Source organism: Cheilinus undulatus, linkage group 2 (genome assembly GCF_018320785.1).
Source record: "Cheilinus undulatus linkage group 2, ASM1832078v1, whole genome shotgun sequence".
Lineage (NCBI taxonomy): Eukaryota > Metazoa > Chordata > Actinopteri > Labriformes > Labridae > Cheilinus > Cheilinus undulatus.
The window spans coordinates 38,063,654-38,207,832 of NC_054866.1; the positions used below are offsets into that span (position 1 = coordinate 38,063,654).

The 144,179-nt window shown below is 39.6% G+C and overlaps 3 protein-coding genes across 4 annotated transcripts; all 3 read right to left on the bottom strand.

Annotated features, from left to right (window-relative positions):
- Positions 1-828: 828 nt before the first annotated feature.
- On the bottom strand, positions 829-70,821 carry ppp1r37 (protein phosphatase 1, regulatory subunit 37). Of its 2 annotated transcripts, none has more exons than XM_041802638.1 (13): positions 69,262-70,821; positions 44,537-44,634; positions 28,452-28,497; positions 28,214-28,314; positions 19,297-19,416; positions 16,547-16,697; positions 16,304-16,459; positions 14,657-14,769; positions 10,200-10,341; positions 9,937-10,103; positions 4,863-6,543; positions 4,677-4,761; positions 829-2,696 (listed from the first exon to the last, which is right to left on the bottom strand). In XM_041802638.1, the coding sequence occupies exons 1-12, from the start codon at positions 70,007-70,009 to the stop codon at positions 4,685-4,687; spliced, it is 3,600 nt and encodes a 1,199-aa protein (XP_041658572.1). In that variant the 5' UTR covers positions 70,010-70,821; the 3' UTR covers positions 829-2,696; positions 4,677-4,684. The 2 variants fall into 2 exon arrangements, with proteins under 2 accessions (XP_041658572.1, XP_041658562.1); XM_041802628.1 differs by having other exon boundaries at positions 830-2,696; positions 4,682-4,761.
- A 4,006-nt stretch (positions 70,822-74,827) lies between these two features.
- On the bottom strand, positions 74,828-75,614 carry LOC121523855 (late histone H2A.2.2). Its single transcript, XM_041808915.1, has 2 exons — positions 75,455-75,614; positions 74,828-75,309 (listed from the first exon to the last, which is right to left on the bottom strand). Exon 2 carries the CDS (start codon positions 75,300-75,302, stop codon positions 74,886-74,888), a length of 417 nt encoding a protein of 138 aa, XP_041664849.1. The 5' UTR covers positions 75,303-75,309; positions 75,455-75,614; the 3' UTR covers positions 74,828-74,885.
- Positions 75,615-107,989: 32,375 nt separating this feature from the next.
- On the bottom strand, positions 107,990-129,288 carry bmp16 (bone morphogenetic protein 16). The gene is made up of 3 exons (XM_041796871.1): positions 128,824-129,288; positions 114,848-115,221; positions 107,990-110,477 (listed from the first exon to the last, which is right to left on the bottom strand). The coding sequence occupies exons 2-3, from the start codon at positions 115,212-115,214 to the stop codon at positions 109,405-109,407; spliced, it is 1,440 nt and encodes a 479-aa protein (XP_041652805.1). The 5' UTR covers positions 115,215-115,221; positions 128,824-129,288; the 3' UTR covers positions 107,990-109,404.
- Positions 129,289-144,179: the final 14,891 nt, after the last annotated feature.

A 144,179-nucleotide genomic window follows, 5' to 3' on the forward strand; every position in this document is an offset into this window, starting at 1 on the left:
AGAATAAAAAATCTTAGTGACTTTGCAGATGCCTGATTAAAACAATAGATGGAAGTGACTCATTAATTGTACTTTGTGATTCTACAAACACTTTCTGGGTAATGTAAATGTATCTGAAGCAAAAGCTTTGTATTGAAATTCCCTGTTTATGAAACAAACAAAAAAAGATAAATAAAAGGTTAATACTTGGGTCTCATGTTATGGTCTTTCAGGCTTCAAATTGGGCCACAGCATACTGAAATTGGGGAAGGCTGATCTAGTGTGTAGTCAGCCTTAGCAGAGGAGAAACTGGACAAGAAAAACACAAGTTAGTGAACTTTCTATAAACATGTTTGTCAGCTTTGAACTGTCACGAGAATCTGTCTCAATTATCCCAACCTGAGGAATCTATGATCTATTATTGGTAATTCAAATCTGTATTTTGGTTGGTGTTAGGGATGGGATGTCAGTACGGCTGGAAGGTCAACTAGACAACTCTGACTCCAAATCATGTTACTGGTGGCCTGTTGTAGGGTTTTACTTTCACAACAGGAGGAGGAACACATTTCTCATTTTTATGTACAGCCAACGACTGTTGTTCACTCCGAAGACACAAATTTAAATGTTATAGAAATCATTACGGAAGGGCACATCGTGTTACTCTCAAAGGATGAACTTTACCATAATGATACAACTAGAATGGTGTCAGCACAGGAATGTTTTCCATGTTTAACATTCATTCAGCTCCCTCTTCATAATACTAGTACCGCTGTTGGTCCCAAATTTAGTTGTATAATTTTTTATGAGCTTGTAGCACAAATTTTCATCTCCAGTTTCTGAGCTGTCTGTATAAAGCCGGGCCTTTAAACTGAAACATGAATCACACGTCATTAGTCATTACATGCATTTATTTGAGAGGAACAAATTTTGCCATACATATCTTTGTGATTACCAGCACATTTCAATTAAGTTAACAAATTATCATTAAAAATTTCTAAAAATTAAAGCATAACAAACAGTTTGGGCAAACTATCCGTCAGGTAGAGAGGGGCAGGAGGGTCAAACGGTGCAGCTTTTTCAGAAGAAATGAGAAACAAACAAACCTGTCTTTGTCTGCCTCAGAGGAAAATTTAAAACCAGGATCAGCAGCCTTCCTGAACACACATGAAGCTCACATTTTAGCTCAAGTCTCACTTTGGAAAACTCAGGACAGGACATGGTTTTATCAGACTTGCTCTGGCAGCGTGTTAGTCAAGGTTCTCAACACAGCCACCAGCGCCCCCTTGTGGCAGCAGAGTAGTGTTCAAACATCGAGGACTTGGATGGAAAGTTTGCTGCTTCTATTTCTTCATCTTGACTGACACCACCTTAATCAACCACTGCATCTCATTAACCCTTCCTTCCAGCAGATTTACCCCCCTCGGAGGAAAAAAAACTAAATATTTCTCTAGATTGAATCTGAAATATACATCAAAAAAGGAGCTAATCTTTAGAAGCAGCCCCAGAATGGAAATGAAGAGATAAAACTAGGAAAAAAGGGGGAAAGAAATGAGAGAAGGCTCATGTAGCTATGAAATAAATACAAAACTGATTTCTCAAAGCAGCCAGACGAACAAAAAACAGAACCTAAAGCGAGGTGTTTGAAGGCAACATGAATGACGAGATGGAGCGGAGAGGGTGAGATGTGGAAAACTAAGTGACAGGAGAGGGAGGTGATGACAGAGCTGCTTTTCTTAAACATGAAAAAAAAAGAGTAATAGTGTCTGAAGTTGCAGAAAAATCATGGGATAAAATGTATATTTCTTTAACTGTAGATAAGTCAAACTAACGTATACATCTTGTTCTCCAACAGTCAGGATTTTTCAGCTGAGGAGCAAAGCACTGCGACTTTTAAAAACCTCCTCCATGTCAGATCAGACGAGTCTAGAGGGTTCTGGTTCCTGAGGGGCCAAAGTGAGCGGAGGGTGAGACGACATGTAAGAGGGAGGTCACTTTGGCAGAGGTCCATTCTTCCTGAAGCGGGGAAAGTGGGGAACACAGACATGAAACATCGACATTTAAACAGACACATTAACATCTTCAGCTTCCTTGGATATAAAAGCCTCTGACGGTGACCTACATCCACCTCTAGAAGTGTTTAAAGCCAGCAGGTCAGCACAGCAGTCCATCACCGTTATTGTATTTTGTGATTGTACTGTCTTCCCCCCTTTTTTACAATCACTGTTTTGTCTTTGTTTGTGTGTTATGATAAAAACCTTAGATGCTAGTTATTTCCCAAACTACAGTGGACATCTACACAGGAGAGAGAGCAGTGAGAAAGGTCTGTCTTTGGTTAGTGTTTTGTCCCCCATTCCTCTCTCACTTTGCAAAGACTGCAGATGACAAAATGTAGTGATAACGGTGATTTTATTTCTTATTTTCCCTCTTCCTCGTGCTCAGTGTGCGTTTGTATGTGTGGAAGTGGTTGTTGTAGTGTTGGTGCAGAGGATTCCTTATTCATCACAGCTGGTATCCTGAAGTTCTCCTTTGTGTCTTCCCATAATCTGTTTGTATATTTGTGTATCGAGCTTTGACTGTAACCACCTCTTCTGTCCTCTACAGGAAGTTTGTGTTGGTGGTAAAAGTCAAAGAAACGATGAAAACATTTGAGGGCAACCGGTCATGTAGCAGAGCCAGACAAATCATCCAAGTGCTGTTTTCTCCTGTCATCACAGTCCCTGTGGATGAAGAAGAAAGATGGATTTAGTCCTGAACTAAGGAGATGATTTTTTTGTTTAAACTTAGTAAGAGCAAACCTGAGTTTTGTCCTTCAACACCATAAGCCAGTCACATTTCTGCAGCTACGCAACACTTTTGAACATTTCCATAGAAAGGTGCTTGGGAAATCTTTGAGATTTCTCAAGTGTTTTATTGACATTAATACAGATATAACAACATAACTGCAACACTGATCAAGGGTATCCTGAGAGGCTAAGGAATAACGCATATTTTACCCTGTTACCTAAATATAGAGGTGGAAAAAGTACCACATCATTGTACTTAAGTAAAAGTAAAAGTACTGGTCTATCACATCTGATCTATGACAAAGTACAACACACATCAAAATTGACAGTGTTTACTAAACTCATTTACAGTTAAATTTAACAATTTAAAAGCGTAGAATTGGTCCACATCACATATGGTGTAACCACTCTTTTGAAAGTGTTCAATATTTTAAAGTATGATGGAGTGGCGGTAACTTTTGAAAATCTGTTGCAATGTGGGTCTCCTCTGGTTAGAACAAAGCAGAGTCAACCTCATTGCCAGTTAATGCATACTGATGAAGAGCATACAATATGCATCCATAAGGAACATCCATAGTCACACGCAGGAACCCTGACTCAGTGGATAACTTCACTCATGGTGCAAATGTGTCTCCCGTCAAAAGCAACAACCCACTGGAAAGATGATTGAAAGAAACCCTGCAAAGTTTAATATACAGCAGGCAACATTCAAATGTAAATAAACACATATAAAACAGTCTGCCCAAGGGCATGATGGGAAACAACGCCAACACATTACTCCAGCTTTTCAGTCAGAGTGGGCAGAGCTTAGATCAGTTTACTCTTTACAGAGTTTAACTAACACTGGTGGGTAAAAAGTAAAATAACTCCAACACTGAAGATCATTTTACTCAGAATAAAGTTAAAATATTGACACTCCAGTCTTTGCTGTATTCATCAGCTGTTTTGTGATGTGAATCATTCTCTCTCTATGTGCTACTGTGTATCAACAGAGGTGGAAAAAGTACACGAGTATGGTACTCAAGTAAAAGGAGAGTTATTTTGGTTAAAACGTACTATAGTAAAAGTACTGATTTCAAAATGTACTCATAAAGGTACAAGTAACCAAAAATACTAATCAATTACAGTAACTTAAGAAAATGTACTTTCCATCTCTGCCTAAACCTCACTCAAATACAGCAAAGTGTCTCTTTTGGATTAAGCTGTGGCACACCACAGTGAGCTAAAAATAAAGTTCAACAAAGATGTCTACATATGACTAAGGGCAAAGCAACATGGCGTTAGCAACAAGGATATAATAGCTTTGGAGTCAACATAGGTTCCTATTTTTATTTATTATTATTATTATTATTATTATTTAGTTAATTTTGAATTCATTTTTACTGGTTTGTTAGTTCAGTTTATTTTTTATATTGTGAAAGCTAAAAGTCAAGACCTAAGTTCAGTTTTAATTCATTTGGTGTAAGTTTTAGTTATTTTCACTAACTAGACCTTCATTGGGTAAACTTTGTCGAGGCCTAGTACCAAAATGATGCAACTAAATATTACTTTTTTTTTTTTTTGCAAATTAGACAGTGTGTAGGAGTTTCCTTTAAAAGGTTTGTTGGATATGTTGTCTTCCTAGTAATTGTCTAAGAAATGTATGCGCTAAGCAACTCTTCCATGGCCTTAAATTTCAAAATCTGATTCAAGACGTTTTAAGGCTTTTCAAGGATCTGCAGGAACCCTGCATAATTAAAGTTATTGTCTTTATAGCAATGCTTTGTGCAACTGGATGTTCAGGAAATATTTGAGACACTCTAAGAGAATTTAAAAACATCTCATAAGAATGGTCACTTTTTGGATTAATATAGATGTTTCTGTGCAAAAATCCTACATATATTTGATCTTTAATCACCAGAGATAAAAGTTCACCTTACTCCTCAAGGTGCGTCCCTCCCTGTCTCCAAACTGGCTTCTAGCAGCAGCTCCTCCAGGTCCTGTCCACAGCTGACGCTCACTGCACACGTGACACAGGAGAGACACATGAGGATTTCACACCATTTACCCCTTGCAAATATAACTTTGTTGTTTGATAGGTGAGTAAGTCGGCTGACCCACCGTGCTCCATCACACAGCTGCCGGGTTTGGGGCTTTCAGCGTCAAGAAGATGAAGGGAGAACTCGGGCTTCAGGCCATTGGGCAGAGCTGAGCCGACCACCTCCTCCTGCTGAGCCTCAGAAAAACACTCGACCTCATCTTCTGAGCTCTCATCTGGTGAATCCTCCACTTTGACAGGGGAGGCAGACACAGGTAGGGCTGGTTCAGGATTCTTTAAGGCCTCCCCTGCCTGAGGATTTGACTCCTGAACTCCAACTTGAGTGACAGACGGTTCTTCTTGATCAGTGGGGACAGATGGAGCCGGCTGTGCTTCCTGTGACTCTGCTTCTGTTTGCTGCTTTGGACTCAGCTCCTCTTGGCTTTGCTGGCTGCATTCTTCCTCTGTCAAACTTGGTTTTTTACTTTCCGACAGGTTGTCTGGTTCTTCCTGCTTCTCCTGCAGTGAAAATGACTCTGTTTCTTCTACTGTTTGGTTCAGTGACTGGGTCTCTTCTGATGCACATGCTAACTCATTCTGCAGCTGTTCAAGAGCAGATGCTAACAGCGGCTGCTGTGTTTCAGCTGCAGGGGTACTAGTGTTGAGTTGAACTATCTGTATACTTTCTTCTGTGCTTTCAGAAGACGTCACCGGTCTTTCATCTGCTACCTCCTCTTTCTCCTCTCCTTGCTTCTTTTCTTCTACACAAGTGGGCTCAGGCTGGGGGCTTTTAGTGCTTACTGGTGCCTCATCTGTGAGCTGCACAGACGGGGAGTTTGAAGGCAGGGCTGGACTTGGATCTGTCACCTCTGGGTGTGAAGTGCTGGCTGCTTCCTCCTCCGCAGGTGGGCTGGTAGGCTGGGGCTCTGCTGTGTTTATCTGTGTGGTGTTTGGTGCAGACTCTAACTGTGCTACAGGACTTTGCTCACTCAGTTTACAGTCTGATGGCGGAGCAGATGAGCTGTCCTTTGCGTCCTTCTGTGTCAGTTGTGTTTGGGATGAGGGTGGTGGCTGTGTCGGCTTTGTGCTCACGTCTGCAGCAGTCTTAGAGGCGTCTTTAGGTGCAGCATTTAGAAGCTGCTGCTGCTCAGGTGGGCTCTCTACCCGAGTCACCATGAAGATTTTATGTCCCCTTCCTGGACTTGAGACAGATATACAGCGACCAGGGGATGGAGGAGTACCAGGCGGAGCAGCAGATTCTGTGACAGTGATACCAGAAATGACATTCGGCCCCCCGGTGGGTGATGGGGACGAGGGTGGGGGCATATTTGAGGCACTGAGGAGAGGCTGAGCAGCTGCAGTCTGGGTTTCAGGCGCAGTCTGGCTCAAGTTAGCGGAGGAGTTTGATGAGGAAGAGGACTTTGTTACTACCTCCTCCTCATCCTCCGTGTCTGAATCTGACTCAGGGACCATTTGAGGAACACTCGAGTCAGAGCTCTCTCCTGATTGGCTGCTCGTCTGCCCTTCATTTCCTGGTGTTTCACCTTCTCCTCCCCCCTTCTCTTTTGTCTCTCCTTTATCCCCCCCTGCCTGCTCCTCCTCTTCTTCTCTGATCCCGTCCTCTGTCGCGATTTCAGCCATGGATGCAGACTGCCTCATCTTCTGCTCTGTCTCTTCCTTCTCTTTAGCATAGATGAAGTTCCTCTTGCAGCCGTTCTGTATTTCGGTCAATAGGGCGCGCTGAGTCTCGATGAAGCTCTTCACCTGAGAGGTAGAGAAACAGCTTTAAATATGTAACACAAACCACAAGAAAACTAAAATAAACACAACTTAATCAAAGGATTTCCTACAATAAATTTGAGTCAGTAACCTTCATCATGTCTGCGGTTTTAGTCAGCGATATTTCATAACATAGTTTTCTTTAAATAGATGAGTGGCCAGATGGCCCTTCTCCCATCATTTCCTATCAGCTTTACCTTTGTCATTAATATTAAAAAGGCCTAGAGTCCCCTTAAAAAATACAAATGTTAAGCCTTGTATTGTAATAATAATAATAATAACAACTTCATTTGTATAGCACTTTTAAAAACATGGGTTTACAAAGTGCTTTGACATGTGCAGAAGCAAGCAGAAGAACAAGCAACAAACCCAAACAAAAGACAAGAAGACAGAATGTGACATGCAGACAACATCAGCAGAATCCAAACACTTAAAGAAACTAACCAAAAATTATTGATGATATGATAATTCATCAACATCAATACACATCAAAACCTAGACGTCATGTGATGCCATGCAAACTAAGACTTCACAGACATCAATTAGAGTGCAGACATGAAACCATACTGCACAACTAAGACATCATGAACATCATCAGGATGCAGGCAAGACACAGACACCAAGTACCATAAAACGATAGGAACGATAGGAACCCAGGCAATGCAGGAACCCAGCTATACAGGCTGAGACCGAGAGGACCAAAATAAAGACATGAGAAATTAAAAGAGAAACTAGGAGGAGTAAAAATAAAACAGGAGATAAATGAGAAAAGGGAGTAAAAATGTAAATGAGAGGGGAAAAAAGATAGTAAAGCAAGGAAAAACAAGCTCTAAAACTGTAAAAGCAGCAAAAGTGAAAAATATTACAACAGAGGTAAACGAAAGGGAAGCAATAAAGACAAAAAAGCAATAAAGTGAGGAAGACAGTAACAATTAAAAACAGCCAAGGGGCAAGGAAATATAATGAGGATGACAGGAAGTAAGTTGACATTAAGCAGAAATTAAACTAAAATAGGTAAGAATCTGTGAGAAGATAAAAACCAAATGAGAAGAAGACGGCATCACATAAAAGCAAGTCTATAAAAATGAGTTTTAAGAAGTGATTTAAAAGAAGTCAATGATTCTGCATGCCTTATCTTGTATTTTAATTTCAACAATACCCTTAAAGAACAAAAGACAAAGATGTGTACCTACAGCTAAATATTTTTGACTTTTTTTTTTTTTAATTAAAAAAAAATATATATATATGTGTATGTGTGTGTGTGTGTGTGTGTATATATATATTTTAGGCCTGTTAATATTAACATGTTAACGCTTGTGATTAATCTGGAAAGCTTAACTCATTAATATGACTAAGTTTGACCACAACTTCCTCCTGTAGTCCTCCTGCACAGATGTTTACGCCCCTGGGGTGAAAAGATTAAAGGCAGGTCAAACACAGCCAAATTTTGATTTAAAAAGCTGCCTAATGGAAGTCTGGATGAAACAAAAGTTGTCTGTACATACTGCAGTGATGAACTGTCTTTACATCGAGCACAATGAGTCTGAAGTACCACCTCCGGGAAAAACGCATCTTTGCTAATGTTAGCAATGACGCCAACAACAACACGGGATCAAGCCATAACGCCAAGCTACACTGGCTCTGTCCAGCAGACCTGGATTTGTCCCCAAAACGACAACATCTAAGCTAACTATTGTGATCGCTAATGGGTCGCCAGAGACTGCAGACCATCAACATCGTTGACGACAAGGGGCTTCAGACATCATCCGTGTCGCCTCGGATGACCCGTACCACAGAACACCTACGAGGACTACTGTCACAAGAATCCGAGAACTGCATGACAGCTAAGAAGGCAACTAAAGTGGAGCAGCTGGCCCGAGCTGTATTTATTACACTAACGAGGGACCACTGGACATCAGTCAGCAACTTCAGCTACCTCGGGGTAACAGCACACCTGATCATTCACTTTACAACAGAGGTTATTTTGTACCTGATGTGTTTGTCTTCTGGGCTCGTTTACAGTTTATAAATATTATTGCTCAGTGAATTAAGACACTGATTTAAAAACCACAGTTAAGTTTAAAAACTCCAGTTTGTTTAATATTTCTTCATTTAAGCACCATACTTGTACTAATTTACCTCAACCAAAAATACAAGTAAATGGTAGTATTTTAAATGTTAATTTATAGATAATAATAATAATAATAATAATAAATAATAACAATAATACTTTTTTAGTAAAAAATTCTTTCAAAGTGCTGTACATAAAGTTAAAATCATGAAAATAAACACTTGATGATAAGACCGTTTAAAAATCTCAAAATTACTAAAACTAAATAAATACTGATTAATCATGATTAATCACAGCATAGTGATGTGATTAACTTGCTTAATTTTTAAATCAATTGACAGCACTAATATATATATATATATATATATACACACACACACACATTATATATATACACACACACACACACATATATATATATATAGTGCTTATTAGACCACCTGTCATATTTGTCTCAGAGACCATCCAGCATCATGAAATGCTTTAATGCGGACTCTTTCATTCTCCACGTTTTACCATTTTGAACAGGAATGAAAGATTTCAAACTGAATTCACCGTTTTATACCAAAATTTGAGCCAGCTCACTGGGCTTCTCAGAGAAGTCAAAAATTATTCAAGCATAACATTCAACCACTAAAACTAATTTTTCTCTTCAGGAATGCAAGTAAATAACTATAATTTGACATATTAATCAAGAAATATTAATGTACTTTACTATTTTTTGCAGTTTTTTTGTAAATCAGTAAATTTGAAAATTAATGGGTAACAATAATAATTATATTTTAGCAGTAAAAATATAATTTGGGTTAAAGAGCTTCTACATATTGGTGTATTAACCATTGCATAAACATAAAAAATGATTTTGGTAAATACCAAAGCTGTTAATTTAGGGCAGCTGTGGTTTAAACCTTATTTTGGTTAGGGTTAGGGTGGTCTAATAAATTTGTTAAGCACTGTATATGATTGTCTGTGTTTAAATATAAGAACAAAGCTGTTAGATAACTACAAGAGGATCAACAAAAAAAAAAAAATCCTGGTAGGCAGCTAGTGAAGTAATAAAGGAAATGCAAAATGAGAGTCAAAATAGACTTATTGAAAAGCCTTTGTTCTTTTGATACTGCTGATCATTAAAATAACGGCTTCAAAAAGACGTCACAAGAGTTTGCTGACAATATGAAATGTACTTGTCAATAATAGACACCTGATGTAGAAAAAATACGCATCTGTTTAACATATAGATACTATGTTCTGATCCACTATCTCCTCTTCTCCATCAAAATCCACCCTTCCCCTGTTGCCATACTCACAGTTTCTTTCTTGGGCTCCCGGTCGAGGTCCAACCGCAGCAGAGAGGTGTTGACCTTCAGGGCAAGCGACAGAGCCATCAGTCCACCTGTCTTGATCTCGTTCTCTCGAAGGTCAAGACGAAGAAGTCGGGGGCTCTCAGCAATGAATTCAGCTACAGCCACAGCACCTGCAGCACACATGACAAAAAGAGCCGTGAGGAGATAAAAATTCAAAGTCAGCAACACAGAAAACTAAGGCAGAGGGAACAGAGACAAGATCAAACCTTCGCAGGACAGTTTGGTGGAGGCGAGGCCCAGTCTGAGCACAGAGCGGTTAGCAATCAGCCCGTCTTTCAGCTTGTGGACGCCTTCGTTACCCACAGAGTTATGGCCAAGGTTCAGAGTCTCCAGGCTCTGGGTGCATGGCTGAGGGAAGAATAAAAAAACAAGGAGAAGGAGAAGCTTTGAGCGAACTGAGATATCATCTGAATGTTTCTTTAGCTTTGGGAAGTGTAGTCAGGAATCCAACATGTCTGAAATAAAGATGTACAGCTAGACTCTGTCAAAGATCACGCTTCAGTAAAGGAATAACATAGTAAGATAAGTGGCCATGGATCCTTTGTATTAGACAGTATACGGTCATTTAAAGGGCACTGCAAGATATTTTTAAATTTCTCAGACATCTACAGTATGTGCTTATGCTGTTGCTTTTAAATCTTGTTTCTGCATATGGGATCTACTCCTGACCTGTAGGGTTTTGCCACTTCATGAAAAATGTAGTTTACAGCTTAAAAAGATGAGATAAAGGGAATCCTTTAGATTACCCTTCCTGTTATGAGGTAATAATTTGATGACTTCCCACACGGCAGTAGTTCTGTGCACTCTGCTAAAACAGGGATCCCTGCTTTCTACAGCTGAGAGGCAGAAGAGCTTTGCTGGATTTACCACAGAGGAGAAATATCAGACTTTGAATGTCTGCCAAAAACTAAATTATATTTTAGTTTTGTTTTAGTCTCCTTGATGAAAACTAATATAACTTTTAGTCAGAACTATTGTCATCCAAGATCTATTTTTAGCTGGTCTTAGTCTAGGCTTTCACATGAAAAAAGGCTGTGGATTAACATTTTAAGTCAAAGTTTTAGTGGGCAAAATTAACACCGATTAACCGAGCAGAAAGCCATCATTCAAAACATCTACAACCTAATGAATCTTCCTCTGTTGTCTTCAAATTACCTTTAAAAATATTTAAAGAGACCATCTCCTCAAGACATAAGGTCTCCAGTAGCAGATTCCAGGCTGCAGGAGCAGCATTCCTGAAAATCTTTTAACCCATTTCAAGATGGACTTTGGGAACAGATAGCTAAAGTAAATTTGTGACTGAGTCACAGAGTGAAGACTATAGGTGGATCCCATGTTGCTTGTTTATCAGTCCTCGGTCTTCGCTCGAACCGTAAGTAGTTTCTGATCCTCCATCGTAAGGACCGTCCCAAAGACCCTTAAGTGGTCTGAAGACCGAAGCCATAAGACAGAGGACTGAGATTTGAAGACCTATGAGCAGAGACACATGAGAGCAGGCTTCCTGGAACTCTTTTTACTCAAAGACACACCCCCTTATTGGATATCACTCTCTGATTGGGTGCTGCTGCACAGTGGTTGTCAATGAAACTCCACAGCACCAGCAGAGATAAATAATGGAGGAGAAACAGAGTTTATAAGAAGATACTCAACGGACTCTAAACAGAATATAAACACCAGCAATTTTAAAAGGCTCAAAAACTGATGGGCTGGGATTTTAAAAAGTGTGTGAAATAAGTAATTACAGTGAAATATTGAGAATAAATTTAATAAAATCAATATTAAAGAATGAAACAGCATGGAGTTTAATATTTGATTTGTCTTCTGATTCACCTATAAACATGAAACATGTTAAAAGCTCACCTAATCAAAAGATTCAGATATAAATCTTCCCTTTCCCACCAAACATCCAACATCGTTTAGATGTTTTTTTTTCTACATTCAGTCCGTCATAGCCTTATTTTAGTCAAAATATAGTCGTAGAAAACTGCGCTATGTTTTGTCTGTCTGATTTGGTCCAAATTTAGCCCAATAATAGTCGTTTAAAATATGACCATATTACAGGGACATCTTTATAGAGAGGTCTTTTCAATGACCTGATAATTACGGCTTTTAACCTTTCACTTTTCAATTAAATCTAAATGTTGTTTAGACATAGTGGAGACTTTTTTTTTAACGTCTTTTCAACCAATTTATTGCTGGGTGGGTTAGTAGTCAGTTATTTCTGTTTATTAGATTATGAAGAGAATTAAAGTCTGACAGAGCAGCAGTCTGTCCGTCAGTAAGAAACACATTTTAAATCATCGCGGGGTCAATAAAGTATCAGGGTTGAGTTTGATCATTAGCCTTCACACTGAATAATTATGGTTAATAAATAATTTTATACTAAAGCATTTGCCAGTAGAAAGAGTGCTTGTTTTTATATATACTGCAGGTTTCTCTTCATCCAGGTGTTTGTGATCCAACACTGAGACCAAACACTGTAAATGTGGAGATTTGATTAGAATAAATACACTACAAATGTATGCAGAAACAATCAGCTGTTTATGCCTCCTGACAGCTGGCACCGTCATCATAAACTGACGTCACTTAAAGTGACGCTGCAGAGGGAGGGACGTCCCATGGGCCATTAAACATCATTCTTTTGGCTTCAGTCCTCCACTTCAATTCCTCCAGTCTCTCCATGAGTCTCTGGTGGGCCGGACTAAGACTCAAGGAAAAGACTCAAGCCAGAGACCCAAGCCATATAAAAGCAAAAATGAGACGCGGCCTGTGACTTCCACCAGTTTTCACATGAATGAAATCACACAAGTAAGATGGAAGCAGACTGAGTACAGCCTTATAAATAAGGGCACGCCAGTGATTTAGCCTGTGTTTGGTCAATGAAGGCCAATCTACCTATCATACAGAGTACAATGATGAGTGATGAAATAAGGACTTAAGATTGGTAATGAACCTTAGTGCACCATGGTACACAGTATCAAAGGATTTAGGGCATTGAGAATATGCATGCATGAACAGAACATCACCGTAATTAATTAGAGGCATAAAAATGACAGAAACAAGTCTTTTCTTTGCATCAAAAGAAAAAAATAAACTTTCTGAATAAAAACCCCATCATGGCTTTATGACAAAGAATCATCAATCAAAAACTCAAGGTATTAACACATGGACAAGATGAACTGCTTCAGTTCAAAAAGAGGATCAGAATGGAGGAGAAATATAATCAAAGAGACTTTGAACATACATCGTTGTCTGGAAAATGTCTGGTTTAATGAGTCTGGAAATTTTCTGCAGGTGAGATCTGAATGGTGCAGTGTAAACAACATGAAAGCCTGCTAAACCACCAACAGCCATGGTGCTTTTAAAATAACTTAAATCACCTTACTTCCCTATTCTGATGCTCATTGTGAGCTTCAGCAGATCATCTTGACCATGTCTACATGCCTTAATGCATTGGCCTACTATGTAAATGGTCAATTAGATATTTGCATCAAGGAGTACTGCACCAGATGTACCACATGAAGTGATGAGTAAGTATAGACAAAGCTATTAACAAGGGCAGTGGGACCGGGACAGCACTGCTGATGGGGTAAAATAAGAGACTAATTTACATGTTTCTGAATACACTTACTGAATGTCAGCTCCAAGTCTGTCAGTACACCTTAGCTGAATGTGTTTTATGTGACAGCCTTGAGGTCCCAAACCAATTTCACCAGGAATAAAGAAAGTAGCCTCAATATTTCTGATAAGTATAAAATCTCTTTTCTCCTTTGATTTTGTCAGTTTTTATGATTCTTCTGCCTGTACTAGTCTCTGTTAAATTTGATATCTCATCTTTTTGTGATAATCCAGCACTCTGTGATTATCTCTAGTGTTAGGAATCAGCTGCCAGTGTGGCCATGTGATGATTTTTATCAGTGTGATTGAGGCTTTAAGGCCATTCTTGTGTGTCCTGTAACATCTCTCTAGCCTCAGATAAAACCACCATCAAAGTGATTTCTCAGAAGAGATTAAAAAACAAAAATACATCTCCTAATAATCCAAAAGCAAAGGCATCATGAGTTTCCAAAAATAAGGACTGCTTTTTAATAAATCTACCTGAATTAAAGGTTTTTGCAGATCTGACGAGTAGTTAGTTACTATTCAAACCTTTAAAGCCCTGATTATTAACATCATTGCAAAGACATTAAAAAAAATCACAATCATAAGAGTAAGGGGCAGACTTAGAATATTTCTGCATGATTTTCATTTGCACATGCTAATAATATAAGACTATCTGTCAATGCAGTTCACAACAGTTCACTTTGCTGTAAATAGGGTGCAAATGTGATTACTCAGCAGTGTCTGTAATCAAATGCTGTTTTACTAAAAAACAAGAAAACAATGAGGTTTTTAAACTGTGCATTATCACTCAAAAGACAAGAGGAAGTATGTTTAGTAACAGATTATCTATTGACAATTAGAGAGTCTAGGGATAATATTCAGTTATGTAGCTGGGAAAGTGGAGCTTAAATGACTTCTTTTACATTCTCAGAGAAAGTTTGTGAATTCTCCTTCCTGGAGCTGTTACAGAACACACACTGCGTGTGTTTTTCTTATGAAACATCTGATAAGTGCATGCTGACCGGCTCTATTGTTCCCCACTGTGTGTGTTTGTGTGTACCAGTGCAGCGGCTAGGTATCCCATGCCGTTGTGTGTGAGCTGGTTGTTCCATAGCACCAAAGTGACGAGGCCTTTCCTCTGCTCTTTCAGTCCTTCACACACATAGGCCAGACCTGAAACCACAAGAGGGAAGGAGTCAGTGAATCTGTAGACAACTGAAAAATATCTCATTTTACAAAAACATTTACAGAGCCAGATCAGGCTAATAAAGAATAAATCATCAAAGCAATATTCACAAATATATTTAGGGATTTATGTGCAAAGACATATTTCAAAAAATGTTTAATGCTCATAAAATTACAAGTCCTGGATTCAAAAAGTCACTTATTCCTACAGTGCATGTGCCACACTTTGATTACCTATTTTTTCATCTTAAAAGTTGGCTGCAGCTAATAAACCGGGGCGACTTGTGCACCAGTATGAAGTACAACATCATTACCCCAAGTGCGTGCGAATTCCCCTGTAGACATACTGCATGAGACCTAACACGATTCAAAATTCACCCCATTTACTGTTTAATGCAAGCAGCTGCTACACTGCTCAAAACATACCTGAAAACATAACGACACAGACCATCAGTGAGGTGGGAGGGCCTGTTGGTTTAGGGCTTTATGGGTGAGGAGGAGGATTTTGTACTGAATGCAACAGAGGACAGGGAGCCAGTGGAGGTTTTGAAGGATGGGGGTGATGTGGTCACGGGAGTGGGTGTGGGTGAGAAAGCATGCTGCAGAGTTTTGGATGTACTGAAGTTCACTGAGGACTGTTGAGGATGTAACATAAAGGATGTTTTTGCAGTAAGGGTGTAATAGAGGCGTAGATGAGAGGTAAGTGGACGGATGTGGGCTATGTTTTTTTTAAGTTGGAAGAAAGCAGTTTTTATAAGCTGAGTGAGATACTGATCAAAGGCGAGGTGACTATCGAAAATGATACCAAGGTTGCGGGAGTGAGAAAATAAACAAAAAAGTTTGACCTTAAGAAAGAAGAAATGCTCAAGATCTTTTAGATCTGCTTCCTATTCAGACCCCGACAGGGGGCCTGGATAGGTGCACTTCCTTTATTTGTATGTCAAAATCATGCCATAATGCAAACTATTTCACGAGAACATGACGCAGCTCTCTACTAAAGTGGCTCCCAACCTGGGGTCCGGGACCCCCTGGGGGGGCACCAAAAATCTTAGAGGGGGCGCAAGGCTTTGTTCTGCTTTGAGATGGTCAAAATCAGAGTTGCAAATATTAAGCAAAATCATGATGAAGCACTTAATAAACAGTTTTATAGAATGGTCTTTTGGTAAGAAAAACCTGAGAAACGCCACTTCCTTAAGGTTTTAGTAATGAAACACTTAAATAGATGTTGATTTTTTGCAACAATATGAGGGTATATGAGGGTATTTTTCTCCAAGGAGAAATGGTTGGGAACCACTGCTCTACAGCATGTACTGTGTATCATCAATCTTGTAATCTATGGATTTAAGTGATTCATTTAAAGTGACTGTTGTAGTGATAATCTTGGACTGTGTTCCATCATATAGATGTTTGAGGTTTATGTCCAATGAAAACATCTTTTAAAAAACATTCAAGTCTAAGCAAACATTACATTATGAAACTGTTTTAATATGAGATTTGTTGGTGCTTTATCGCTGCTGTGTACCTGAGTCTAGGATGTGGTTGTTGCGCAGGTCCAGGATCTGAATGTTGTAATTAAACTTGAGCAAGTTTCCAAGTTGAGCAGAGTCCTGCAGACCATTGAGCTTGTTGTCTGCCAGGTACAACTCCCGCAGGTTCATGTTCATCTTCAGAGCCGTAGCTGCACAGAAAAAAAGATGAGTGAGAAGAATGAAGGACTAAATAACTCAGTGCCTGTAGGCAGGGCTCGCCCATCTCCCCACCTTACCCAGTAACATGAGCGGTCTGCCAGACAAGCCAGCATTCTCCAGGTGGAGGACTGCCAGGCTGCCGCTGATCCTGAGCGCTCGTGCAACAAAGGGAGCTGAGTGATCCAGGAGGGGAGTGTTTCGTGCGTCGAGGTACTGCAGAGAGCTTGTCTGTGAGGGAAAACAGCAAAAGAGATATAATTTGTTTGGTAGCTCAAATAAAAATGACAATTTGTATCAAAAAGTCACAAATTATGCTTAGCATGTCCACATTATTCTGATAAAAATGGTGTGAATGTGAAGAATGGCATGTAAAAAAGTCAGGGAGTTTTACTGTAGAGGTTGAAATAAGGATCTTGAACTGAGGATAGCTACTTAACGCAGAAGCAGAGGATCTTTCACATCTGACTAAATTACCACAAACCAACCTATTCTTCTAGCTGTGTATCTTTAATCTTAATCCAGTAACCTTGTTAGCACTGATTATAACTGCTTTAACAAACCAATGAAAACACCAGCTAAGAGTTTCCACAGGCTTAGTTCATCTTACATTATTCTCAAATCAGCAGATGTAACAGACAAAGATGAGGTATACGCATCTTGTCACTTCAGTATTGGTTTTTGTCTGATTTATTTCAGGGGTACAAGGACACAAGCATGTAAACGCTTTAAAAATTACCGAGCTTTCCTGAAATGAGCTGCTTCGACTTTTTATCCACAAGCTCCGACGAAAAAAATTCCAAGCTTGATCACTTGTTTGGTATCTACAGCTCTTTATCTATCTTCAGAAAAAAACTGAATGTTTGTAGACAGGGGGATGCCTTTTGGTGCACTCTGATTAGATAACATTATTTTTTCACACAATTATAGTGAGATATGAAAAGGACTGTGTTGCTCATCCATACTGTATTTGTAAACACTTACTGCATTATTTATAGCTATGACTAAAAATGCTATGTTTACTTTGCAGGAAAGCCAGTAATGAACAAAATCCTTAAAAACAGAAAAACAGGGCAGTGTTAACAAAAAAGGCTGATAGTAATTAGTTGCTTGCAAACAGATTCATGTTGAACATGTTGGAAACACTGCGGGGAGAGAGGTCAAAATAGACACAAAATCAACAATCTAGTAACTTTATAATCACATCAAAATAAAATATTTTTAACAGACTAATGGTCATACTTTCGATTAAGTTTTTTTTCTTTTTGCAGAAATCATTTGACACTATCAATAGCAAGGATGGGGATTATTTATTTTTATTGATATTGATACTTCTTAATGAGCCAAATCCTTATCAATCCCACTACAAATACTTTTCTATTGTTTGATGGATAGACACAACTTAAATTAACTCCTAAGATGTAAATACCTGGAAATAAAACATAACGTTGATCTCTTGTCTCATGTTCATCTTTTTCTGTCAGACCTAAATGTTTTCAGTCACCAGCGAAAATTAAGTAATTTGGCCCACCATTCCAAAACTTTTGGAGGGGAGTGTAACTATTTTATGTTGGGCCCCTGTTTTCCTTTTTACTGTGTATGTTTGTGCATTAGTGATATGATAAAATGATGTTTTATCACTGAACCCATGAGACTTGATAGCAATTTTTCTTAACTCCAATGCTATTGATTTTCAGGTTTAAAAAAATCAGGGCCAAATCCTTATGGATCCAGGTTTTGACCTAGTTTCCCTTCAAGAAACTCATTCAGTGTGCATGCTTGTTATCCAAGATTGGTATAGTTTTTAAAGCCTGCTCAAACTGATGTGCAGATGTTTTTGTTAATCTTTTAACAAGTATTCCTGAAAATTAGAAACAGAAATGCATGTCTGGCAGCCAATTTGTATTCCTGACACTAATAACTGATGACTGATGTTAAAGTGCACCTTAAAGGGCACTGGCAAGACTTTGAAAGAAAAGTGAGGAAAGGCCAACACCAACGTCTGCAGCGCTGCACAAACAGGTTCAGCCAGAGATAAGAAACAGTGAGGAGATTGGTTTTCTCCCATGGGCACAGAGCTACAGGTACAAAAGAAGAGGAGAGACTGGCTCTACTGTAGACGGTAGTGTTTGAAGCCCAACACAATAATTTCGAGTTCAAAAGAAATGTAAAACCAAAATATCACCCCCAGTTTGGTCTTGGAGCTAAAGAGCTTTCTTGCTGAATACATCACGCAGCTTTTTTAATTTTACAGAGCATTACTTTCCTTGTCTGCCTTTGCTGCCGCCTCTCATGGGAAAGAAAACCTTTCTGTAGGAGCTGAAATCATCCTGTTTTTCTGTAAAATCAGTAAGCTTCATCATATTAAATTCATGCTGTTGCTGCACTCTTGAGCAGCTTTTACTCAGACGATAAAGCTAGGAAAAAAGGGATTCTAACAGAATTATGTTTAGAGCGATGCTTCTTTTGCTGACTTCTCTTTATTAATGCTGTTCTCTCTTTATGAGCATTTTTATTAACTTAAGAATACATGCAGCTAATAGTTTTCTTTCTTTACAAGATGTTTCACTGTGGTTTTATTGCTCCTTTTCAATAAGTTATTCAGCACTGAGGGTACACACATTGATCCCTAAACTGTACACTAACACTAAAATAAATACTGAAAATTAACTTAAGCTAAAAATGAATTTCTTATTGAGCTATATATATGTTTTTTTATGTTGATCTTGTTTAGTTCAAGTGTTTTGCGGATCCAAAAACTAAGTTCAATCTTATCTTCGTCTTTCTCTGCAGATGATTTCATCTGCCGAAGGGTGGGATGACCTCTCACCTTTCTCATCATGTGAGCTGCAGCCTGCCATCCCCGTGTGCCGATGTGCTTGTTGAATGAGATATTAAGATGTGTGGCTGACTCGTAATACTCGATCATGTCGAACAAGGCTGATGCTCCCTGAAGAAAGAGAAAAAGGACAAGGAGAGATATACATGTTAAATAAATACATCATTTTGGATTAAACCCCGACAGTTTAAACCTAATCATACTGTTGGTCACAGGGTCTGAACTCTTAAGGAAAATGTCACAAGGTATAGTGTGAAGCAGATGTAGTTGCCATGGTTACAGTCATTCAGTTAACGTGAGACCTGCTAAGATGTTTCCATGAAGCCTTCAAACAGGGTCAAAAAGGCCAGTGTTTGTACAAATGAAATGGCAGTGAACAAAGTAAATGTGGAGATGAAAAGTACATGCTCCTATCCTTTATATTTATGACTCATTAAGAGTTCAGTCAGACAAATCCTGTTCAAATGTTTAGTGAGGCAACAGAAACTTATTTGCATCTACATGCAGATATTTGAGGATAATATCTTAACCCTCCATGAGGGTTGAAAGTAAAAGCACACAGGGCAGAAATGACAGGGCAGAGGAGGGACTGGAAATCTTGCAGCTTAAATAAACCCTCAAATAGAGTGTAAAATGTCCTAGGTTTTTGTGTGAATGATGTGAATAAAGTGTGAAAATAGTGCAGATCAAGCTGCTTCCATAAACTTGTTATTTGCCGGCATCACTCTAGGTTGTTTTAAAGTACAATCAGCAAGGATCTGCAGAATAATTTCCTCAGTCATACATAAATTATCAGAGAAGAACAGAAAATGCTGATATAATTCCTTTTAGGACCCTTTATAAATTAATCCTCTACGCTGTGCTTTGGTGGTGAATCAAGCACCAGAGGGAGTAAACCAGCTCTAAACAGCCTTTCTCAGAATGCTTGGTTTTTGTGCGTCCCTTTAAATGTGAATAAGCTCCTTCTTACTTCTGTGGGGTGAGCCCACATGGGCACAGCTGTGTGCTCCCATGACCGTAGGTGGAGATAACAGGTGAAGGGTAAGTATTGTTACTGTGATGTCACTGCGATGTAAAACTAAGTGCAGATTCTAAACAAACCATCAGATTTTGTGTTTTCAGACACAGAAAGATCACAAACAAAGGACTAGGTTGGCTTATTTCACATTTTGAAGGTTGACAGATGCTCCCTATACCCAAATATATGTGCAATAATAAAAAAGTAGATTTTTCATGGTATATCATCTTTAAGTACATTTAGGATCCTTTAAAAGCACATGTGGGGTTCTTGTTCATTCAGTTTTCATTAATCTAGTGTTATATGTTTAAACTGAATGCTCATTGCATAAGACACAAGCTGCATTTCCCTTACAATTTTTCGCAAAATAAAAGCGATACATCTTAAATTCTGACTGAGTACAATTGCACTTTAATGTGTTTCCATTGAAGGGAGTTTTGGGCATGAGCCTCGAAATTCTCGTAAAATCTCATCTCACGTGACTCTGATGCAAGGAAGCTGGATGTTCAAAACCTGTTGTGTGTTGGTGTGGTTATCATTACATCTACAGCGGTTGCCTTAACAATTTTGAAAAGATGAAGGCAAAAGATGATAGTTCAGAGGCAAAGTCCATATGTATGGCAAAAGCCACATATAAGGGTATAAGTATGATGTTAAGAAAGGTCTTGTCTCCTCTTCTGCCCACACATACTGTGCCATGTTGTCTTGGAGTGAACTGGTCATGTGACACCATATCTTACGTCCTGTGACTTGTAAATGCGGAAAAAGTGTTTCCATTGCACTTTTGCGATACATTTCTATATTGAAACTTCTGAAAAACCTCCTCATGAGAGCATAAAGACTTTTTAGTGATATTTGAGAGGTTTTTTGGAATTCAGGTGTTTCCATTACCAGTTTTTTATTGTGCAATTTAGATTTTGCACATTTCTCAGAGTAATGGGAACGCAGCTACTGTCTGCGGGTTTTCTTGGTCTGGACACCCTTGAAAAAGATTCTCTTTCTCGCAACTAGGATTGCAAGATATTATCGGTATTATATCTGTATCTGCAGATATTAGCTTATAAAGTGAATTATTGGTATCTGCAGATATGAACATTTCTGCCAGAATTTACAACTAATATTTTGTCTATAAAATGTCTTTATCAGTTGCAAATATTGGCATTACAAATAAATAAGTTAGGAAATTTTTAGGCTGGACCAACAGACCTACTTAAGCTGAAGCCTTTTCCTCTATTCATCATCGTTTCTTAAACTTTAAAGTGTGTTTTAAGGACTGAAGTTAGTTAATTTGTTCATCTCTTAACTCTAAATTATGTGTTTCAAGGACTTAAGTTTTAGATCTCATCAACATTTAAATACAGGTATCCATAACAGTATCATCTAAAATAAAAGTAAATATTAGTAGTAAAGATTGGCGGATGGGGTACTGGCAAAAAGCCAACATCATGAATCCTTCTTAACTAGTTTTTCTTGGTTATTTAAGGTTTAAAATGACAAATTATTCATTTCTTTCCCAACATAAGACTCATTATTTTACATTATATTTTCATGTTTGACAAATGGAGGGATCAACTGAATTTTGCAGACTGACATTTTCAGTAACACAAACACGCAAAAAAAAAAAGTTGAAAATCAACCAATAACTTATTTGTTCCATAAAATTTGTGAATTAGTAAAAATGTACCTAATAACCTATGATCATAATTAATGACACATGTTGATCATTTGAGCTTATGTAATTTTCATTATGGATAAATAAAAAAAAAAAAATCATAACAAAACAATCTGAAAGGAAATGTTTCTGAATGGCATTTAAACTTTAATCCAGCTTTTGAAAACAGAGGAAGAGGAGACCGAAGACAGATTGTCCACTTACTAGTCAATCTAGGATGGTGTTACTCTGTAGAACATGGATTTGATCCATGCAAGTATGCAAATTAAGAGCAGAGAGTGACTGCATCAGCGTGTGGTTATCAGCATACATCTTTATTCTATTTTTCATCCCCATGATAACATTTTTGACAGCAGCACATACAGTTTCTCTCAACTAAACCTTAAAAAGTTTATCATTAATATAATGCAGGCTTTGCAGAATCATCTGTGAAGTAAAAGTGAGAATGAAGCACTAAACTGAGATTTCAAAGGATAAACAAAAGGCCAGGGCGCCACCTACGACTTTAATCTTGTTTACCTTGGATGGTGTTATGGTGGTGCATCTATTTTATTCATCACTCAGACTTTGACTCAGTAAAGCTTTTGATGAATGCAGAGTGCAGGTTGATGGCTGGTTAATCTGCTTTCCTGCTTTTTCTCCCCAGCACATTTTAACAACCAGATGAGCTTCTGCGTCATTAATTTTTGTGAGAATTGTGTGTCTTTCACTCACAAACAATCTAAAGCAAAATTGAAAACATCAACGGGCTATGATGGTTTTTTCCAGTGCTGGCTGAGATTAAAGTGGGAGGATGAGTTTCTCATTTAGTGAAGCTGATGAGGGGTGACAAAGTCAGACAGGCAGCCATGTAGCATCTCATAACCTTTCCCCTGTGTGCGTGCGTGTATACTGGGAGACATTACTGAGTTTACACACGTGTGTTTATCTACAGGGTGGGGGACGATGAGTCACATTGAGTCCAGTAAAAGCCGGCCTGTGTCAGTGCTCCTCCCCATGCTCTTAAAAACATCTCTCCTAAACTATTTTCTCCTCTTTCGTCTCCCCAAATCATCCCTCAACGAGTCGTTACTGCTGCAGATTCGATGCTCTGCCAAATCCCACCATCCGCTGTGAGTGTCTCACACTCACTTCAAAAGATGAACTCATCTCTCACTTCCCCTTTCAATTCCTTTTCTACCCTCCAGTCTTCCATATTTGTGTTCCTCCAGAAGCACTTCCTCGATGTTTTCTCCTCTCAGCGTCTGGTTTTATCTGAATCTGAGGTGGGACACTTGTCTCTAAATGAGACTCAGCGCTCTGGTGACTCAATCACTGACTCATTCAAACTGCTTCATCCATTTCCAGTACAGTATTACATGTTTCATGAGGAAAGTGCGCACATCATGCTGCTTTTGTTTAGATAGTGTGACCTTGGTGTGTGTGTGTGTGCGTGTGTGAGTCGAAGCATTTTTTTACATCTTCATGGATCAGTCATATAAATAAGGGGCATTTAATATTACTCATTTACATTACTGCTTGGATTTTGCTGTATTTATTTCTAACAAAACCAGCAAAATACATTAAAAAAACATAAAGAGGACAATTTATGCTGAATAAAGAGATATTTACAAACCCAATTCCAAAAAAGTTGGCACACTGTGTAAAAAATAGTCAGAATCAAGTAATTTGCAAACCTCATAAACACAATTTTTTTTTTAATTGAAGAGAAAAAACTTCAGATGTTGAAACTGAGACACAGAAACTATCAGCTCATTTTAAATTTACTGGCAGAAACACACCTTAAAAACGTAGGGACAGGGCCTTGTCGTGTAACATCCCCTCTTCTTTAAACAAAAGTCTGTAAACGTCTAGGAAGTACTGGAAGGAGACCGGTTGCTGGAGTTTTGGGAGAGGAATGTTGTCCCATTCTTGTCTGATCTAGGATTCTAGCTCCTTAACAGCCCTGTCTTTTTAGCCAGCTGTTTTGTTTTATGATTTGTAAATGTTTTCTATTGGTGAAAGGTCTGGACTGCAGGCAGACCAGTTCAGTACCTGGACTCTTCTACTGCTAAGTCATGTTGTGATAGATGCAGTATATGGTTTAGCATTGTCTTGCTGAAAGGCCTTCCCTGAAAGAGATGACGTCTCGAGAGCATATGTTGCGATAAAACCTCTTTGCCAAAATTTTTATTGATTTTTTCCATTTATGGGATGAGTACAGAAAATAATAAGGACATTATAAATGCACAACGAAAGCGATCTCTCAATTGTATTAAACTTGTCACAGTTGAAAATATTGTCTCTTTCAAAGGAGGGTGCATTAAAGTGCAAGTACCCCTTCCCAATCGAAACAACTCACTCAATCATATCCATTCACGCCACAAGTACCAAAGTGGACAAGACAATCAAATGTCAGAAGGTATCGACAAGTGGTGAATAATATCAAATGAATAAAAGAGAAAAGGAAAAAGATGAGAAAAGGGGAGGGAGAAAAAATAAATAAATAATAAAAGTAAATAAATAAAAAGAATCAACAACTTAGTAGTTCATTGTTTTTCAGCTTCAATATGTAAGGTATCTATATGAAGTAAAAAAGGTTGCCAGATTTTATGAAAGGCCTGTAGGGAACCGTTCAGGGAGAATCTGATTTTCTCAAGTCTAACGCATTGTAAGATTTCTTGAATCCATGTATTGTGTGTAGGTGGGGATGAGTGAGTCCATTTGAGGAGAATGAGTCTCCTCGCAAGCAAGGTGAACGCAATAACGTGTTGTGAGGATTTGGACCAACCTAGAGCTGGAGGCATTCCAAAAAGAGTGACAAGGGGGTCAGGGTTCACTGTGCAACAAAGGGCCTTTCCTAATGTATTAAAGATGGCACGCCAAAATTCAGTAAGTTTGGGGCATGACCAAAACATGTGAATGTGATCAGGCGGTGAGAGTTTACATCTGTTGCAGGTGTCGGCTCTGTCTGGATAAATTTTGGCTAACCTCGCGTTGGTGAAGTGGATCCTATGCAAGATCTTGCACCGTAGAAGTTTGTGTCTTGCGTAAATAGAGAATGTGTGAACAAGATTAAGTATACGGTCCCACTGTTTGTCAGAGATAGTGATCCTGAGGTCCTGGTCCCAGACAGCTCTCAGGGAGTTCAGGGAGGTCGGGTTCATCCAAAAAATGGAATCGTATAGGATTGAAGTTAGGGATTTTTTGTGTTGTTTTGAGCAAGAGAAGGGAATTCATCAAGGTCCCTGAGGGGCGATTAGGAAAGTGAGGGAATTGATTTTGCCCTAAAAACCTCTATATACTTTTCAGCTTTGATAGTGCCTTTACAGATGTGTCAGATGCCCACTCCATAGATACTAATCCAAATCCATACCATCAGAGATGCAGGCTTTTGAACTGTGCGCTGATAACAAGTTGGACAGCCCCTCTCCTTTTTTATTCCAGCGCCTGTGGTCTCATCCGACCAAAGGACAGTCTTCCCTTTTGCCTCAGTCCATTTGAAATGAGCTTTGGCCCATAGAAGACATCAGCATTTCTGAACTGTGTTCACATATGGCTTCTTCTTTCTATTATACAGCTTTCACTTGTGCTTGTGGACGGCACACTGAACTGTGTTGATGGACAATAATTTCTAGAAGTGTTCCTGAGCCCATGCCGTGATTTCCAGTACAGAATCATTCCTGTTTTTGATGCAGTGTACCCAGAGGGCCCGAAGGTCACAAACATCCTATGATGACCTTCAGCCTTGTCCCTTCCACACAGAGATGTCTTCAGATTCTCTGAATCTTTTAATATCATGCACTTTAGTTGGTGAATATTCAAAGACTTTGCAATTTTATGTTGAGGAACATCTGTCTGAAATCGTTCCACAATTTTTAGAAGCAAAATGCTCCTCCACTTACTTTTCAAGCCTTGTGTTACCCCGTACCAACTTTTTTGATATGTGTTACTGCCAACAAATTCTAAATGAGCTAATATTTTTTCATGAAATGGTAAAATATCTCAGTTTCAACATCTGATATCTTGTTTTTGTTCCACTGTGAAGAAAATATTGCTTATCGGATTTGAAAATTACTGCATTGTTTTATTGACGTTTTAAATAGTATCCCAACTTTTTGGAATTTGGGTTGTATATCTCCTTATGATAAAAGTTATAAAATGTTTTGATCTTTAATTTTTCTTATTTTTGCTGGCCTTGTATTACATTATCACTTGAAGTAACTACTATCCTATAACATTAAACTCAGGTTTTTCATTTTTAGGTGACATGTCAATCAATGCAACAATCCTGGAAGCTAATCGGTAAATTTGGAGCATGTAATCTGGTAGTTTATCAATAGATTGTGGTGTATTTGTTCATACAGTGCTCTGTAGTTGGAATTTTAGTCTGTTGGTAATTTGAGGAAATGCCTAAATTTGGTGCAAACATAACTGTATTAATTTGGTCCTGTCTACACATATTACTGGTATTAATGTGAGCATTATCTAGATAATAACTTCTGATTTTATGTTACTTTTTTACATTCAGTGTTTAAATTCAGTCCCAATACTATGCAAATCAGGTGAAGCAGGCAGACTTGTGTATAGACACAGAAGTTATGTGAAACAAAGTAACAGACATCTCTTCTTTTAGTTTGTTGTAACAGGCAAGGTTAGTTGAACTTTAACTGGCTGGGATGTTGTCACAAGATGCAGACTAGAATTACACCTGGCTTACATCCAATCACAATGTGAGCCTGAACACATCCAAACACTCTCTGGCTGATCCAAACACAGTCTCATTCCACGGCACTCACTTAAATCACATTTTAATCTTGACAGTAAAAGTGGGAATAACTTTCAAGATGATAATTTACATTAATAATTACTTACAGTTGAAGATAACCAGAGACCTCTTAAACTGTTGATTAAATCTGTGATTTTCAGTTGCCTCAAGCTTTATATTCCCCATCCCATTTTACATCCCATTAATCTTTTTTTTCTCTTCGGCTCAGTCAGGGTCATGCCATAGAGGCAGCAGGTTAAGCAAGTTGACCTTTACATCCCTTTTCACAGCAACATTTTCAAACTCCTTTTCAGGAATCCGGAGGCATTCCCTGGCCAGAAGTGATATTTAATCCCTCCAGCAAGTTCTGGGTCTTCTCTAGGGTCTCTTCCCATTTCATCCTGATCAGATGCCTAAACTACCTTAGCTGGCTCCTTCCAATGAGAAGGAGCGGCGGGTCAAGTCCCTGCGACCTTAAGGTGTCTGAACTCCTCAACCTATCACTTCAGGCCTAGCCCAGCCGTCCTTCTGAGCCATCCTTTTACCGGTTTATAACCACATCTGATTCTTTTGGTCATTAAACAAAGCTCTTGGCCATAAGTGAAGACTGGAACATACAGTGACTGATAAATCAAGAGCGTAAACTCTTGGCTGAGCTCTTTCTTGTCATGACAGCCCAGCACAATGCCTGCAATACTGCTGATGCTGTACCAACCTGCCAAACTCTCTCATGCTCCCTTTTATCATCACTAAAGAAGGGGACACAGAGGAACTTGAACTTAGCCATAGCTGTAGTTATCCCACCTCTTTAGCTGAACCAATCAGTGCTAGTGGGCTTTCAACCAAGCAGAAACCTAACATGTAAAGTTTGAAGGCAACATGCCAGATGCAAAAATGACTCCAAATGTAGAAACAAGAGTCATAATACAATATACTAACAAGTAAGTCACAGCAGGAGACTGGTGCCTGAATTATATCTGCAATTAAAGGGGAAAAATTACTCAACAGCTTTGGCAGGCAGGATTAAAATGAGGGAAATAATAGAACATGACCCTAAGGAACCTCTACTGTTTGACTCCAGCTAAAAGCAGAGCTTGTGTCAGTGTGTAATACAGTCCTGTGCAGTGTATTTAGAGCTGTGTGTGACAGGAAGTGGTCTGCGTCCCTCTGCCCCACACTGCAGCACCGTCTCTTTCTGTGCGTGTCTGGAGCCCAAACGTCCCTAATGGTGTTTACACAAGAAGACATCTGGAGTAATCTGAAAACCCATGACAAACACTCCACATCCTGCCAGTGCAGGAGGACTGAAAGAGGGGATCGAGATTTGACTGAAGGGAGAGCAGCAGGGAAAGAGGCTGAGAAAGTGAGACGCACATGATGAAGGATAAAAGGTGGAAGGATGCTCGATGCACCCAGAGGAATGAGAGATGGGAAGAAATCAGAGACAGATTTAAAGGCAGGTTCTTCTTACATCTTCATCCAGGTTGGTCTGCTCCAGGTCTATCACTTTAAACTGGACCCTCTTCAAAATCTCCTCCAGAGACTCACATGCTTTGTAGTCAAGCTTCTCACCTAAAAATCAACAAGCACTTCTGGTCAGTTAAATATACATTATTGGACTGTATGTTACTGAATTAAAAAAAATATGTATACAAAGTCCTACAAGTTAAATTTGCACTGTTGAAGATTATGGTTATTGTGGTGCTTACCTTTTAGATCTAAGCATTCATTTCGCTGTGTCAGGTCTTTCAGTTCCTACAGAGACAAAATAAAAGCAGTGTCAGTAAGAGTTCAAATTCTGTATTTTTCCAGCGATGCAAACTTTCACACGTCGAAACTTAAACATCCTGTAGAAGGCTATTCATCAAATTAACAGTGGTGATAAAACAAAAATAACATGCAATAAGGTTAAACTTGGGCTTAAAAGAAGCACCAAATGCAAATTTTGTAAGTGGATACGGAACTGTGATGGCTCAAACTTTAGTGACAAGGTGCACATGATTTTGACCGGAAAGCACAGCGAGTAAGATATGGATTTTCTTTGACCACTGTTGATTTCTGCTGTTTGCAGCCTATCGTTCAAAAGCCTGATGTGGATATTTCAGATTGTTTTATTTATTTATTTATTTTTCTTTTAAAAAAATTAAAAATAAAGTCAGCTGACCCAATAGCACATAAAGTATTTATATATTAAAATAGCAGGGCTATGGGTGCGCAGATGGCCTAGCGGTCTAAGGTGCTACCAATGTATGCGGGCGGCCCGGGTTTGAATCTGGCTGCGTGTCTCTCCCCACCCTCTCTCCCATTTCCAGCTCTATCCACTTTCCTCCTCTATCAAAGAAAGGCACGAAAAGCCCACAAATAAATCTAAAAAATAAAAAATAGTAGGGCGATACAGTTAATCCCGGTTTCACCCTTATCAGGACATGGCCATTCACTGTGCACATGCAACAAAGGTCTGAAATAATCACAACAAATAATAAAAACAAATAATTTAATGAAACAAGCAGTGTCTGCTTTCAGAGCATGGACAAGTAGCAATCGGCAACGCTTAAAATTAATGGGTGCCCCCTGTTTTTAGAATTTATTCTGAATTTAAGATGGACATGTTGCAAACAGGTGTGAGCGATCACCTGTACGTCCTCTTTTGTTTCCATTTCTTTTATACTTCATATTACAACTGCAGTTTTTTAGAACAATTTCTCTGAACATGTAGGCCTGCTGAGAAGAATCACTAAGGGTGCTTTCACATTAGGCCCAGTTGGTTCAAACCACGCCACGGGTCTGGGCCCACTTGCATATTTACTCAGTTTGAAACAGCAAGTGGCAGTATGCAAGTAGCTGGTTTACAACCCCGCAAAGGAGGAGAGAGAAAAAGAAGCTACCATTGCAACCATTGGGGTCATGGCCTGAGCGAAGATAGTTTTTGTTTTGACCCTGCAAAAAGTCCATCCTGAAGCCATCGATGATTTAAAATCAATTTTAAGATGCCAGCAACTTCGCTCTTCGTATCTGCACATCTACTACAGCTCATAGGGTTAAATGGGCTCGCGCCGTGCAGATGACAGGTGACAGGAGACTTTTATTGCCTTTGCACCTCATTTCACCAACATCAACTTGTGTTCATCCGTAAGGTGAGTCACAACAGACCATTTATTGACTCGATTATGATAATTTCCGCCCCTTCTTGACAAAAAATGTGAACTAACTGCTGCACTGTGGAAAGAAGTTCGTTTTTACGATGATGTCATAAAGCTGATACGACGCTCTGTCCTGTATCTGGGCACGGTTGCATTCAAATCTCATCCGAACCGTGCCAAAGTCCACTTGAATCAAGCCCGGGACAACCTCCCCAAGTGGGTCCGGGCCTGGTTTATTTGCATTCACACTACCAAAACAAACCGGACTTTGTGCTCGAATGCACTCGGATCTGGGACGGGGCCCCCAATGTGAAAGCACCCTAAAAGGCTTCAATTACTTTGAAGAATACAATTTTCATATATGCTTCATATTCAAAGTATTCTCTAGTTTGCTAGCTTTAACCAGTGGTTCTCAACTGGTAGGTCGGGAGCTAAAAGGGGGTTGTGAAGCTCTTTTCAGTGGGATGTGTGCCAGGAAAAAAAAAAAAAAACATGTTTCAAAAAGTCTAAAAGCCCTACGTGGATTTACAGTAAATTCATACAGGTATTTTTTATGTTTTCCTTTAATGTCGAGTACATTTCATAACATCTGTAGAGATCTATTTCCTTGTCTTTGTATAACAGCAGGTTTTTCCAAGATAGAGAGGAAATTCTTAAAATTACCAAATTTCAATGCTGTCTCCAGAAAATGGATTAAATCAAAGATGTACATGCATGTTCTTTTGTAATGATGTATTTTTATACATACTTGTTTTGTCCCATCAATATGTTTAGTATATTTTTTCTTCATTTAAGGCCCAAGACACACATATTCAACGAGAACAAGACAACAACTTAAAAAAGTCCAACTTAAGAAAGTTACAAGTGTTTAGTAAGAATCTGAGGACATGTCTCATCCTCTGCATGAGGAGCTATAATTTCATTTAGTGGACACTTTTGTCCTAAGTGATGTTTATCTGGGAGTAAGCGCAACACAAGCGAATCTAATGGGGGGAACAATGTTAGTAAGTACCCAAACTGCCTGAAGTCCTATCAGACACAGGTGCGGCCATGCAGGGCTAGAGGCGATGCACATAGTGTATAGAAGCAGATGGGTGGGACAGTAGAAACCACATGTAATGTCCTCTATCCTTTGATCTAATCGAATCTAATTTTATCTTAAACTAAATCTGATCCATCATCCAAAAAGGTGAAGCGACATTTAACCTCTAGCTCTGGTTAAACATCCAACCAAAGACCCAATCACAGTAAATAAATAGACATGCAGTGCTGCTGCTCTGCCGCTAAACTGTCCACCAGAAAATTTCTCTCTCTAGCCGAGCGCTCGCTCCATTCAGCATAAACTCCATGACCTTTGCCCTCCTGCCATCACTGACCTGTGGGTGTGTGAGCTAACTGATGATGGTTTAGTGCCCTGACAGTTCATGCCTCCTGCACGACTCCACAAAACATGATGACGTTACGAGACAAATTCCAAATCTAAAAGCCTCATCATAATCGAACAAAAAGCCTCATGTAGCAGGAGAGGTGTGAATTTGTTTTGTATTAAATGCTCCTCATCATCATCTGGGTGGCATTTTCCTTGTTGGCACACATGCAGCTACACATTTTAAGAGCCAGAAAATCCTCACCTACAATTAACTGAGGCACCTGTCAGTGAGGAGGACTTTATCAGAGTAAATACCTCTCTGACAGAGCTTGCCAGAACCAAAAATAGTGCGTGACGCACAGGGTGCCTCTGCACGAGTGCTGGTTTGGGTGTGTGCGTGTTAATGTGTGAATGTGTTGTGGGTGGACAACATCTAGCTGCTTATTCTCTCAGATCGTGTTATGAAAATCTGTGATGATTCTCTCATTATAATGTCTGTGTTTCATATGTGCACTGTTATTTTAGCGTGATTTCCTCAACCAGTGTATGTGCCATTCAATTTAAGTGCTAAGCCTCCCATTAGCCTGCAGTCAATAAAATATGACATCTTAGATTGCAGTTATTGAACAGGACAATTTGGCTGCATTTCAAAACATTCCAGCTTCACATTAACCCTGTGGACACATTTAAACAGGATTTCTGAGAGGGTGAAAGAGGGGTGAATGAAAAGGATAAACCTGCATCTTCTCTTTGCATGACATGGTCAGGCTTTACAGAGACAAAAGTAGAACAAACTATTTATATAGCTGCAACAGTTAAAATGGGTTTTCTGCAGCTGTGCCAGGGAACAACAGCCTGTGACCCAGCAACATTTCCATGTGGCCAGGGTGTTACTACTCAGCTGGACTTCTAAATGCTGGGAATATTCAACCAATCACAATCAAGGAAAACCCTGGAGGCCCTATACTACAAAAAGCACAGCCTCCAGAACAAGAACTTGTTCAGAGGCAAAATAATAGTTCCTTAATCCTTATTTAGTCATTGTACCCTGCATTAGGAGAGAAGGATGTTGTTCCACTGCAATTAAAACCTTCTCATGCTTTTTCCAAGCAGCTCAACAGTGATGTTAACTGGTGACTGCTACTGTAAATGGCTAACAACAAGCAAGAACTTTTATGCATCTTCACCTGCACCCAATGGGCAAAAGAAGACAAGCCCATCATATCAGATCTACCCAAACAATGAAGATATCTCACCACAGTTCTCTTAAAATTAACAACTTAATGAATGTCTGGGAAAAGAAAAACTTCATGTACAGTCTGTAGAGTAGAATAAGGGTCTCCATTTAATTTCAGAGTCCATCTAATTAGAACGATGATATACAATTGTAGACATAAGCCAGTAAATGTTTTTTTTTGTTGCTCTGTCTGTCCGTCTATTTAACTTTCTGTCTTGATCAGTCTCCCTTTTTTTTTGCCTCTGCTTCTATCCAACTTTCTAAGCCAACCAAACCAGAGCAGAAGGCTTTTAGCCAAGGAGTCTGTCCCTACGCGACATCTCTGCCTGTTTTAAGGAAATTTATCTTTACCACATATATGGATGGTGATAATTTATTTTCATTAATATTAATGCTCCTCATAAATCTGAGTCTTTGGAGCTGTCCAAACGGAGACAAGTTTAGGAGTAGCCACAAAAGTATTTTATCGTAACATATCGCAAGAACCGAGATAAGATAAAATCATCATCAACCATCATCAACCTTTATTTAAATCTAAAGGATCATTGAGGTTTCCCTAATTACAACGATGTTGAGTTACAGGATAATAATTAAAAAAATACTAGTAATAATACATGTAAATAATAATAATAATGATAATAATAATGACTATTATTACAATTACAGATTAAGAGAAACAATCACAAACAGTGGCCAAATGATTTGAAATAATCCATCAATCTTAAGCATCTGTTGAAAAAGATTCCACACGTTTGGAGCACAAAAGCTAAAAACGGATTTTCCCAGTTCAGAGTAAACACACAGAACCTTAAGAATTAAACAGTCAGTAGGGCGAGTTTGGTAAGGTCCAGATGACCAGTTTAGTGTTGATGTTATATAAAATTTTAAAAAATTGTCACAGAATCAGTGAGACTTGATGGCAGTATCGATAAGCCAAAACATGATTCATTCCTGGGTTTTGTAAAAATACTGAACCAGGTCCCAACATATCCAGGTTCTGATCTCCATCTCTAACCACAGGGGATTCAATTTGGATCAATGTTGTCAAAAAGTGTCAATACCATGTGATTCAAAACAATTCAATCTGTTATTTGAAAGATCATTAGTACTGAAAGCTACCAAATAAAAAAATCTGATCATTAGTTGCATTTTTAACCCGAGAGTGCACTGTCTAAATACTTGGGATGCATGGATGCATGGGTATTGGCTAATATCAGCCCCATTGACAAACTTCACCCACCTGTAAATAATGTGGCATTAAAGGGATATGTCAACATTTTGGCAAATTTGCCCACTGTCATAATCCCTAAAGTCTTACTAATAGGTTAGTTACCTTTAGTTGTCGATGCAAGCTATTTCTAGATCAGCGCTGCTAAGTTAGGAGCTGCTCAGCTAACGCTAGGGTGTCTTGCGGTATTCCGGCTTTCCCTCATCAAATACACAATCCAACAACTCCAAAACGCTCTCGTGGACAAGTTGTGACCTGCACATTCACCACGCTATGAAATAATCATGGAACATTACGAGACGGAGATGTTTTAAAGGTAAATGCAAAGCCGGAGCTACACTCCAGACATGGCTGCTGCACTGTGTCACTCCGCCTAGTGGTTAACTCAAGAAATAGTTCAGAGTATTTGCTTCATGTGTCGTAATGTTACATAATTATACGTTATTATTTCATAGCGTGGTGAATGTGCAGGTCACAACTTGTCCACGAGAGCGTTTTAGAGTTGCTGGATTGTGTTTTTGATGAGTTTGATGAGGGAAAGCCGGAAATACTGGAGGTCTCTATAGCGTTAGCTGAGCAGCTCCTAACTCAGCAGCGCCGATCTAAAAATAGCTTGCACCGACAACTAAAGGTAACAAACCTATTAGTAAGACTATAGGGATTAAGGCATTGGGCGAATTTGCCAAAATGTTGAAGTATCCCTTTAACAGATATCAGATGTTTGTCTGTTGTGTCCAATCAATCCAATGCCTGTATCTGGTATACCACACTGCTGAATTAATGAGACATTTTATTGGGCAGAAGATGTCACCTTCCTGAAAATCTCTGATATGTTTTTACAGACAATGTGGGCCCTGTGGAGTTTGTATACCAAAAAACCCAACAAAAAAAACAACAAAAAACAATTACATAAATGGAAAAAGAAAAATTCCTTCCAGCATCAGCATCTGCTAAACCATTATTTTTTAGATTGGTTTTGAACCTAATGTTCACTATCAGGGCATCTCTAGCAAAAAATACTCAAATCTGTCAATGCAATTGTGCAATTTAGACAGTATGCCAAGGTTTCTACATTTCTTTTAACTAATTACCCAATATTCCAGTATGCACTTAGCCTTATCTTTAAGTGTTGACATACAGGTGTTTGGCATGGTAAAAGGCGTTTTCCTTTTTTTTAAAAAATGCATCTATTTTGAGCTTCCAAGCATTTATTTTAGATAGGACAGTGAACAAAGAGAAGGTGGGGAAGGACAAATGGAAAAGACCAACAACCCTGTCCCACCCAGCTGCCTACCCTGACAGCAGCCTATGGTGCCTAACCTTTTTCTAAAGGCATAAGTATGGCATGTTCCCCTATTTCTGATCCAGCCAACCAGTCTAGCGGGCAAGTTTCTGTGTATTTGTAGAATTCAAGAGTGCATCCTGGCTGTGTGGAGGCCATTGCATAACAGGGAAACCACTTGTCCCTGAGGGAATAGCGGCGGCAGAAATGTGACACAAGGCTGCCAAGTGTTCAGGTCTCAAGACCCTGCCCGGAGTTACTGCAGAGCCGGCAGTTAACATGCAGCTGCTAAATAGTGACCCTTATAAAACACACACTAAAACAAATGGTCAAAGAAGTACATAGCCTATAGGGTCCCTGGCAGGCGGCCACGTGTACAGTGCAGTTTGACTTCATAAAGAAGGCATTTAGCGTAAAAGATGAAAAAAAAAAAACAGCAGAAAAAAGGCTGAGCTTCTCACTGGCCAGCCTGTTGGTCAGACTGGCTTGTTTATGTGGCTGGTTACTGTGAGGATGACTAAGCAAAAATGAGAGGGGGCGGTTTGGACCAAAAGACCACTGAGGTAGGGAGGGATGGAGCGAGGCCAGACATTGCAAACATGGGCAATCAATGAAAAACCTGAACATAGAAGAGGGAAGGATGGGAAAAAGTTGATATCTCTGTGATAACCAGAAATGTATCTAATCCTTGTCCTCCCAGTGGAAATGTACCCAGACAGCAGGACTTAATGAGGCTCACAGCAGCAGCTTAGCAGAGTGATGTGCATTTCTACAAGTAGATGAGATGTTAACCCAACTTCTCTCTCAGCTGACCAGGCGTGTGGGGATTGCTTTGCAGAGTCTCTCCAATCACAGTTGTGTTTTCATCTATGGATCACTTTACATCACTCACCCATGAAGCCACACAAGCAGGTACACATGCGCAACGCTCCAGCTGAGAGGCCCAGTGAAGGGTTTATGACTATGTGCTGCAGCAACTGTAGGACTGAACGAACAGGAGAATGTGGTGAAATATCCCTGCTGCTAAGGCTACAGCCAATCACTCCATCCGTTCTGTTAGTCTGGCTGGAGAGGGATTGGTGACGGACTGTCCCTACATACACACAAGCATCCATATGCTCTTATCTATCAGAGAAAGTTAATCCAAAATGAACATTTCAGTAACGGCAGGAAGATTAGTGTACCCACAGGGTATTTCAGGTCTAATTTTCACACAAACCATCTATGGAAAGCAGTGTGAATTTTGGCAGCTATCTTTAATCTTAGTCTTAGTCTTGGATGAAATGCTTTTTGGTTTCAGTCTTATTTTAGTCATTTCTACCCTTTAAAGTTTTAGTTGACGAAAACTCAAAAACATTTTAGTCTAGCTTCAGTCCATAAAAGGTGCTCACATTTTAGTCTTTACTTTTAGTCCAAGCATTTATTCTCTTGCCTAAATCTGCTACCAAATCTGGGCAGTGTTTTCTATGCACTCTGCCAAACCTGGGATCTCTGCTTTCTACAGCTGAGAGGGAGAAGAGCTATGGATGCATTTTTTTTTTTTTTCAAGATTAATTTTTGGGCCTTTATTAGATGTAGGAAGGACAGTGGATAGACTGAGAAACGGGGAAGAGAATGGAGAGAGACATGAGGAGAGTGCCACAGGGTTAGGGTACGAACACTTCATTACATTTTTGTCTAATTTTAGTCATCTTGACGAAAACTAAACTTACATTTTTTCAGTTTTAGTCATCAAAGATCGATTTTTGTTAGGCTTAGTCTAGTTTGTGTCTTGGAAAAAAAGCTGTTGAAGAACATTTTTAGGCATAGTTTTAGTCGACAAAATTAACACTGATGGAAAGGCAGGCAGTGGAAACTTCTTAGTCTTTGTGAAAAAATCCAGCAAATGTATTTATCTTAAAGCAGCGCTGCCACCATGATCAAACTGACATTTTCAGGTACTAATAAGCCACCTGAACCCTAACAGGCAACAATCAGTGCTTCAACAGGTTCACAAAACTGCTTTAAAAAACCCTGAATATTCCAGGGTGAGTTAAAAAAAGATAAATATTTCACCACGACTTCCTCTTGAATTTTCCAGCACCCAAAAAATATTTTCCACATGAAGACAGGGTGACTGGACGATAGAAGGAAGCAGGGAATATTGAGAAAATTCAGTGAGTGAACAGTGGTATATCTACATCACATGACAGGTGAGCAACCAGTGAAACCGTAATGCTTGTGAGGAAGCCGTGTCAAACTCGTTTCTGCATGCAGGAATGTTATGTTATTTACAGAGGATGCACAGTATTATCAGCATGATATCAGTATCGACAGTTATCAGCTTAAAATTTAAATACATCTGTGTCAACAGATATGAGGACTTCTATTAACAGCTGATCTATTGGTAGCACATATCTGCAAAATGTACAATTGATGGTTGCTTCTGGCTCATTACTCTGAAGGGGGGCCCTGAACATTTTGAATGAAGCCCAAAGCATTTACCCTATCCAGACTGTCAACTTCCTCAGTCCTCCATCAGCTCAGCTTGACTCAGCCTCTCTTTGCACTGGAGTCACTTGGTGTTCTTTCCAATGAAAAAGGTGTGCATATATTGATATCAGCCAAAATGAGTATGCAACTATCAGTACACATAACATTAATAGGAGGTCAGAGACTGTTATTCTAGTATTGGTCTGGGTTTCTTTACTTCTTTTTCCTTTATAAACAAGACTAGGTAAAAACCTTGTATATGGCTGACCACAACTATCTGGGATGCCTGTTGAAATGCCTGACTGGCAGAGTCATTGTGTCATTATTGTTATTTTTGTGAGCCAAATCTATTGTGGCTTCTTAAATGTACGTAGCTCCATGCTGTCCTCTCTCTCTATGTCTCTCCTCTTAATAAAGCTCTTCTCTGTGTACATATGAAACTCTACAGAGACGTGTCAGAATTCACTGATAGGGACAGTGTCACTGGAAATTATTTTTTTTGTCAGATTTAAGTCTTTAATGGTAGTAAGTTTATACTAACAATAAAACACTAGGTGTTATTGAAGTGTTTATTCTAAAATAAAAAAAAACTGCAGCAGGTTTTATGAACATTCCTAATTTTCCTCAGACAGGTGTGTAAGGGTCTTTATATGTGTAAAATTAAGCTGAATTTCTACTTCAGTGTTCCCATTGTTTTTTTATATCCATTAATCATGTATAAACGGCACATTTATCATATTCCCTGCAAATGAAGACGCGCAAAACGTTTTAGTAGCGTTCTCTTAACAACGCAAATGTGGAGATTATTAACATTTATTTGTTCCCCATAAACATATAGTATTAAAGGAATATTTAACAAGTATTTTTTTAACGTAGTGCACACCCCTGGCTCACGCAGCAACACATACACACACAGCTGGAACGCACACACACAGCGCTGACACACTGATCCTCCGTGGTGAGAGAGAAGCTTTAAGAGGAGAAAGTTCTGCTGTTTATCCTCCAGTATTCTGAAACTTTTGCCCTCAACAGATAGAAGCCTGAATTACACTACACATTTTTGCACGCGTTTCAGTGGAGGTGTGTGCGAAAGTGTCGCGTTTGTGTGTCACTTGGAAGCAGACGAGGAGGAGAGGAGAGCAGCGTGATGCTGCTGCTGTGCCTCAGATTCAACAAGAACAGCGGTCTTACAGCGACATCCAAACAGCAATCGGCGGACATTTTTTTCCGTGACAGAAAGTGTTCAGTGAACACTGGCTGTGGTTCAGCCAGAAGGGCCGCTGCGGCTCAGTCCCAGCTAACGGTTAGAAGGCCTGGTAGAGTCATTAGCTGGGACACAACGACTCATTAGCTGTTTACAACAAGTAATCCTTTTGCTTTCTGTGTTGCTCTCAGCGCTAACTGTGATAAAGAAATGTGTTGGTCGGGCTAAGGCCATGCTAATGTTCGGCTAGCACAACAAGCAACCCTTTCCCCTTAAACAATCACACACTCACGATGACGCAGGTTGGCAGAAGAGCAAAACACCATTTCTGTTACAGAAAGCTTTTAGTGTTGCTGTCTTCCTTTGTTTTAATGAAGAAAAAATGTCCAGTTTTGACTAAGTGCTGCTGTGACTTTGAGCTAAACGCTACACGAGCAGCCACTGTACACAAGAATTGACACAAAAAAGTTACATTTTGACCCTCAACTATCACATAGTTATGCCAAAGCAGCTCAGCAGAGGAGTAAAAACATCTTTCCCAACATGAAAAGCTTCTTGGGTTGTTTTATTCTTTGTCATACATAAATGTGGCCCAGTTCTGGTGAAACAGAGGCTAAAGCTATATCTGAGTATTTAGAGCAGTGGAGGCAGCCATGACAGTGCTTTCAGCATGAGTAAACCCTGCCCATAGAGCAACTCTGTATGGATGAGCCATACATGATGTTAACTGCCGCCTACTTAACACAGTAGAGGCAGCCATCACTGCCAGCATTCAGTCCAAGCAAATGAAACTCTCTAGTATATGCCTCATTCAAAAGCGTCACTCAGTTATTCAGTCAGTTACTCAGTCAGTCAGTATAGGGACAGACCCATCTGTAGTGCTGCCCTCAGCAGTCAGCCAAAAATAAACAAAGGACCTTTTGATGCTTGGTTTTAGTACATGCACTGTCTTTTGGTATCACGTTATCATTGTCATTACGACTGGATGGTAGGTAGGCAGTAGTGGAGAACTTCAAAAGAAGGCTGAAAAGCCTCTTTGTTCTTTTGGACCATAAGGTAATTCGTACACATTTTCTGTTCCTTAACAACTTAAATGATGCATTTAAACTAAAAAATTTGTATACGTTCAGAATTATGGTGCATCAAATCTTATACAAAGGCAAAATGTCACAAATAAAAAGTACCCTGAGGTTTCCCCCACTGGGCTTCAGGAACTGCTTATGCAGAGGGATTATGGAACACATGACTGCTGCCTAACCCACAAGGGAAGGCAGAAAAAATAGATATGAAACACTTGTGTGCCTGCAGGAAGCAACAATCACTCTTGATGACAAAAAAAAAAAAAAAAAAAAAAAAAAAAAAAGAACCCATTTATGCTGGAAACTCAGAGTACTTGTTCAGAGTCAAACTATTATTCTCTGAAACCACAGTCAATGACGTCTGAAATGCTGTCAGCACCAGGTGAAAAGGTTTAGGTGGAGCTACCAGGAATTCCTAACCATTCTCAGTGAACTAATCCAGCTCCTGGCTACATAGTGAAGCTCAATGCTGCAAAAAATGTCCAACTTTTTCAACTGTATCTGCAAAACAACCCTGTGATCCATGTAGTCATTAGGACCCCAGTGATTTAAAACTTCCACCTTCTTTCTTAGCTTCTACCACACAGCCTCACGTATAACCATATGGAGTGATTTAAATGTATGTAAAGAATGATGCATCATTCATATGAAAAGGTGTCGGATGCTTTGTGGTTGGTCATACTTCCTTGTTGCAAATCCCACCTTTCTAATCTAAAGGAAACACACTCACTGGAGCCAGTTTAGCTAGGTTGGTTTAGCAGGCACCCATATATAGAGATTACAGTCCTCAACGAACTGGTTGTGCAATCGATTCCCCATCCCAGTGCTGTTTGGTGCATGTCTTCCCCCACTGTCTCTCCCCATGTTTTTGTCTTTTTTTTCTTCTGTCCTCACACAAAGGCAAAAAGCCCAAAAAGTAATCTTTAGTTTAAAAAATAAAAATAAAAAAACTAAGCACACAATTACACATCAACTTCAACACTGAGATGATAAGTTGCATACTCTGGTGCCTTGTTACTGTAACTGTTTACATAAAGTGTTTCCGCTGTCTAATACTTTTTTACATCGTTTAATGTTGTAACTGTTTTTAAGTCTTATATTGTTGATGTTTGTATTTTAACTCAGTAAGTGCCATCATAATTCTGTTGTGCTGATATGTTAAATATCAGTGTAATGACAGTAAAGTTCTGATTTCATATTCACATATTTATTTGATGCTAGTTTGGTCAAACTTTTTATACCTTTCTTCTGTCATTTCAGTTTTATGAGTTCATATCTGCTTTCTGAACTTTAGTATTATGAAGACTGAGGCTCTTTTTAACTCCCTTAGTACCAAGAAAATGTTTTAGTTCCATCAAAAGTAAAGATTAGAGTTATTTCCCATACGATGTTTAAAACAAGAATTTAACTGATGGCCAGTACCAGTGTTTTTCATCACTTCTGTTGGTGTAATGCTCCCAGAATGCCACCATTTCTCTCATGTTTGACTACGAAAACACATCAGAGTTTGTCCTACAGGTCCCATCATTGGTGCGATAATAAAGCTCCTCTCTTAAATGGTGGTTGGGTGTGCTAAACGACAGAATTTATATGATATGACACAACAGCTGCTACTGACGTTAAGTAATGTCCACATTTCCTGACGGCCGATGTTTGTTGATATTGGCCAATACTGATGTTCAACCGATGCATCTGTGCATAACTACTTTTGTTTCATATATAGCTATATATAGATATGTATGTAGTGTTTAACAAATTTATTAGACCACCACCCAAAGTAAGGTTTATGCAACAGCTGCCCTAAATTAACAGCATTTCACCAAAATCATTTTTTATGTTTCTGCAATGGTTAATACACCAATATGTAGAAGCTCTTTAACCCAAATGATATTTTTAATGCTAAAATATAATTATTATTGTTATCCATGAATTTTCAAATTTACTGATTTACAAAAAAACTGAAAAAATAGTAAAGTACATTATTATTTTTTGATTAATATGTCAAATTACAGTTATTTACTTGCATTCCTGGACAGAAAAATGAGTTTTAGTGGTTGAATGTTATGTTTGATTCATTTCTGACTTCTCAGAGAAGCCCAGTGAGCCGGCTCAAATTTTGGTATAAAAAGGTGAATTCAGTTTGTAATTCCTCATTCCTGTTCAAAATGTTAAACGTGGAGAGCTCACTGAAAATGAAAGAGTTCGCATTAAAGCACTTCATGATGCTGGATGGTCAATAGGGACAAATAGGGAAAGACATAAAGTGTTCTCACAGTGTGGTCAAGTATGCTTCAGAGTCAATTGCCGAGACTGGTACCTACAAAATGCGCCAAGGAAGAGACAGGAAACCAAAGTTAACTGAAGCAGATGTCAGACACCTCAAGATCTGAAGTACTAGAGACAGAAGGAAGACCACTGCTGATCTTCAGGCAGAGATGAATGCTTCTAGATCAGAGTCTGTGAAAGTCTCCAGGATGACCATAAGCAGATGACTGACGGAACAAGGCTTAAAGGGAAGGATAGCTGCTAAGAAGCCATTATCAAGGCCTGCAAACATCCAGAAACGCCTCAGATTTGCCAGGGAGCACAAACACTGGACTGTTGATGACTGGAAGAAGGTACTCTGGATGGACGAGTCCAAGTTTGAACTCTTCAGTCAGCATTGTCGTGTTTATGTCCGCAGAAAAGCTGGAGAACGTTTTGATGCCAGATGCATTGCACCCACAGTGAAACACGGTGGAGATTCCATTATAGTATGGGGTTCCATTTGTAGATACGGCGTGGTTAAATTAGTGAAAATGGACGGTATCATGTACAAGAACATCTACCACAACATCTTAGTGCATCATGGAATCCCTTCTGGACTGAATCTGATGGGTCGTGGGTTTATATACCAACAAGACAATGATCCCAAGCATACTTCAAAGCTGTGCAGAGACTATTTGACCAAGAAAAAGGAATCTGGAGTACTGGAACTGATGGACTGGCCAAGTCAAAGTCCGGATTTGAATCCTATTAAACAAATTTGGGATTTAGTAGATTCAAAGATTGATGGCACAAAAGTTTCATCTAAAGCAAGCCTGTGGGAACAGCTAGAAACTAAACTTAAAACAAAAAGTAAGGCAATTTGTGTTTGGCACATTATTTCTTTGTTGTAACAATGCTTATTGGTAATAAATCTAAGATTTGGCACATTTTTCATGGGCACAACCCACATACTCAGCTCTGCTGCTCATCCCACAAATGCATGATCCTTACAAATGTGTCATCATTTAAAAGGGTAATTAACAGGCTTTCCAACAGTATAAAATCTATTGCCAAGAAGCATTGTTACAAAAAAGAAATAATGTACCAAACACAAACTGCCTTACTTTTTGTTTTAAGTTTATTTGGAACTTAATAACAAAAGAGACTGTCAAAAAGTACGTAAAAACAATGCCAGCAACAATGCAAGCTGTTGTCAAGGCCAAAGGAGGCCATACAAACTATGAAGTTTTTGGGTTATTATTTGTGAATAATGACTATTTAGTTGTTTCAGTTTGTTTGCCAAATAAATAACAATAACATTTTTAGTTTTAAACAAGTTTTTGAAAGATTTCTAAAATATTTATGTTTTCTTGTTTTTATTGTGGTTGTCTAATAAATTTGTTAAGCACTGTATCTACTTAGGGCATTTATGCCTTTATTCAGATAGTACAGTGGGGGAGAGCAAGAGAATAGAGGATGACAGCCACAGGTCAGACTTTAACCCTAGCTGTCTGTCTGTTGCAAGACCCTGCATGCGGATATAATCTCTGGGCTAACTGTGCCCTGGCCATGAGGTAATGTAAGTTTTCAGTCAATAAACATCAGACACAGTCTAAGCTTTGAGTTGTTTTTTTAGGTTATGCTTTTATTTATTCATGCACCTACTTGATAACTGGTCTGTGTAATGTCATTTGTAAGTTGCTTGCAATCAGTAATTGATAAAATGACATGGAATTTATCTTTCAAGAAAAAAATCAGTATCAGTCTTCTTTGTTGTGAGCTGCTCAGGTAACACATCTTCTCACTGCACTAATATCTTAGCTGGGGTATAAATTTAACCCAAGTTTCTGCCCTGTGTTGAAGCTTTTCCTATCAAAGAGCATCCAGCAGCAGCTTCATGACAGCTGCATAAGCAGGAGCTCAGCAGGCTGGGGTTGTAGTGGCTTTCCGTTCTGCCAGGAGATTTCACTGGGGATTATGATGTCTCACGAGAGGTGGCCAATAACCTAATTTCAAGTAGAATGGCGACTCTCATTCAGCACCTTTCCCCAGCAAATTCCTCACTGGATGAAATGAATGATTTCCTTTCCTAACCACAAACAAATTAACTTAGAGGCAAAGCTATGTAAGACTGAAAAGGGAGGAAGAAAGTAGGACTAAACTCCAGTCACTCTTACCATGCATTTAATGGGAAATAAAAGAAATTACTGCAGTCTTAACACCTCTGTTGTTTTAATTTTAAAATCATGCAGGTTTAAAAGGTGTCGGTACGTAATTCAACAATATGGCAATTTTCTGAGATGACTTTTTTTTAATGATGACATATTATTGAAAAAGAGTTCCTATTTGATCACACCACAGTGGGCTTTATAATAGAGACATATCTAAGGACTGTGTGCGTTTCAATCTATTTATACATAATAACCTGAGAACTGAGAGTTTATTTTGTCAGTGTTATGTGTGCAGCAGAACTGTGAGCATCTTTGCAAATGTGCTTATCTGTTTGCTTGTGTGTTGTGTTTCACTTGAGCCTTACCTGTATCTGTTTGAGCACTTTGGGTATGGGTTTACAGTTGAGTTTCTGACAGGCCTGTTTGTAGGAAGAGAGGATCTCCTCCACAGTCACATTCTGAGCTGCAACACACAAACACTAAAAGGTTAGAATTGATTTTAAATCACTTAATACATCAAAAACCTTTGGCAGAGTAAACAAAGCATTACAAAGACACACAAAGGAATAGGACTTAGCTCATCTTGCTCTCATACACTATGATATTTCTGGATTATCTCAGTTATAAAAACCTGTCACTTCAGTTAACAGCTTTACTGCAGAGTTGTCATGAAACTTAAGTAAAGATAATCAACTAAAAGTTTGTTTCACCCAGTATTAAGTAGTCAGCCAATTCTTTATACTAAATTGCACAAAAATGTTGTCAACCTGTCTTTGTTTTTCTAATATTTGATATATTCTTATCCTATGTTGATCATTAAATTAAAAGCAAACAGAAAATCAGTTTCCAAATATCCAAAACTTTAACAAACTTAGTGCATAAGGGCTTTCATTTCATTGGCTCCTATGATATTATTCATAAATGAAGGAGGCTTATCTCTAGCAGAACAAAAGTCCAAATACATCCTTATAGAAAAATGTCCATAAACGTCCATTATGTTTTTAATCCACATTGGCCCCGCTTAAATTTCTTACTGGCACTGGTAGTCCCATCATTAGACTAATGGTTATCTATTTTTGTGCTCTGAAGTTCACCAGCAGGTCACCTGCTTGGTGTACTGCAGCTGCAATGGTTGTTTTCTGACAGCACACTTAAAGAAACAAAGCATTTAAAACTGATAAAAAGATTTTAGAAGGATTTTCTCTGATGCTGATCCTACAAAACAAAACAGAAAAGATCGACCTCTCTACATGGATAGTCTCTGCCCTGTCACCTGTTTGTGTGTCTGCCTTGAGGAGCACTCTCCTCACAGAGAGGATCAGAGATTGTAACCCCTTCAAGGGCTCCACTACTTATAATAGCAGAAAGGAGGTATTGTTCTTTGCGTGTATGCGTGGGCCAGTCACCGCTGCCATCCCAGACTGTTGCAGGGAATAACTCCAGTCACATGACTGGGCAACATTCGAACCCACTAGCACTGGAGTCTTGCTGAGAGTCTGCTGGAAGATGAAGTGAAGCACTTGAGTGAGGAAATGCAGTAAAGTCATGAAGAAAATGTAACAAAAAAAAAACATCCAAAAGGAGAAGGGCATATCGGTACAGACATAGCCTGTATTTGTGCTTTCACATTACACTAAGCTGTTATGCGTATGAATGTGATTTTATGCTGCAGTTTCTCTCACCAAGGTGAGATGTGTCCACTTCACTTTACATACATCATAGTTGCATATATAGGCAATGATGTGAGAAAAAGCTGAATAAGAGCAGCTCAAGATTCAACCATAAATGCAGAAACAGAGCAGGCTAAAACAACAGGCTCATCTTGCAAAGCCCCCCTCTGAACATATTGGGCCCTGTGAGACAGTGACAGGACCAATCAGCATTGTTTGTAGAGTCCTGATGTAAGCAAGCAGCAACAAGAGGACGGTGCAATTATGGCAGAAAAGATTAGCATGGAGTGCTGCTATAGTGTCAGTTTTAGCAGAACTTGATGACAATTCTTCGTAAAAAAAACAAAAAAAAAACAAACAACAGCATTTAGTTCTTTTCTTTTCAAAAGTGTCAAAAGTTGCATACTGACATGTCTACAGTCGCCATGGTTCGCGTTATGCATTCCCTTTGGAGTTTTCTCCTTGGTAGTAGCGCACACCCACTACGTCACATGTTTTGTTGCTCTGATTGGCCCATAAGGATGTGCCAGACAGAACGTTCGTCCTTCCGAGTTTTTTTTCAAAGGCTCTGCCCTTTCCTAAACACCGCCTATGGGAGGTTTTCCAGATGGACGTGTGAAACAAATCCATGTGGCGTGTCAGGTTATAGTTAAATAGTTCTGGTCTGTAATTATACAGGTCAACCTATCCTTATTGGAAAGAGAAACATTTATTAAGGAGAAAAGAAAATAATCTGTCACAGTAGCTAAGATCTTAAAACTGCCAATAATATTGGTGAGACAGATTGTTATTCTTGACATATTACTCATATTTTATGTAAAGAAGTGATAAGATGTGATATAATGATTATGATATAATAATTTATTAAAACAAACCCTCTTCTCTATAAGCATAAGTTCAGTATTGCCCAGGATGAATATTAGCCATGATTCTAAAGAAGTCACATCCTCAGAGCAGTCTGGAGTGATGGAGGACCTGCAGTGTGCAGGATTAGGTGGTTAAACTGCGAGTCTATTAGCTCACAGACCAGTCAGAGTGAGCAATCTGCTGATGGGACAAAGAGACAGTTGAGCAGTTAAACATGTCTGACCAACTGTGTTCTGCACCATCTCATTGCAATAATCACACATCAGGCTTTGGTTGAGAATACAAGAAGAGACATTACTGCAGTAAGTCTGAAGGACTGCTGTGCGTGCGTGTGGGAGACTAAATGAGAGAGTGAGTCAGTACCACAAGAATACAATGAGAAGACATCTTTTAGTTGTTTTGAAGCCCAGAATGAACAGCCTCAGACGGAAACCAGTGGAGTTCAGCAGCAGGTCCTGTTGCAGTGAATGTACGGGCACACAAACAAACAGCAAAGCCAGAAAGAGGGAGGCATGCCTTCATAATATGACTGATTTGTTTCTAAAAGTCTTCTTGCTAATACTCAGTTCCCTGCTCAGTGCATATCTTGCTACAATTCCCTCATTTACAAATACTTTTATCAGAAATCTGTCTTGGCTGAGTTTAACATGTGCATTTGAGACAGATGTAAACTGTTACCAGCCCAGCCCTTCAGCCTTCAGGCTTGACCACCAGCAGACATCACTGGTGCATCAACAAACACGAAAACTCGTCTGGCCTTGACCCTTCAAATAACTTTGCTGACCACATGACGGGGCCAGTGGTTTTGCTACCAGGAATCAAACCCTTTGTAGTTGCATGGTGGATGTTAGCTTCATCCCTGTCCAACCAATGTTGCTGGTAAAATGCTGGTAAAAAACAAAACAAGGAGAGAAGATGTTATTATGTATTACCTTCTTCCTTGAATTAAATAAAATGTCAATCTTACACATCCAGGTTTCAGAGAACACTACATGTGAAGCACAAAAGGGTTTATGTTAGATTGGTTCTTTACACCAATTCTTCAATTCTCTTGTGAAAGCCCTGTTTATGTGTGCAAAATGGTGCATGAAGAATTTTGGGCATGTATAATGTATGCATTTTGCCTGCAGCCTGAGATGTGCTCTGATAATACATGAAATGTTTTACAAATAAAATACACTCAGACAAAAATTACATCTTTGATTCAAAGGCAGCTGTAGATACAGAGTGGTGTCAAGGCACAGAGAGCACAGAAAGAGCAGTAACATCAACACACTTCTCCTTTCTTAAATTTAAGATCATCCTCTTTTAGCACTGCATCTATACAGCAAAGTCAGCTTGGGCTTTAGCCACAACTGAGAACATTTTCTGGGGGTGGGTTACCATCATTAATGCTTGCTTTTAAGGCCAAAGCAGCTCTAACAAATGTAACTCAATTATTTAAGAATTTACATTTGTACTTAATGTGCATAGGAAACACATATCTGGGCGTAGAAGTGTGGTTTTAACATAAATGTCTCTGCCACTCTCTGTGAGAGTGTGTGAATTCGTACAGCACAGTACAGTGTGTGCTTCCAGTGAACACTGTGTCCTTAAAAAGTGTTATTGTGCAGAGCTGCTGTGGAGCAAGAGTGTGTAAACACTTCCTGAGGGAAAGGTGGGGTTCAGGGTCTCATGCTAAGTACACAGTATTTTCACACATACTGTGGGACATTAATTAGAGCAGGAGAGCTGAAGGCAACAGAAACTGAATAAAAAAAGCACATGGTTCAATCAGTGAAAGACAATCTCCCATGACTGAACTAAAGGGCAAATAAAAACATGAAGATAGATTAAGAAGCAGGGATAAACAGTGTTTGTAAAAGCAGCAAGTGGTAAAAAAAAACAAAAAAAAACAGGACAAATCAGTAACCAAGAGCTACAAAAGAGACAAATGCTTGGCCTTAAAAAGAAGCAGGAGATGTAAGCTTCATTAAAAGCTGAGCAATAGCTATTGCCTGTGTTTCTGCTTGCTCTGTCTTTGTTTTATTGCATTTGCCTCCAGTGCTGCTGCTACATGCATGGAGGGAGTGGCTACTGGGGAGTTAAAGCAGAAAGGAAGAGTGAAGGAGTGGAAGTGGCTGCTCAAAAAAATGTTTGATAACCAGGTTAGGTGAAGTAGAAGTAATGAGGTACAGTAAAAGGTTGATTAAAGCCAATGAGTGAAGAATCGATAAACCCACCTCATCCTCTAAGAGGTAAAAACAGTAATCATCACTGGATATCTAACTGCAGTTACGGGGGTTTCAAACACTATCATCTACAGAGGGAGAAGTCAGCCAGGCCAGGATGGCCAGGCTCATGCTCTAGCAAGAAAAAGACATGCCTGCGGACTAGGAGTTTGACGAGATCTTATGCCTTGAAATCTCAACAGCACGAGATTTCTTGTCAAGGTAAAAAATGTCTTGTGAGATTAACAGGCTGCATAAGTGCAAGCAGCAGCTGCCATGAAGTGGTCCAAATGAAGTGAAACGTCCCCTGTCATCTATTTGATTATGGTATGTTTTACAAAAAACATTCTATAAATGCTTCTGTTATTGCAACTATTCAACAATTTTGTTCTCCATCCATCTAACTTTATGCTTCATGTTACTATCATTGCCATGACTGTGTTTGCTGTGCTTCCTCCTTCTGTCAGCTTCCTGACTGGCTATTGCCCTATATTATATAACAATCCAGTTCATGCCTGCTTGGCTGTCACTCACAACAGGATTGTTAATTGTTAATGTTGAACATGCTCAATATCTACAATCTCAAGTTGGAGCAGCTCAGATTGTCTTCTGAGCAGATTGGGAGTGGGAAAGATCACACTTAAAACACCTCATTCAACAGGATAACCTGTCAAGATACTCTTTAGAAATCATGGCTTTGCTGACTTTGGTCAGAAGGAGGGAGAAACAGGCCAAAATCAGCATGGTTATCTTGTAGTATGTGCCAGGCTTACGCCAAATGAAATTACACTCATCCACAGATCAATTGATCATTGGATTAAATAAAAAATAAATGCATTATTTTTAGATCAACTTAATCAATACGACTGTCCTCATTACACCCTCCCCCACTTTAAAACAGTCTTGGTCTGGTTTGCAACCACTACTGCCCCCCAACCCCAACGCCATTAATTGTCTGACCCACAAGACTTGGTAGGACGACAGCTAATCGACCATTTGACTGGTGGTGCTCAGCCCAAGGATGAGCAACTTTTATAAGTCACACAATAAATAATACAACAACGTGAGCACATTTCCTCTCTTTCACCCTGACTGTACCTTCTCAAAACAAAAACACTCTCCTCATCTTGCGCTAAGGGAAGCTCAAAATGGAGGGCAGTTCCCCTAAAGACTTCAGGTATATGGAGGAGATGAGAGAGAGCAAAGAAGACAGAAAAGCAAGCAGCAAGCTATGTTTCTTCCTATTGATTGTTGTTGGCCACTATCCACCAAGCAACAACAAACTCTAAATCTCTCACTGGTAGCATTGCTGAGTTTGTGAGCAAAATAATAATAAAAGCAGGATGCAGCTTCAACAGCTTGTAGCTTGCTGACTCAGATCAACAGAGGTAAATTTAGCACTGTGGGCTTTATGGTTAGGAATAATGATGAGTGTTCGACCACTATCTCTTTGCTGCAGATGAAGCCTTTAATTGAGCAAACATTTAGTGGGCTGCAGTTCAGCAATGTAGCCATTCAAATAAGATTTTAAACAATGTGCTTTTAAGAGGCTGTGTGTTATAAGTGAATTATTAAAAGCAATAACAGATGACAACTTTATCTTCATTCTTCTTTCTTTATTTACTTCTTCCAGTGATGCGGCTGAAGAAAGTAACAGGAAATCAATGCCTGGCTGTAGACAAAGATACAAACTGGTATGATCTTGTTTGTCAGGAATAAGCCTTTAACTGTATAATGAATTAGGATTAATACACAGCAGAGAAAAACAGACTTATCTTTACTCAGTTTTTCAATAAACCAGGTCTAAACTCTGACATATTATTGCTCTGTTGCATCCATTCTGCAGTGCACAGCCAGTTGGGTGGGTATCTTGGGGCGCGGGAAAAATTACAGTCAACAAGGGAGCAAAACCTGCCATAAATTATAAATCAATTATTTTAGCTGAACAACCGTCAGAGCTACGACAAGTTCAGACATGCATGTGGAGAGGACAGCGCTGTACTTACAGAATATGCCAAAGCTCTTTAGAGAAAACAATGATTTTACAGTTGGGCGTTGAATTCGAGCCACCGACCTGCTGTTTCTCTTCCACACCTTAATTGGAGTTATAAAGCAGCAGCAGGTGAGGTCAAAGTTTCAGTGAAAAATTATCATGTTGTTAACTCCAACATTGTTCAGAGGGCAGAGCAGAAAACGTTAAAGGGATACGTCAACATTTTGGCAAATTCACCCATTGCCTTAATTCCTATTGTCTTAGTAACAGGTTCATTTCCTTTAGTTGTCAGTGCAAGCTATTTTTAGATCTGGGGGACAGCTAACGCTATGGAAGCAGACAGTATTTTTTGCTTTCCCTCATCAAACTCATCAAATACACAATCCAACACCTCCAAAACACTCTCGTGGACAAGTTGTGACCTGTACATTCACCATGCTATGAAATAATCATGGAAAATTACGAGACGGAGATGTTTAAAAGCTAAATGCAAAGCCAGAACTACACTTCAGACATGGCTGTTGCACTGTGTCACTCCGCACAGTGGTTTACTCAAGAAATAGTTATTATTTCATAGTGTGGTGAATGTGCAGGTCACAACTTGTCCACGAGAGCGTTTTGCAGTTGTTGGACTGTATATTTGATGAGTTTGATGAGGGAAAGCAAAAAAGCATCGTGTGCTTCCATAGCGTTAGCTGTGCATCTGGTTATCGGTCCCCCCAGATCTAAAAACAGCTTGCACCGACAACTAAAGGAAACAAACCTATTACTAAGACTATGGGAATTATGGCAATGGGCGAATTTGCCAAAATGTTGAAGTATCCCTTTAAATGACCTGAGCTTAGAGATTGATATGAAGACAGAAATGTCTGCACTTTGTACACAGCTCGTAAAGTCATCTTAAGTCAGATCACATTTTTTATCAGTTTACTAGTACACATAAAAAAGTAAATGTGTTTTTGTGTGTTTCTTTTCCTTATTTTGCCATCGATACTCTAAATAAAAAGTAATTCAAAACAACATTCATTAGGGATCTATGTTACACCTTGGTAGACAGGTATCACAATGCTGGATTCACAAATTCTATTTTCTTAATCATAAATGTGAGTCTTTTATTTAAATTCCCTGACAATAAAAAGAAAAACGCAATGAGCCATTTTAGGTCTGCGTATAAATCACGTACAGAGGCTAAAGCCATTCACAACATATTAAACCCCACTTTCTCATCCCATTTCTGACTATCTACTAGGGATGAACGGATGCATTAGTTTAACATCAGTACATGCCCATTGCCCTGTTTACAAACGTCAGCCATCAGCCAAATTATGTGGTATTAGGGATGTAATGCTATCAGAATCTCATGGTATGAAAATACCTCACTAACAAATCCACGGTATGGTATTTATTGTGGTATCAAAAACAAAACAGAAAACCTCTTGCACTTTGAATATTACAATGTTGTGTCTGTGTCCTACTTCATAACTTCTGAAACAAAACAAAATCCAAGCTATTGAGAAAGTTAAAGCCAAAGTTCAAACTTATTTCTCAACCTCACATTTTTATCCCTTATACAGCCATCTGCCACTGTTTGTAAGCAAAACTGAGTGCTTCCAAGACTGTCTGAAGAAGGGCTGCATAATATATTGCAGTTTTAACATTATTGCCAGAAACTTGAGCAATGAACATTGCAAAAGACAGTTACTAAAATTAGTTGGAATAACCTGTATTTTTCAGATCTCAGTTTATACAAGGGCTGAACGATATGGGGAAATAATTAAATTTTTATTTTTTTCCCCCACTATTGCAATAGCGTATTGATATGCAATTATTTCCTAAGTTCCTCATCTTATGTATTTTCCAACAAACACAACCACTAAATCATTCTATTTCATAACCAGCACAACATTAGAGTAAACTAGGGCTGAACAAAATGGCGCTGCAAAACAAAGGTTTAAACTGGTATTTTGACACACATTTTAGGTTTAAGAAATAATGCACCTTCTGTGATTTGAAAAATGCAGCAGGCCAAATTACGATTTAATCTGATTCTTAATTAATTATCTAGCCATAGTATATATTGCAGAAAAAAGAAGAGTCATTGTCATTTTCCCAGAGTTGTTAGCCCTAGTCTGAAAACATAAACCACAATCCCCTTCTTCAAACATCATCACCTCTCCCACTTCTCTATGAAGGTCAGCATTTCACTCCTCAGCATGCTCTCAATTCAGATATTCAGAAACTTTTTTCTTTACCACAAAGTGGCACAACAAGCTCTATAAACCAAATCATTTTTTAAAGGACAAGCCTAGCCTTATCTTGCGAATCCAAACATGAATATTTATAACATTGTTATGTTCATTTAATTCCTTGCCAAACTCAGATCAGGTTAAGGGAGAAACAGGCTCAGTAGGTTATAATCACACATACTAACTTATCACCTCAAGCATGAAACACTTCCTGCAGAGCTGGGTGAAAGTTTTTCTTGGCAAAATGATATTTTCATGCCAAATCTTCTGACAGACACAGATTGCCTGATCATTTATGTGATTTTCAAAATGTCTCCTTGACAAGTGCAACACAGAACAGAGGTAATCAACTATGAATTAATTCCAATAAGTCATTTTTTTGATTACACTAGTACCTTCAATTTGGAGTGTAATGATACAAAACATGTTTGATTTGGATCAACTCTTAAGTTCTGAAGATAAAGTTCAGTACATTTTTGGTGGAAGCAAACCATACATAACATTTCTCTCTTAAAAGCTAAACTTCAAAGTTTCCCTTTTACATATTCTCCACCTTTGACGTGTTTAAGTCCTGTATTCTCAGCAACTGAAATAGTTTTAGATCCTCTTTCAATTGCTTTTGCCTGCACACAATAGTCAGCAAGAAGCTGTTTACATGCCACAGGGACCTGTGTTTGCTCTATGGTATGCTGCAGTGATATTCACTTTTATGTGGTGCTGTTTCAAATGCAATACAGCTTGATGTGTTGTCACCAATGTACCCTACTCCCCGAAAAAATGTACTTCTTTTATCTTGTCCACTTGACTTTGTCTATAGTTTTATTTCAACAGGAAACCAGTGCATGACACTTTAAATATGACGAGGATCTAAGGGCTCTTGCTTCTTGTGTATTGTGGATGCTGTGACGGTCCAACCTTTAAATTCCACATACTCTGTTTGTGCAGTGATATGCATGCAAAGCACACTACGGATCCTCTGTAGTTAAACTTTGCAGTTCCACTGTATGTGCTCAATGCTTCTGTGGCCACAAGTGACACTCCACTGTGCCACCCTCAAGATATCAATTCACCTGGCCATCTTTCATCAGAGGCCACTGCCTAAATATGTCAAGATCACCCAAACAGGAATGAGAACATCTAAAGCAACCGGTCAGTTTTAAAACTACAACATAATGCATGAACTCCCCATTTGTAATCCTCATCACTATGTCAACTTTACATCCAAGCCTGTGGCACAGCGTAAGAGTCACCAGTTGGTGAGAGGGTCAAAGAGGTAAAAAGGCACAACAGATGAAGAAAAGAACAATTTTGAGGTGGAAAACCAAATAATTTGACATTATTACATATCCTTTCATGAAACTAGTGCTGTTACTCAATAAAAAAAATTAATAATAAGTTAATCACATCACTACACTGTATTTAATCATGATGAATCACAGCATATGTTTAAACAGTTTAAGTATATTTTTATGTTTTTAGATTTTACAGGTTGGTATTGTCAAGTGTTTTATTTTTATTCTTTTATGTACAGCAAATTGGAGGTGCTGATCTGAGTCCCTATCGATACCACTATATACTTTCTATAGTTCGGTGGAAAGACAAAATAAGGGCAAATATTTAAACTACAAGTGGTCTTAGCTGAGCAGTGCTTGAGTTAAAAAGCTATGATTCAGTCTCACATCTATTGTATATCCCTCAAATATAAACACATATTCACAGCTGTATTTATTGAAGTTTCTTATCAAAAGCTAAATTTTCCCATTTTTATGTGACATTTGAACACATCATTACATAGAATACAGTCGTCTAATTTGCTGAGGTTACCTGAACGCATCATGTTTTCCATCTTCAGCTCCTAAAGTTTGCTAATTGTCTTCAATTTTGCCAATTCCACCACGTATTTCTACACTGGATTAAAATTGTTAACCAATGGGACTTGTTCAAAGCTTTGGAGCACTTTCCAACATTTATCTGAGCAGCTGAAGAAGAAAATTCCTGGCTGTGTCTGACCCACCTCTCACCCCTTCAGCCCCAGGCATGTAGACATCTGCACTGGAGGACTACAGGAGGAAGTTGTGGTCAAACTTAGTCATATGATTAAACTGTGTTATTTTTCAACACGTTAAGGTTTCAAGATTAATCACAAGCGTTAACGTGTTAATGCTAACAGCCCTAATGAAAACATAAATGCTTTAACCTTCTAATGTACACCACCAATGGTAGGAGCAAAAAAAATGACATAATATCCAAAAGAACCAAAAAGCAATCATCTGTTGTTCACAGACTATTCTTACAAGAACTTGTAGTTCTCCTGTTATCTAATAATAAGTTCACCTGCTCAGGCTGCACTCCTTTGCGCATCACTCCAGAAATTAATCGTATGAGCAATGGCACACATTGTCGGCCAGCGGAAACCATGGCTCCCACTGACATGGACACAGAGTATGTGGAATTTGCAGGTTAAAATGCTGTGAGTGATGAGCTCCTGCTCTCCATGTGGAAACTAGAATTGGGAGTACATATGCAACCCCTGGATTTAGATTGATTTAAGTCGGCATCAAACAGAAAGTCCTGTACTGAAACAGTTCAGCACAAAAATGTGTACTTTCACACACCTTTTAATGAAGCCCCCAACCAACTCAAGACTGTGTTATCATCGATTTTCTGTTCATATTGCACAACAAGCTTTTTGCTATGTGTTGTGACAACTAATCAGAATGCATTGTTATTAACTGCAGCTGCTAAAAATACAAGACATCTACTGCCCTTTAATCTGCACTCATAACAGTGATGCAGTCAAAGCCTCTACAGCCACCCACAAAAGGTCAGAGCACATCGACCCACAGAGTGCCCACAGTTTGAGAGTGGGTTTTAGTGCCAGACTCTGTTTGAGTGAGTCTTCCTCTGACAGGTGAGTGGACTGTTGATGAATATTGGCATAAATTGTTTGCATCACCACTTAAGATTATAAAGTACTGCCACTTGGCACCAGCAAGTTAAAATTGCCCATGGTTCTCTTGATAAAAATTCAACATGGAACTGAATAACAGTAGTACTACAACAAAGTTCACTGCGAAAGTCTTACAGCTAAAAGGAAGAATTTAACAACTAACTAAAACTACACTACTTATGCAGGATTTTAACATAAATACCAGCAACTAAACCCACTTTTAATCTCTACAGTCCTTCATTTTTCCCTACCTGTTAGAAAGAAAGTATGGAGAGATCAAATAGGGCAAGACTTGCATCAAACAGCGAGAGACCAGGAATCCACCCCGCAACCAATGCATCAAGGACTATAGTCTCTGTGCTACCAAATGAGCTAAACTGGCACCCATAAAATGCATTCGTAAAAGAGCATCAACATTTAAAGTTCAAAACACATTGTAGCCAACTGCCATTCCCAACCAAGCGGCAACCTTTGGTCCTAAAAAATGAAGTTGATGCTGAAGTGCTAAAAATTGCAGCGAGTGTCCCCTTGAGGCTGGCTGCAGGAACACTGGAAGTCCCGTCTGCACACATGTTAAACAGCCAGTTTTGACACTAGAAATAAACTGGTTTACAGCCTGGTTCAAAACACAAAACGTGTCTAATTAGTTAGTGTCTTATTGTGCTCCCACTGTACGGGGGGTGAATTTTTTTGTACCACAATCGTTTGGATTATATTTAGGATGAAAGCTGATTGGCGCATCTCATTTGATTGACAGATAGCTCGGCAGACAGAGGCTCTGTTTCTGTCAACCAGAATGCTAGCTAGTTAGTGGGCAGGCCGTTAGGTTGATCCAAAGTTCGGTTGAGACCGTGATTTCAATATGGAAGCCTCCACGGATTGGCTTCAAGAGCCGTTTGAGTCCGCCTATTGTAAGCAGACAACTGACGTCACACAGGGTTGGTCCAATTCTTTCTACAGTCTATGTTCCCAACACACACTGACAGCTGCGCGTCAACGCTCAAACTTCCCATCAGCCACTGCTGGCCGGGTGCTTGATACGAGAGCTGAAAGTCTGCTCAGAGATCACCTCCCCGCCTAACTGGGTAAGAGAAAAAAAACAATAGGAGCAGTGGTATTTCACGAGCAGCTGATGCCTCCTGTTTATTGTACACAATAAGAAGACAATTAAAAAAAGAAATTAATTGTTCTATGCTTTCAAACAGAGCTGTATGTACTACAGTCAAGATGGACGAAACAGCTGTCCTCTCAGGGAAACACTCCGCCAGCCACATCCGATGGCATTGAGAATAGGGCAGTGGCCTCAAGTGCCTCGGTGAGGCGCATCCATGGGTGTCTGGCTGCCACTGTTGTGGGTTTGTTCATCGAAAATAACGTGGGTGATCATTGTGACGTGCTTGGACTGTGCTGGTGTGTTTTGGGCTGAAGGGTGTGGAATTAACTAGGGCTGCAGTCAACCAAAGAAAAACCTGGTCGCCCAAAATCGCACCCAGCAACAACCAATCAATTGGTCGTTAAAGTAAAATAAATAAATAATTTTTTTTTTTTTTTTTTAAATCACGTCATTGGGAACTGTTTAATCCATACAGGTTCCTCACTGCACCTGCTTGGTACTGTAAATGATTCTTAAATTAACATAACAAGCCTTTTGAAGCATTAAAATATCTTTTAGGCTCATCACTTCGTACTAAAAAAATAATTAATTAAGAGACGATCGGCACGCACCTGCCCATGATCTCTGGGATCCTGGCCCGTTATCTCTTTAAACTCATACAGCCTACAAAATAACCTCAGACCATCGTTTTTCATTCATTTATATCGGTAACTAATAACAGGATCACCTGATCCAGCCCGTGCCGTGTCATTTATGAGCATTAAGCAGAAAGCATGCAGCATTTATTTACTGAGGTGAGAGGAAAAAGTTCACTTGTCGGGACTTAATGACCAGCAGACATTGCCTTTTATGCCCTCTGCTTTCTGTCTGTCTGTAAGAGAAGCTAACACTTAGGTGAACACTTTAATAAGATTATAAAAGGAGATGCTACTATGTAGTCTATTTACCGACAAGTGAATTAAACTGACTGCAGGAGACAGGAGTTGATGCAGTGAGGGAGGACAGAGCAGAGATACTCAGGAGCAACGCTTCAATACAAACAGCCTGCAACTTTGTGATGAGTTAAAGTGTTGTTTCTGAGCGTTAGTGCTGTAAAATATCAGAAAATATCCCACTCTGCTAGCTTTGTGTGCTTCTCTACCTGTAATTCCTAGAGCTGCATTGCTCCTCGTCCCCTGCAGCACATCTCTCTATCAGCCAGCTGCACACTATGTGTCTGTGCCCAGACCAGCGTCTTGGGGGAGGGCGACTCACTGACCAGAGTAATCTTGACAAAAGCTTTTCGACCAAACAATCGACCAGTCGAATTGAAGCTGTCAGCCCTAGAATTAACCTACCAGAATAAAGCTCATATTAGTTATAAAACTTAGTAAAGCTGAAAAAAATATCACTGACTTTAAGAAAAGTGGAAAGTTGAGTTAAAAAACGAAGACTCTTCTTCAGCATTTAGTTCTGATTTCTGTAGCACTGTGACATTAATTTTTACACTTTCAGAGAGAGGCCATCTTTGGCAGTAGTTCTACTCATGGCTTTATTTAGCACGCAAACAAAAAATAAAAGTTGTCAGGCAAGAGTAGTCCACCTGTGGCACTTCCCTTTGTTGGTTTTATAGTTTAAATATGGGGAAGACGTATTACTATGATGGCTGTGAAGGACTCAATGTTTTGTCCATTTATGTTTTCCCCACTTGTTGACACTCTGCCTGTTTTTGCAGACAGCAGCATGGCCTGCAGCACAGCTCTATATAATCAAAAGAAACTGAGCAACAATGACACCACCATTTATCCAAACTTCTGAAAAGAGCTTAACACTGCCTTAAAATTATTTTTTAAAAAATATCTAAAGCAAACGTGGCCCTTAAGATGTTCTTAAGATGTTGTATGATAACTTTGCTTGATAAAACAACTACCTCAAAGCTGCTGTCAGATTCAGTTAAAATACGTGTGAACCAACATTATAGTACCACAGAATCATCCCATTTTAACTCATGCTCCACATTTACTCAACAAATACCCTTTTATTGCTTCATAGCACTAAGAATAGGTATATGTGAATTGTTGAGAGGGCATTCAAGTCTGGCCCAGTTTCTCTACTGGTCTTTTTATCTGCCCTGTCATCCGTTTACATGCATCACTCACTCTTATTCTTTGTCTTGCTGACAAGAAACAGACGGCAAACAAAGTGTACAGGTGCTTTACCCTCCCCTTATTCCTACTTAGAGTGGGAGACAAGCAAAGACAAGTGACAAGACAGAATGCCTCAGACTTCCTCTGTTTGACTGATCTCAGTTTCGCTAATTAAGTCTTATAAAGCATATTCTGTGAGCACAGAGTTTAACAATGTAGTTAAGAGTGCAGAGCTGGTGTAGATAACAGCCAACCTGATGTCTGCATACATCTGGTTTGAGCTAAGTTACATAACAACAAACTCAGAGAGAGTGCTGTGGCTGGAAAGGTAGTAAGCCTGTTGACTGACCTGATTTACACTTTAAACAAGTAGTTACGTAGCATGTAATGCTATCCTACGACAAGTGATGACCAATCCTGTTGAGGGATTTGCTCGCTGACAGAAGGGAAAGCTAAATTCTTCAATGACAGGAAGCATGAGGACTCCGGTAACTAAGTCACCTTAAATTGATCATTTAAACACCACTCATCAAGTTAATCAGCCTGTAATGAAAGGCGACAGCTGAGAAAGCAATGCTGACAGGTAGCACACTTCGAGAGGAAGTTATTCACAGCTAGCGGATGGGAAAAAAAACAGTTACCTCCAAAGAGACAATCTGAAACAGACCCCTTTAACAACGCACGGAGACCAGGTGTTAAACTGGCAGTCCTTTGAAGTGAAACAAACCATTTTTAAAGGGGATCAACATTTTCAGGAGGGTCTACACGAGTTTACCGAGTAACTCAAAGTCTGAGTTCTAGAGCTGTGCATCTTGAATGGTCTCACAGTTTGATGCATCACGATTATCAGGCCAACAATTCAATTTGATATCATGATGCATCAAAATTCATCAAGTTAGGCTTCAGTCTCAGTTTTCTATAAACTATTATCTATGTAACTAAATGACAATTAAATAATGTTAACAATATAATTATTAAAATATTCTTCTCTTATTTCAAGTAGGTTTGCATAAAAAAATCTGCTATTGTAAAGGGGATATATGGCGTATAGGTGGCACATTGGTGCCAGATTTTGGTTCTCATCACTACACTTCCAAGATCCAACAGGAAACACTGGCACACAAACACTTTAACAGGCTAGCAGATGAAGTGTGGTGGAACTCTAAGTGAAAACATGAAAATCAATTTACTTTTGAGGCGACCATGTTCAAAGGACAACACTGAGATATAAAATAACATGCCAAGCCTTTGGGCAAGCATCCAGAGGGAGATGTGTGTTTGAGATGGAACACAGAAGTGTTGCCAGCTCCTACTTAACATTCAAGTGCCAGTGTTCAAAATAGTTCCCTCTCCCAGTTGCGCTCTGTGCCATTTCACACTGCTGTGCTGTGGATGGTGACAGCGGCATCATTCACACATGACAGCTGGCCTCCTGGCTGGTCAGAGGTGGGGCAAATAGGCAGGGCTTGTGCCACTGCTGCTGTATGCCACTACCAGTCTGGATGACAAGAGAGCCGGAGCGAGTAAATACAAAGAAGCAACAGAGAAAGAAATGTGCATATTTTGGACACAAGCTTGTTCTGCTTAAAAATAGATGAGCATAAAGGATTTAACTACCCCCTAAACCCATTTGCATAATTGAACTCAATCCATTGCTGCACAGGCACGCCTGAGGGCAGTGGGTCAAAAGTAAACAAAGTAAATTTGATGGCTTTAATGATGTGGCTAAAGAAATCACACTGCTTTGCAGGACTGTAATTATACAAGCAAAAACCCTGGAATCTATTCCGAGTCCAGATCAATAATTAACAGACCGCGGCGTGGTGAGACTGAGGAAAGATCTAACTAAATCACAACACCTGCAACCCCCCAGGCTTAAACAAAACCCTCATTCAACTCACTACTAGTCCATTACTGGCCTTTGAATCAGTACATACACAGAGATCTCACCCATCTTAGATGTGATGGCATGCTACTGCAGACACAGGAACTACAGTTAGTCCATATCTCACAGGTCCATGTTGTCTTCAGGCATTCAGCCATGTTAAGACACCTCAATTGAACGTTGACAGTACATTCCAACCTATCATGAGCGATGAGGGTTAAAACATGAATTTAAACGTGCTAGAGGAAGAGAGAAGCAGACAGATATGCGGGTGAGTGACTGTACAAACACACAAAAGTTTAATTCGGTGTGATTTGTCCCATCTACAGTAAATGTACTGTTACTTATAAAATCTTCAGCTGCGACAAAAACAGTCTGCTAAAGCTCACCGACTATTTCATCTTCTTTCACACAGACACAAGACAAAAGTGCATACAGAGGCTGAAAAGCACAATGAATTAATATTTAAACTGAGCTAGTTCAGAGGGCTGATATTATCAGCAGATAATTTTGTATCACAGACCTTTTGTTATTAGTGTGTATAGTTGGTAAGCTAATAAATCTCCAAAAACTGAAATAAAGAATCAGTGTCATCATGGATAATCCAGCAAACACCGAGCAAACACCAGTGTTTACAATGTAATGTGTACTTTGCAACACTTGAGAAGGCGTTTGACAGCTGGTGCTCAGTCTGCTGATATGAACTAGGATGTACAAACCAGGGATGTCCTGATCCTGATTGTATGGATCGGACTGAAGCCAATATAAGTGTTTTTAATTGATTGGAGATCAGCAATTTGATCTGATCAGCAAAGCCGATCATTTATATCAGCTGTTGTAGACAGAGTATAATTTACAACAGGCCGTAAATGCAGCAGTAGCAACATTAGCATTCCTGTGTTTAAAATGTCCGCGGTGTGGAAAAACTCCAAACGTGAGAGTGAAAACAGTCCAGTGGCATCTTGCAGCATCTGTAACATGACCGTTTCACGAGGTGGTAGCAGCAGAGCTGTGTTTAACTCTACAAATTTGATCAGTTATCTCTGAACTAAACATGCAGTGGAATACGTTGACTTCACTATAGCAACAGGCAGCTTCAGCGAAGCGACAACCTCTGGACTTTAGGGGGAAAGACAAGTACCCTCAAGAGAGAGATAAGGCAAAAAAGATAACAGAAAAAGTGGTTGAATTCATCACTTTGAACAACAAGCCCATCCATGGTGGAGAACTTGAGTTTTTTGTTGTCTTCTTAAGCTTTTGGACCAACGCTATGCCCTGCAGTCTCGACATTACATTACTGACACTGGCTTACTGGAGCTGTACAACAAAGAACGTGACAGCATACTAGAGAAAAGCAGCTTCACTGCCGTTAGCTTCACTACAGACATTTAGATCTCAGATGTTTGCCCCATGTCGCTGCTGAGCCTCACTACACAGTCCTCCACCACTGCGTTAAAGCCTAAAGCGTGCAGTATTACATGCATGCCAGTTTCGTGGGTCTCACACAGCAGAGTGTGTAAAGCAGGTCGTTGAGGATGCTGATTTTCCTAAACAAGAACCTTCAATTCATTTTAAAGTAACAGTGGGTAAAAAACATAAAAGTGAGGGAGGAAAAAGTAATGTAGCAGCTCCAGTTGCACTTTAGAAATTGCACTGTAATAACAAGAGTGCCTTGTATTTGATAATTATGTTATATTGCAGTGTTAATATTTTGGCTTATGTCTCAGATTAAGCTGCAACATTTTAATAAAGATTGTTGTTTTGAATCTGTATGATTCATGTTTTTGATCCTATTCAAGTTAAACTGTTTACACCACTTTAAAGTGGAGTTGGGATGTTTTTAATTAATTTTTTGAGTTCAGTTTTTGTTCTGACTAATAGAGTCAAGTTAATTATCACTTCTAAGTGGAATTACAATATTCCAAATTCATTTATTGAATTGATTTGTTATTGTGACTAATGACTCTGCTTTCACCACCTCTAAGTGGAACTGAGGTTATCTGAGGTTTTTTGACTGCTCAGGTCTGTCAGCTGTTTTGACCACTTTTAAGTGGAAGTTGACTGTCTGATTTAATTCAAACACTGCACTAAGTGAAAATGTAACTTTATTTTGACAAATGATTAAAGCAAAAATAGAGCGATTACACCATTCTGAGCAGAAATGTGATTTTATGGGTTTTACAACAATGTTGGTTGTACTGAGATAATGGAATACGTTAAGACATCTAGTAGTTATTCTGTTTATGTCAGTTATTTTTGCAAACAAAAACAACTGAAACTCTAATCTAGATTATTATGAGTATCAGATCTGGACTCAGTATCGGTAGATATTCAATAAAAAAAAAAAACGGATCGGGTTTAGAGGCCAAAAATGCTGATTGGGACAACCCTAGTACGAACACAAAGTTCTCATTAATTTGTAAACTGTCAAAGGTTAGTTTTAGACTCCTGACAGAAGTTATCTAGATCCAAATTTTCTCTCTGCCTATATATAATTCAGATTTCTTTGGTTGCATTATCAACAGAGCAAATCACCAAAATCTTAAATCTGTTCTTGAATGAGAAGAGTACTTCAGAAAGTCAACTTTAACTCCAAAGACTTTGACAAATAGAGCCAGAAGTTTCCAATTAAATCTGAAAAGTTTAGATGAAATCTGTTTCTGTGAAGCCATTATCCTTACATTCTTGGCCTTGACTCAAAATACACCTCCATTAATAGATACCCACAACTGTTCAACAAAGGTTTCTTTGGTCTTCATCATCCACTCATGAATTTGTTGGCTTCTATTGCACAAAAACTTAGAATTTAAACTGTAAACACTTCTGATGTGTTCTCTCGGTTTACTTCCAAGAAAGCGATTTCTTTTTAGGACAATTCAGAACAATGAACAACGAAATCATCGACAACAAAACCAATTAAATAAGCTTTGAATGCATGCATTATAATGTAAGGGATATGCAGTGTGAGCTTGGAACAGCAACACAAGCTCAGCTAAATCATGATTAGTACTGCTGCATAAAATATTTTTGCGGATGTCTGATATGCCAATATTTACAAATTCATTTTAGCCAATACTGATACAGATATTCAAATGTAATTCTGACCAAACATTACCTAAAAAACACACTGTAAAGCTTTAGAAATTTGGATGATCAAAGATAAAACGTTCAGCAGACATAGATCTGTTGTTCTTGCCTAAAACTGAACAGACTCATTTTTACATAGAGCTGATATTTAATGCTGATATCAGCAAATATCTGCTGACACTCATGCTGATGATATCATGCATCCCTAGTTATACATAAATTAAACTTTTTTGAAGTATGGTATCCCATGCAGAAAAGCTATGTCTAAACAACAGATAATATTTTCAGTTGATTCTAAATTATATAAAATTGACACTGGCTCTGCAGATATCACAAGTAATACAAAAATATGAGACTACAGACAATGTGAGTCTACAGAAATACATGAAGAATGACAAATACTAATGTGTTTCAGTCTTCTGCCTTGTTGATGTCTCTTTTATTCTCCTATGTAACAGAATGAACTCATTTAATGTCTCCTCACATGTCGAAGGAAAATGGAGTGTCAGTGACATCAGTATGACAGCTGGCATTACCAGCTGACTTTAGACGGTCTTGACTGAATGTACTCTCAAATATTTACACTTTTGTCTGTTCCAGTATGAGAAAAAAGTATATTTGCACACCTAAATGTAAGAGACAGGTGCTTCAAAGAATATAAAACAGAGTCACACAGTATTACTGCTCAATTTATCAATTTGGTTGGCTCAGATCTGCCTTAGAAAAATAATTAATTTAGCCATTTAGTCTAGTGCTCTCACAAAATCTCAACTGATGTCAAGATTTTCTATTTGGTGGGCTGAAAGCTTTGCTTATCAGTATCTAACTTGGTCCAAAGCCACAACACATAACATTTCATGGGTCACAGAGCCTTTAACAACCTGGTGCCAAGTAGGCCTTGGGTCTGAGACAAGAGACAAAGCTGTACGTAGGCCAAAGAGTTGGGTGGCTTGCAGGATAAACAGTCATTAATGAGAAGTGTTTACCTGCACTGCAAAGCTTCAACAAACTGCTACAAAAAGCTGTGATAAAACTGAGTCACAGGACTCCAGATGAAGTATTGTTGTGTCCAAAGTATTCTGTAGAGTTGCTGTAAAAACACAAACAAGAATCCGTGACTAAACTTAAATGCTTTATCTCCTGTTAAGAGGGTTTGAATAACTGATAAAAGCGATGACTTCGCACATGCTTTCATGATACAATGCTTTCCTGGTTGTAGCCTGAGCTGCACCTAGACTGGAGTGTACAGGCTGGGAAGAGAAGTGAACAGAGCAGGGGAAGTAACGCAGCATGTTGGGAAGTTCAGGAATCTCAGGATGTGATGTAGTATTTGTCCAGGCCTGGAGGGAAAACGCAACCATCCCAAGTGTCTAGGACTGTGAGAGGTAAGTGAGTTCAAGCAGAGTTATTAACTAACTCAGAACATATCAGAAACTACATACCCTGTGCTATTTAGAAGGATGTCAGTTATATATATATATATATATTTTTTTTTATACTATGATACATATCTCCTAAGAGCAATACTGGCCTTTTCTGTTACATTGTAAGCTCCCAAATATCACAAAACTCAACACACAACTCTGCAAACATAAGACTGCCAAAGAAGAAATGGAGCCCGTCAGGTCGCTATTGTTCACCCCTCTCTGTTCTTTCCTGAACACAGGGATTTGGTTTGAATGGTGGCCATCTAGACTCCCCTAAATAAACTCCTGTTTAGAAGCCCAATCCTGTACAATAGTTAAACCACATATCATGTACACCGCTTTGCAGATATTTAGTAACTTTTATTACCTTTCTTTTTACAACTGACACTCAGTGTGCACAGGTGAAGCTTATGGCCCTGTGAGCTCAGGCTGTTCCTGACAGATGACATAAACCAGGGAACCAGAGAACCTGACACTAGCTCATAACATAAAGGCTCTGACTGGATCATGAATCTATTGTAGCGCAGCACGCCTAATGTAGCACAAAGAACCGCAGAGATGAGTTTCAGATGCATTTCATTTCCTGTACTTAACTTAGACATATACACAAATACATGTATATACACACTAACATGAATTCTCTCATGTTCGAGTCTGTCCTTCATAGAGGTGGCAGACACGGAATAAAAGAAAGGATGTTAATATAAAGGTTCAGGAAGATAAGGAGGGAGAAAAGGGAAGATGTTATTAAATTATTCAAAGTGGGTGACAACATGTTTTCCATCATATTAACATTTAGCTTGGATATGCTGTCAGCACCAAAGTAAAGCAGTCAACCATGACTTGATTTAACCTCAAGACTGATTAGAAAAGGAATTACAAAAAAGTTTCACCTTAGGGGTTTTACAATCCTATTTGTTAGTATAATTAACCTTTATGCAGTGTTTTAACAGAATCCGCCAACACAAATACGCTAATGCCCTCTGTTTAGGATCTTATATTCATGGAAATCCAAAACTTACAGGTAATTTAAAAAAAAAAAAATTAAGTTTATGAAGACTTTTTGCATCATTTTATTGCCTAAGTTATGAACTAAATAAATGAACTGAATGAGCTTTATGGATAAAACGCTGGCTATTGTCAAAAACTTCAACCCCTGTTGATGCACAAAATCCTAACCCTGATTTGCTTCTTGCAGCTGTGCTGAGCGTGAGTGTGTAAAGTCTGTAAAATGGCTTTAAGTGTAAAAAGATATGAGTCGTCTGAAGATAAGTAAATATATCAACTATGTCATTTGAAGAAGACATAAATGCTGCAGAACTGATTTGTGGGAGTTCTTCATTTTGTCGTTGCCATTCAAAGATATTCTGATACTAATAAAATGCACAAAAAAAAAAAAAAAACACTTAAGTCTTAACGCTTTTTCAATCATCATTCAGCTATCTTTGGTAACCAAGAGTTAAGGCTTGTCAGCATCCAAACTGAATATTCTTGATGTAATAAACTCCTCCACCACCCACTGTATGTCTCCCTCCCTCTACATTAACTGCACAATCACATGGACCTTTGGAACTTAAATAAATGACAAGATAAATCTGCTGTGATAAAGTTATTTGAGCTCACAATACAGCCATCTCAGTGCTTGACTGTTCACAGTGCCAGGTGTTTCATAAGGTCCTAGAAAATCATGGCTAACCAGCCTTGACTTTGTCCCGCTGAGTTTGGCTAAGGATATATCATGCACAATTTACTATCAGACTGGGTGCCTGGCGAACACTCTGCAAAGGCAGGGTTTGCTGATACAGACATATTTGTAAAATAAACAGGGTTTGGTTAAGGGCAGAAAGGCGTGATCGCAAAGTCAAATTATCAAGTGAAAAAATAGTCATTATAATTACACTTCATTAAAATGTATGAATGGACAGAGGGGAACATATTTTCCAAACATAATCTCCAGTCTGACAAGCACACAGCTGTAATATTATCTACAAAGAGGGGAATCTGAGGCAGTATTGCCCATGTAGATCAACCTTGATGCTTTGCATTTTTTTCTACACCCCCTCCCCCATCTCACATCACTGACCCTTGTCTTGGCCTGGCCTACATTTTTAGTTTTACAAGCTGCATCAGAAAAAAAAAAAAAAAAACACTCTCACTGGCTTAACCTTAAAACAAAACAGGTCATATGGACACTGTAAGGCAAGCCATACAGTCATAACAATAACCTATAATAACATCTTCTGAGAGTGAAGTCTACTGGGTAACGCTGTCAACTATTATCCCTGTACAGTGAGCTCACCCCTCCAGCAATGGACAAATAATAATCCATTCCTCATTGCTCGAGATAAAGTAGTGTAGCTTCTCTTAAAAAGAGGTGAGCAGAAAACTCTTCAAAATTGTAACTAATAAAAACGTAGAGATGCATGATATTGGATTTTTGCTTATATCTGATATGCTGATATGGGTTTTGTTAATGACAAAAAAGCCCTTTTATTGATCTGCTATTATGCCCCCTTTCAATCTGGGTTTAACTCTGTGCAGAGAAAATATGAAGTTTAATCTTAAGACACAGGAGAAAGATACATAAATGTTAACGTAAAACTATTACAGTTTAATTCTTGTAACCTTTAAATGGAAAACCTATCAATGAAAATGTTCAGGGTATACTGGGACAGTTGAGCGGTATTGAAATAAAACTTTTAACTACTTAAATGTATACTTTTTAAAAATCTTCCTGGTCTATTTTTGTGCTGCTGCATGATTTGTACTTTAAGGAACCAAAACACTTTTATATGATACATATGACTGTCATAATATAACATTTGTATACCATTGCATTAAATATTAAGTGAAAAATAAGGCAAAAAGTGAACAGTCATCTTGTTCTAAGATCTGGTTCCTTGTATAAACAGGGTTCAGGCTGAGCCCTATCCTGCATGAGCTTCCTTTGGACGTGTTTTTACTGAACAAACAGGAACATAGCGGCACACCTCAAGGAGTGGTGGGATCTACTCACAAAATGGCAAACAGTACAGGCCTGGGCCTATATTTAGACATTTAGCTGTTAGGTTAAAAGTCAGACTAAGGTTTGTCCTTTAAACTATTTCCCTATTTAAACCAAGACATGAACTTGTATTTGGAAAATGGGTGGGGGCACAGGTGCTGCCTGATGTCTTTACAGGTTGTGATTTTAACCTACATGAGATGATGAGCTTTGGAGAAAGACACAAAAGAAAATTCCCAAGACACACCTCTCATGTGTCGCTGTCACGTTTTTTACAGACTACACATGATCTACTGTACACTGTAGACCATGACAGGGCACATTTTAAACCCTTTAGAAATGAATGAAAGCCTCTTTAGATTTGACACTTGAAATAGATGCTGCAAAGGCTCTTTGGAGAAAAAATCCTGGGAAACCATATTAAAATGACATGTTCTTACTGCTGCAACAGCCAAGTACAAAAAATATAAAGCCATTCACACATACAGGCATGCAGAAACAAATTCATTACCATGCCTCCATGGGTCCTTGGGCTCGACTGATCCAGAAACTATATCTTTATCCGAGGGAAACGTCACCCTTTTGCCACTTTGTTTGTGTTTATCGTCCCCTTCCTCCACCCTGGGGTACAGTCCAGCCTGGTCTGTGGGGGCAGTGTCTGTGCAAATCTCATTCACATCTGACGGGCTCTCTGCCGTGCTGCCAGCTGGGACGTCCTGAGACTTTGACTCTGAGTCTGAAGTGTTGTCTGAGAATGATGTGTTTGTTGATTCAGCCTCCAGTACCCCACTCTCATCAAGGCTGAGATCCACACCTATGTCCATGTCCCCACCATCATCCCCTTCCTCTGCAACAAACCCAGCACGGCCAGCGTCCTTATCTTCCTGAATGGTTTCCACCTCAATATTGTCCTTAAGATGCTCATCATTTGAAATGATCAAGTCAGGGGGATTCACTACAGTAGGGGCGTCTTTGTCACAACCCTTTGTATTTCCATTAACCTCATCAATTTCCAGTGCATCTTGAGCCTGGTGGTTATCCTCCTCTCCTGCCTGAAGGTTGTCAGTGAGCTGAGGCATCAGGTATGTTTCAGAGGCCTCTGTGGGAACAATGTTTTGTATTTCTGTGCTACTGTCCGTCATCAGTTCAGATATCCGGGGTGTGACCCCTTCTGTGCTGTTGGTAGTGTTACGATCGTCATCCACATTGCTTTTTGTCTTGACATTGCACAAATCTAGACACTGCTCATCGATATTCATGTTTTCATTTCCAGTGAAACTCTATCTTTAACTGTGCCAGACAGCCTTAATATGAAGTTAAACAGTAACTAGGATCCAAATGATACTGGTTAGTCTGTCTCAGCCTAATTCTGGCAACAATTAAGTAAACAGACACCTATTCTGGCTCTTACAGATTTATTTATACTTAAGTGCAATCACCAACTGTATTTGACTGGGTTGGTGTCGTGGGGGTAGTTCAAATAATATTTTCCAAACCTTAAATCATAGTTGGCCTTGTATCATCCTTAAAATTAGATAGTTAAAGTGCAATTTAACACAATATCACTATGAGGAATGTGTGAAATCTATGTATAGAGAAGTTAATATAGCAAAATTTGTTTGCCAAACCAGGCAACTTTTAAACTACCAACCAGACAGGCTAACACCACTAACTTATTTCTACCAATCGTGTCCTATGCTTCAAGTGTGAACCGATGAGTGACATCCAGGTCGTCAGCACATTTCCAACATTGTTTAAGAGCACCAGCACAGTCAATTGAAACGAACAAGTCACTCAGGGTGCCTCCATTACGCTAGCAAAGTCAGCTTACTGCACGACACCGAGCCAATTCATTTGCATGTATTTCACCGAGCTAATGATAGCTAGCTTGCTAAAGTTGTTGCCCAACAATGACGTCCAGGCCCGTCTTAGGTCGCATGCCTGCTTCTTCGCGTGGGTCCGTCTGTTTGTCCCCGACAAAGTCCATTCTTCTGTGTCAAGCTAAATATTTTCCGGCTGTAGCTCTTGTCTCACCCTCGCATCACAAACCTCCACCAGCGGCAGCCAGAAAAAAAAAAAAAAAAAAAAAAAAACAGGCGTCACACTCAGGCACTCACGCTCGAGCAATGAGCATGATTCAGAGGCTAACGTTAGCGACGAGAAACAGCTCCGGAGCTACTACACCTGTCGGTACTAATGCGGTGGATTCATATCAGATTGTGAAGATTTCCCAGCTGCTCGGGTCTCACAGGCAGGTCCCTATCCGGGAGAAGTACGCTGGACCTGTTTTGTCTAGCGTTACCATTCGCTAGCCCGCTGAAGTCCAATAACTGTTTGTTGTTCACACGTCTGACGTCAGCACGTCGTTTCTTACTAGGGTACGTTCAGCACACGCAGTGTTACAGAGGGTTGCAAAGAAGCGTTAAAAGGGTAACGTTTCGTCATTTACATATAATGATATTATCTACCATAATGATACTTTTAATGATAACATTACAGGTATCATAAACCTTGTTATTAATTAAAGCAAATATCAATTTCATACACACTAATAGAAAAGCATCGACCCCTTCTTTTCATTGTTTGTTATTTTGACAGATACTGGCTTTTAAATTACAATGTATAAAAAATGAACATAATGGCAAGAAAACTTTTTTGTAACATATCAAAATCCTCTGTCTTTTGATGTTACCTTGCCCTTAAATTTTAATTTGTCAACCAATTTATTTTAAATTGCTTTCACAATAATTCTTCCATATATCTGCAGTGTTGCTATTTATACAATGTTGCATTATGTAAATACAAATATATGAAATTTAACTTTTCTTTTGCAGAAATGCACCAAAACCAACCTTACATTTTAAACAAATGCAGTCAGCTAAAATGGGCCAGTTTTTGGTAAACAGTCTATTCGTCTATCAAATAGCCGAAAAACATGATCTGATAATACTTTTAATAATGGGCACAGGCCTCATAAATATTTATGCGTTGAAAATGTGGGGAAAAAATTGTTTTCAAATTATCAAAGCAAGACTATCAAAATACCTACATTTGAGCTGCACCACAGAATTCAGGTAAAAGTCATGGTTCAAATAAGAGATTTGTCATTTAAAAAACAAATTGAAACCAAATATTTTCTTTGATGTGTAACAGAAACAACACTTTAAAGACATGTAAGGCATGAAAAAATATTAATTTGAAAAATATATCTTATATTGAGCTGATCATGTTGAACACATGTCTATCACCACACAAATTTTAATGATAGACAAAGATAACCTCAGTCAATACAAAACGCAGTTTTGGAAAAGCCACCCAAACCTACCTGGCCCTAGCAAAAAAGTAATTGACTCCCCCTTCTTAAGTAATTAAGTAACTGTGATTAACCAAGTTTTCAAAGTTGAGTTAAATTTCAATAGCCAGACCCAGGCCTGAACACTTCTGGACCTGTTGAATCTAGAAATCATTTAAATAGAACCTGTCTGACAAAGTGAAGTAGGCCAAAAGATCTAAAAAAAAAAAAAAAAAAAAAAAAGCAGCACATCATTCCACGTTCAAAAGAAATTCTAGAACAGATGAGAAACAAGTCACTGATGTCTGGAAACTGACCACTACATGTAAACCTTTAGGATGAAGAAGATCTTGACTGTTGAGTGTGAAACAACTTTTTAATTTGCTGTCAACATTCAAGACTGAAACGCCATATTGGGCCTTTCTGATGTGACAATACGTGGTGGGTTGTAGGTCAGTGGTGGAGTCAGTCGTCTTTCAGCTGAGAGGGTTTGATCCCAGCTCCTGCAGTCACATGACAAAGTGTCCTTAGGAAGACACTGGACCCCAAGTTTCTCCAACAGCTGCATCAATAGTGCGTGTATGTGAATGAATAGGTAGTTAATATCGATGGAAGCGTTGGCTGTTAGGCATCCATCAGTGTATGGATGTAGTGTGAATGAGTAAGTATGACCTACTGTGTTGTGAACACTTTCTGTCCATATACCATTCCTACATTTCATTATTCTCATAGCTTAGTTGTCATTTTTTGGCCAAATTGTGATCTCTGCCTGATTCTCCTAATGCTGCTGATTCATTGTGCCTTATTACCTCCGCCAACGAGGTTATGTGATCGTTTGTTCGTTTGTTAGTTAGTTAGTGTGTTTGTTTGTTTGCAACATAACTCAAAAAGTTGTGGATGGATTTTCATGAAATTTTAGGAAAAGTCACTAATGGCATAAGGAAGAACTGATTAGATTTTGGGAGTGATTCAGATCACCGTCTGGATTAAAGGATTCTGTACTATTGGGAGATAGGGCTAATGGTGGAGGTCTGCGCTGTTACCACTTTACACTAGGAGATGGTGGACATGGGTAACTTCAATCCCAGCAGTATTTTGGGTGTATTTCTATTCAAAGTTTTGGAGTTTATAGAGTTTGAAAGACACACACCCGGCCGAGGTGACGAGTCGGAGCGTAACAGAGAGAAAGACAGCGAATTTTAGCGAGAATACTCACAATGCTGGGAGGAATAGAGGAATATTCACCCTCTGCCATGAATTCCAGTCATCCAGTGAGACCATGTGAGACTGGATGAGACTGTCAGTGCCTCTGTTGGCACCAGCAGGCAATGCTTCCACCATGACAGTCCACCCGTAGCAAAGCCAATGCTTTGCCTCACCATGTTTCCACCCCACAGGGGAGAGAATAAGCCGTGGTGGGGGGCACATAGGGATGTATTCAGGAATTTTTTTAAGGATTCTTTACTATTGGGCGATAGGGCTAATGGCGAAGGTCTGTGCTCTCTGAGTGCGTTTCTAGTTGCTTATGTCCTCAGCTAGTCAGAGTGCTTGTTACAGTCCATATTCACTATATGTCTACGTCATGTATTAGTTATCTATTTAGTCACTTTTATTTGTTACGTAGTCCTTGTGGGACTTATTGTTACAGTATGATTAAAAAAATCCTTTGCGTTTGCCAACATGTGTGTTTTCTGAAACCTTAAAATATGACTTAGGCTTGCCTCAAGGGTTGTCCAGATACCCAAGGTAGTCTGACTGCAGACAGTTCATCTCTGACAGCCACTCTCATAGACCTTTCATCTGAGACACCATATATCTCAGAATGGAAGTTCCTTATTTTGCTGGTACAAGGCATTTCCATTTCAGATTTAAAAGTAAAAATAAACTTTATTCATGAACAAATTCTGACAGTCAAATTGATAGAACTAAGAAAGCACTTAGAGAGCGCAGACCTCTGCCATTAGCCCTATCTCCCAATAGTACGGAATCCTTTAAAAAATTCCTGGATCCAGACAGTAATCCGGATCAGTCCCAAGGATCAGTTTTTCCTTATGCCATTTGTGACATTTCCTGAAAAATCCATGAAAATCCTTTCATAACTTTTTGAGTTATGTTGCTAACAAACTAGCTAACAAACGAACAAACCCTGCCGATCACATAACCTCCTTGGCGGAGATAATAACCACTGCAAACAGTGCAGACTAGGCAACATTTCATAAATAAAACAGGTCAGAGGTAAGGCTTTTCCAGGTTTGTAAGGTTCGCTTTAGCTACACTATCTATGCAGCTAATGCAACTCCATAAGCTACACTTGCTGAATTGGAATGTTTTCATGGAGGGCAGTCTTTTTTCCTGTAAGGAGACAGTTTACCTCGACCTTATGAAACATTTTGTATCCCGTTACCTGCATTCATTTTGATTCCAGACACCTTTTGGGAACTTGCATACAAATTTGCCTTCAGTTTTTGATAGAATCACTCCTACTACACGTGTCATGAAATACTCTCCCCCCCACCACCAAGTTACACTCTTATAACAGCTCGCAGGAGTTTAAAACTGCAACAAACATCACAGATGCAAGTTTTATGATTTGGACATCAGGTTTGATACTATTCTATTTGACCACTGGTTTTTGAAAAGCCATGTCCCCTAGCACAGAAGTGGGAAATTAAGCATTTCCTTTGCATTCAGAGAAATTTGCCCCTGCCTTTTTAAGACACAGGTTCTTTGAAGCAGAACAGTTCTGCTCTAGAGATAATGCCATACTAAATGAAGACAACCGTGCTTTAAAAGACTAATAACTTTAATATTTGAAAAAAATATAAGCCATTGCACAGTCACATTTAAAAGTCTTGAGACTGGACATCTTTAACTGTGTCGTCAGCCTTGGATGCTTTGGTCTTTTTGGGAAGGAGGCTCGCCTGGATGTTTGGGAGGACACCACCCTCTGAGATCGTGACCCCTGCTAGCAGTTTGTTGAGTTCCTCATCGTTCTTCACCGCCAACAGGATGTGCCGAGGGGCGATGCGCCCCTTCTTGTTGTCTCGGCTGGCGTTTCCTGCCAGTTCCAGGATTTCAGCACAGAGGTACTCCAGGACAGCGGCCAGGTACACTGCAGAGCCGTTGCCAACCCGCTCTGCATAGTTGCCTTTCCTCAGCAGCCTGTGGATACGGCCTACGGGGAAAGTGATTCCTGCCCTGGATGACCGGGACACTGAAGAGCTCTTTTGGGGTGCAGCTTTCTTTCCACGACCAGACATCTCTTATCTGAGGTAAGAGAAATATTTCAGTGCACATGAGACAACAAACTTTAGAAGTAATTTTAAATCCACCAAACAGCTGTGAGGCCAAATTGTTATAAACAACTCTCTCCCTACTGAGGTTAAAACTACATCAAATGTTTCACACTCACCAGTTTGTCAGTGTCGTGCAGTTCTTTCTAGATGAGACAGCAGCTTCACTTTGAAACTCTCAGCTCTGCTTTTATTCCACTCAGGCAGTCATTAGTAGATTGTTCACACCTGCTTCCAATGCTGCATGGACTCACCATGATCACCAACCTCTGACAGCACTGCAGATAATTTCATAGCTCTAAGTATTGGTAGCATAAATCACACTGATCAGGTGGAAGCTTGTGTTTCCTGGTTCAAAGAAAGTTGTCTGTTTTCAGTGCTTTAGTCACATATTTATTTATTCCAGTAAACAAGCCCAGTTTGCCGAATATCACACACCTGTGTAGAAAAGGTATGGTGCAGGGCTGCACAATCATTCCTTATATGGGCATTCACAACAAACATAACAAAAACCTACATTTTCTGCAGTAAATGATAAGAAATATCAATGTTAACTAGCTATGCCCTCTCACTCAGCATGTGTACATTTTATAGGTTGGATGGGGGTATTAAACTCTTTTTATCTAGTCACATGGAGCTTAATAAAGAAATATGCTTCCCTTGAATTTGTTGGTGCAAATTTAATGGTAAAAAGAAAATAACTGGATACATTTTGCATTTAGGGGAGAGGTCAAAGGTCAAAACATATGATAAATTAGAAATGAGTTTAAAAGGTCAAAATATGAGTTTAGATCTTACATTATGACTCTAGAATATCGAAATATTGGATTAAAAGTTGAAGCTAGTAATTAAAAAGGTCAAAACGAGAGATAAAATTCAGAATCATGAGTTTAAAAGGTCAAAGTATGACTCGAAATGTAAAATTTTGAATCTAAAAGGTAAAAATATGAAAAACAGTCAAAATCATGAATTGAAAAATACAAAATTTGAAATAAAAATTCAAAATCATGAATTAAAAAGACAAAATATGAAATAAAAGTCAAATTCATACGTTTCAGTTGTAACTGTGAGATGCGAGATTGAAAATATGAAATGAAAACACAATTTACTTCATTTTCCCACATTCTTGACTTTTTATCAAATTATTTTTACTCATTAATTTTTCACATTTTTATGACTTAAAGATATTTTAAAAGGAGAAATCCTCAGACCTCATATCAGTGGGCCTGTTATAATGAACATATGAAACCATCCTGCGGGCCAGGTATAACTTTACCACAGGTCGGATTTGGTCCCCAGGCCTTGAGTTTGACAGCCCTGAGACAGACTGTTACACCTATCCATTAAATGAGACATACTGTATTTTACATCCATCATACCAGGTCCTCTGGCATACAGGGCATTTTTGCGGTGGATTAATGCTCTTTGGGGCCAGGATGGTTAAATCTAACTTAAGATAGACCTGATAGGTATAAAACCTAAGCCTTGTCTTTGAAAAGGAGGAAGCTCTCACTAAAATGATGTCTGCATATGAGGACAATGAGCTTATTTTACTGTACAACACAAAAGAAAAATATTATTACTTTACTCGTAAGAAGTATTTTTCACAAAGCATCTGTCTTTAAAGTGCTGCAGATGGCAGCTCTGAGACAAACCCAAAAACACAGAAGACCCTGTTTCTGCAGAAACAACACATCACTGAGCAGGTTTCTGACCGTACGTTTTGACTGTGTGTCAGCCAGCTGGTAGGAGGCAGTACAGTCTGTAAGAAATGGCGTCAGTCCATAAGACATGTTTGATGTTGTCATTTTTCTGACAGACCACAAGAGCATGTTAAGGCCAAGTATGAACTAAATTTCCGCAGAGAGCCCTGAAAGTCTTAGAAAATCTCCAATAAAGTTATTAGAGTTCCACAACATAAAAAAATCCCTAATTTCAAAGACACTGCCAAAACTTTCTGTGAAAATTCTTAAAAATATATTCAAAAACCAAGTTGAAAGAAATATTCTCAAAATTTCCCAAATGTTTCTGTGAACCTTTGTGAAACAGTCTAAAGATTTAAATATAATTTGCCCCAAAACACTATGAAATTTTGAAGCAAATTACAAATTATGGAAAATATGTAACACCCAAATCCTGGATAAATCAATAAAAATGAAGTGGAAATTCCCCCCCAAAATTTCAAATCATACTCCTAATTACCCTGAAGGAACCTAACAATTTAAAAGCAAATCCCTCCCAAAATCAAACTCTTCAAAATATACAAAAATAGAGAAATTCCTGAAAATTTTTATAGCAAATTCCCCCGGCATTCCAAGGAAATTATATAATCTTCGACAGAAATTCTGGACAATTATTTTAAAAGTTGTAATTGTAGAATTATGCAGAAGAGGACAAAATTATTTTCCACCCCATGAAAACTGCAGTTTTTCTCAAAGAGCAGGGATTTTGTTTTTTAAACACAGCTTTACCAAACGTTCTAGTTTTTGGATTCTTACATTATTTTACTTTTACACACAGAAACATAAAAAACCCCAAAACACTGCCAGGGTCTTAATTATTAGCCCCCTTTAGGGGCTTTAAATGACTTTTTTGTTGAGTCATAGCAGAAACCACTAAAGTGCAATGATTTGCTTCATCTTTGTAATACTCAGTACTGATAATCAAGTTTAAACTTGAGAAAAAGAATTGTTGATGGTCACAAATCAGGAGAAAGACATGCAAAGTTATCACAGCATTTCCAAGTGCCAAGAACTGGAGTGAGAAGAATCATCAAGAAATCCAAAGAGAGCCACACAGTCCAGAACAAACCTGGCAGAGGTCAGAAGAGAACGGTTTTAAAGACCCTGGAAAGAAAGCTAGTGAGAGATGTGTCTAAAGACCCCAGAACTGCCAAGACACTAGACATAACAAACGCCTGCGGGCTGTTATGCAGCAAAAAGGAGACACAACTGACTATTAGCACCAGGGAGGCTAATCATTTGGGCTCTCATTTCTTATTTCTAAACACTCTTAGAGTATTTGCCTTGTTTAACAGCACTTGAGAGATACTTGGGAGAAACTACATGTTTCATAGGGGGTTATAATTTCATCTCTTATCTTTAAGTATTTTGTAGGAAAGCCAAAATGTAACATCCTCACCTGTAAATGTAGGGTCTCTGGAGGTTAAGCCTCTCTCTGTACAGATGTTTTGTCTCATCTCTAGCCTTTACATCAGAGCTGATGACTTCATTACCTGATACTCTTAGCTGCATCACAACCACGCTGAGCTTCAGCGTAGTTCAGTCCCTTAACCTCCTTTTAGTGAAGCCTACATAAAAACAACCACAAACTCATTCAAGTTGATACACTGAAGAAGTGGTGTCACATTAAAAAAACAAAACAAAACAAAAAAAAAAAAAAACGGTGATTGAATAGATTTATCACTAAACACATCTTTAAAAATGTCAGCTTTCACCACATTCTCACAACAATTCCTTTTACCATGGCAGAAATTGGCCTTTGGTTGTTGAAGTCAAATATCTGCTTTAGGAGCCAGAAGGGAACTTTTAGTTATTAAGTTAACATTTACACAGTCTAACAAGTCTGCCTTTGGGGTGGATTTGTAAGGGAAGGAACACAAGTCGGCTTTGTTTGCTGTCCCAATTATTACTAAATAACAGTTTTCTAGTGTCACATTAACTTGATATATTCAGTAAAACATCCTCCATCTCCTTTCATAATAGTCATTTAACTGTCATTTAAGAAGAGACATGATTTGCAGCACAAGCATGGTATCCCCTTTAAAAAGCAGCGTAGTAAAAGTTTGAGGTGTACAAATATGCTGCTAATGGTGCATGCGTTTAAATGATTGGGAATGAGTAAATTTCTATAAATGTGTATAGCGGGGGTATTTTGAATGTACTGTTCAGTATGACCAGCAGATGGCAGCACAGACCTCTGCTTTAACCCCCTGATGCAGTTTGACCTTATTTTGTATTTTACTCCAATGAGTTGGTCTTAATGATGGAGCACTTATCAAAGCACACTTAATGGTGTCATGATCCTTGAGTTTATGATGAGGTGCTTAACTGTGTCTGTCTCCCTCACTGCCTGCTCTGATTACTAACTAACTGTTGCGGGGAGGGACTGATGACTCATCTCCTACATCAGTGTACAAATCAGCATCAGGGTTACATTACAACACTCGGCAACAAACTGACATGGACACAGATTATTTAACTTGAAGGCCTCAGAGGCAATTCATGACAATTGACCCCATTTTTGCCTTTTTTTCATACAATTCTTAATGAATTTCCTCTGGCATGCTTTGACACTGTATTACATAATCATCTGGCTCATTTCAAACTGTTATATGTCATCTACAGCAGTGGTTCTCAACTGGTGGGTCAGGATCCAAAAATGGGTCGCAAAGCTCTTGTCAGCGGGTCCTGAATTTTTCCAGGGAAAAAAAAAGTGGCAGAAATTCTATAAACTGAAGCCTGAAGTGGTCATAGGGTAAATTCACACATGTATTTTTCAGGTTGATGGGTAATTTCAGAAGATTTCTTCTTATTTATCTTCTTTTCTTAGGACAACAAAACATGAAAATTCCTCAAAAATGTACAAAATTCCATGCAGTCACTAGAAAATGGAGTAAAATAAGATGTCGGTAACTAATGATGTGCTTTTATTTGTATTTTTTTTCAGTATATTTTTTGTCATTAAGGGTCCAAAATGTTTATTCCCAAAATTTGAGTGGTTAAACATTTTCAAAAATCTGGATCACAGTTTCTCCTCAAGGTGGTCATGTTGGGTCCTGATTCCCAACCAGCTGAGAACCACTGATCTACAGTAGACTGGATAATCAAAACCGCTCTCTACAATGTGGCAGTTCAGCTTCTATTTACAGTAAAGCCCCTGTGAGGAAATTTGGGATCGTGTTGATTTTGGTGCCTCCTGTAGTAAATCTGTCCTGTACATGAGTAAGTACTTGCTTTCTAACAAGATCCTTTTAATTGTCAGATTTTTAACTCATCAAGATTCTTTTTCATGGAAAATGTAAAAAAGGGCTATTTCTGCTGCAAGCTGATTCTACACATGAAATCTACCTGCGGGAAGCAGTACATTATAAAAATGTACTTCTCATGCTGCTGTCTTGATTTCTTTGTAAGGTACTTGTCTGCCTTACTTTGGCTTCTTCTTGGTGTCCAAAGACATTCTCACTAGGTTCCTAATATTCACGTTCATGTCCACTGTGTGGATAGGTCTCAGTCAGGCTTGCACATCTGGACACTGCAATTTTACTCCATTCTCCTTCGTAAAATTGCTCAAGCTCTGTCAGGTCGTACTGGGATCAGGTGTGAACAGCCCTTTTCAAGCCCAGCTACAAATTCTCTATTGGACTGAGGTCTGGGCTTTGACTCGGCCACTCAACAACATTCACCTTGTTGTCTCGAAACCATTTCTGTGTAGCTTTCACTGTATGCTTAAGCTCATTGACTTACTGGAAAATAAATCTTCTCCAAAGCCGTAGTTCTCTTACTGACTGATAAAATTGTCCTCCAGGATTTTTCTATATTTTGCTGCATTCACTTTACCCTCTTCGTTTACAAGCCTTAAAGGACCACCTCCCAAGGAGCGTCCCCACAGCATGATGCTGCAACCACCATGCTTCACAGTAGGGATGGCATGTTTGTCCCTGATTTGCTTGAGGTGTTCTTTTGTCTTCATGGTGAAATGGTAGCCAGGAATACTGATTAACTTGCAACTGGACCTTCCAGACACAGGTGTCTTTATACTACAATCACTTGAGACACATTAACTGCATTCAGGTGATCCCCATTTCACTAGTTGTGAGACTTCTAGCACCAATTGTCTGGACCTCTGTTGAATTAGTCCAGTCACTTTAAAGGGGATGAATATTTATGCACTCATCACTTATTTTACATCACATATTTTTGTCTCATTACATTACATCAAAGAGTTTTTTTTGGGTCATTTTTATGTTTTTTTTTTATTAAAAAAAGGACAAATTATATAGACCTTGATTGATTTGTAAAATCTATAAAAGGGTAAAACATCCAAGGGGGTGAATACTTTTCAGGCACTGTTTGTGAGCCCTGATGAATGACTGGGGACCAGTCCAGGATGTACAGAGTAACAGCTGGGATCATCTCCAGCCCCCTGTGAACCCAGATGGGACAGGTGGTATAGATAATGAATGGGATGGATGTTTCTGTTTGCTCAAATGAATTTACTGGTTCAGTTTTCACTGTAAACATCTCCAAATTCAGAGTCTACATGGCTGCCCTTTGTACCATTAGCCGTCTTCCTCCTGCATGAACAGTGAGGGATGGAGGAGACACACCAAGACATTTTGACTGTTTGGATTCACTTTAAAATATGGCAACAAGCCAATCGCAGAGCAGCGGGAAGACAAATTAAGCGGGGACCTTCCCAGCAGGTTGTCCTTGGCCAGATTGGATGTGATTCTGTTCAACCTCTCAACATCCTTCACGACAGGAGGAGGACAGGACGGGACTCACAAACTGCCACAGAGCGGCTCCTGATGCACGTCTCTGCAGCCGGCCTTTCAAGAAAGTGAAGTATAAAGCATGCACTGAGCTGGTTTCCTAACACAATTTATTTGCACTCAGCAGAGACTGGATCACTGTAAGCTGTAGTTTTTCATCATGTGAGTTGTCATCATTGAAACAAGCCATTTGTTTTTTCAGTACAGTTCTCCTGGGAGTCTTCGTCTGGATAAAGGTTGAAGGCCCTCTGTATTTATTAGCAACAGTAGCTACTAACACTGAAGTTTGCAGTCTGCTGCCGAGTGAGGAGAGGAGATGAAAGGAGGAGCAGAGGAAGCGACGAACCGATCCAAGAATACAATGAAACTCGCAGGTTGAAGGCAAAACCAGACATCAAAGCACCTAACAAGACTTCCTCTGTGTCTGCTGAGCAAAATCATGATCACTTCTGAAATATTCTCAAAATGAATCGACAGGTAGTTCTTAACATCAGATACACAAACAGGTAAGCAGTGAAAAGTATCTTGCTGTCTGTAGCCGACATTGTGAGGCCCCCTTCTCTTTTCCCTGAGTGGCAATAAATCTAAAGATGTGGCATTTAGGAGGAGAGCGCTGTTACTTTGACTGCTAGTTTTTCCCCTTTCCTCAGCTTTATGGAGACTATGGGAGATTGTGCCTGATCTACAGAAAGCAATTCATCTTCAACATGAAGCAAACTCAGAGGTCAATGCCTTCTTTCAGATGTGCAGACACATTTGTACGAAAGGTGATGTGCTTCTGGTGGATAAATGGTGTCCCATTATGATTTACTGGCAATTTTCAAAGGGCATGACCTGACTCAAAATGACCAAATCTTGATGAATTTTCACTGAAACTGTTAATCTCTTTCAAAGTGTAATAGCCCATTTTTCACCGCATTCACGACTTTCACAAAGACAGTGACATTAGCCTCACACGGCGCCTGGACAGCAGAGAAAAGGTGTCAAATACATCTTTCCCCCCTTGTGATCAGGAGTTAATAAAGAGAATTTTAATGGGAGGCGTCCATATGGTGATGAGAGAGTGAGTCATTCTCTAAGTGGATCCACTTTGATAATGAAACCTCGTGGACACCCACAGTGGAGCCTGGCACGGAGCTCTCGGGTTCCTCATATGCTTCAAATCTGTCACCTCCTGAAAATAAAAAAAAACCTGCCAGGCCTCATTCAGCAATAAGGACACAAAACTTGTATGTAAAATTGTCACACTGAAACTTTCAAATTAACGATCGAGTAAAAACTTATACAGTGCCTTTAAAAGGTATTCGACCCTTGAGATGTTTTAACCCTTTTCTGAAAAAAAACCCCTCTTTAATGTCAAAGTAAAAACAAATTTTTACAAAGCAAAGTCAATTGTATAAAAATATATAATGCAAAATAAGTGACTGCAAAAATATTCACTCCCTTGAAAGTGACTGACCTAATTCAACAGAGGTCCAGCCAAATGGTGCCATTAGTCTCACAACTGGTGAAATGGGGATCACCTGAGTGAAGAGAATGTGTCTCAAGTGATGGTAGTAAAAAGACACCTGTGACTGGAAGGTCCAGTCACTTGTTAATCAGTATTCCTGGCTACATTACATCACAAAGACAAAAGAACACTCTAAGCAACTCAGAGCAAAGGTTGTTGAAAGGTATAAGTCATGGGATGGATACAAAAAAAATATAAAAAAATCCAAGGCACTGAACATCCCAATGAGTTCAGTTGAACCCATCATCAAGAAGTGGAAGTAAAATTGCACATGTGTAAATCGGCCTAGAGTGACCATGGAAGAACTAGACTAGTGAGAGAGGCCACCAAGAAACCTATGACTACTCTGACGGAGTTACAAGCTTCAGCAGCTGAGATGGGAGAGACTCTGCATACAACAACTGTTGCCCGGGGTTCTCTACCAGTCATAACTTTATGGGAGAGTGGCAAAGGGAAAGCCACTGTAGATAAAAACTCCAATTAAATCTCCACTAGAGTTCACCAAAGGGCATGTGAGAGACTCCATGGTCAAGTGGAAGAAAGTTCTTTGGTCTGATGAGAACAAAGTGGTGCTTGATAGCCATCAAAGACGCTATGTTTGGCAGACACCAAACACTGCACATCACCACAAACACACCATTCCCACTGTGAAGCACGGCGGTGGCAGCATCATGCTGTGGGGATGCTTCTCAGCAGCAGGCCCCGGAAGGTTTTTAAAGGTAGAGGGTAAAGTGAATGCGGCAAAATATACGAAAATCCCGGAGGACAATTTTATCAGTCAGCAAGAGAACTAGGGCTTGGGAGAAGATTTATTTTCCAGCAAGACAATGAAGCATAGAGTAAAAACTACACAGAGAACAAGGTGAATGTTCTGAAGTGGCTGAGTCAAATCCCAGACCTCAATCCAATAGGGAATTTGTGGCTGGGCTTGAAAAGGGCTCTTTGCCAAATTACATTGAGCATGGCTGATTTTTGAGAAACAATCAACAAACAATACTCCCAGGGGAATAAATATTTTCCACAGGCACTGTACTCACTGATATCCAGTTTAACGTTCTAGATGGCATTGGTGGGTTGGTGGTATCTTTCTGATACTGAAACTGCTATAAGAAAAACTGTTATATTCTGTACAGCTTGATCAAAATCACCTTAATCATGATAAGCAGAAGGAATTAATCTCAATACTACATTAAAAGCCTCATATATCTCAATTGGATGTGATTTAAAGGACAGTGCTGCCGTTCTTGTTTTGTTTGGATCCACTGGCTCTACTAATCTCCTAAAAACTCATTGCTGGCTTTTGCGACATATCTCCATCCTGATAATGTTATTTCACTAACTTAAGGTTAAACCTGGCCACACCTGTGCTTACTATTTCTGGATATTGAATTTTAGAGCAGTGTAGAATAACCCCTCTTCCCTTCCTCTTCTTTTGCATCATCCTCTTCATCTTTTATCCTCGGCAGGTCCTCAACCAGCTATGATAGATACCATATGTCCATACCACATGTCACTGGTTTCCCAATAAAAAGCATTTCCCTTTTTAAACATTATGAAAACACAGGATGGACCTGTGGGGGATATAAACCCAGGGTAGGATTTGATCTGGCACTAAGCACCTGTGTGGGGACTGACCAGAAGAAGACCACCACATATCCACCGCCACGTCATTAGAGGAACGAAGGACAAAGAGATTTTCCATCATCCATTCAGCCGCCCATCCATCCATCCCACCTGTGCAAAACTCCCTGCTTTTAATTCCTCCATCTGTTTTTCTCTCTTCTCTTTCTGTGTCTCTTTCTCTCAGCCATAACTTGTTTTGGCTCCCTCTCACATAATTCTCCACTGTATAAGTCCGTTTTTTTTTTCGACCCAATTCTCTTCCTGTCCTCTCTCTCACTCCTCCCATGCATACACACTCACACAGAGGCATTCACACACTTCATTTCTTTAAATATTCATTTCCGTCTGTCTGTGATGTGTTTTGGGGAGCTTCCTGTTCCCAGCCCTCCTGCTTCCCTGAGAACCGCCATGTAGGAAGTGGCAGTCCTGGCACCAAATCCTCGTCCTCCCCCTCCTCTGCTCACATTCCCACCTTACAGAGAGCAGCAGGGATGGAAACAGAGGGAAAGAAAGAGGGATGGATCTCTGCCATAAAGGTCACTGTCCATTTAATATTAGTGGTTTCTGGGTTCTGTTACAAAAATTGTTGTTGCAGTAGCCTTTTCCCAGACAATAACGGCCTCTTTACTGGACAGCCAGCATAACCGCGGGTGCTAATAAACTCAGCATATTACTCTATTTCACAGCTGGAAGTTTCTGAGAATTTCTCTGATTCTTTTGACAGAAACTAGTCCCGGGGTATCACTGCGGAAGTTTTAGTCTTTGTTTCCTGAGTATAAACAACTTCACGGTAATCCAAGCATTTTATTTTAGACAAGAGAATATCTGCTACTTCTACCTGCCATGATGAATTACAACTATTTAGATCACATTTAAAAGATTCACAGGCTGAAAACAGAGGCTTAAACTGTTACCAGAAAATTCCACATCGTCTGAGTCCACAGCGTCCCATTTGCCATTCGGTTTTTCTTCAACTGATGGCATGAGCCCTCACCCACACTGCTTAAAGATCTCATAAAGCAACACACCAAGTCACTGACATCTATCAGTCTGGAAAAAGTTATGGAGCAATTTCTAAGCCTTTAGGACTCCAGCAAACCATGGCAAGGGCCATTATCCAAAAATGTAGAAAACTTGGAACAGTGGAGAACCCTCCCGGGAGTGGACGGCTGATCAAAAATTACTCCAAGAGGGTAATTCATCCAAGAGGTCATAAAAGAACCCAGAACAACATAGACAGACCTGCAGACCTCACTCGACTCAGTTAAGGTCAGTGTTCATGATTCTACAATAAGAGAGAGACTGGGCATCTATGGCATCCATGAGAGAGTTCAGAGACCAAAACCACTGCTGACCAAAGAAAAAACACAAAGGCTCGCCTCACATTTGCAAAATAATAAACACCTTGATGATCCTCAAGACTTTTGGAGAAAATATTCTGTGGACAAAGTTGAACATTTTGAAGGTTATGTGTCCAGTTACACCTGGAGTGAAACTAACACAGCATTTCATTAAAAAGCGCATAATACTGACAGTCAAACATGATGATGCTTTGCCGCCTCAGGACCTGGACCACTTGTATCCTGAAAGAGAATTTTCGGTCATCAGTTCATGACCTCACGCTCACGTGGCCTTGGGTTATGCAGCAGGACAATGATCCCATACCAGCAAGTCCACCTCTAATGGCCACCTCTTCTGATGGTGTAATGCAATGGGTGAAAATCTTATTTCTTTAATGACACAGGTACATGTTTAATCATAAAATACGGATTACAGAGTTTGTTTTGTGTATATAGGTCAGGTTGATGCATGAAATAATGACTGTTGATCTCCAACATCTAATCAGTTTATCCTTGAGTCAGAGTGTAGAGTGGGTGTAAATAGTTTAAATCCCTTTGTGCATCGTTGAAATATTGTGCTCAAAAGGTTTGAGGTCAAGGTGACCTTGACCGACATCCCAAATTTTGTATGTACATCCTTAAGTTTGCACATCTGTACAAACCTTGGAGAGAATCTCAGAGCACTCTTGAGATATTTGATCACAAGAATGTTCTGTATAAATGTTTGTACACACAAACAACCCTGGCTATTTTCAGCACAGGCAGAATAAGTGTAACTTCATAAGATACAGTTTAACATAATCAGATAGAACAGTGGTTCCCAACTATTTTACCTTGGAGCCCCCCCCCCCCACTTCTTTTCTGCACTGTAGTGACTTAAATGTTGAATTTCCAAGTATTTCAATGAGAACCCTATAAAGGTATAAGACTGCGTTTCTATGACTTAATTTTCTATCTCCCTGTGCGATCTGCACTCTACTAGGTCTGCACCTCCCTGCTTGTCAATATGTTTAAAAATAACCTGTTGCAGGATTCAGGTCCAGGTGCTGACAGCTCAAGGCTGCTCTTAGACCTGTGTTTGTTTGTACGCATGTCTGTGTGTGCTTAAGAAGGAAGAACAGATGCTCTGGTAGCTACAGGCTTGGTTTTCTCATTCTGGCTACAAACAGACCTGTGATTTATGTTATTGTGCTGTTTGGCCAAAACGGGATTGGAAGAGGGATGAGAGGACGTAAAGATGGACGTAAGGGCCACTAAAGTACCAGTATACGCCGATACTTCTGCGTCTACAGTGGTGAGTGACGTCACAGTCATCATGTCTGCAGAAACCTTCATGTTGGTTAAACAGTGTGTGGTTTAATGAAGTTTCCCTTCTAAATCTTTTGCTTAGTGCTCAATAAATTAATCAAAATGGAGTGTGAAGGATGTTTTTAGCACATGTTTTTTCTGTCAACATTCTGTCCATGCAAGAAACCACCATCACGATGTCTGCCTCTCTCTCCAAATCAAACATTTCATAATAAGAAAGAATTTTGTGCTAATTCTCATGCCAAGAATCTTCTAGACAAGTCTTCTATGGACACCTGCTTTAGTGCTCATTGATGTTACAACAGACTTAGCTGGTGTCCCGTAAGCACTCACATGGAAGCGGCCTCTTTCTGGCTTCTGTTCTCTTCCTTCCTAATAGCTGTTGTCAAAACCTGCCAAATGTGAGGTACATAGTATCCTCACACACTCACACACACCTGATCTTGACTCAGACTGAGTTTTGGGAATCTGCAGGGCCATGTGGCGGCTTGTTTTTGTTTAAAAAGGGTACATGCTTCCAGTAAACCACTGATCCGGGATGGACATCTGGTTGATGGTGAAATTGTCTGCAAAATCTGGAGTTTGAATTAAAGTAAAGGTTGTGTTTTAGCGCGGCCAGAGAAAGGCAGACATTAAAAACAGAGAGGGGAAATACATTAGTAAGAGAAATGAGAGGAGCTTTATAGCAGACCATGAAGTAGATTGTGTTTCAACAAAAATATTATTTTTAGAGCAGTCAGACACAAACAGACAGTTGTACCTGGCATCAGTCATTTCCTGCGCTCCTCCCTGATCCTTAGTCTTTGTATATTTAAACAATGTCTCCCCAATTACCAACAGAGCTAGACAAAACCTGTATCCTCATTTGTAACTGATGTATTTTGTTACTGACCCATAAAATGTAAAGTGTTTTTGCAAATTTCATCAACTAAAGCTAGCTATCCAACTTAAATTCATTTATACAGCACCTCCAAGATCAGAGGTCACGAACGCTTCACAATAAAAGATTAAAACACATGAAATAGAGATAATCACATAAAACACAGACAGACTAAGCAAAGACAAGCCTAAAGGGATGGGTCTTCAACAGCCTTTTAAAAATGTCCAGAGTTCACAATTCTCTGGAAGACAACTACAGAGTTTAGGAGCTTGTGTTCGACCTCAAAGCCACAGTCTCCTTTGGTTAAAAGTCTGGTAAGAGGGACCAGCAGACCCCTATTCCTAAGATGCCCCCTCTTGTGGACGACTTCTGTAAGATGCTGCCTTTGTAAGGATGGAAATAAACGCTAGCATTTTCAAAATAATATATATTCCAGTTAGAGTTTGGGTGAGGTTTAGGGTACCAAAAGGTTAAAAGGTAAAAACACGACCTGGCAAACTAAATTAAAAATGTTTAAAAGCCAACTAAACAGTCTGCTTACTGGAAAAAGCTTGTCCTCCATGAAAAAAGCTAATGAAGCTACATTAGCTACATAAGCTATAAAGGTAATGTAGTTGAAGACTGTACAACTTTTACAATTTGCAAATCTCATAAACCCATATTTCATTCAACTAAAACAGCTACGAAGTAGATGTATCTGAAGCTAAAACTGACAAAGCTACGTTGGCAACGTTATGCCACATTTGCAGACGTTACCATAAGCTACATTGCCTAAAGCTCAAGTAAAGCTAGAGCTAGCATAGCTAGGTTAGCATTCGTTTCATTTACTCAAGCTTGCATAATGCTACAGCAACACATTGGCTTACGTTGTAACATTAACCATGTAGCTAATGAAGCAACATTAGCTTTGGCTGAGGCTAACAATGCTAAGGCGAGCCACTGTCCATGTAACTTCTTCTAAATTGGGTCTAATCATAATGAAATCCTGGATTAGTACTCAGACCTTTATTCCTGTTTTATTTATGAAATATTTAGTCTGTAATGTTTGAGTTAACCATGTTAACTACTGTTGGTCCCCCTTTTGCAACATTAACAGCTTTTACTCTTTAAGGAGGGCTTTCCACAAGATTTTGGAGTTTGTGCCCATTCATTCTGTAGAGCATTTACGAGGTCGCACACTGATGTTGAACTAGAAGACTTGTCTTGCAGTCTCCATTCCAGTTTTCCTCTAAAGATGCTTGATGGGGTTGAGGTCAGGGCCCTGTGCAGGCCAGTAAAGTTTGTCCATGGCAAACTCATCAAACCATGTCTTTATAGTCTGCTTTGTGCGCTGGGGTACAGTCATGTTGGAATACAAAAGAGTCTTCCTAAAACTGTTGTCCCAAAGTTGGAAGCATGCCATTGTCCTAAATGTCTTGGTATGCATTAAGATTGACCATGACCGGAGATAAGGGGCCTAGCACAAACAGCCCCAAACCATTATCCCTCCTCCACCAAACCTCACAGTTAGTACAATGCAGTCAGGTGCATAAGGTCTTCCTGGCATCCGCCAAACCCCGACTCACCTATCTGACTGCCAAACAGAGAAGTGTGATTTGTCACTCCAGAGAACATTTTTCCACAGTCCAGTTGTCAGTGTATTTTACACCACTCTATCCAATGCTTGGCATTAGACTTGGTGACATGGGGCTTGCATGCAGTTGCTCAGCCATGGAAACCAATTCCATGAAGCTCCTGATGCACAGGTTTTGTGCTTACATTAATGCCAGTAGAAGTTCGGGATGCTTCAGCTAAGGAATCCTGGCTTAGTTGCTGTTGTTCCTAAATGCTTCCACTTTCTAATAATATCACTCAGAGTCGATGATGGAGTATCCTGCAGGGTACCGTCTTATTAGGATGGCGGCATCCATCACAGTATCACTCTTGAAGTTACTGAGTTCTTCAGAACGACCCATTTTGTATCACAAAATGTTTGCAAATGGAGACTGCATGGCTAGGTGTTTGGTTTTATACACCTGTGGCAACAGGTCTGATTGAAACACCTGAATTTACTGATTAACAGTTGTGGTCGAATACGTTTGTCCATATAGTGTGTGCTCACTAACCCATGGCCTTGACTTACAAAAACCATTTAAGTGGATGGGTTAACTGGCTGGCTCACTAAATAAATCATCAGAAAAAAACTATCCTACTACAGTGACTCATGTGTTATGCTAAGCTATGATGTCACAGTACAAGACCAAGTTTCACTAACCAACACAGACTTTATCAGAAAATTGACCCTCCCATCTTGACATACTTGTATAGATTGTAGCTGTACAGCTGTTTTGATGCTGATCAAGCATGTTCAGTGTTTTTTTACCAAATATTACATTTCAGAAAACCCTTGGACAGACTAGTAAAGTTATCTCAAACTATCATGCAGTTAATTTAGAAGTATGCAGAGCTCAGCCCAACTTTGTGGGTTTGGACTGACATTCCTGCGGTCCCTGAAGAGTCTCAGCTCATCTCTTCATTTTCAGACAGACTAATTGAGTCTCCATCGGCCCACCAGAGGAGATTAGAGGGTATATATCAGTCTTTCCATCGCGTTGCCTTCATACTGTTCCCGCCCTTCCTCCCTTTGGAGTTACAGCTCAGTGCTGCTGGAAACAAGCTCATAGCTAAAGGGGAAAGGGAACGGAGGAAACCCTTTTCCTCCAAAGCAGGCCAATGCAGTATTCCCAGTGGATGCATGATAGTGATATGAACAGAATGAGGAAGTCATCCCATACCTTCACTAGCAGAGGGTGTTTAATGTAACACACATTATCAAGCCCTAAACCGACAATCCTCTGGGAAGGTGGGAATTTTGATTCTGTAGCACTCCACAGGAACAACTTGAGGCTGACACGGTGTGCATACAGTGAATTCATTATCAAGCCTGTATAATGGTTCAGGATACCACCTTTGACCAGTTTGATAGAAATCAAGCAAGAGACACACTTTTATAACCTGATAAAAGTCGGGATGCTGTGTTAAATGTAAATAAAAACAGAATTTGATGATTTGCAATGTATTGAAACCCTGTATTCATAGAAAATAGCACAAGTGAAACATTAAATGTTGAAACTGCTTTTTAGAATTATGTTCCCATTTAAATTTGACACATTTCAAAAAGGTTGGGACAAGGTCTACAACTCTGTTACACCACCACTTTGTTGGCATTTTTTGAACTGAGATCATCCACCCATACAGTGATTATTTACACTGTTTGTCCTGTTTGGGATCACACAGGCTAGAAAGCTGATCGTTGCTGTCACTGTAGGAGAGAAAGGGTAGACCCTCGACTGGTAGTCAGTTATAGCACTGACACAGTGACAAACAACCAGGCAGACTCAGACTCAAAGCAATGCCAATCTACTTTGATCAGCAAGAACAAGCTAACTCTGCACAGATAGGCCCTGGCTGACCAGAATTCACTCCATGAACCTTCAGGTCACAGTGCTAACCACAGATCCACCATGCAGCCCAACTGGAGACCAGTTTATGTAGTTGAAAGTTGAATAGTTTACAATTTCTGCTTAGTGTTAGATTTTAGCTGTTCACATGCTTGGACTCTTGGAAGGTCAGTATGTCACTTGGACTTTTTATAGGGGAGTTATGCTATTTTAATATGTGCAGAATACAGTTTGGCTTCTTCTTGCTGAAATAATGAGGCCTTCCTTCATTCATTTAGGAGAGCTATAATGAGTGAGCAGTTGTTTTTTAAAAATTTGATTTTAATGAAAAGAAATATGCAGTGTCCTTGGCGATTAGATGCATTGTAAAGTCTTCAAGTACTTGAAGGGGTATAAAGGCCAACAGTAGGATAGGATACTCCTGTATGGAGTCTATTCACTGGCGGTGGTGATGAGGGATGCAGCATTGGATGAGGAGTAGAGTCCTGAGGAGCTAGACCAGGGCACAGATGAGGCTTGGAGAGGGAAATGGAGGGATGCAGGATAAAGTGAGTATAAGACCTGTGAGGAGCTGGGCATGATGCTCATGAGATGGACTGGAGATGGCTGGGGTGGAGGAGGGTCACAGGATTCGCAATGATATGAAAGACTGTGGACGTGAGGAGAAGGGATTTTAAATATGATAGCTGCATGACTGGTCAAATGAGGTTGTGACAGAATCTGATTAGTTCAGTACTTAAGAAAGTAGACACCCATAGTCAGCCGATCATAAGAGAAGGAAGCGAGAGTAAAGGGAAGAGAGGGAGAGACATAAATGAGTGATGACTTAAATAATAGAGAAAGAAACAGTTTTCCTGCTTGAACTTTTGCTAAGCTCCAGTAAGTTGACATATGTTGCTTATAAATCTGTAATCATGGTTCAGCCTTCACAAATGTGCAGGTAATCCATGTCATGTACACTATGGCACCACTATACTAGCACTGATAAAATGCCGGAACTGCCCCCCTCCTCTTTGGCCTGTAGGGAATTAGGTGTTTGAAATTTCTTTTCAGTACAGTAAAAACCCAACACATGCTCAATCCTTGACTTCAATTTCTTTATACTTTATTGCAGACCCATAGGTCCATATCAGCATACAAAAATGAAAAAAAAAAAAAAAAACCCAAACCACATGAAAGGTGGAGAAAAGAGAGGTGAAGAGCAGAGGAGGGGAAGTGAAGGAAAGAAAATGTGAGATCAGGTCCAAATCTGTGGGGAAGCGGTAGTTTGGGCCAAACAAGTTCACAGATGTTTTGAAGTGCTAACCTGATCTTTATGCCAGGCCTTCCCCCTCCTCGCTGTCCTTCTTTCTCCTCTCTCTGTCTCCACGTTTTTATCTTTTCCTCCTTCTTCTCTTCAGAATGGAGGTTGGACAGAGTGCTGCTTGTGTTGATGCATCTCAGGAGCATCATGCACCGCCACTGATGGGACCTGATTTTTCATACGTCTGTTATCAGTCCTGTTTTCAGGCACATGTACAACTAGAGCTGTCAAAGTTTTCAATACTTAAAAAAAGTTTTTGATGAAACATATTTTTAAAACAAAACCTCCATTATTTAACGGCTCATAGCAAAAGCTTAAAACACTTCAGTTATAGTAGAAACCACTGTTGTTTAATGTAATGAAACATTAAACGTTACATTAAAAAAACATCACCAAATATAATAAGGCACTCAGGTTTGTTTTACTGAAGAGGCAGGAGACGTGCTTCACATTTCAAACAAAATACAAAATCTTTATTACAAAAATAATCTCAAAATTCTGTAAAAACACCATTTATTTGGGGTGAGGGAAGGGGATACGTCAGTGGCTGAGGCTTCCCAGTCCACTACTGGAAACACACTACTGTGAAAGCACCTTATAGCAGCAGCAGAACCTGGAGGAGGCGCCACAGAGTAATGCACCATGCAGATCCAGCACGTGACACAGCAACAGCAAGGCTAGGCTCCACGGAAGCGCAGCAGTACTTTTACTAAACAAAGCAATAGAGCAAAGCAGCAGTAAGTCCCTTAGATTAAATAACCATGACCACAGCTCCCCAGCAAAACCACTCAACCATGAACTGAAGCTGAATGTGACAGCTCAACTAAAAAGGGATCTTTCATTCAAACAAATCAACTACTGCTAACACACCTGTGCTGGTGGCAGTGACAGAGAGGAAGCAAGGCAACCAGGGCAAGCCGATGAGCAAGAGGGAGAGGAGACGAACACAGCCGACTTTTATAAAGTGCCCTATAGAGGTAATAGGCTGATGAGGGCGCAGAAGAAAACAGCAACACGGACTCACAGGAGCACGGATGAGACATGTCATCCTGCTAATCTTGATAGTTGGGAGGAATTTTCATGCATTTATTTTTTGGATGAAAGAAAAAACAAGCTAACCTGGCAAAGCAGATGGATTTGCGCGTTTCTGTGTTTCTCACTGGCGAATCCATCTTGCAAAGCTCCCATCTGAACTATTTGTGCCTGGTTAGAAAGTGACAGGACCAATCAGCATCAAGGAGCAATACTTTCGGGGGAGTCGTGACATAAGCAAGCAGCGACAAAAGGCCGGTGTGATTATGGAGGAAGACATTAGCATGGATGTAGTAAAAGTTTTATCAGAACTTGATGACATTTCTTCATTAAAAGAAGAACAAAGAAATGCAGTGAGTTGCTTTCTTTTTAAAAACGACAAAAGTCGTGCACTTACATGTCTACAGTCGCCAAGGTCCGCATTATGCAGCTCTCTATGGAGTTTACTCGTTGGTAACTATGCACGTTTTTTTTGCTCTGATTGGCCCGTAAAGATGTGGCAGACAGAACGTTCATCCAATCACCCTCCAAGTTTTTTTTCAAAGGCTCTGCCCTTTCCCAAATGCCGTCTAGGGATGGTTTATCCGGTGGATGTGTGAAACACATCCATTTGGCGTGTCAGGTTAAAAACATGTTTCATAAGTGGGGGACACTAAAGCCGTGTTTCCATCAGGGGGTCCGGTTTGATTCAGTTCGGTTTGGTATGGTTTGGTACACTAAATCCCAAAATAGTTTGCGTTTCCACAGACATCCGTACCCTTACTTGGTGGGCGGGCTGTAAAGGCTATGCATGTGTCGTCACATGCAGCGTGAGTCTGCTGGTCCAGCTGCAGAATTATAGAAAGGATAAGTGACAGAAATCACCAGGGAATCAGCATTGAACAGCTTTATTTCAGCTGAAAGTGCTTTTAAAAAAATAACTACATCTTAATTATGTTAACCGCTGTCAGTACAGCTCCTCAGCTGATAGAATACGTGTACAGAGACGGTTTGAGTCGTAACTGTATGCTAATAAGTGAATATATCTAGTCTTGAACAGTTTATCCGACAAAATATGAAAGTTTAGAGCTGTACTTTGAGAATTCGCTGCATTAAAAATAAGATAAAAGATTAGCTGGTGTTAAAATCAAACTAGATTATGGCAGAAATCCTGGGTGCGCTGATCTTGTTTTAAAATCATCAACAGCCTGAAGTTTGAGCACGTTCAATAACCACAGAGTGATCTTTTCAGAAGTTACCTAACGTAGATTAATGACTGGACAGTATAGAGTATCAACTGTTTTAAGGCTTAGTATTCACAAAACTTCAGCATTAATTTAGTTTCACATCCATCGCAGATAGACCAGGCACTGAACCAGGCTGATGTGAGCCCTCGGGCTCTGCTTTGTGTACTTAAAATCAGGTCCAGATACACGTCAGGAAACTTGATTTGTGGCCAGATACAAATATCCATAGACCGTGAAACAGTTTGGATCTCCGTCAAATCCAAATATCTCCCATTTAAGCAGACATTAGTCCGTTTTTCTCCCGTTTTCGCTGCTCCTCACAGGGCCGACTTCCGTGTTTTGCAGCCCGGAGACGAGCAGCTGAGCAGCCGTGTCGTGTGCTGATGTGACGTCAGTGCAACCCCCTATTGTTGTGTATGTAGCTCCACCTTTTTGGTATGGATAGGTAAGACTGGTACCCTACGGAAGGGTGCCGAAAAAATGGGATGTACGATTCGTTTTTTGGGACCCTCTTCAACTTTTGCTCTATGGAAACGCAAAAAAATGCATGCCATTCCGCACCGAACTGAGCCGGACCGCTTGGAAGAAATGACCTACAAGGCTTCCCACCTCACAAAGTAGCTATTTTGTCACACTAGCATTAGCTAGCAAGTGAACTCTAAACTTTCCAAAACTGATGGAGAAGTCTGACATTACATAGAACAGAACACAGTAGTTTGGTTTGATAGAAGTTTTTATTAACTTTTAGAAAGCTTTTATCAGCAGAGCAGCAGCGTCGCTCTACTGCTCTTACTACTGAAGCTAACTGTTCTTTGTGTTTTTTGTGCCTGCCTCTTCTTCTTCGTTAGTTGAAATGCAACAGTACAAATACTGCGCCACCCCCAGAGACGGATATCAAGCCCTTCTGCTAAAGGCAGTCAGTAATTTTGAACCTATACATTAAATCTTTGATATCTTGAGGCTGACTGGACCAGGAGGCCCCAGATAATCGCCTATCTCTGATACAGCCACCTATGGCTGGTGTGTTACTGAAACAGGCATCAGTATTGTTGGAGTTTTATTGGAATCATATCAAAGTTCAAAATGTGACAATATTTAACCCTGACTGAAAAAGTTTTAAATAAGAAAAATATAATGACAAACCACCAGCTTTATACAGGAAAAGAGAAAGAGCAGCAAAAGGAGGATTTGAAGGCGGCTTTGTCTCTCCTTTTTTGGGAGTATCACCCATGGCGATCATTCATCAGGTTTTTGCATTATGCTTTTTACACTGACATCTTACTGGTCCTCAGATTTGACCTGTTTTAAAGCTCTGCCAGAAAAGTGTTGTTTTTGTGTTATATGGCTCTCATGCAGGATGAAGGGGGATCACATTGGCTTCTCATGTTTGTGAAACTAATAAATTTCAGGCCCCACTTTGAGTTTTACTCATTTCCTCCCCTTGTCATTCTCCTTGATTTCTCCCTTTCACTTTTCCTGCCTCCTCCCTGTTCCTGGCCGATGATAGGAGCGACAGACAGAGGCTGCATTGAAATACACCAGCAGCTCCCTCACATTCAGCGGATGTACTCACGCAGGAGTTAATCTCACTCTTAAGAATTTAACAGCAATCTCAAATCCTGTGGTTTAGGCTTCTTCCTCCTGACAAGAAACAAAGAGGCCACTGCCAGAAAAATTTCCCCCCAGGTCACAAAAGCTGGAAATATAGCCGGAGGTTAGTGGTACATGTGAGAAGAAAGAAAGCACTGAATCATTTCTCTGCATTAGGACATGTGCAATTAATTACAGAGCCTGTCCACATTGCTATTTTCACTTTACGCTTTTCTCTTAGGGTGATTTATTGGGATCAGTGGATGAGATTGAGCCTGTGGTTGGTTTCCTGAGTTTTCCTGGGACAGGTCAGTCCTACCACTGAGTTCTGGTTGTCACTTTAAATGTTCAAGTCATAAAATACACTATGATGAGTCCAACCTGGCAACCTCTCACATCCTTCTGTTGCTCTCTCTCTTACTCTGCCCTCCTCTCTCTCTCTCTCTCCTTTTTCATTCATGTATCTCTAAACATCTGGAGAAGAGTGATATCCTCGAAGTAAACAGACCAACATCTGTCCACCAGCTCCTCTCGTCTCTTTTTGCCGTCTCTTTCCCCCCCATCACTCGATTCCTCTTCTCATTTCTTCCTCATTTTCTCCAGCGGCTGTGTGAAAGTTTCTGTTTCACTCGTTCTCTCCTCCACCTCTCTCTCTTGGTGTCTTGTGCGTTGGCTAATCAGTAGGTAAACATCAGTGATGGATGTCTTTGTGCTGCTGTTATTCTGCAGATCTGGGCTTTGTGATGGGAGTGATGAAGGACACTGAGCACACCAGATTGAGTGATGCTTTCATTTAACAGCTCATTTTTTTCAGGTTTAACTACAGGACTTTCCAGGAAGTTGTACCAAGCCACAAGATTGCTGATAGTTCCAACTTTTGCAGCTTGAGTCATTTTATTTTGGTTATAATTTTAATTGATATGTTTAAAAGGAGGCTGCCGGGACAGTCAACCAGATTTAAAACAAATTTACAGAGGATCAATTTTTTCTCAAAGTCAGTGACCACTGCATGCATGTGGATAATAAATTGTTGCAGTTATACTTCCTATGATGGTAGACACTGTCTTCTTGCTTGCTAAGTAGTTAAATGTGTATTGAAGTCAGGAAATGTTTGTTTAGTGATTTTCACTCATGCACTCCCAAAAACTCAGGATGAGTTGCTCCTGAAATCTTCCTGAGTTGCTTTTTTCCTCAACCCCATTGGTGGGAGGTTTTCCCTGATCCCTTAGGAGGCTTATAAGGCAGAAAAGGGCATAAAAAGGGATTCTGTCAAAGTCACAAGAAGGTTTACAACACATACACTACCAGCAAACAAGTAGAAAAGTATATAATGGCAATAAAAGGCTTTATTACCTGCACCAAAACCAAATAAGTCACGTGTTATGACCTCTAAGATAAATTAATGACAAATTAAGGCTCGAACACAAAAGTGACCAGCAACATATAAAAAGGGCTGAATCTGACTTGCACATCTGGACACTATAATTTTATTGAATTCTTCTTTGCAAAACTGTTAAAGCTCTGTCAGGTTGCACAGGGATCAGGTGTTAACAGCCCTTTCCAAGTCCAGCCACAAGTTCTCTATTGGACTGAGGTCTGGGCTTTGACTTGGCCACTTCAGAACATTCACCTTGCTGTCTTTAAACCATTCCTGTGTATTCTCTGCTATATACTTCAGGTCATTATCCTGTTGGAGCCATAAGCCATAGTTCATTTACAAACTGATTAAGCTTGTCCTCCAGGAATTTTTCTATATTTCTTTATTCATTTTACCCTCTGCCTTTACAAGCCTTACAGGGACAGCTGCCGAAAAGCATCCCCACAGCATGATGCTGCCATAACTGTGCTTCACAGTGGAGATGGTGTGTTTGTGGTGATGTGCAGTGTTTGGTGTCCTTTCAAACATAGCGCCATTTTGGTCTCATCAGACCAAAGAACTTCCTCTCACCTTACTCTGGAGTCTCCCACATGCCTTTTAGTGATCTCTAGTTTAGATTTAATACCAGTTTTCTTAAACAGTGGCTTTCTCTTTGCCACTCTCCCATAAAGCTTTGACTGACGAGGAACCCAGGCAACAGTTTTTGTATGCAGAGTCTCTCCCATCTCAGCTGCTGAAGCTTGTAACTCCTTCAGAGTAGTCACAGGTGTCATGGTGGCCTTTCTCACTAGTCTCCTTCTTGCATGGTCACTCAGTTTGTGAGGACGGCTTGATCTGATCGGCAGATTTACTCATGTACCATATTCATTCCATTTCTTAAAGATGGATTTAACCAAACTACGGGGGACTTGAGTGCCTTGGAAATTTTTGTAACCATCCCCTTTACTTTTCAGTAACCTTTTCTCTGAGTTTCTTGGAGTGTTCTTCTGTCTTTGTGGTGTAATGGTAGTCAGGAATATTGATTAAACAGGGACTGGACCTTCCAGACACAGGTGTCTTTACACTACTATCACTTGAGACAAATTCACTGCACTCAGGTGATCCCCATCTCACTAAATGTGAGACTACTAGCACCAATTGGCTGGCCCTCTATTAAATAAAGCCATGCACTTTAAAGGGAGGGAATATTTATGCAGTCACTTATTTTCCTTACATATTTTTTCATGTAATTGACATTGCTTTGTAAAAATCTGATTTCACTTTGACATTAACAAGAGGTTTTCTGTATTTTTTTTAAAGGTAAATTATATTGACCATGATTGATTTATAAAAACAATTAAAGCATAATACACCAAAGGGGGTGAATACTTTTTATAGGCACTGTATAATATGTAGGCAAAGATTATTATCACAGCCCAAGTCTATGAAACAGTAAGTTCTATTTTATTTTATTTAACCAGCAATCTCTACACTTCGACTGAGCTGATAACACAGGAATAAAAAGACTTGTGAATATAGTGTTGTATTTCTGCCAGTAGATCCCCCTAAAATCTACACACAGTTTCTTTAATGTGGCTGAAAATCAAGCAGTAAATGTCCAGAGAGGAGGACCCATGCGGTCTAAATCTCTCCTCCAGCCTCAGCTTGGGTCTAATTAAAACTGAACTGAAAATCACTTCCCCCCACTCCTTTTCACTCCAGTGGTTTATTTCCCTAAATGCATGCCTCAAGTGTCGAAAGCAAATCAGAGGCGGTGAGAGAAGGTTGGAATAGCAGAAAGGAGGGAAGGAATGAATGCAATTTCCATTCAAGCAGGGACAGCATCCGCATTGTGAGACACCTGAAAAAACATCATTTTTCATCGTAGAGCTGTAAGGAAACGGGAGGAGGGACGATAGAGATGAAATGAAATGAAATGAAGAGATAGACAGATGACAGAAGGGAAGAAAAAGTAGGTGTATGATAAACTGAAAGTTAGTCAGTAGTTAAACTGATATCACTTCTAAAAGAGATGTTATCTTGTACATCTCCATGCAAAGACATCTGACATAGATACATTTAGGACAACAGCTGGTCCTTATGCAACCTCTGCATGGCTACATCAAACACACAGAGAGCTGGAGAGAGAGAGACGTACTCTCAGAGACACACGCACAGACACAGCAGCCCTCCCAGCAGGCCGGGGTTCTGGCTCGTGACATGCCTGCTTCCGGTTGGCCTGTGCAGCTTTTCGAAGCTCTGCACCTGCCTCTCTCTGCGACCCAGAGGTCCAGTTTTGCTCGTTCGGTTTCAGCATGAGTCTGTCTTTGAAGCTTGGAGGCGAAACCCAAGACCCTCGCTATCTGTTTTATGTGTTCCAGGCTGAAAACACCAACTCAGCACACAACTGGTAGATAGATCCACATCTGCTACAGTGATCTGGGACACTATCATTTTATTGTGTGACACACTATATGTATCAAACAGCAATTTAGTGTACTTAAGGGGTTTGAATGATTGAAAACTGTTTCTGATGTCCAAAACGGAATCTTTTGTCTGTGACCCAGCAGTGTAAGTGATGCCCTGGTACTTGTTTTGCTGGTATATCACTGTCATCTTTGTTTTTATTTATCATTGCTGTTGAAAACACTAACGGTGGCTTGCTTTAGCTTGTTGGCTCACTTGCTACTACATGAGTCAAGGTAACTTAGTTAACCTTAGCAAAGGGAACCTAATCAAAGAGACTAAAGCTTTAATAGCTGAATTAGCTTTGTTTTCTTTAGATTTAGCTTTGTTGTCATATAGCTTTGTGACCGATGTAGGTTACACAGCTACTGTAGCAAACAAAGCTAAAGCTAAAGCAGACTTAACAAAAGGTGACATAGCTAACATAGCTTCATTAGCCTTAGATTTAGCTAAGTAGTTAAGTTATCTATGTGGAATACAAAGCTAACGGAGCTTAGTTAGCTTTAGCCTTAGTTACATTAGCTGCATTACAGATTTTCATGGGAGACAAGCTTTTTTCCAGCAAGCAGACCGTTTAATCGGCTTTATTAAACTTACTGTGATCAGGTTTTGCAGGTCAGGTTTTTGACTGTAACTTTTGGGTTCCAAACCCTTATTTAAACTTTGACCCTATCCCCAACTGGAAGTTTGATCTAGTTTTATTCTGAAAGTTTCAGTGTGTTTTTCTGTTATGTCAGAGTCAGCATCTCACAGTAGTAGTCACAGTAGTTGACTGTAGGCTAACGTTAGCTTCAATAGCTTCATAGATATGTTAGCTATGTTGGCTTTAGCTACATTGGCTACATAGTTACATTACTTACATAGCTAATATAGCTACATGAGCTTTAGCTACAGTGCCTTTGGTAAAGTTCATGTTGCTAAAGCTAAGGTTATGTAGCTAGCATAGCTACATTAGCTTTAGCCAAAGCTAACAAAGCCAAAAGCAGGCCACCGTTAGTGTAACTACTTCTAAAATAGGTCTTTGCATAATTGAATCCTGGGTAAGACTTCTGACCTTTATTCTGTTTTATCAGTGAATAAAGTTGAACAAATCTAAAACTGGAAATACACTGTACTGGAAAATTACATTTCTTCCATTCTGACAGTGGAGTCTCACAGCAGTAGTCAACAGGGATTGTCTGAGATCTGCAGTCTGCAGTCAGACCCCTCTTAATTCCCGAGCTTAGTCCCAAATGTCAAATCATCCGACACGTATAATTTTTTGGAAATATACCTCAGAGAACATTCATTCAAATTCATTTTTTCCCGAGTACTCAGTCATTAACTTGTTTGTTAAATACTTTTTAATGTCATTATCTCAGGATAACAGAGCTGGTTTTCTCTGTGTAGGTGATGAACCAAGACAAATATTTTCTAACCTGGTTAAATGCACATTTTATTTGTGTTTTTCAGACTAGCATGAAGTTATGTAAACCCTGACATAATAGTGGAAAATTAATAATTTTTATTCAACCTGGTATCACAGTGTTGATGGTTAAACAATCTGAAGCATCCAGAGCGTAGCTATTGTTAGCATTGCTAGCACCTCCAGTCCTCTTTGCACGACATCCACATTTCTGCACTAAATGTGGTCATTGCTTCAGTTATATGTGGGTATAACCAGACACAGCCTATGGTACAATTTCACCCCATTATCTTCATGAAAATAGTGGTAATCCTCAATGTTCCAAGATGCTATTGATGCAGTATGGCAGCAAGGCAGCAGCCATGAACTGGAGCTCCAGTAGCACCTAGCATCAGGCAGCTGCGTTACAGTTTAGACAGTGTTTTACCGGTACTGTTGGACTGAAATGATTAGAAATATTAGCTTAACCAACTAGTAAGTTGGCAACAACTAGCGAGGACAACAAGTCCTTCAGCCAGCTAATCAAGCACATCCTTCCTTGTGAAAAATGCTTGATTTTAGCTGTTTCCTTGAGATCTGGAGAAATTAACTTGTTTTCATGGGAAACCAGATCGTTTTAATTGACAAGAGTAACTTTAACAATTGTGTCATTAGACATTAAATTAATAAAAACTCATTGAAATATCTAACCACACTTACAATTTTGTTACAGGTTAGCCAAAGAAAAAAGAAAACAGTTTTAGAAAGCTCAATTTCATTGGAAAACCGGTGTTTATCTCAAGATAATGGCATAAATAGGTCAAGGTCTCAAGAAAACAGCAGGAAATCACTTGTTATCATGGAGCTCTGTAAAATAAAATGTGTCTGTCAGCTTTAGGCTTGTATGGCTTTATAAACGGTCAACGTTTATCCTTTCATCACTCTGAAATATGAACATTTCTATGCTATTATAGGTAGTTATCCAGTATTTTCCTCATGTATCATTAAATATATCATATGTACAGTGAGTGGGCTGCACAGTTACCTCAGCACAGAGACCTACAGACCAAATAGCGTGTGGGCGTGCTGTAGTTTCCATGGGCCACGCAGGTAGGATCTGCAGAGGTCACCAGGGACGTACAAAGCTTCAGACTTTCTGTGGCTCTGTCAGAGTGAAAGTGAGGGTTAGCAGGGACAGTCCTCATTTGCTCTTTCTACACTCACAGCGAACCAGGAAGCGATCTGAACATCTACGATCCCAGTATGATACTAAATAACTGTGATGTGCTTTGCAGCTGCAACGCTGTTTGCAGACACATTTTCTGATGTTGACATGGAAAGCTGAAACATGGTTCAAAGATTTCTCTGAGATACTAGAGCTGTGCTTCGGGTTGGAGTCTTTGTTTGGGATCGTGTAACTAAACAAGTAAGACCTCTGTTATGTGAGTAAAGTTAAAGCTGTTTTTTTTTTAATTAGCCTATTTTCCCCCCTTTAAATTAATAATCCTGGAAAAAAAACATTTTGATAAGATGATTAAAAAAAGAAAAAAAGCTAGGAAGGTACAACCCTACTTACAAGAAAGTAGGGGTGCTGTGTCAATTGTAAATAAAAACAGAATACAATTATTTTCAAATCTCATAAACTAATATTTTATTCCCAGTAGAACATAAACAGCATATCAGATGTTGAAAGTAAGACATTTTTTTATTTCATGAAAGATATTAGCTTATTTTGAATTTGATGGAAGCAACACATCTAACATTGTAGCTGCTCAACAATCCTGGGTCTCATTAAAGCCTAGTTTGGCAGCTGAATGATGGTGGTTGCCATAATTACATAACCTTGCAAAGCAGATGAATACGCCCGGTTAGAAAGTGACAGGACCAATCAGCGATGAGCGGCAGTACTTTCAGGCATAGTGGAGTCGTAAAAAAAGCAAGCGGCAACAAGAGGCCGGTGCAATTATGGTGGAAGAGCTTAGCATGGATGCTGCTAAAGCGCCAGTTTTATCAGAACTTGATGACATTTCTTCATTAAAAGAAGAACAAAGAACAGCAGCGACTGAGGTGTGTCTTAATGTAGTTAAATGCTCTAATGGTTGATGACCTAAAAATGATACTGACTGTCACTTGCATGGACTATTTAGGAAAATCAGAGAAAAATATCATTTGCATTATAATTTGGAAAGCAGTGTATGCTTCCAACTTTGTGATAACAGTTTGAAAAAGGTCCCTTTCCATTTCAACATGACTTTACCAGAGTGCACAAAGCAAGGACTATGAAGACATGTTTGATGAGTTTAGGGTGGAAGAACTTTACTGGCCCACACAGAGCCCTGACCTGAACACCATCACACACCTATGGGATGAACTTGCAACCCAATCCTTCTTGTCCAACCTCAGTGCCAGACCTCATAAATGCTCTATAGAATAGGCATGAATTCCCCCCCCCAAAAAAAAAAAACTTGTGGAAAACTAACAAGCAAGCAAACAGGAGTAATGCGACCATCTGTCAGTCTAATCAGCTGCAACCCTGATGAAATATTTCAAATGTCACGTGTTTCATAGATACATGAGGTTTCCAGGAAAAAAATTGAACCAGAATGTTGGCATGTTTATTTCAGATATCAAAATGGCCATTTTTACATGGTTGCGTATGGGAATTTCAGGGCTTTTGTAACTGGCTTCAAGTGTTAATTTTAGGAAATGCAATTTTTTACACTTAGTATGTTTATGTAAAATAGATGTTAATGATAATGATAAAAATGAATAAAAAAACAGAATCGTGTAGTTATTTTTTCCGGAAGATTTGCATTTCCATGTTTATTATATAGATAATCAATAAAAACACAACATTAAACATGAGACAACAAACAGCAGGGGATTTAGTGGAGAGTAAAAATATTCCCTGAATGTCCTAAAAATGTGGCTGTGGCTCTAGCTGTATCATTTTTGTGAGCCACACTCTGGATGTAATTATCTAAAAATTCCTGATAGACCTCATTCCCTCCTTGTGTGAGGAGCTCTCTGTAATGTGAGGTATTTGTACTCCCTTCTGCTCTCCCTGCTCTTATCTGACACAGATAAAACTAGACACCTGGTCAGAAGTGTGTCCATGTGTCTGTGCGGCCCTGTCTCAGATAATAACACTCCCCTGGTCCTCTGTGGTCCTCTCTATGATTTATGGGCAGGCTGAAGGTGTTCCTTGGGGCTGACTGGGTCAAGGCTGCTGATACCCAGCCTCAAACAGACTCCATGCCTGACAAGATAAGCCCAGTCATATCCTGAGTTTATGCGCAACAACCTCACCCTGAAGGATTCATAACCAGAGCACCTGCGAGAGGAAGGAATGGAGAATAAGTGGTTCAAAGACAGATGAGAAATAGAAGTCAAGGTGAAAAAGAGAGGTATGCAGCATGCTTTTTATGTGGGTCAGTGTATGATTCCCACAACTTTAATTATTTAACTACCAGTATTTGTCAAATATTTACATCAGTATTTAAAATTTAGCTCAGAAGCTGCATTTCCCTCCTTTTTTACTGTTATTTCCTGATTTCAGGATTGTGCTTGGTTAATTATTTATTCTAATCAATAATTATGTTCATCAGCGTTAATAAGACCAGCCTTTTACAGTAAAGAACTGTTATTGACTTTACAACAGATTGATGTTGTGTGTTGACTGTTGTGCATTCATTTCTTATTGTGATCTACAGTATAAGGTTGATTATACTGCATTTTGTCTCACAGCTCCTCCACTCTTGAAACCACCTCTCCAACAGGTCATCAGGCATGCAGTGGATTTTTCACAGAATCAAGAGTGCAGACTTTTTGCTCATCAGAATCTGTCCGTCTTTCTGCATTTATTTTGATTTGTAGGATCTTAAAACATGCATAATACATGAATGGTAGTGAAAGATGATACAGGGAATCTCTGGTTTGGGCAGCGAGGATGTGCAGAGGAGATAAGGCCTTATCCATGCACTTAAACTTTGAACTTGCAGCTGTTTCAATGTGAAAATATGAAGATACTTCCTCAGCTTCAGTATCATGTGTAGAAATCTATCTAGATTAGGCTCTATGGGACATCCTTCCTTTTGTTCTTCCTGAAAACAGCAAAAATTCCAGAGTGGGCTGAAGAAGAGATCACAAGTATGGCTTTTAAATTAGGACTGTCAGTGTTAACACTTAAACTGTGATGCAATAAAAGTCCAAAAGTAATCAAATGCTATTTTGTCCTTTTAGAATCACTGTAGTTAAACTACCATAGCGGGCCAGCAACTTGACACTACTTTCTCCTGGTGTCCTGCTCTCACAGTGATGAAAAAGAATGACAACAGTACAACTCTGAATATTCCTTTACTTAAAAACAAACAAACCAATAAACAAACAAACAGATCTCAGTGGATGAGTAAAAATGAGTGCACAATTTCCCTTTAGCAATTTTCATTTACTTTTCTATTCCTATAGTTTCCTTTTTTTCAGTTCAGCAAATGTCAAGACAATCTGGCTGCAGACCACATATCTCAGACCCCCCTTGCAGAGTGCTATGGTGAAATATTGAATCTGTCAGGACAAGAAAGGGTAAGTGTTAAGGTAAGGTATAAAAAATCCTGACCTGCTAAATCTAATTGCAAAATGCTTAGCAAAGCAGGGTAAACAATCGACTTATGGGGGAAAAAGTTTTTCCTCAATAAAAACACTATCGAAGCTAGCATAGATAATGCTTAATCTAACAAAGCTATATTAGCTTTGTAGATTATGAAGCTAACATAGCAAATCTTTATAAATCTAAAGCTAAAAAAGCTACATTAGCTATATAAGGTACATTAGCCCCACATGCTACATTCACTGCATAAGCTACATAAGTCAAGTTAGCTACATAGGCTACATCGCTAAATATAAAGCTAACAAAGCTTTGTTAGCTACAGGGGAAACTAACTCCATATCTTAATTAGGTAAAGCTGAAGCAAACAAGGCTACAAGGCTGTTGGATTATGCTACATTTGCTAAAGCTAGACCTGTTTTCTAAGTAGTTATGAAAATAGTGGCTCGCATTAGCTTTTGCTAAAGCTAACTTAACTACATTGGCGTATGGAGCAATGTTAACTACTTAGGTAGCAAAGCTATGCAAGCTTTAGCTTAAGCTAACAAAAGTGAGCCAAATTTCTTAAACAGGTCTATACGTAATTTATTCCCAGATTAGACCTCTGACCTTTTTTCTGTTTATTTATAAAATGTTGCTTGGTCTGTAATATTTTCAGTACAGTTATTTCATGAATGAAACTGCCAAACTTTGTTTATGAATAAAGTTGAATTTAAAAAAGACTTGGGGGAGGGGTTTCGTAGATCTGTGTCTGCAGCCAGACCTCTGCTAATGCCGTAACTTTTAATCTACCTGAAGTTCTTTATTTTCTTTGCAAATAGCATTAGTTGTTTGACAAGAAATGTATTACCCTTAGCTTAATGACAGGACTCATTATTGAAATATTCTCAACTAAAAGAACAGTTAGCTCTATTTACATACTTCCACAGTGAAAGTAACAAAATGGGAACTCCTAAAAAAAAAAGCTGTAGCAGTTACTTAGGATCCTTGGACACCGGTGAGCCATTTTGTACATGCACTTACAAAAAGGAGAAACCACCTGATGCAAAAGAAAAGCCATGACAGTTGTGTTGTTTGCTTTGTTTATTAGAGGTATATTGTCAAACATTTTACAAGCTGTTGCTTAAATGTTTCCATTGAGAGAAAAATGCAACACTGAAAAACAGTTACTAAGCTCAGCAGAGAACACTTTTAAAGCCCCTGTTTTGAAAGGCACTAAAGTCCCAGTTTAATTTTCATTTTTTCCTTTTTTTAAACTTGCCACATGCAGACATAACTATCACTTCAGCAGCTACAATACACAGAGCTTTCATCGGCGTGTTAGTTGAGCTTTTGAAGACGGCACCTCACATGACTGCTGGCATGTGTTGGGCAGCAAAATGTGTGCAATGACAGGTTTGGATGTTTAAGTAACACAGACTGTTAATTCAATACACTGAACAGTTTTACAGATGTAAAGCTACCATAACTTATTTTCATGTGGCTCTCAGTTTGTTGAATGCTCTGTTGAGTGCATGTATCTTAAATATTTCATGATTAAATACACCATATTGCAGCTATTTAAATACATAATGTGTCGTTTAAGTTAGAATTGCCTTACAGTGGAATTATGTATTATCACAAGACAACTTGAATTTTTTCACGTCTGCAAAATAAATGTACAAAAAAATGTCTCTTTTTTAAATAATGGTGATGGTAGTACATTCAAACAATAACATAACAATTCATCAACATTATTGTTGTGGTTTTAAATAGCATGTGATGTAGGAGCGCTTACAAGTGACAGTATCCTTCTCTTACTGTTCATAGAAATAAATGCACCCCATTTTTGGTTCAAATACTACAGGAACGGCACTGATGCAGTTTGGACACTGCGCTAGTGCCATCGTCATATTGCAAATGCTGCTAATCATCAGAAAGTCCATTGATAAAGTTGCACAGTTTTGCTACAGAGCTTTAAATCTGAACCTGCCTTCTGTGACAGTTTGCCATTTCAGCTCCAATCCACAACATCTAAACACATGTGCATGTGCCTGTCAACAACCATGTGAGAGTGTGATGAGTGGAAAACACTGCAATGTTGTATAGAGTAGACACCTTGGATGTTAAAGCATTGGCTCGGTTGATGGTGTAAACAGCTGCATCATCAGCATATGGGAAAACATTGAACAGTGATTCCTGGCAGTTTACATAATGCCTTTAGTCTAATCTTTAGTCCTGGTGTGTGGCAGATCAGGACTTTCTCTCACTCTTGACTCTGACTCTTTCGTGCGCCTGACAATGATGATAAAGCGACTATATGCCTTGCCTTGTCTCCTTCCTCTTCACTCATCCTTCTTTTGCTGCTACATTTGTCTCAATCAGTCTTTGCAGTAAGAGGCCACCGGCTCTTCTTCCTACCATCTGCCTTTCCCTGCGTCTTTCTTCTTTGCCCTATTCCCATGATGCTTCTCCATCCTAGTCTGGCTTTTTCTGTGTGAGCGCTTCGAGTCACTACCGGCATCCGCAGCCCTCCACCACCATGTCCTGGTAATTCTTCAGCACCACTCGGTCTTGAGGGTCAAGGTAGAGCAAGGCGATGGGGCTGAGTGAGGTGGGGACGCAGCATGCCCGCGGCACGGCTCCATTCACAGAGTTTACCAGAGTTTGAACCATGGCGTGGCTTGAGGAGTTCATGTGGTCTGCCAGAGGAAAGCGGCACTCTCCCAGGCAGAAGAAGGCGTCGTAGCCACTTGGTGCAATGATCCACTTGTGCCAGCCCACATCGTTGAAATCTACGTATAGAGGATGGCGACGGCATCTGTTACGGGAAAGGCGTTTCAGTTTGGCAGCACGACCACCATTCCTTTTAACCCTTCCACGATCGCTCCAGCTGATTCCTCCCTTATTAACCCCCCAGCCTGGACCTGTGTACCCATTTTTTTTAGCCCTCTGCAAAGTTTGGTCTCTAATGCTGCCCTTGTTGCTGCTGGACCTTTCTTTCTTTCCTTTTCTCCCTCTCATCCTTTGGCCACCACTTGGGGTCCTCCTACCATGTTTTACCAAGGGCTCCCCACGCCCATCATGACTGTAAGTCACCAAGAGGGGTCTCTCCTGGGCCCAGCTGTGCTCATCCTGACCCACAGACCTGCACACTCTTAGATGTCCCTCTTTGTGTTTCTTTGCATTCTCCTCACCTGCAGCAGAGGAGAGGCTGTGATCTGGCAGCAGCGTGGTACTGTTCTCAGGTCTGACTTCCAGGAGGAAGCCCACGCTGCCACTCCCAGCAAGGGCCTTTTGGAGGAGCTCTGTTTTCAAGCCAAAGGCCTCCCAGAAACCACTTCCTTTATGACTGTTGACACCAGTGCCGAGTAACCTTGTCTCCAGCAGGGTAGACTCAGGATCCTCCCGGTGCTCAGAGAGGTATACATTTAGTCTGTGGGCTCCAGGGCCAAGCAAAGCTTGGTCACTGCGGAGGATCCGTAGTTCAGCTGAGAGCAACCTCTCATCCTGAGGGAAGGAGGAAATATTGAAGGAGATGTGCACCCTCTTATGATCTTCTGCTTCTGGGGTGTCTGCAAGGGGTTCTGGGAAAAAGAGAAAGAGAGACAATTTGTATGTGAACTTACTGTGGTTTAAACAACACACAAATAGACACTGTCTACATCTACAGAGTCAAGTCTGTCTGTTGCATTTTCAGTTTTTATTTTAATAATGATATTTTGATTAAAGGCTAATTGTGCAGCTTTCAAAGCAACTTTTTTTTACCCAAAACAAATGCTCTCTAGGGTTAATTTTGTAGCCTAAAATTCACACTACAAATTTTGTTGACTTTTTTCATAAGTAGGACAAGACAAAGACTAACTAAAAATAGATCTCTCATGACAAAAATTCTGATGAAAATTAAGTTTAGCTTTAGTCAAGACTAAATGCAGCCAAAACGCAATTCAGTTTTCAGCACACATTCAAAACCCATGATATGAGTGAGCACAAGCTGCTAGGTAGGTTAAATGTGTGGCTCAACAAGGATACCAGATATTGCAAGGTGCATAGAAGACACAAGTATGATTTGGCAACAGATTCAGGTCAAATAAATAATTTGACAAAAAATTTTGACTAAAATGTAAGGACTTTTTTATTTACTAAAACTTGATTAAAATGTTTTTTTTTTTTTTAGTTTTGACTTTAGCACTGACTAAAGTGTTTCTAAGCTGGGCATTTTATCTAAAGACTATAACCAACAATACATTTAAAGTAGCGGTCAAAACTGACACTGATTTCTTTATGCCTGTTCAGACTGGGTGCAGGTTTGCAGCGTGCGGCTGCAGTGCATGTCTGCTCAGGCTTGCACTGCCATGGCTTTCATACCAGGTGCACGTGCAGTGTTTCCTTGCTGTCACTGCCCTGTCTTTCTTCACAAGTTTTACCTCAGTAAACAAGTGATTTGATTTGTTTTATCAACTAACTGAGCCAAGAAAAAAGCAGAATATAAGATCAAACAAGGTGAGAAAAAGCTTAACTGGGCTTTTACTTTGTAAAGTACAAACCAAAAGTGTAATCACATTGTGTTCATCTTCCCTGTAACGTATTCTTCCAATATGGAAACGGAAAGCTCCAGCAAAACTTGAAAATTCAAGAACAACCCTTCAACCTCTGAGCTTTTTTAAAACCATTTTGTCTCACTTGGACTTTTTGTCTGAAAAAACTTACTAAACATCAACCCTGTGGTGCAGAGTCAAGCTCTAAACATCCTTTTTTTTCAGGACAACCTGGGCTTTTAAGAACATGTGTGCAGCAGTAATATCAAGTGAACTTTAAAAAAAACTGTTAGACTTTAAAGAAAAAAGAAAAAAAATTAAAAACAAATATTTTTGTGTGAACGCTTTCTTTGCACAAACTTGTTCTTTCATCTTTTGGGGACCAAAAAGTGAAAAAATAATCATTCTGCAACAAAAAGTCTTCAAAACATTCACATATATACAAAATAATCCACCAAATAGGAATCTGTAATCAATTTCAAGTGATATGTATCTTGGAATCAGTTCAGAAAGTTTTTTTTTTTTTTCATCCTTTTAGGCCAAAGAGAATGTCCTCTTGGTTGGAAAGTCTTTTGTGATGATGATCTGTTATATGTGCCTTGAGTGAGGATGCCTTGCTTCCTGATGGGGCAGGTTTGAGAAGAAAGGGTTGGCAAAAAATGAAACATGTTTGAGACTCTAAGTAATACAGAATTACGGTACAGCCCCACTGAATCCATCCAAGCAGCGGTCTGACAGAGCGTTACCCACCTTGTTTGCCTACTATCTTTTTTTAGATAGAGCTGTCTTTTAGGTCTTCAGTTTTTAAACATCATAACTGCATAAAGTAGCAAGAAAAAGTATGTGAACCCTTTGGGATTTCTTGGATTTCTGCTTAAATTGGTCATAAAATGTGTTCTGATCTTCATGTAAGTCACAACAATAGACAAACACAGTCTGCTTAAACTAATACCATGCAAAAATGATATGTTTTCATGTTTTTATTGAACAAAACATGTAAACATTCACAGTGCAGGGTGGAAAAAGTACGTGACCTCAACCAAACATTTCCTGTAGTTGCAGATCAGACCTGCACAACGGTCAGGAGGAATTTTGGACCATTCCTTTTTACAAAACTGTTTCAGTTCAGCAATATTATTGGGATGTTTGGTGTGAATCACTCTCTTGAGCTCATGCCGCAGCATCTCAATTGGGTTGAGGTCAGGACTCTGACTGGGCCACTCCAGAAGGCGTGTTTTCTTCTTTTGAAGCCATTCTGTTGTTGATTTACTTTTATGCTTTGGGTCGTTGTCCTTTTGCATCACCCATCCTATGTTGAGCTTCAGTTGGTGGACAGATGGTCTTACATTTTCCTGCAAAATGGGTTGATAAACTTGGGAATTCATTTTTCCGTCAATGACAGCAATCCGTCCAGGCCCTGAGGCAGTAAAGCAGCCCCAAACCATGATGGCCCCTCCACCATATTTCACAGTTGGGATGAGGTTTTGATGTTGGTGTGCTGTCTCTTTTTTTCTCCACACATAGCGTTGTGTGTTCCTTCCAAACAACTCAATTTTGGTTTCATCTGTCCACAGAATATTTTGCCAGTAGTGCTGTGGAACATCCAGGGGCTCTTTTGTAAACTTCAAACGTACAGCAATGTTTTTTTTTTGGACAGCAGTGGCTTCCTCTAGCATGTGCCAGAGATTTCTGTAAGTCTTTAGCTCACACTCTAGGAGTCTTCTTTACCTCATTGATTATTCTGCACTGTCATCTTTACAGGATGACCACACCTAGGGAGAGTAGCAACAGTGCTGAACTTTCTCCATTTGTAGACAGTCTGTCTTACTGTGGACACATGAACATCAAGGCTTTTAGAGATGCTTTTGTAACCTTTTCCAGCTTCATGCAAGTCTACAATTCTGGGTCTTCTGAGAGCTCTTTTGTGCCAGGCATGGTTCACATCAGGCAATGCTACTTGAGAACAGCAAATTCAAAACTGGTGTGTGTTTTTTATAGGGCAGGGCAGCTTTAACCACCACATCCAATCTCATCACAGTGATTGGACTCAAGGTTGGCTGACTCCTGGCTCCAGTTAGCTCTTGGAGAAGTCATTAGCCTAGGGGTTCACATACTTTTTTCCACCCTGCACTGTGAATGTTTACATGTTTTGTTCAATAAAAACATGAAAACATCATTTTTTGTGCAGTATTAGTTTAAGCAGACTGTGTTTGTCTATTGTTGTGACTTACGTGAAGATCAGAACACATTTTATGACCAATTTATGCAGAAATCCAAGAAATCCAAAAGGGTTTATTTACTTTTTCTTGCAACTGTATATGGCATGTAAAGTGAAGAGTCCTTTTGGGTCTTGCCTCTGACAGGTTTGAAAAAATCTAAAAGAAACAGTAAAACTAATTAAGTGGAGCTGTGCCCTTAAACCAACAGAATTTTGTCCTGATAGTGTGGACATGGAGCTGAAAACAACAAACTCAAACGGCCTTTTAAACAACCCCATTCCCCCCTATATATCTACGAAGGGCATATTAATTTTTCTTTACCTAGTAATCCTACTATATACTGCATATTAAGCAGCTTTTATTCATTTATCTTATTTTTCAAGAATATCAACATATTAATTATAATAGCAACACAAATGCATTAATAGCTGACTTTTTTAGTGATATCCTCTTAATGCAGCTGCTGTAACTTGTCAGCACAAATGCTCAAAAACGGCATCCCTAGAGGGGTTGAAGATAATTTTTCCTTGCATGACCCTTGTGATTAGATAAAGAGACTCCAGGTGTGTTCAGGTGTTCTGATTTCTTCCTCAAGTCAAAGCAAACTAGCTTGTCAGTATAGTTGTCTTCAGTGTTTACTCTTTGTTTGCTACTAAAAGCATTAACCGAGCTAAATGAGGAAGTACAAAGAACGCAGAATAGAGTTTTCTCACAAAGAAAACCTAAATTTAATTAAAACTTTAAAACATTGTGTTAATATGAAGAAATTATTGAATAAAAACTGATTATTTGAAACAACAAAAGCCATTCATTTCACAGAGGGGCTTTGGGGGCCTAATAGCAACTGCCCCAGGCCCCTCTAATAGGTTAATCCAGCCATGCTCAGAAGTGCTCTGCAGAGTCTAGATTTAAAATGAGCATTCATTGTGAGAAACCTGGCTCTGCTCCAATGGATGTTATAAAATAATACTCTACAAATGTAGCAAGCCATTTTATCTAAGGGTGCACAGAAGGATCATATTGAGTGTTACATATGCTACTGTCATAAATATGATCTTTATCCTTTATCTGACTGATAAAAGAATTCAGAAGAATGCCCGAGCAGCTTCCCTCTCAGACAGAGGGCAAAGGTTGAGCTCAAAGATAGTTCAGGTATATCAAGTGTAATGTAGTAGTCAATAAAACAAAACATGGGCTTACCACTATGGTGAAAGCTGCGTACGGTGTTCGCCTGCTGGATGTGCTGGCTGGGGAAGCTGAACAACGGGTCCTCCACCAGATGGTACTGCTGCTGGTGGAAGCGGTAGAGATCCAGGAGGTATCGCGGCACTGGCACCCCAGGCCGAGGGTCGGGTTGCGACTGTAAGCCCAGCCGGCTCAGGAGGAGACTCTGGATGGTCTGAGCCAGATTGGGCTTTAAGAAGGAGCCAGGCGGGGAGGGCGGCACAGAGGAAGGCATGGGGGGCATCCTGCCATGGTTGATCTCGCTGGTGTCTCCACCCTGGCCACCAGACGAGGCTTGAGGTAGCAGCAGCACCATGAGGAGCAGGAGGTTAGCAGGGAACATGGTGGACCTGGACGGAGGAGAAGAAAGACGATGGGTTTGGTGGAGGAATAGAGAGTATAGAAGAAAGGGTGGATAAAAAAGAGAGGTGATCTAATAATCAAGGAATTAATTTGTGGAATCAGGCTGTGCAGCAGTCCTTTTGTATTAGGTGTTTTGGATTTATGTGCTTTACTCAGGAACAGTGTAAATCATATGACATAATGACACCATATAAAGTATTGGTTGAGAAATCTGCTAAAGAGATAGCTGCTCCGAGATGCTCCTGTACTCTGTATATCATGCTTATGTCCTCTCCTTCCTGGACACACTACTTTCTCATTAGTCTTCAGCCTTCATGTGGCATATGTTCAAGAAATTTACTGTCCACATATCCATATGAAGTTGTTTGTTCGTTACTCCTGGCTACAGAAAAAGTGCCACATTGTTTTTTCAATGCTAATTTATGGCGATCTTCTTACCCCCAAGGCCCATATATCTCCCAGGACACCTAAAGCTGGAGTAAAGAGGTCTCAATCTGTAATTTAATTTAATTTAATGCTGCTTGTTTGTGTATAAAACAGATCAAAGTGAAGACAAATAGCATTTATCAAATGAGGTAGACTCTAGTGACATGTAATGAAGTTGTGACGGCCTGTCATGATGACAAATGACCAGGTCTTTTCTTCTCTTTCCATCTCAAATCACTGGAGAATATTTGAATGTATGAAAATCTCCTTCTTTAGCTTTTATCTGCATGTTAGAAGAAGGCAGAAACCCTAGACATTTTGGTGTATGTGCCAAGTTAGCCCCTTGGTACTTTTAAAAGTATTTCTAATACTTTTATAAAAACATGCAAAGCCACAATCAGTGTTTACCTAGTAAGAAGTCATCTTGTTTTGGCCTAAAAACTGGTTTGAGACTAAAAGAAGATGATCCTGCAATTTTGATTTTACAGCTGATGAGCATTTGGATCAGCAATGTAAGGAAGTCATGCATTTCCTCAATTACTTTACCTATGCAGGCAGGGGTGGGGGGGTGGGGGTGGTGGTGGTGGTGAATGAGGGCATATCTTCTTTGTGAAAAACTTGGCTTGTTTTGCAGGGATAAGCTAGAAACCAGAACTTTGACGATATGGAGAATTTTAAAGTGGCAGTAATGATTATTAAAAGAGGTACAAGCTATGACACATTTATTTTCATTAGGGATGTTTTTTGCGACATGTAAATGTGATGCACTGAAAAACTCACAAAATACAAATTGCATTTGTCTAATCTATGGTAGAAAGTATATCATTGCACCTAAAATGATTTAAATGATGGAATTCAGGTGTTGCAATCAGACCTTTTGCCACAGTCATATAAAATCAAGGACCCAGCCTCCATTTGAAACTATTTGAATACAAAGTTGGTCATTCTGAAGAGCTCAGTGGCTCCAAGAGTGATAGTGTGATAAATGCCACCTTTGCAATAAGATGCTGTGAGAAATTTTATCCCTGCTGAACATTCCACATTAAACTGTAAGTGATGTTATTAGAAAATGGAAGCGTTTAGGAACAACAGCAACTCAGCCACAAAGCGGAAGACCACATAAAATCACAGTGCATGGTGCATGGAGCGTAAAAGTCACTAATACAGCTGATTCCATAGCTGAACTTCCACTGGCATTAATGTAAGCAAAAACACTGTGCAGCAGGAGCTGAATGAACTGGGTTTCCATGGCTGTGCAGCCGCACGCTAGCCTCATGTCACCAAATCAAATGCCAAGCAGCAGATGTAGTAGTGTAAAGCACACCAGCACTGCACTGTGCAGCAGTGGAAACATGTTCTGCTGGAGTGTTGAATCACAATTCTCTAGAAGGACGAGCCTGGGTTTAGTGGATGTTTGGAGAACTTTACCTGCCTGACTACACTGTGCCAACTGTGAAGTTTGGTGAAGGAGGGATAATGGTATGGGGCTGATTTTTAGGGTTTGGGCTTTGCCCCTTATCTCCAGTGAAGGACAGTCTAAATGCTTCAACATACCAAAGCCTTTTGGAAAATTCTACACTTCTAATTTTGAGGCAACAGATTGGGGAAAGCCCTTTTCTATTCAAACATGACTGTACCCCAATGCAAAAAACAAGGACTATAAGGACATGGTTTGATGAATTTGGTGTGGAAGAACTTGACTTTATTTTTTCAGCACTGTTGTGCTGAATTCACTATCAGTGATAACCCTTGTGCTTTCTACATTCACACACTTTAGAGAAACAAAAGTTCAGGGAATAAAGAAAACTACAAATGAAAGCAGACAGCTGCAAAGCCTTTCTGAGGGGAAGTAAAGAAATGTTTCAAGTTAACTGTAAAGTTCACCCAGCAAGTTGTCAAGTGCTGATGAAGCATGTTTTCATTGTGAGGGAAGACTCTTATCAGCTTATCAGATGCTGTGATCCAAGTATTATTGAGTTATATGGAGATGTATAAGTAGTATATGATCATCGCAAATACATTGTTATAAATCAACAATAGCACAATGAAAAAACCTATCAACATAGTTGACACAACTCATTAGCCATTAGAGGAAACTCTAAAAAGTTTTGCAGATGTTTGCTTTACTTTTTCCAAGTACTCCCGTTTTCTAGAGTGCACCGAGACCTGCAACATGGCATTCAAATAGCTGAAGTACCATTTTTTTTATGCTCTGTCACAGCCTGCATCTTTCATTCTGGTGTTATAATAGCACACATCTGACACTCTGTCAGCTAACTCAAGACAGGTGATCAGCTTATCTCCCTCCATGACTTTTCTCAGAGCAGGACCCACGGACAGGGGTCACATATTAACCACCGTGACCCGGCTAACACCCTGGACCTTTGTAGTGCAGCTGTGAATAACTGAGCTGATAATTAGAAACCAGAAAGTTAACAGCCCTCCTGACCGGAAGAAGTTGAGGTGGGCTGTAACAAATCAAGGTAAGGGAGAGCAATGCAAAAGCTTCAAGCAACTTTGTCACATTTCTAGTCAAAGAAAATCTTACAGTTATGTTAAGTCACAGTCAAAAGACAAATCCAGAGAAGCATCTTATTTGAGGATATGAAAAGGAAAAGTAAGGCCTACATGGCATAAAGTAAGTAAACAATTGTCTTGAAGGGTTACCAAAATTAACTTGAATGTCCTAAGATAAAATGCACTTCTTAGTGTTACAATCCTAGACTGGCTTCCCTGGTAGGCAGCACTCCTGCCTGCACTCACACCATTGGATGTAGCACACCTGATTAAGATTTCTAATCAAGAGGTTACTGAAGCTTGCTGGCAGCATGTAGCTGCCAGAACATCTTTGTTCTTCCAGAAGTTACCAGCTAGCTTATGTTTTTGAGAACTGTGAACAGTAAATGTAGTATCTAATTCAGCCTCTCGGTTTTTAGTTTTTGATTGGAAATCTACATTGTACATTCTGTACTGTTTTTTTTTTTGTTTTGTTTTTAATTTTTAATAGGAAAGTTTTCTACTTATCTTCTCTGTTTAAATCTGCTGTTGGGTCCTACCTTGTGTCAGCATGCAGGGTTTAAGTGATTTGGAGGACCCAGGCAGAGACCAATATGAGGCCTTTCCCCATTTAGGTAAAAGTAAGTAGACTAAATGTTTTGAAGTATCTTTTTTCAGGAAACAAAGCCAGAGAACTACAAGACATACCCCGATGTGAAATATAAACACAAATTCACAAAAGCAATTTGCTTATCACTTCTAAAAAGTAGACATGCACTGATTGTGGAAAAAGATATCAGAGTTTGTCCAACTCTCTTCAGTATGCTAAACTTAACACAAAACCTAAGGACATTTGTGTTTGGTAAATTATTTCTTTGTTGTAACAATGCTTCTTGGCATTAAATCTTACACTGTTGGAAAGCCTGTTTATTTCCCTTTTAAATGGTGCGACATTTGTAAGGAACATACATTTGTGGGATGAGCAGCAGAGCTGAGTATGTGGGTTGCATCCATAAAAACTTGCCAAATCTTCTCTGCCAATGCCAAACAGCTTATTCTGCCATTGACTCTTGTTTTGAGCTTCTGGTACCTGTCATGGCTCATTATTTTCATTAATGAGTCCAGATTCTACCTACAGCAGTTGGATCACAGAGACAAAGTGTGAAGAAGATGCAGAACATGCTGTGCTGATTGCTGCACCTATAGAGTAACATCTTTTGGTGCAGGCAGTGTGATGGTGAGGGGCAGCATCTACCTCACTGGAAAAATGAGGCTTGTCATCATTGGAAAGAATCTCAATGCAGAGAGATATTGAGATGAGATTCTGCAACCAGTGGCAATTCCATATTTCCACAGTCTGGAACCGAACTCTATCCTCCAAGATGACAACACTGGCCCCCATAGAGCGGGGTTTATCAGAGACTACCTCCAGAATTTGGGAGCGGAGAGGATGGAATGGCCTGCCAGCAGTCCCGACCTGAATCCCATTGAACACTTGTGGGATCAGCTTGGGTGTGCTGTTTGTGCCAGAGTGACCAACACAACCACACTGGCTGACTTGCAACAAATGCTGGTTGAAGAATGGGATGCCATCCCACAGCAGTGTGTGACCAGGCTGGTGACCAGCATGAGGAGGAGGTGCCAGGCTGTTGTGGCTGTGTATGGTTCTTCCACACACTACTGAGGCTCCTGTTTGTTAAATGAATAAATTGTTAAACTGCCAATATGTCTTGTTTCTTCAGACTTCAATCATCCAACCCACCAACCAACAACAAACAAGAGTCAATGGCAGAATCAGCTGTTTGGCACTGGCAGAGAAGATTTGGCACATTTTTCATGGATGCAACCCACATGCTCAGCTCTGCTGCTCATCCCAAAAATGCATGTTCCTTACAAATGTCATACCATTTAAAAGGAAAATAAACAGGCTTTCCAGTGGTGTAAGATCTATTGCCATGGTTTATTGTGCTAGGTTTAGATGCTGAGATTAAACTGATTGGACACATCAGATAAAATTGGCTATTAACATTGGTCCATCACAGATTATTATCATGTTAACAGGGCCGATATTGGCTGATGTTAAACCAGTGCGTTGGGGCAACCCTACTTAGGCTGGAGATATATTTACTTTTAATTACATGGACATGAATGCATCATGATTGCAATGCATCCGCATGTGTCTGCTATGCACATCCTCAAACACTGATGCAATGTGGATACAAGATGCACCACAGACAAAACTATTGCAGAAAAAAGTGAAAATGTCACCCTTTGGACACCCTAGTTATCTGGACTTGTCACTGAATGCGTCTTAAAGTCAGTTTAATTAGGTATTTTTTACAAGAAATAAGAGAGACACAAGTTTCTGTATTGTACATCATATTAAAAAAAAGAAAAAGAAAATGGGTTGTGCAATGAGTTTAAGAGAAAAAGTAGGGCTGAATGGTATAAAATTTGCCTTCAAGGTGGATTTATTCCAAAAGAAGATGCACCTTAATGGTCTAATCTCCTGCTGAAAGATGAACTCCCATGCTGTTATCTTTTCCTTGTGCGAGTGTTCCCATATCTCTCTGCTCTATCTCTTTATCTCATCTCCTTTAGGGACTGAGAATTGATTTTACCCTTTACAACAAGATAACCAAGAGGTTTATGGCTAAGCAAACACTTAATGACGGTGTAATCTCCCCACGCTGACAGAAAAGGGGTTAAAAGGAGGTCACAGGTGTGAAGGTGTGCGTGTTTTTATGCATTGGTGCTTGTGTACATGTGCGTTACTGGTGTGGTACAAGGTTCAAAGGGCAGGCCTGGGAAAATAAGCCACCACCAAGCGTGGGATTGTTGCTAGCTATCCATTAAACTCTGGCTGCCCCACCCAGCGCTGTTTCACCTGAGGCATGCAGCAGAGGACAATTACAGATTAGACATTCTGCTGGACAGCCTCACCCATATACTGAAGAGGATTGTAAAGCAGATTAAGGACAACAACACTTCTCTCCTGTACTTTCCTCACCTACAAAACCACCCAAAGAAGTTCAAAGGTTTAGTCATCACAGCTCAGGGTGTGTTGTAGCCCGTGTGAGGCAGAGAGGTCGAGGGAAGGAAAGGTGGTTTGGGAGAAGAAGCCAGCTTGCCCTACATTGCTATGACATACATAGTCTGTTGTTGTGACTGATTCTGACCCAGGTTAGAGGTCTAATTCAGCATTTTTATGTGTCATTTGTAGCAGGGTGCCACCAACCCAGATGTCGCCTCATTGCAGTTATCAGTGACATTTTTATGATTACACCCCCACAGGTCCTGCTTTTGTCCCCTACTGTACTCTTTTCAACCTTTCTCTCTCTGGCACGAGTTAATCAAATGTCTGGGGTAGTCATATGATAAATGAGCGAAAGATAAGGTGAAATGAAAGGTTGGGAGTCTGCTTCTGGATGCATACACATTGTCTGATTAGACAGATGTGACCTGACTTCTTGAGCCGACAGTAGCGTGACCCCGGCATGAGGCAGACAAGCGCCGTCGCCGGCCTGCCTCGTGTCTTTCTGAACCTGCTGATTAAAACATCCAACCTCTGATGTCCACTTTTTTTGTGTTTCTCTCTCTTCCTCTCTTTTTATCTGTTTATTTCCAACCTTTTTCCCTTACTCTTTAGGTTTCTTGAACTCTGCCCTTCTGCTTTGTCTTTGACTGCGTTGTCTCTTCTCTTCTTCATTGTCCTTTATTATTATGTTTCCATTCTCCTCTGCATCACCTTCCCAGTGTCTATCTCCCTCTCTCCTGATCTTTTTTCCTCGGCTTTAAATGAATGGTGTTTTTGCGGAAGAGTGCGGCGGTCTGTTGCCAGGCCAGAGGGCCCGAGTGTCACCACAGCCGGCTGATTTATCCACCGCTGCTGTCTTCATGTTACGCCCGGTCCCTCAACTTTCCCTTCCTGTTGTTCTTCCCGTGTTTCTTTTCCCAAATTCCTCCTCTCATTCACCCTGACCCCCTTCACCCACCCACCCCTCTTCTAGCTCTCATTTTTCTATGCTGCTGTTTTATCCTTGCAGAACATGATACGTGCCACAGGGTTCATTTTTGCGCTCTGAGCGTACTTAAATACTTGAAAATATGTTGTGTCAGAGAGCCTTGTGACTACACGTGATGATCAGTGTAAATATTCACTTCTGAGGAATTCACATCTGCAATCACTGCCACTCAATCTCCACAACAGCCCAAAGTTTAGATCATGAAAACTGTCAGATTATGAGTTAATAACAGTCATACTTGAAAGTCTTGTGAGGAGGTCTTACATGTTAACAAAATGAGCTGAAATTAATGTAGAAGCCTCTTTATGACCTATGAATACAAATCAAAGCATCGGTAAAGTATCTATTTATAGCAACTTTATATTCCCGCCACCGCTGCAACAAGGTAGGTGTCAAACACGTACAAAAAACTGACTTTTCATGTTTTTTCAGGCCATTCTGAGTTGAATATAAGACATTAAAGCTCCTGTGAAGAGTTTTAAAATCAGACTGAAATTATTACTGATGTCTTTTTATGACCTAAACATGCAAATAATACCATCAGGGTAAGGAATAAAAATTTCTGTATTGTTATTTCCAACACCTGACAGCCTGCTGAGGGGCAGGTGTCAGACAAACAGAGTTACAGCACACAGCCAAAGAAGGATTTGTTTACTTTGTCCACATTGAAGATCAGTGTTGAGGGTAATATGGCACTACGTAATCAGTTAAAGTTGTTTTTCGTATGAAAACAGATCTGTGCATCTTAAACGACACAGCCATCACCGCTCACATACTCACGTGAGTCTGCAAAACTGAATCCCCCCCCGACACTGCTGTCTCATCCCAGCCTCACCACTCCAGCTGTTCTGTTGTAGTTCCCGTCTCTGTGTCAAGGTGAGCCCACATCATATATACTGTAATATCTGTTATATAAGCCCCAGTCTGTTTTTGAAATCTCCCAATGGGAAAAAAGGTTTTAAACTACCTTCTTGCATTAAGAGTTCCATTAAATTTGGAATGGTGCATAACTTGGAGTTTCTGTGCAGTCTTTTAGATTGTTGTGAGACAGACTCACAGCTGGATCCTCTTTCCTCCTCTGCTTGCCACTTTTTGTCTTTTTCTGGAGTGTCTTCAGTCAAACTAGCACTCAACAAGGTTCATTTACTTAACAGTATACTCCCTGTTTCTTTAAATACAGTTATGACCTTAATGTGGCTAGAAAGCAGTTAAAAAGTGGTGCCAACCCCACCGGTATGGTTCTGATGTTGTGTTTCAACGTGTTTGGGGCAGTGAGGTTGAAGTGGCGGCTTGCGATATACGATGAATGGCACTGAATTTTCCCAAGATAGTCTGTCTGCAGACCGCTGCTGTCAGACACAACCACCGTCAGGGTGGAAAAATATGCAAAAATAAAATAACTTGCAGTAAAGTTTAGAGTAAGAGTTACGGCACCAACAGTTAAAAGTAAAAAACTTGAGCTGCAAAACCTAATTCAACACAGCCGACTTAAAAAGTCTGCTTACTAAAAGAATCAATAAAAGCATTCTAACGCAGCTTACATAGCTAAAGCTGAAGAAGCTACATTCACTGAGTTAGCTTATGCTACATTTGCTAAAACTAAAACTAATGCAGCCATTTTAGCTTACATGGCTAAAGCTAACATTGCTAAAGCTAATTTTGCTATGTTAGCTTCATGACTTACGAAGCTATCATGGCTACGTTGGCTTACATATCAACGCTAACTATGTAACTGTGTAATGTTAGCTGGCTAACATTACACAGGTAAAGCAGGTAAAGGGAAACTCATTGTACTATCAAATAATGTCACTGCTCTCTTTCATCTCAGTCATCGTCTGCAATAGAGGTATCTGAGAGCTGTGGTCTGCAACTAGACCCCTCTTGAATTTTCACTCATGCTAGCTCTGGTGCAGTAAAATTATGTCACCTGTATCAACACTGCTCCGACATAATGGACATAGAATTTTGCGAATAGAAAAGAATAAATGAGCCTTTAAAATGCTGACATTACTTCTTTTGTTGTAGGCTTTAGCTCTGCAGTCCAAGTAAATCAGTCCTATATAGCTGCTATTTTCATTCAAGTAATCAGATACTGGAAAAAAATGATGCACTTTACAGCAGTTTTTACAGTTTCTGCTTCTGTCTGGCTTCTACTAGTACATGTGTGCCAGTAGAGGGTAAAGTTGCGTTAGCATGAATGCTTAGCTAGCTAATCCAACTAATAAGATAACAGAGAGGACAGCGTTTACTATGTGGAAATTTCACCATTATGCACATTTTTGTGAAGAAGGGAACAAGAACATGATGAAAGCTAAGTTTAAGAGCTCATGTTGAATGTATGAAACAGCTGGGTTAAATGTAGTATGCCTCTGTACAGGTTGCTAGATTGTTAGCATATCAAAGAGATTTAAATGTTATCATGTCTGTGAAGCTGTTGTTAGGCTGCAGACTTACAGAGCATGTGCCTCAAATGAAGCTGTAGAGAGATGGATGGGTCGACACATTCATAGGCAGACAAACAGTCGATTACGTGCCATCTGGTCACAATAACTGTACGAGTAACAATGGGTTTTAAATTCTAGCAGTGCAAAAGTACTGTATCATGGTGTTTTGAAAGTAAGGCAGCAATATAACGGGTTCATTTTCAAAGTAAATTTACCCTTCACTGATGAAGATTCATTATAGGTGATATATTTGCCTGATAAGAAAGGCCACATTGGTAAACACGTCTTACATAACTACGGGACAAAAGGAAAAATGTAAGATATCACTCTGTCCACATACAGTACTGAAAGCAGCACAAAATGAAATTTCCTCATCGGAGCTTTAAGATAAAAAAGGATGACTTTTATTTCTCCAAAAAGTCTACTCAAACGTCTTAAGGACAAGATCTAAAAGAGACAAATCATCCCCCCTTTGTCAACAGGGAGCGCCCAAATCAACTCAAGCAGAAACTTCCTCACAAGCTCTTTAAGTAGACATTAAACATGTCTGTAAGCCGTGGAGTTAATAGGTGCAGGATGTCCAGAACAGTTGCTGGAGTCGTGGCTCAGCTCACTGAGGTGTAACAGATGAAATCATTAGAACAATATTCCAGGTCGGTCGGCTGCTGTGTGGTTTCCTTTATTGCACTCTATTAGAACAGCTCTCTAATTCATCCCAGCTGGGCCGATTAACAGGCTAATGAGCCAGACGTCAGACTGTATGTTACTGTGTCTGTTAATACTAACACACAGACACACACTTGTAAAGGAAGGGTGCAGACACATGCTAATTATAAGAGCCAAGTAAGCACTATTACGGATGCAGAAAACACATTAAAAGGTGTAGAAGTGTGAAGGGACGAAGTTTCTGTGTAACCTTTTTTTGTTTGTTTTTCACTGTACTGGTTTGATTTGTTTATTTTATATATTAATATCAGGGCTGTCAAGATTAATTGCATTAATCATGATTAATTAAGGCCCATATTTAGTGCACTAGAATTTTTTGATCATGATTAATCACCTGATTTATTTGACCTTTCAACACACTTTGGTTAATCCACTGCAGCATCTTCCTGCAGCCACAGTGAGGTGAAATAAGTCCAACACTCCTCCTTAATGTGCCATTTCACCTTAAGAAAAAAAAAACAAAACCTCACAGCCAGCTCGGTGTACAAGCCAAACGTCTTCTTCACCTTCTGTTATCAAACATTTACCTTTAAACTGCTCCCTTTTATCTTTCCAATCCACATCAAGTTCCCTTTTCTGTGGTTAGGTTCATGTAAAAAATCTTCAATCTACCTGTCAAAGCAGGCCTGTAAACAGTAAGCCAATAATCTTTACTTTAAGATGGTAGAAAAATCCAAAATGACAAAAAAAAAAAGGTTCAGTCTGGACCACATTGTTAAGAAAAATATGTGATTTGTGGCCACAAATATGCCTTTTTATCAGTTATTAATTAGCGCTTATGCTGTTATTTATGTTTGGTGGTGTGGCTGTTCTGGGATCCCCCTACCCTTCCATGAGCCTATGTGGAAAGCATTAAGCAGGAATAGCACACAATCCTGTTCTTCCTGTGCTGATAAGGAAATCATAAGGCAGGGAGAGAAGCCGCAAAACCCCCAGAGCAGAGCAGGCATCAGTAACAACAGAATGACATTGATTAGGTCAGAAGCAGAATGAAGGAGGAGCTGGGGTGGAGGTGAGTTGCAAGAGCAGCTTGCAGAGAGAGCATAGTCAGGCAAGAACAGTTTAAATAAGGGAACATGAAAGCAATTAGCCAATACTGTGCTTAGAGAAAATCAGCTGGCCATCAGCTGATGAGGGCTTGCATGAGATCAGGTGATCTCAGTTATGGCAGACTCTGTGGCCTGCCTGAACTTATGCTATACACTTGATTTTTGAGTGAAAGAAATTGTGGAATTTTAAAATATGACAAAAGGATGTGAATGATTAAGATTAGCTATAGAAAATTCTGGGGTTTATCGTGATTAAAATGTGGATGTTTTGACATCCCTCATTAATTTATCTTTTTAAATCATTTTATTGCCATCTTCTTTCTTGTCTTAGTCTTTTATAGTCAGGTCTTACATGAGTTGTCAATTTCTGTTCTTATTTCCTATTTTCCCTTTCCTGGAAACCCTGGAAAGCCTAATACCTCAAATAAGCCAGAAAATTCTCACTTTCTGGAAAATTGCCAAAACATATATTCATATTACATTGCTATTTTTCATATTTGATACATGAGGCAATTTTGGAAACTGATAATCTACTGGAGAGCATTTTTGTCATTTATCAGAATGTATACAAAAGGTTTTTAAGGAAAGTATTGATAATTTTGTTAAGATAGAGGTCTGAAAAACTTGCGTATCAAATATACAATTTGCCTTAAAGGATTAAGCACTTGGGCTGCAAGCTTTTATGTATAAAAGGTGCTAAATCAATACAACTGAGTAGTTGTTAACATGTAAATGAAGTTTAGTACAGATGTGAACATATCACTAGCATCAGGCAAAAATCTTGTATCTCTATTTTACATGATTTAAATTTTTTTCATAAATCAGTGCTATTGGTCGCCCTTTACTTTTGTCAGTGGGTTTAAAAAAATTGAAAGCTATGGAATGTGTCAGAAAAGATGCTGACTATGATCATTCAGTGTTAAATCAGTGCAGTGTTTTTTTTCATTCACTGGAAAGTGGGTACTTTGAAGATATGAGGTTTTGGTCCAACACCAGCAAATACACATGATGCAAAAAGCAGCACAGGGTGCAAACATACAGTGCTTAACAAATTTATTAGACCACCTATCATATTTGTCTCAAAGACCATCCAGCATCATAAAGTGCTTTTATGCGGACTCCTTCATTTTCAGTGAGCTCTCCACGTTTTACTATTTTGAACTGGAATGAGGAATTTCAAACTGAATTCCCCCAAATTTGAGCCGGCTCACTGGGCTTCTCTGAGAAGTCAGAAATGAATCAAGCATAACATTCAACCACTAAAACTAATTTTTCTCTTCAGGAATGCAAGTAAATAACTATAATTTGACATATTAACCAAGAAATATTAATGTGCTTTACTATTTTTTCAGTTGTTTGTAAATCAGTACATTTGAAAATTTGTGGATAACAATAATAATTATATTTTAGCATTAAAAATATCATTTGGGTTAAAGAGCTTCTACATATTGGTGTATTAACCATTGCAGAAACATAAAAAATGATTTTGGTAATTACCAATGCTGTTAATTGAGGGCAGCTGTGGCATAAACCTTACTTTGGTTAGGGTTAGGGTGGTCTAATAAATTTGTTAAGCACTGTATGTTCCTGCAGAGTAAAGTGAGTGCTAACAATACACAGAAACACATGCTAACATGTGTAACTGAGACACATGCAAATGCATAAGCATGTACCATGGCTTGTTTCAGCGGGCATTTATAAGTCAAGCTGACCCATGCTTTCCCATTTAACTGCAACCTAATCTCACTTTTACACATGCAGCCACACACTCCTGAGGGAAACACATCCCCACACTCACACTGTGTTTTGCATTAGCCTCTTTCCTCTGAGCTTTAGCCAAGCATCAACAGGTTGCCATGTCTTTACAACTCCTCTCATTCATACTCATGCTCCTTCTTCTCCCCCTGCAGTATCTCCTCTTGTGTTTTCCAGCCAGTGATACCTGGAGGTCTGAGTCTCACAGGTGCATTGTGGTCAACAGGAGGCCCTGCTGAAGCATACTGCAGCACAGGCATCAGTGGAAACACTGACATATCTAACCCGTGACTGCTGAAACCTCTGAGGCTGCTCTTGTCATGCGTCTGACAGCTCCACCAACGTGAAATACGGAACAAAAACACACCTCTGCTTTTCACATTAAAAGCTGCGGCGTGTTAACACTGAGGGCCGATTCATGCCCGGCATGTTGGTGGATTACGTTATGCTCTTTGAACTCATAATGGCTGCATTATTCTTGGACAAGCAGCTCAACGGACAAGATTTTGATTGAGCAACACTGTGTGCCCGGAGCGTATGCATGTGCAGGAGTGTCTGTGTGTTGATCCCCAGAGTAACTAATGGCTTCAGCAGCACAGTTCCTGTGGCTTTGGCTTGACAGACAGATGTGTGTACATGTGCATGTGTTAGATGGATGTAGTACTCACGTCCAGGTGTAGTGGGATGTATGCAGAGTCCATGGTTTATCCTTGAGCTCCAGTGTTACGATCCCTCGGCTCTCGCTCTCGCTCCTTTGGATAAAATGGACAAATTTGACTTTTTAACCTCTATCTCTTTCTCTTTCCACCTTTCTCAAAGTAACCTGTCTCTCCTATACAAACACGTTATTCCCTCCATGTTTCTGTCCCCCTCTCTGCGCCCTTGCTCAGCTTCTCATCCTGTTGTCAGTGTCAGATAAGCAAACTCTTAAAAACATCCACCGGCTTCCCCTCTGCCTGCCCGCCTGCTTGACCTCTGCTCGCAGGCAACACCCTCTCTCTGCTGCCTGCACTTCCAGTCCTGGTTGTTTGAAACACACGTGCAGGGACGCTGCAGGCAGAATCTAAGTTGTGTCTGTCTGACTGAACTGTATCACCAGCAACAATTCCCTCTTGTTCCTAAACCTTACTTACTTTGCCTCTCTCTCCTTTCCTCTCCACTGTGTTCCTCCCTTTTGTATCTCCTCCCCTTTCCTCTCTCTCTCTCTCTCTCTCTCTCTCTTTCTCTCCCACACACACTTTTTTCTTTTTTTCTCTATCTCATTCTTCGTGCCCAGCTGGTAAACTCAGTTTAACTCTAATTGACTTTCCTTGCCATTAAGATCCTCCCAAAATGTGATGTCACAAAGACTGGCCCCGGTAGATTTGGAGGCTGTTATCTCGATTCATCCAACTCAATGAGCTTTATTGGCATGGAAAACGTGTTTGCATGCCAAAGCAGTGTACACATAAATTACAAATCTAATATTGTCTACAATAACAGAAAAAAAGATTTTACTATTATAATTGCTCTATACAGCACTGTGCAGAACTTCAGGCATGTTTGGGCAAAGAACTGAAGCTGAGGTAAGGAGTAGATGTGGCAAGTATGCCACCTGAGGGCACCAATGGGCAGGAACAAGAATTGACACAGCTGTGGCTGTGCTCTGGATGTCCTTGCATATTACCAGGGGCATGGGAAAATAATCTGTAGAAAAAAATGACAAATTCCATAGGCAGGTAGTAGGGTTGCCACAAGTCCCTGGTCATGCTTTGAATGTCCCTAGTGCTCAAAGTCTGCCAGCAGTCTCCAGGCCTATTACAAAGGGTGAAAGGGCCCAGACTAAAGAGATGCTATCGAGCTTGACCTTGGCTGCCCCCCCCCTCCATACCCTGTGAAGAATCCTTAACACACTAAATGCTTTTTGGTCTTTTGGTCCCGAATTTTCACTTTGATCTGAACCAAAATGACAGGTATGAACCAAACAGCCGGACCTTGGTCCACCAAAATGGGTAGTCGCAGTCTGGACCAAAATGAACCATGGTCATGCCCAGTGTAAAAAGCATTATTGCAAAAGTTTCAGACTTTCCTATCAATGTTGGGAATTCATGGCATGAGAACCAGAAATAGGAAATCCAACACCAAAACAAAACCAGATGGCATTTGTTCTAAAAATATTTTTAGGGACCACCTAGAAAACACACGGAAAAATATGGAAACCTTCTGTTTTCTAAGAGAGTGAAAGAGAGAGAATACGAAATGATGGGAGAAGAGCGCCACCTGCACATAAAGAAACTGCAGCAGCAGTATGTGAAGTTGCGTGATACTCCATAAAAGAGCGGTGCCTCCATGAATCACACCACTCACCTTCTCTCTCAAAGTCTGCACTACAATGGCTTGCAGGATTGTATATGATCTTCTTCTTTCCTGTCTATGAGGATAAAGTTGTCGTCTAATGAGGAAGCTCATAAGGTGAAGTCTGCCTAGCCTTATGTACTGCTCTTTGAGTTGCCGCTGTTGGCAGTAGTAAATCAACAATAATATGATGATGGACTCTTTAATACATTTTTTTCAACTACAAACATTTTTCATAGTGCTGGCGTCAGAAGCCTGCTGGCCAGCTAACCAATCAATGTAAACTATAGAGACATGCAACCCACGTAGTTGATGAAGTCACGTAGGTTTGTCATGTAAAGTCTGTTAGTCAGTTCGCAATAACTACTGAGTGAAAACAAAAGCAACTGAACCAAATACACTCTGTATAACAAAAATTTGAATCTTAGTCCAGACTTTCAGGTGTTAAAACACCCCTAAACTTCTGTGCATGACTGTAAATAAAAAAAACTAGATTTTTCATTACTGATAACAGATTGAAACTGAAAGCACCCCCTTTAAGTATCTACAGATTAGTGGGTAAAATTATGGTTTTAAAAAATAAATCTATAAAAATGTTGAAATTCTATGGTATGTTAAAAAAACATAAACATGTTTTTAATAAATTACGTGTAGACAGTACTGTTCATGATGTTGATATGGTGTTTGAGGCTTTTTTTTTTGGACACAATAGCTCACCTAATGTTCCACTTCACCCAGCAGTGAGGCCGCCCATAACAGGAGATAAAGAGGCCCAACCCAATGGAAGGGCCCATGGAGGTTGGCAAAAACTTGGTTTGATCCTACTATGAAGAAATGACAACCAAACTGTATTTCAACCTAAAAATTCCCCAGTTATTGGAAAAGCAAAAAGCGAATTTTATGTGTTGTTTATTTCAGTAAAAATGTAGCCTGCTTCAAAATGTAAACCCTGTCTTCTTTAAATATTATTTTGGAAAGGTAACAAAACACACCAGCCCACTGAAGTTACTGTAAATGTAAGGCCAGTAATTTGGACTGTTCATTGCTACACTAGGACCATCAAAAAAATTGAAGTGAATCAAAGGAGGAGACTGGCTCGCCCATTTGAAAAATGGCCTTTACTTGTTAAACCTTTGTTCTAAGCCTTTTCTTAACTATTTTCTCTAGCCTGGACTTACTGTCTCAAAAAGCTTGTGAAACACAACCCTGTGGTGCACAGTCAAGCTCTGAACATCCTTTATTTCAGGACATCTTTGGTTTGACGAATATGTGAGCTGCAGTCTTTTCACTAGAATTTTGAACGTTATGGGACTATAAAGGCAAATTAAAAAATTCAAAGCTGTTTATGTATGACACAGTAAACAATAATGACTTAGACTTTTTGCATACTTGTTCACCCACCTCTAGGGGACCAAAATGTAAAAAAAATAATCATTCTATGACAAAAAGTCTTCAAAATATTTGCATATTTACAACAAAAGTCCTTGTGCTTTGTTATGCTGGCTGAATTTGTGCCATTTCGCAAAGTAGTTCCTGTCTGCAGTGACAAAGAGGGCCACATCACAGGCTCTCTGTCTCTTTTTCTCTCTGTTATGAGCTATTAAGGCCATCGCTACCCTAAACTGTGCAGCAGTGTACAGTTTGACAGAGCATGACATGACCATGGAACAGTCTGTCACAAAGCACTGTGGGACACAATATGGAGGTTAACATGCAGTACACAAGGCAGAAACGATGGATGAAAAAACGTTCAGTACCGGTCTGGATTTAATACCCCAGATGTCACCCAAGATCCATGCTCATCAGGGCCACAAAGGCATGGATAGCTTCACAGGAACAACTCAATGGCTGGCTTCCACAGGAAAAAAGTAAGTGGCTTTCATTTATGGCTCAAAAGTTATTTCCCTTTTAATAACCTTTGTCTCTTCTTAGTGTTTAGAACAATGTCTGTCTCAGAGGGTTAATGATCTTTTTCTGTCTGTCAGTGCTAAATCTAATCTGCCGGGTGAAAAAAAAAAGTTAATTTTAGCCAAAAGGCTAGCTCCAACCCTTACCTGCTTACCTGCTTACCTGCTCAACTTGCATGGATATTAATTCACATCTTGTCAGGGTACAATTCACCGGGCCTTTCTGGAGCCCTGACATGTCTTTTGGCAGGCCTACCCAGCAGATAAAGGAGGTTTTGTTCGTTTTTTTTAATGACAAATAGTTTTCATTTGCTAGTGATAAGTGGAAATAACTTGTATCTGACGTCCTTGTATAATGGACAGATGGTTAGAAGTGCAGCTTTTGAGTTAAAGTAGTGGATGAACAGTCTGTCTTCTTAAAGTATCCACCTTGGTCTGTGGCGTCCTCTCTATGTACTCACTGAGTCTCTCTTCACCATCTCTCTCTTTCCTTCTTCTACACATACACACTCACATGCAAGAGGCAGGTAGACTCCGAAAGAGAAAAACCATGAAAACAAACACTCTTCAACATATTCATTTGCACTCCAACACTCTAAAGTACACCAGACACGCTCAAATGGACAAAGCTCAAAAACTCTCGGACACGTGACCCATTCCAGATAATCCAGAGGTCAGCACACAGAAGCAGCAGACTGATTATTTTACACATTTCCTCCTCTAACAAACTCACCTGCTGCTTGTCGTTGGCAACATTTCAGGTTCAGGCCTCCATACTCGCAGCCGCTCGCTCCGTCATTATAAATACGAGGCCCCATGACACTAAATGAGAGCAAACAGACTCAGTTTCAGGACAATGGTATGAATGGATGACTCATAACAGCTGCTGTGAAGTCACCTCACTTGAGTTTTGTGATTGGATGGGAATAAACGTCTAAGTAAAAAAAAAAAAAAAAAAAAAAAAAAAGCTGTACTTCTTCACGACGGGTTGAAGCAAGGTGCATTCGTCCTTCCAGCGCTGAGGGGAATTTGTATTCATGGGGTGTGCCCATGAGAAAACGTCTCTTTAGGATGCACCGTCTCACATATTAGATCTCATCTGGAGAATCACTTGCCCACGTCCCCGTGCTCCTCCTCTCTGTCCCCTCCACCTGCTCTTCCCGTCACACACAAAAAGCCATCCACAGACCCCATTCATCCTCCGGCTGAGTAATTGTCCAAACAACGTCACACACAAACACACATTCATGCTCTTTTCTCAATATACACATTTCATTTTGAAATTGTTATTTCTTTTTATCAATGACTGTCTGGATTTGATCAGCATCAGTGGGTTTTTGTTGATTATTTTCTGAAATAGGAGTTGATTCAATTGCTAGTTTGTACGTCTTCACACGTTTTCTTGTAATGTTGTCATACAAACAAACCAAAACATCTGATCTGCAAATAATTACACATTCAAACTAATAAATTATCAGTCTGGGATTCGTAGTCAGTTCTATCACCTTCAAAAGAGCTCAAAACCTTTCTGTCAGTCTGAAACAAACAATATTAAGGTCTTGATCGAAGACTTGACCTGAAGCAGTTCCAGCCAACCCAAACGGACCATTGAGCTCTTCTATAGAAAGGTTTGAATGCTAACAGATCTGTTCTTCTGTTTTTAATTATAAATGTCATTTTTTCAAATCCAAACACTGACTAAAGCTCCAATGTGAGTGCACCGTAAAATGTAAGAAACCAGAAAAGCACTCGGAGAGTGCAGACCTCCGCAATTAGCCCTATCTCCCAATAGTAAAGAATCCTTTAAAAAATTCCTGGATCCAGACAGTGATCCAGATCACTCCCAAAATTGAATCAGTTCTTCCTTAATGCCATTTCTGACATTTCCTGAAAATTTCATCAAAATCCATCCATAATTTTTGAGTTATGTTGCTAACAAACAAACTAACTAACTAACTAACAAACCCTGCCGATCACACAACCTCCTTGGCCGAGGTAAAAATATTGAAAGACATGATCTTCTCTTCAGTCTTCATCTGTTTTGCAAACAGTTAGCCTGGTTACTGGTTACTAGAGCTGAACAATGCCCACACATTTATTTTTAGGCTCTGCTTTAGCCATTCAAATCCTCCACTAGCATTTCTTTAAATCCTTTTAACATTTTTGATCCAGGAACCAAGCCAACCAGCAAACCTGAATACTGGCGAAGTCAGGTTGTTTGGAGTCACGTGATCCCTAACGTCCGTTGGGGGTCAGGATGTGGGGGACAGCCATAAGGAATGATAAATAGGAACGGAGGAAAGTTTGTAACAGCTCTAAATAGATCTCCACGCTGCAAATATCATCAGAAAATGTCTACATACATACACTGAATATGATTCCTTAACAGAACAGTGATTTTTACCACAGTTTAAAAGATTTACCTGCCATGGTGGCGATCAATATCACAAATACTCTGTCCTGCCGACCTACTAGCGTCAAGCGTCATCTATCAAGATGAAAGGAGACAAGAACCTTGAGGAGTCTTGTACAGCGCTGAGAGGCTAGTTGGGCTAAAAAAAATCTTTATTTTGTCACAAACATGCGTTTAATTGAAAAAGAGCTGTAGTATCAACCAAATAAACCTTATGGGGGAGTAAAGATGAGCCATTCAAGAATGTGCCTTTGCTATGAAACGGCTCTTTAATGTTAGTTACTGTAGCTAGCTCCTGTTTAAGTACCATTTTCCCCCATCCCTTGTGGTTTTAAACTGGTACCAAATGAAGATCTGTTTGGGAACCAAACAACCAAATGATCGGGCTCTCTAAAAAGAGACAGATTTCCTGTCACAACTAGCAAGGCTGGAGTTCGACATTGGCTGAGGAAACACTCAGGATTTAACGTGCTAAACTATGGAAAAACTGTACTGAACCAAATTTCTTTGTGGAAACACACCAACACAAGCGGTGTGTGACACCTTTGCCCAGGCTTTGGATGGATGCTTCTCTAATTCTTGTCTGCTACTCTTTCTCTGTGACTTTATTTTTTTTGGTTTTCACTGCTTTCAGGACACAATAGTAGTGTTTTTGTTTCACACTTTAAATGCTTAATTCTAAACAGCTTGAAACATGGCCTTTTTGGTAGCATTTATCTAAATAGAAATCACTACATACCCCCAAGTGGTGTTTTCTGCAGCTGCATGACGTCATCTGCAAAGAACCTACTAAAGAACCTACTTAGTTCTGTGCTAAGACAGAGAAAAAGTCAAAAGTACAATACTGTATACTTTGTGAGGATGAAATGACTTCATATCTCACATCTATTATGTTTCAGTTTATTCAGTGAAAATTAGAGCTTTTCAGACTTTCAAACCTTACATTTCTTTCTGCAGCTGTCGTTACTGTGGTGTTTATATTTTAAATGATAATGTGATTCATAGTATGTGTATTGCTAACACTTACTAACAGATGCTTTGACTCTCTATGATTGTGGGTACTGTTGTATTTTTGGCTGAGATAGCAAACAAAATTGGTTTTCATATTAAGAGGATACCTTATGAATGTTTGTCTTCTGCATGAGCTTTTATGATCATTTAACACTCAGGTAGCTCATGGTAAATCTAACTTGGATATTTCTGAAATTGTGTCTAATAATCAAATGTTACAGAGAAAATAAATGAGATTTTTTATTCTAGCCCTGGTCAACTCATGTTGAAGGACAAAATTTAGAAATTCGTTGCTGATTCACAAAGAAATAAATCAAGTTAAACTCAAAGGAAATGGTTCTAAAGACATAAAGTATGCCCATTTGATTCACTGATGCATCTTCAAACATTGAATTTTGTTTACTTTCCTCACTGAAACCATCTTATATTGCACCTATACTAGGAAATGTACTGTATGCATGTGTAGCAGGGTCTTAGAGAAAGCAGAGATGCCATACTCAAAATACAAAAAAGTGATTTGAAACTGCAAAGGCCAACAGCCTGTGCCTATGAAGTTTAGTCAATACAAGCATTGCTTCTGTAAGAATGCATAAAGGTGAACAAGGGCTGAAGATTCAGTCTTTACAGCAGAACAGCAGCTGTGACTGAGGAGAGTGCCTTCTTCCAGTGAGCAGTAATTCCAGCCTCCAGGTTTCCCATCCTCTGGAAAAGCCGTCGGCTGCCTGTCCCGCTCGCTTCCGACGGGGGTGGAGAGAAACTTTTAAAGTAATACCTCACCGCCCTCTTAACAAGCCATCCATCCATCCAGCATCCATCCCAGAGTTCCCTCCTCCGTACGGCTCCGGCCCTCCATGGACACAGAGGACGAGGCCTCAAAAGGACAGGGGGAGGAAGAGGAGGAGGAAGAGGGTGACACACTCATTTTCTTTCTTTTATTTGTCCCTTTTCAACAGACTGTCATAAAATGTGTGATTTATCAAAATGGCAAACTAGTCAGTTTCTGGATAATAACCCACAATATCAGTCAATATTTTTTCATCTAAAAGATATTTTAAGCATTCAAATAGTAGCCTGTAATTTATTAAACAAAATAAGAGGAAAACTAAAAATGATGCAAAATAAAAGCAAAACCTTTTTGATTTCAAATAACAAATAAACAAATAAATACAACTAAGAAAAAAAATGCAAACTCAAAATTGCACAAGCAAAGCATATTTTTTAAAACATATTTATTTAGTGTGCTGTGACGCTGTCACAGCTGTTAGTAGTAAATTGGCTGCTGTGGTTACTGATGCAAAATCACCACTTGCGAACGCCAGTAAGGTACAGAAGAGATAAAGACAGATAACGGATAAAGACACAAATGCAGAAAAGCCTCATGAGCCGCAAAAAAGGTTAATTACCACCTTAAATTACGGAGATGCTGTTTCGCATGGGATTAGTTTTACCTGGTGACCTCTGTATGTGCCAAAATACTGTCTGGAATTTTTACTCAGGAAGTTACAGGCATCCTGGTTGATTAGCACGGGATCAACAACACAGAGGTCCCACGTGAGTATAACAGATTACCAGAGGTCCCTGGGTAATACTAATACAGTGTGAATAGGGCTTAGACATTTGACTTTTTTCTTAAATTTGTATTTCAACTTTATTCTTGAAATTTGGTGCTTTTTTTAAAAAAAAATTCGACCTTTTCTTGTCATTTTAACTTAAATATCAAACTGCACAATATAACTTTTTCCTTCGTGTCTAGCTCTAATCGTCTTCTGTAATCTTTTTTAGTAAAGAACTCCAGACCAACTTAAATAAACACTGGGTGGGATACAAAGTGGTTTGCAAACAGTTACAAGCATATCTATCATATATAAATAAAGCTATGTGCAACTGTGTACAAAAGACCGTGACCCATAGAAATACTGCTATACCCCTAGTCAAGTCAAAGTGTTTGGAGTTCGATTTTTAACTTTTAAGAACTTTGGTCAAAATCAACACATAATACTTGTGCCCTTATGAAAGGAAACACACTCACAGATCTCTATTATGCCTCTATTAACTACTGATAGGTTATAACCCATACAGCCTTTAGTTACAATATGACCTCAAAAATGGAAGGAGTTTTTACTTTAACCTCCTCTGGTCATACTTGGACTTTCAAGTAAGAGGCTAAGGGGTAAAACTTCTAAACTGGACAAAGAAATGTTGGAAAGAGTTTAAAGAATAAATCTGATCATAGTCTGAAACAGAGAGTGCATTTGTGTTTTAGATAAAGAAAACAAAGTCTTGACAACATGTACCATCCATGTTCTTAAATGAAAGTGAACAAATAAAGATTAAAAGTGACACTGATGGCTATGACCTTAAGGTAAAGTTGTTTTAAACTTATGGAAACAAAGGGACAAATGACTCTACAGAGTTTTTCCAAAATCTAATTTTCCTGAGGAGAGCACGTCATGTAGCAGAGTGAGTCATACAAGAATAGCTTTACAGACCCGACACAGGCAAAGATTTATGTTCAAACACGTAACGTGACTGATGCTTTTTACTAGTCTGAGAGAAAAACAAGAGTAACTGGAGAGTTAATACTGAGGATTCTTTACATTTTACTTCATCATGTGTGCGTGTAATGAAGTTACATGAAATGCCTCTTTTTGTGATGTCTGTCATGCAGAATACATTTTCGAAGACTCAGAGAAACAAAGTGGAAAGTCTTTGTCAGATACATTATTTACATGAAGTTTGGATTATTTTTCATTCTTCATTTTGAATGAGACATGCCATACATATCAAGCTGCTTCTACACGTGAACTCTTTAAAAATGTCAGGAATCTTCTCCTGAAATCTTCTTCAGTTGTAAGATATGATGTTAAAAAGGATGCTGTTGAAGGTTATGTTTACATCTCCTAGATGATGGATAAAGCAACATCTGACGTCACAATGAATGCTATAGGTAATTAGACATATCCACAGCAGAAACGAGAACAAAAAAAGAGTATGTAACAGTGTCACCTCGTGCATGAGAATCAAACCAGCTACGTACCAGTGGTGAGATGCAAACGTCATCAGCCCTGCCTGCTCACTCAGAGTGAATGTTGCTGAATATTTTTCTGCTATGCTCACACACATCAGCTCACTTTGGCTGGCTGGCATAAAAAAATCTAGTAAAGGATTTGGTCATAAATGCAGTTCAACTCGAACATTTTGTGGAATATTTACGACTTTTGTGCACATTTTTTTCTCATCATCTTTAATGCATGTGTCCAGTTGATTTTCTATTCATATAGACAGTATGTTTCAATATCCTTTCAATGCACAACTGTGAAACCAAAATACCTATGTATACTAAATAGAAATTTTTAGCTTTCATGTGACATCATACATTCACTGCCCTGTGGCGGGCGAGAGCTGTCGTTGACGCTCAGTCTCAAGGCCAAGGGTTAGATTCCCACCTCCTGCAGCTACATGTCAGTGTGTCCTTGGGCCAGACACTTAACCCCAGTTTGCTCCGACTGCTGTGTCAGTGACACACGAATGTGGCAGGTGAACTCACATGCCACTGTTGAACGGAAACCAGAGATTAAATCGTTCACCTCTCCTGGACAGTGACGCAGTGCGCAAGTGCAGCGCCTCCTCCACCAAGAAGCTTGATGCTCCACTGACACCCAGGGACGGACTGGGACTAAAAAACAGCCCTGGACTTTGACTCAGCCAGGCCCACAAAAATTGGGGCAGGGCAACTCATCAACATCTAGCACACAACGCAGAAGTTGTTTAAATCAATTGAAGACGATTTCATTCTGTGATTCATTCTCATTTCATCTTCCCCCTATTTGATACGTAATGATGGAATGGATTTAAAAAAAAAAACAGGTTTTATGTATCCAATTGATTATAACAGCATATTATATAATCTATTCCATGCAATCTTGAAATTACTTTATTAATAATCTTCATTAATTTATACAGTAATCAATTTTACTGCACAAATAATAATAATACCACATTTTAATGAAAATACACCACTACAAATGTAACGTCTGTATTGGTATACGGCAGCAAAGTCAGCTCACAGACGGAGCAGAGACTCAGGGTGTCAGTGAGAGGAGGGGCTCATTAAACCCCTTCATTTGGTGACAAAGAACAACTATTAAACTCGCTGCATTTTATATTTCTGTTTTAAAAGACTTATTTCTGGGCCTTTTCATACCTTTATTTGATAGAGGAAGGACAGTGGCTAGACTCGGAAGCAAGGAAGAGAGTGGGGAAAGACATGTGGTAAAGGGCCACAGGCCGAATTTGAACCTGGGCCGTCCGCGTACATGGGTAGCGCCCTAAACCACTCGACCATCTGCGCTCCCTTCATGTTTTTTAAAGATTTATTTAAGGGCTTGTTGCCTTTATTTGGAGAGGATGGGACAGTGGATGGTGTAGGGAATCATGAAGAGAAAGTCAAGAATACTAAGACTATGAATTACTGGCACTAATAGGCTTACTGACAACAAAAAACATCTATTTCAATTCTGAGTCTAGCGGGGAAATAGCACTTCATTTTTTAATTTTATTTAAGAGCTTTATTGTTGAATAGTGTCTTCCCCACAAACATGTAGTTTATTTCTATTAATTTTTCATGCCCATGTTGACAATGATCAGATCGCTGTTAATAAAAGTGACACTGGAACATTTGATCCATGTGGATTTGACTTAAAGGGGACTGTTTTTGTTATTTCTTTGTAGATTAAAAATATTCAAATATAAAACATGTATTGACATTCAGCTATTAGTTCTGGGATTGTGTGAGAAGAGAGTACCAGCACTTATTTTTTTCCACTTAAAGCACTGGGTATAAGTCCATCCTTAGCTGCAGCTTTGCAGTTAAGTTTTCCATACAGTTCACATCTCGAAGCCGTTGTTTCTGTTGGTCCATAGTCGGAGGAAGGGGGTTGAGCCAGTTCACTGTGATCATTTTATGAGCTATTAACAGAAGAGCCCTGAATATGTATCTTTTGTTTTGTCCTAGCTCCTCTCATGGTGAACTTCCCAGGATTATATGTTGTGGCTACCGACATGTAAAATCCCTCCAACCTTTCTCGTAAAGTTCATCTTTAAGTTTGAAAACCACTAAATTTGACATAAAACCACACATCATTTGCCACAAACATCAACCTTTAACTTCATAATGTACTCACCCATGGTGAAAGCAATAAAATAAGGGAATCATGTCAAAATGGAGAGCAAATCAACAACAAAAAGCCAAAATAAAATACCAGTGACAGACTATTCCTGCATAAACTTGCAGTTTCCCAGTGATCTCTGCCCGCTTGTCTGCATTGTGAAGCACTCTAGACGTTCTTCCAGTGTGCAAGGTCGCTCACCTTCAGTCAGAGCACAACTGCAGAGTGGAATGTATATGGAAATTACGGGTTATAATTAAATCCACTCTTGATAAAACCAATGGGAATGTTACTATGGAACCATGATGTTGAGTTCTGTTTGGAACCAAGGTAAGTGCAGAAGAGAGCTGATTGGTGGAACCATGGAATATGCTAACCAAAGCACATGTTTATCATCAATAGAATGTTTAAACCCCCTAGTCATATCAGTCCATAGCAGAACAGATTCTTGTATTGGTTTGGAGCAGAAACCCATTGTTCTGGAAAATGTAATGACCTTAATAGTACAATGTTGTTTGATTTAATCACATTTTCTCTCCTCATTCCTGCTCTGCAAGTCTAGTTGAAAACACTGCAAGGAATTGCATTTGTCAACAGTGCAATCAAAAAAGATGTTAAATTCAGTATATTTTTGGCATGAAATATCAGATAAAAACAAAACTACCCAGAAATGTGATCACCTGGTCACATAATGAGAAATATGATTTGACAGCTTCATGCTTTCAGAAAACATTTAGGCACTGTTAGCTGTTTTGTATATGCTGGATAGGCTTAGAGGAGAATGACACTGCAAAAAGAAGAAGAAAAAGAAAGGAATGATTTGTGAGTGTTGCATGCTGGCAAGGACAAATGGATGTCAGAACGAGGAGGGTAGGATGGAAAGGAGAGGGAAATAAAGAAAAGATTTTTATTCGATGTTTACACCAAGGAGTCCACTCCACTGAGACCTAACATCATGAATCTTAATTCGCACACACAGTTACAGACTGCACACAGAAACAGTCACACAAACAGGCTCTGATGTTGTTCATTCACCGGCGAAGAATTCCAGCATGACTTTCTGCAGCGATAAGATTTCATTCCTTCATCCTGAGGTCACTGTTTCTTCGGAGAGAGAGAGACCTGGTGAGTTAATGTGAGTGTGCATGTGTAACTGTGATTGGGAAATTCTCATGCCATCATTTCATGCCCTCTCTGCCTACTGAGTCACATCCCTTCTACCTCCAACCATTTAACCAAGGACCATGTCAGCCTCCTGAGAGGGAAATATTAAACTTCATCACTTTATAACCTTATACTGAAAGCTGGTTGTAAACTTAAGAAACTAACTAAAACAGCTTGTTTGAAATTTGATGGAAGAAACACATCTCAAAAAAGTAGGGACAGGGCCATGTTTACCATTGTGTAGCATCCCTTCTCCTTTTAACAATAGTCTGTAAACATCTGGGAAGTGAGGAGACCAGTTACTGGAGTAATGTTGCCCCATTCTTGTCTAATGTAAGATTCTAGTTGCCCAACAGTCTTGGGTCTGCTTTGCCTGATTTGTTATTTTATGATGCACCACATGTTCTCTATTGGTGAAAGGTCATAAGCCAGTACAGCACCCAGACTCCTCTACTGCAAAGCCATGCTTTATGATGGTTGCAGTATGTGGTTTAGCATTGTCTTGCTGAAATATGCAAGGCCTTCCCCGAAGAGATGACTGGATGGGAGCATATGTTGCTCTTGAACCTCTATATACTTTTCAGCATTGATGGTGCCTTTCCAGATGTGTCGTTGCCCACACCATAGGCACTAATGCAACCCCATACCATCAGAGATGCAGGCTTTTGAGCTGTGCACTGATAAAAAGCCCTACGGTTTATCTACTCTTTAGTCCACAGGACTCCATGGTTTCCATAAAGAATTTCAATTTTTGATTCATCTGACCACAGAACAGTTTTCCATTTGCCTTTTAACAACCTTTGGCCCAGAGAGGACAGCATCATGTTTACATAAGGCTTCTTGTTTGCATCATCCAGCTTTAACCTGCATTTGTGGATGCCAATGCAGTGATTTCCAGAACAGAATCGTGTTTGTTTTTAATGCTGTGCCGTGTAAGGCCCAAAGATCACGAGCATCCAGTGCTAACCTTCATACCTTAGTATCACTGTTCAAGCCTTTTGTTGTCCCATGCCTACTTTCCTGTTGCTGCCTTCAAATTCAAAGTCAGATGGTAAAATGTCTCAGTTTCAGTATCTGATACGTTGTTTATGTTCCATCATGTAGAAAATATAGGTTTATACGATTTAAAAATCATTGCATTCTGGGTTTCATTTACATTTTACACAGCACCCCAGCTTTTTTGGAATTGGGGTTGTTATAATCATAAATGCTAATAAATGTGAGTGATGAAAGCTAAAAGTACAGAGAGTTTCAACGTCACACTCCTCTGTATATCAGTAATATGATGTTTGCAGATGCCAAAGACAAGGTCATCGCCGAGGCCGAGATGCTTCCTTTGTGTGTGTGTGTGTGTGTGTGTGTGTGTGTGTTAGAGAGAGAGCATCCTATGAGCTGATACGTATTCATTATCTCGCTCAAGGACATTAAAACAAGGGTGAACACATCCTTCATTCAAACAGCCGCCTACACACTCCAAGAACTACTACTGCAGCGCAAATTCATTCAGTAATTCAGAACCAAGAACGAAGTGGTGCCCACGGGCAAGCACACAAACAGGAGCAGACACTTTTGAGCGAGGTCGCTTACTGGGTCAGTAACTGACACATGCAGGGGCTGCATAAGATCTGTAAGCATTCATAGCATTTATTATATATATAGGACAAATATAGCATCTTTTTTACATCTGACACCCTAACTACCTTAAACCACTTTTTTAATCATCCTCTCCACCTGTAGCTATGGTGGACAGGATGATTATGTCTGTGACATTCAACATCAGCAACTGAATCGAAGCGAAATGTCTTAGCTAGTTAGCAGCCCACTTGCTAGAAAACCCAGTGCAAAGTTTAACTATTTAAAGTTCTCGAGGCAAATTCCATACATTTGTATTAGAGTGGAGGAACTCAACAAGATTCCATGAATGAACTTCTAGTTGACCCCACATACACACAAATACGTGAATAGAAATGAGGGATAACATACTGAAATTATGTTGTATTCTTAACTTTAAATCAAACCAAAAGCAA

Coding starts and splice junctions, on each gene's coding strand:
- LOC121523855 (XM_041808915.1), bottom strand. CDS start 75,302: ATGTCTGGTCGTGGAAAGAAAGCTGCACCCCAAAAGAGCTCTTCAGTG.
- ppp1r37 (XM_041802638.1), bottom strand. CDS start 70,009: ATGAATATCGATGAGCAGTGTCTAGATTTGTGCAATGTCAAGACAAAA. Junction 28,315..28,451: donor TGAATGCTTAGATCTAAAAG/GTAAGCACCACA, acceptor GTTGATTTTTAG/GTGAGAAGCTTGACTACAAA. Junction 10,342..14,656: donor GATACCTAGCCGCTGCACTG/GTACACACAAAC, acceptor TTCTTCCCTCAG/CCATGCACCCAGAGCCTGGA.
- bmp16 (XM_041796871.1), bottom strand. CDS start 115,214: ATGTTCCCTGCTAACCTCCTGCTCCTCATGGTGCTGCTGCTACCTCAA. Junction 110,478..114,847: donor ACGCAGCTTTCACCATAGTG/GTAAGCCCATGT, acceptor TCTTTTTCCCAG/AACCCCTTGCAGACACCCCA.